Here is a 144,179-nt window from a genome sequence, read left to right on the forward strand (position 1 = left end):
ATTGTTTAGGTTGGCTGTATAACCCTGCTCTTTCCCCTTGTTTTGAATTTACCAATCCCGAATTTCTCTAATTAATTTTCCACCAATAATGTGTTTCTTCTGCATCTGGTGTAGGGGTTTTCGTTGTTAGCCAATAAAATGATTGTGGGCGGGTGTTATCATTCCTGAAAGGTCTCGAATGTTCCGCGAGGGTATATAAACAGCTGATTTTCGGGTCTCTGCACCACTTCAGTAACACCTATCGTTGTGTAAATTTTGTAGCAGGGGGCGGGAAGCGCCTCTTTCTTCGGGCAGCAGTTCAACCACCAGGTAATGGCCGTCTTGTAACTTATTTTCTTGCCAGCTCAGCAGTTTAACCCTCGGGGCGGGTTCGAAACCTTCTACCATGTAACTTTCCTCTAAAATGTAAAAGACTCTTGATTTAAATTCTGCCTCTGTAACTACAAATTGGGATAGGGAGTGCCTAACCCTCTCGAGCTCCCTTTCATATTGTTTTTGAGGTGACTACGTTTTCTCAACCATTTTTCTTCGTTTCGTAATGTAATAGTTTTCCTATCGTGTCACCTCTTTAGTATGGGATTAGCCCTTGCATAAGCGGCCTAAGGCCAAATTAGGTTTTAATTAAGTATATTCGGAGTGCCAGTTACGCCTCTACTCAAGTTTGTATTTTGGGGCCTTGTAATTTTCCTGTTTATTTACTAAATCGGCCTCAGTAGGTTGGGTATTTTTACCCCTGTGTTTATGTCCTTAGAGGACAGCTTGAAGGTGGAATTTGGTGTGGCCTTTGATAGGCTGGAACTTTGAGAGCGGGTTGCTCTTCAAAAAAAAAAAAAAAAAAAAAAAAAAGTTTCGGTGTGCCTCGAGGTGGCTTTTACTATGTAATTGGGAGCAAGTGCTCTTGAGCATGATTGGGGTCTTCTGCCCCTTGGCTCTCGGAGCCCAAATTCTGTAATACTGTAATTGTACATTCTCGATTTGTTGCTAGGCTACTGAGTACCTGTTATATATGTTATTTCTTGATCTTGAAAAGAAAATATAACCTTGTTAAATTTTAAATTAACTTTAATTTCGTAGATTGAGACCTATTCATCCCAGCACCTTCTTTCACCTCTTAACTACCACGGATAACTCCGTAACAATTGCAACTATTCCTGCTTCACTGGCTACAGCCGACTGGCCGCTGGGGAACGCGTCCTTCAGCACATTGGTCACCAGTAGAACCAACTTGAAGTTTTACGATACTAGTACACAGCGACGGTCCAACTTCGGGAACTCTCCCCTACATAGTATTTTTGAGATTTTAATTTAATACTATACAATAAAACTTCCACCAAAGGAACAATATTACACATGTACACAAGTACGGCGTGATTTATACAATTAAAATCCTTTATTATTTGACTACACACTACGAAACTAACAGACAATAAAGAGACTGCCAGACTGACGAATGCGCACGGCAAGCGGGTGAATAATACCTCAAAAACATACATCCCTGCTACCTTTTCTCAGGGCACATGCAATGTCTCCATACTTGCTGTGGCGCTCCAGCCGCGACGAACGACACTGTATACGTATTTCCGCTAACAATTTTATTAATAACTAGCTAATATACCCGTGCTTCGCTACTGAATTTTACACTATATACAGAATTCTCGTAAGTAGTGTACACGTTGTGAGTAAGATTGCATTAAATTGCATAGCTCTTAACGTTACCCCAGAAACGCGACGGTGAGTCACCATACCTCTTTTCCCATGTGAAGACTGTTGCCTACTATCAGTCACAATCAAGTTGGGGAGTTTTCATTGTTATGGCAGCCCCACTTGTCTACTGCCAGTCAGAATCGAGTTGGGCATTTTTCATTATAATGGCAGACGCTCACTCTCCACCTGCCTTTTTACATCCTCAGAAAGACTGTCTTCGTATTTTTCCCAACTGAAGTCAACAAAGGTCATTATAATGGCATCAGTAGGAAGGTAACGATTAAAGGCAATGCTACCATATAAATACTTGATCAAGTGAAAAACCGCACATTTTCTCAATTTCACGAACTGCTCATTACAATCAGTGCCTCGGCGTAGGCATCGAATAGCTGGAATACTACGATCAGTGTGTTACGTACCATTAGTTACCAGCAAATTTATGAACCAGACGAATGTCATGCTACAGAAGAGAGTTATCTACTCCCCAGCTACTTGAAGCTAATATTCAAGCAGGAGGTTATACTCGGTACGCAGCAGTAACCCCATCTCTCGGTGATAAGTGGCAGACACAAAGCACATCACAACAAACAATGGTCGACTTAATGTTATTGTTGACCAGTTTTATGAGCTTCCGATATTGTAGGACTTCACATTTAAAGTCCATTTTGGTTAAAAGCGTCCTGCGCGAGAAATGGTTGCGCATGCAGTGGTGGGAACTATCGTCCCTCCACTCCTGTGGCAGGTCCAGTCACCACGCTACCGTCTCTCAAGCGGTGCGTGTTACGTGCGGGCTAAGTTGAAATTGCCGAAGTGACGAGCATGGCTTCTAGGTCCTCTTCTAAATCTGGGAGACCACTGCGAAGTAAGGGACGTGAAATTGTTTATAAAGTGAATGAACATATGAAAATTATGAAGCGAGAACAAGACTTGAAATTGAATGTTGTGCAGACAGTTTCAGAAGCGACAGGAGTGGAACAACACTGGTGAAGAAGATAATGAAAGAGGGAGTGTCGAGTATGGCCAGGGGTGAACTTAAGTTTAGCACTCCTACAGGAAAAGGAAAAAAGAAAAAAAGAGGGTTCCAGTTGATGAATTCGGAAAAGCAGCTATTAGGAGAAAGATTCATGAATTTTACGCTGTGAGAAAAGAAGTGCCCACTGTAAAAACCTTTTCTGGACCTTTGCAAGAGGATGACATAGTGCAGAGCAGTCCCTCACACCTGCATAAAATAATATGTGTACCGGGTGGTACACCTCCACGCCGCTAATTCAAACTTTGCGACAGTTGAAACTCCGCTACTGGAGGAACTCTGAACTTTATCTACTGTGTTAATTCTCAAGTCTTTCAGAAGATGTCCCTACTTGTAAATTTTGAAGTTTCTGAACTGGGTCGTTTTCGATGTATTTTTGTTTGGCCTGTGGTAAAAAGTGTGGACATTCTCTTCCAGATGGCACTACTGAAGGACTACAATTATGCACCCTAGTGCGAAGTGAAAGAACTGTGTTTTTGCAGAAATTTTGAATTCATAAATTTGTTCTTTGTTAAAAAATTTTGAGTTATTGTTTAAGGTGGCAATATTAACCCTTTCTTTTCGCCAGTTTTGAATCCGACCAATAAGGAATTTCTGTAATTAATTTTCCACCAATAATGTGTTTCTTCTTCATGTAGTGTAGGGGTTTTCGTTATTAGCCAATAAAATGATTGTGGGCGGGTGTTGTCATTCCTGAAACGCCTCGAACTTTACGAGGGTATAAAAACTGCTGATTTTCGGGTCTCCGCGCCACTTCAGTAACATCTATCAGTGTGTAAAGTACGTAGCAGGGGGCGGGAAGCGCCTCTTTCTTCGGGCAGCAGTTCAACCACCAGGTAATGGCCGTTTAATAACTTCTTTTCTTGCTAGCTCAGCAGTTTAACTCTCGGGGTAGGTCCGAAGCCTTTTCCATGTAACGTTCCCTAAAATGTAAAGACACTTGGTACCAATTCTATCTTTTTAAACTACATATTGGGATAGAGAGTGCTTAACCCTCTCGAGCTCCCATTCATATTGCGTTGAGGTGAATTTATTTTCACAACCGTTTCTTCCTTAATGTAATGTAAATTGTCTCCTTCTATAAGTCACCTCTTTAGTATGGGATTAGCCCTTGCAGTAACGGCCTAGTGCCAAGTAGGTTTTATATAAAGTATATTAGGAGTGCAGTTTCGCCTCCTCTCAAGTTGGTATTGTGGAGGCCATGTAAAATTTCTGTTTCTTTATCGAATAGGCCTCAGTAGATTGGGTATTTTTACCCCTGTGTTATTTGTGTTTGGAGGTCAACTTGAAAGTGGAGTTTGGTGTGGCCTTTGATAGGCTTGAACTTAAGAGCGAGTCGCTCTTTCTTAAAATTTGTTTCTGCGTGCCTCGAGGAGGCTTTACTGTGTAATTGGGAGCAAGAGCTCCTGGGCATGATTGGGGTCTTCTGCCCCTTGGTTGAATCTTGTATAGCGTAAGGTTGAGTTTATTGCTCAAGAATTATGTGTCTGGCTCTCGGAGCCCAAATCCTGCAACTCTGTAATTGTACATTCCCGATTGTTTGCTTTGCTACTCTATACCTGCCAGTCTTGTTATTTCTTGATTTTGCAAAGAAAATATAACCTTGTTAAATTTTATCTTAATTTTAATTTCGTATTTTGAGACCTGTTCACCCCCGCACCTTCTTTCACCTCTGCTGATCCACCAAACCGCGGTAACAATATGTGACTTGGGATTTCTTTGGAGGAAATGCCAATCAAAGGGTAAGATTTTAGTTGAGATCCCAGAAATTGTGGAATGGCGAGTGAAATACCTGCGACAGTTACGCGTTTTGTGAAATGAAGGCAGAAGTATTATATTCATAGATTAAACCTATCTTCATGCTTCGAATGTTGTTTCTCGGTGCTGGCTAGGATCTGAAGAATTGGGGATACTTTTTCCATAGGAAAGGGTAACAGATTCATTATAGTGCACGGTGGAGAGGAGAGTGGGTTTTTTTTTCACCAATTCCCTTTTTATTTACGAGTCTCACCTACAGACTAGGGACTAAAATGATGGCAGGGGTTATAATTTATTTCCTAAGTGGATAAATGAGCGGCTTTTTCCAAATTTAACCCCACGGAGCGTAGTAGTAATGGACAACGCAACCTATCATTGAGTTGTTCTGGTGGACAAGAAAGGTAGACACTGTTAATGTTATATAATAAAAATCTTCCGGGCTATTATGCCGTGGTCCACTCCTCTCGTTTCTACCAAACGTTTTGACTACTGCTGCGGTAGTCATCTTCTGTGGCGTCGTCTCGATACGCTCTCCTGTATCCCGCTGGCGACTGCGAAAGTTGTTTGGGAAGCAGCTGTATTTATATGTAAGTGTGCGGCCTCCAATTGGCTCGCGCCGTGCAATCCATCTGATTGGATATCTGAAAGCACGACCTCCGTTTTTTTTTTTTTTTTTTTTTTTTTTGAGACAGCATCGGGACTTCGTTCAGTGCACACTGTGATTGTACTCGTGCTCTCTGATAGTGACTGGAGGTGCCGTACTGTGTTCTTTGTTTTTGTGTTCGTCTTGTGTTGTCCGAGTGCTCTTCTTTACGCCGACCTAGCTTTGTTTACGGATCATGGAGCCCCCGCCTGGCGGCGGCGGGGCCCCTCCCCGTGCCAAGGGGCCGACTGGACTGTCTCAACAGCCATCGACCTCTACGTACCCGCTGCCTTCAAGGACATCTCCTCTGAGGAGGACTCTGATACCAGCGCCCGGCCACCTGCCAGGTCGCTTATTCATCTTCTGCCTGCCGGTGAGACCCTGGAACAGCAGGCTGCCCTGCTGAGGAAATTTGCTGCCACCAAGAAGACTGACCCTGCCTGGACGACTGTCAAGAGTAAGGTAAATAGACGCCGTAAAATTAAGGTTAGATTAATGCGCCGTTCCCCAAATTCAGGCCAATTACAAGCCTATGTGCCTACGAGCAATAGTTATGCTCCTCTTTCGACTGTTTCCGCCGGTGACAGCACAGCTGCCGAGGCATCCAAGGTCACGCAGGGCAACCCCAGCACTGTACCTGCCTCTGGCCCCCCGGCCAGTGCCTCTCGTTCGGCGCCTGCACGGTCTGTGTCAGACGGGAATGGGACAGCCCAGAGCACCGCTTCCGGCGGGGGGAACGAGTCAATGGAAGTGGAGGCTCAGTCTTCCGCTCAGGCGGGAGCTCCGCCCTCCGTCCCCAAAAGGAAATCGCTTCCACCCATTGTGGTATACGATAAGTCTGACTACCAGCGGCATTTCCGCCACTTACAACAACACTGCACTAGTGACGTCAGGGTCATTAACACTCGTGATGCCCTGAAATATCATGTGGACAATGAGGCCGATCACCAGCTGGTGACACAATATTTTGAAGCTTCTGCAGCCCCTTTCTACTCTTACCAACTGCCGAGTAAGCGGCTTCTTAAAGTTATCGTTCGAAATATTGTGTCAACCGTCGGCACCGACTGGGTTAAAGAGGAGCTCGTCGCACTGGGGTATGACGTCCGCGACATCTACCAATTTACTCGGCAGGATTCTGCCACCAAGAAAATTATTCCCCTCAGTGTGATGAGCGTAACTCTGCCGAATACAGAATTCTCCCGAACTATCTACTCTTTGCACTACCTTTGTGGGCCGAAAGTAACCATTGAGGCATACCGTGGTCGGGAGGGGCCCTCCCAGTGTTATAAATGCCAGCGGCTGGGTCACACAGCCAATTATTGTCGTATGGCCTTGCGCTGCGTTAAGTGCGGCGACAACCACTTGGCTGCTGCCTGTCCGCTTGCCCCGGAGGCCGCAGCCAAGTGTGTAAATTGTGGAGGGGAGCATCCCGCTTCCTGGCGTGGCTGCCGCCTCTTCAAGCAAGCCATTAAACAGAAGCAGAATGCAGAGCGCCTGAAAGCCCTGAAGAAGAGTGCTCTGCCGCAGTCTCGCCCTGTCACCACGGGGGTTACTTTTGCGAACGTCCTTGGTGGCAACACTACCCCCTCCACACATACCCTCCCAGACGCTGGGACGCCCCCTCTCGACCTAGGTGGTTTAGCTGATATTGTTGATCTGTGTCGGCAGATCAACTTTAGTAGACTCATCCCTATTCTTAGGGATACTATGACGCAACTGAGATCGTGTACAAATACACTTGACAAAATAGTGGTGCTGATTAATGCTGCTGTGCAGTATTTCTCAGCCCCCTAGACAGACGCGACTGACGCCACACACAATGGACTTGACAGTTGGTGCGTGGAATTGTCAAAGTGTTATCGGTGAGAGGTACGAGCTTGAGGCTTTTATCTCTGACCATAACATTGATATCATGCTATTGGGTGAAACATGGCTAAAAGAGCATATGCCCTTTAATATAAAAAACATGGTAGTTTACCGGAAAGATAGAGTCGGAATGAAGGCGGGGGGTGTGGCCGTGTTGGTGAAGGCTTCCCTGACCCATCACGTGCTGGATCCCTTGCCCCATTCCGTACTAGAATCACTTGGCATCGAAATCAGACATCGAAACTACCACTACCGTATTTTTGCCGCTTACTTACCGCCTTCAGCGCCCCTCCATCTTGCCGATCTCGATGCTCTTTTAGACAACTCCGCTCGTGTTCCCACCCTGATAGTCGGTGATCTCAATTCCAAGCACCCCGACTAAAACTCTAGGGTGGTCAATCCTAAGGGTAGAATTCTCAGTCAGTATATGAGGGATACAGACGTTCTGGTATGTGCTCCTGTTGAGCCCACCATTTATCCTGCGAATGGTTTACCGGACGTCATTGATGTGACAGTTTCCAAATTTTATAACAGGACTATTGACTTTCTAGTCCCTTCCGAGCTAAATTCTGACCATAATCCCATTGTGTTCAACCTTGCCTGGGACCGTTTTGATGCGCCGTCTCGTCCCACCCTTCGTGCCGACTTGGATTATTCCAAGTTCCGCTCTCGTGTGGACAAAAATTTGCACCCATTTGACCCTCGCAGCCGGGATGAGGTCGACCGGGCTGATGAGCATCTTACTCGTAAGATTCTCAATGCCTGGCGGCACGTTCAAGATGCTGCCCAAAAATAGCTACCGGAAGAGATGGCAGCTCTACGGCGACCCCGCTGACCGGGCTGAATACAAGGAGCTAGCCAAGGTCGTCCGCCAACGCCTGCTGGAACGCACGATTGAACAATGGGAGGACCTCTGTCGCACTCTCTCTGACAAAGATTCCGACCGCGATTTCTGGCGGGTAACTCGCGGTCTGAAGCGGCAACGGGAACCCCGGCGTGCGATCCATGGCCGTCGGGGTCTCGTTTTCTCCCCTTTGGAAAAAGCTGAGGCCTTCGCTGACTGGATTGAGAGTCAGTGTGTACCCCACGATACGCCTGACGATGATGACACTATTGAACGACGGGTAGCCCGCAAGGCCTCAGCTTTTCGGCTAACTAGGACGCCACGTGACCAAGTGACTGACGTAACACCTGTGGAGGTCCGCAAGTGCATCAAACGGCTTGACGAGAATAAGTCTCCCGGGAATGATAGTGTGACTGTCAAGGAACTTAAATCCCTCCCCTATCGCGCGGTAGTCTTCCTTGCTACTATCTTCACAGCCTGTCTTTCTTTGGGTTACTTCCCTTCGGCCTGGAAGACTGCCAAGGTGGTGGTCATTCCTAAGCCGTGGAAGGACAGGCTGTTCCCGCAGAATTATCGACCTATCAGCCTTCTTTCTCACCTTTCCAAAATTTTCGAGAGACTTATTCTTCATCGTCTCAAGGGTTACCTTTCTACCAGTAATATACTGCGACCAGAGCAGTTTGGTTTCCGGTCCAAACGATCAGCTCCCCTAGCGGTTTTACGCTTAGTCCAGTATGTTACGGGATCGTTCAATATACGGCGTAGAGTGCCAGCGGTATTTTTCGATGTCCAAAAAGCTTTTGACACCGTCTGGCACGATAACCTCATCGTCAAACTCGTGGAACAATTTCAGGTTCCCACTTATTTGGTCAAAATTATTCAATCCTACCTTAGGAATCGGCAATTTTTTGCTATTAGTGAAGGTGCCAAATCCACCCTTCGGCAACTCCTTGCGGGCGTGCCACAGGGTGGAGCCCTTTCACCTATCCTCTACGCCCTGTACGTGAACGATCTCCCGAAGGTCCCTGGTGTGGAAGTTCAACAGTTTGCGGATGACATCGCAGTTTATACCGCTCAGCGACGATATTGCGATGCCACCGCCAAACTTCAACCTTGGATCGACAAATTTTTATACTGGTGTACCAGGAACAAGGCAAAAGTAAACCCGGACAAGACCCAAGCAATTCTGTTTTCGTACAGACGGCCGAAATTTCGTCATCTTCACATTCGCCGTCGAGAGTTACCATGGCTGAGCAAGGTGCGGTACCTTGGCTTGATCATCGATAGGGGCCTCACCTGGAGATGGAATATAGACCAGGCCCTCCAGCGGGCGTACGCCCGGGTGGCGGCCTTGAGTCCCCATCTCTTCAACAAACACCTAAGTATTAGGGTCAAGCGGTCCCTTTACTTAGCGTGTATCAGGCCCATTATCCTCTACGGTTGTGAGGCCTGGTGCTATATTCCAAAGACGCCTCTTGGTCGTCTCCAGGTGCTTCAGAGCAAGGTGCTTCGCCGCATGTCCCGCTCTCCATGGTACAAGTCCAATCTGTGCATTCATCGTCAGCTCCAAGTTCCTACCCTGTTTGAACAGATCAAGAACGTGGTAAAGATGACGAAGTCTCGGATTCTTCTTTCCCAGTCGAGCGACGAGGGCATCGCCCTGCTAAACAGGGTAATCAGGACCAGGAAACCCAATACTCGTTTCAAGTACCGGGGGCCCTGGCTCCTGTACAACAAATTCTAAGTTTCGACACCGTTTATTCATTCTCACGTTCTAAATTCTGTTTCTTGAGAGGACCCTTCTCCCTTGTTAACACCTGACGTCACGTAGCGATGAGGGGGTTTTCAGTTCTGACCTGCCCTTCTCCGGACAGGACAGAGTGATTTTTCCCCCACCAGTGTAGGCAAAAAGCGATTTTCCTGGCTCATCAGGGATTCCACGGACACCGATGAGTAATAGGGCACTATATTCGCCCTGGGGCTCCCATTGACTCGCTACCTTGGAAAAAAAAAACAGACTTGGTGAGCCATTCGAGAACAATCTGGAGACTCATACGGACGCGCTGTTCTGCTTTCTCCCGCTTTGACCTGGTGCGAGCTTTGTTTTTAGTGGTGCTTGCCTGAATACATAACAGTATATATACAGAGAAGTTCTGAAGTGGATTTTTAGCAATCCTTTTGGCTACCTATCTGGATATTACTGGTAAGTGCTCACTGCTTGCTGATTTGCTTGTTGGTGTGCCTGTTTGTAGTAGTGCTGTGATTGCATGATGGCTAGCTCTCCGCCACCGGGAGGTGGTGGAAAAAATTTTCCACTTCTACCGCAGGCCAATCCTTGCGATACTATTAAATCGGGCCTACCGGCTCTCCAGGCTGCCTCAACTATCAACATACTCCCCAGCATGCCGGAAGCGGTAGCAAATTATAACAAAACTGGGGAAATTCACCCAAGTATGGCCCATCTTTTCCATCTTCCCAACAGTAGCAATAACAAACCTAATAATGCTAACGGCAAATTACATCGTATTGATCGCAGGGATCGTAAATCCCTTAAATCTGTGAAACCAGCTAACATTCAAACAAAACCGTTGACCACCTCTAATCATTATAGTGTACTAGCTTCCCTTCCCACTGAAGGGAACCTCACCCTAGCAGACTTCATTCCTAGGCAATCTACCTCTGCTTCTAACCCCCTTCCCTCCACCAGCACTGCCCCCTCTCAGTCTGCTAGACCCGCTGAGGTCACGAGTTCTACCCCAGCCAATAACATCGAGACAGGGCAGAGCCCATCACAGGAAGGCCATGGATGTTGTGGCCCCTAAAAAAGTCGCTGTTCCACCAATTGTTGTCGCTGATAAATCGGAGTATCAGCGACACTACAACTATTTAAAATCACGCTGCACTGGGAATATCAGAGTGATCAATACCAGGGACGCTCTGAAATTCCACGCTGAAAATGAGAACGATTACCAGCTCATCAAACAATATTTTGAAGACAACAATAAGAGCTTCTATACTCACCAGCTGGCTAGTAAGAGGCTCTTAAAAGTCATCATCCGCAATATCGTAGCAACCGTCAGCGTGGACTGGGTTCGAGAGGAACTCATGGAACTGGGGTACCAGCCACAAGACGTATATCAATACACGAGGCGAGATGCCACAACTAAGAAGCTGATCCCCCTCAGTGTCATGAGTGTCACCCTCCCTAAGGAAAAATATTACGAAACCATCTTCTCGGTAAGACACCTATCCGGGTGTGCTGTGAAAATTGAGGCTTTCAGGGGCCGCGAAGGCCCCTCACAATGCTACCGATGTCAGCAGTGGGGGCACACCGCTATTTACTGCAAAATGCCTTTGCGCTGTGTTAAATGTGGAGAAAACCACTCAGCTGCTGCCTGCCCTCTTCAACCGGAGGCAGCAGCTAAGTGTGCTAATTGCCAGGGCAAACCCCCGCCTCCTGGAGGGGCTGCCAAATGTTTCGTAATATTATGGAGCAGAAGGTAGTCAGGGAGCTCTCCAAAGCCGAGAAGAGGAGGACCCTCCCCCCCTCCCGGGCAGTAGACCGTAATTTTTCTTATGCTGCTGCTGCCGGAGGCGCCCAGGCCGCCCCACTCCTGCATCGAACCCTGCACCCTCAGCGGAAGCGTCACCCATATCCGACTTTACGGGCATGAGTGACATTTTCAATCTCGTGAGGCAGATTAATTTTTCAAAATTACTCCCTATTATTAAGGACACCATGACTAAACTGAGGACATGTGAAACCGTGATAGACAAGATTGGAGTCCTGTTAAGTGCTGTTATGCAGTACTTTTCAGAACCTTAATGAGGCTGTCACGTTTTGACTATGGACCTCAGAATTTGTGACTCGAGTCGTTCATCTCTGAGCATAACATCGATATCCTCCTACTAGGGGAAACATGGCTGAAACCTCATATGCCCTTCAAAATTAAGAACTTTGCGGTATACCGCAAAGACAGAGTTGACAGAGAGGGCGGGGGCGTGGCCGTGCTGATTAAGTCTAAGCTTACTCATCACGTCATAGACCCCCTCCCTCTCGGAGCTATTGAGTCTCTCGGTATCGAGATTAGACACAGTAATTATCATTATCGTATTTTTGCGGCCTATCTTCCCCCCAGTGCTCCGCTTCATACGGCGGAGCTAGATATTTTGCTTAAAATCCCATCCATACGCCCTCTATCATCGGAGGCGACTTGAATTCCAAGCACACCGACTGGAACTCCAGGACTATAAATCCTAGGGGGAGAATACTCCAGCAACATATGATAGATACTGACATCAGTGTATATGCCCCCACGGAGCCCACCTTCTATCCGGATAATGGTGGCCTACCTGATGTCCTAGATGTCGCAGTTACCAAGTATTACAGCAGGGCTATTGATTTTTTAGTCCCTGATGAGCTAAATTCCGACCACAAACCTATCATCTTTAATCTTACCTGGGTCAGGCTTGACGAGCCGTCTCTTCCTATATCTAAACTAAACCTCGACTACCACAATTTCACGTGGCATGTCAATAAAAATCTGAAAACCTTTTCGATCACCAGCGAGAATGATGTTGACCGCGCGATTGCGCACCTTAATAATAAGGTCTGCAATACCCGGAAATACATCATTCGAGCGGCTAAATCCAATCATAATAATAATAATAATAATCGTTCTCAGAACTGCCCTGGTTCTGAGGACGACACAACACCGGATCTCCTTAAGGATTTGATCCAAAATAAAAATAGATATAGGAAGAGATGGCAACGATTCCGGGACCCAGCTGACCGGGCGGAATACCAGGAATTAGCCCGCGAAGTCCGCAATCGCTTGCTGGAACGTAAGATTGAAAGATGGGAGGAATTCCGCCGACATCTTTCAGAACAGGAGTCAGAGCGCGACTTTTGGCGTGTCAATCGCGGTCTGACTCGAACCCAGGAACCCCGGCGTGCCATCCACGGCCGGCACGGCCTGGTGTTCTCCCCCTATGATAAAGCTGAGGCTTTCGCGGACACTATTGAAAGCCAGTGCGTAACTCACAACCTAGCTGACGATGACGATGACGAGCGACGGACCCGTGAGATACGCAGAAAAGCCTTGGCTTTCGAAAGACAATGGACACCAGACTTTGACGTACCTGACTTCCAGCCTCGCGAGGTTCGCAGGGTTATTAAAAATTTAAACGAGAAGAAGTCTCCCGGTGATGACAGGGTTTCGAACAAGGAAATTAAGTCACTGCCATACAGGGCAGTAATTTTCTTAGCAACCATCTTTTCGGCCTGCATTAAACTGGGATACTTCCCTGACGTCTGGAAGACTGGTAAAATGATAGTCTTCCCGAAGCCAGGGAAGGATAAATTATTCCCACAAAATTATCGCCCGATAACCCTGTTATCACATATCTCTAAGATTTTCGAGAGACTTCTTCTCTCTCGCCTCAACGGATACCTAAACACCCGCAACATACTGCGACCTGAGCCGTTTGGGTTCAGGTCCAGGCGCAGTGCCCCCCTTGCGGTGCTGCGCCTGACACAGTATGTCACAAGGTCGTTCAATATGCGCCGTAGCGTGCCAGCAGTATTTTTCGACGTAGAGAAAGCATTTGACACTGTCTGGCACGATAATTTAATCGTAAAACTGTTGGAATTATATAGAGTCCATAATTACCTAGTCAAAATTATACTGTCATATTTGACTAACAGGAAATTTTATGTTCCCTGTGAAGGGGAGCAATCCACCCCTCGGGTACTCAGAGCAGGAGTCCCACAGGGTGGAGTGCTGAGCCCCACACTCTACGGCCTATATGTGAACGATCTTCCTACACGGGAAGGTGTAGAGATCCAGCAGTACGCGGATGACATAGCCATTTACATCGGCATGAAGCGAAATGACTATGCTGTCTGGCGATTACAGCAATGGATCGGTTCCTTCTGGGAGTGGTGTCTCCGGAACAAGGTGAAAATAAATGCGGATAAAACCCAGGCAATTGTTTTCACCCGGCGCCGGCCTAACCTTGACCGCCTCACTATCAATAACGTCCCCGTGTCTTGGACGAACCAAATTAGATATCTTGGCCTTACAATGGACAGAACTTTGTCCTGGAGCTACAATATAGAACAGGCCCGACAGCGTGCCACGGCACGGATGAAAGCACTGAGACCTCTGCTAGGCAATAAGTATATCTCTACCTCCATCAAGAGAAATATTTACCTAGCATGTATCAGGCCCATCCTCCTGTATGGCTGTGAGGCCTGGAGCTATATTGCCAAGACTCCTCTTTCAAAATTACAAACCTTTCAAAATAAGACACTTAGAATGATGACCAGAGCACCATATCTGAAATCTAACAAGAGGATACGGACCGAGCTTCGTATCCCCACACTTAGACCTCAGATAAATAAAATAGTGAGGATGACCAGGGCTAGGATCCTCTTGAACCAATCAGAGGACCCTGGTATTTTACTGTTAAAGCGGGTCATGAGGACCAAGAAGCCAAGTACTCGCCTGAAGTACCGTGGCCCTTGGATCCTCTATGACCTGTTTTAAATTCGAACCGGCCAACTTTTCGGTCTTTTCCAAATTGAAACCTTCTTACCACTAAATTTTCTCTAAATTACTCTCCTGTTAAGGGCCGTTTCTTAAGAAGCACTCTGATACCAATATTGCTCCGATTTAATCTTCTCTTTTGAGCACGTAATCTAAAGCGAAGAGGGGGTTTCTCTTCTGACTGTAGGCCTACCAGCCTATTAGACAGATTGTTTTTCCCCCCGCCAGTGTAGCGAGAACAGTGACTTTTCGCCTCATCGGCAACTCCTCGGAAACAGATGAGTAGGGGGGCATATTTTTCGCCCCGGGGCTCCCATCCACTGGCCATAAAAAAAAAAAAAAAAAAAAAAAAAAAAAAAAAAAAAAAGACTTGGTGAGCCACGATTCGAGAACAATCTGGCGACTTGCACGGACGCTTTGCACTGTTTTCTCCCGCTGTGTGACTTGGTGTGAGCTCTTTCTTGGTGGTGCGAACTTTAATACTACACAGTATATATACAGTGAATAGCTGAAGTGGATTTAGTACCAATCCTTTTGGCAATTTCCCTGTTATATTACTGGTAAGTGCACATTGCCTGCTGACTTGCTTGTTGGTGTGCCTGTCTTAGTAGTTTTTGTAGTTGCATGATGGCCAACTCCCCGCCACCGGGAGGTGGTGGAGATGATTTTCCACCTCTTGCAGCCACGATAAAACGCGCTAGGTGCGATAATCTGACCTCGTCGGCATCTAGAGCCGGCTCTACTATTAATATTCTTTCCTCCCTCACAAGGGAGAAGTTTGAAGAATATTCTAGAACTGGTGACTTCCCGGCTCACCTGGTTGCCGCCTTCCGTAGCAAACATTCCTTAGCCAAAAAGTTTAGAAATCAATACTATAGAGAGAAGCAGGCCAAAAGGGAACTGCGTCCCAAGCCTGTTTCTACCTCCAATACCTTTAGTGTACTGGCTTCCTTGCCCACCGAGGGCAATATGACTGCGGCTGATCTAGTCCCCCTTCCCCCTGAAACCACACCTACAACTCAACCCTCTACCAGCACGGCTCCCTCTCAGCCTCCTAGGCCTGATGGGGTTGCTAGTTCGACCCCTAGCATTATTGAGACTGGGCCGAGCTCATCGCAAGGAAGCCAGGGCGAGGCCATGGATGTCGTACCCCAGAAGTCGGAGTATCAGCGCCACTATAACTACCTGAGAACACGCTGCACTGGCAATATCAGAGTTATCAACACAAGGGATGCTCTGAAATTCCATGCAGAGAACGAGCAGGATTACCAACAGTTGAAACAGTATTTCGAAGAGAACAATAAGAGCTTTTACACGCATCAGCTCGCGAGTAAAAGGCTCTTGAAATTTATCATTCGAAATATAGTTTCTACAGTTGATGTGTACTGGGTTCGTGAGGAACTCGTAGCACTCGGATATCAACCTCAGGACGTGTACCAGTACACGCGACGAGATGCCACGTCCAAGAAAGTGATACCCTTGAGTGTTATGAGTGTCACACTCCCAAGGGATAAATTCTCTGAGACAATTTACTCCCTCAAATATTTGTGTGGGTGTGCGGTCAAAATTGAGGCCTTTAGGGGCCGTGAGGGCCCTTCTCAATGTTATCGACGCCAGCGGTGGGGGCACACCGCTAATTATTGCAAAATGCCTAGAAGATGTGTTAAGTGTGGTGAAAACCACTCAGCTGCTGCCTGCCCCTTAAATCCGGAGGCACCAGCTAAGTGTGCAAATTGCCAGGGCGAACACCCCGCCTCCTGGAGGGGATGCCAGCTGTTCCGCAATATTATGGAACAGAAGATGGTTAGGGAGGTCTTGAAATCCGAGAAGCGAAAGGTCCTCCCGTGCAGTAGACCCAACTTATCCTACGCAGCTGCTGCTGGAGGCGCCCAGGCGGCCCCCGCCCCTGCATCGAACCCTGCCCCCTCAGTGGAAGCGTCACCCATCTCCGACTTCTCGGGCATGGGTGACACTTTGAACCTTGTGAGGCAGATTCATTTTTCAAAATTACTACCAATTATTAAAGACACGATGACCAAACTAAGGTCATGTGAAACAATTATAGATAAGATTGGAGTCCTGTTAAGTGCTGTTTTTCAGTACTTTTCAGAGCCCTAAAGAGGCTGTCATTGTTTGACCATGGACCTTAGGGTTTCTGCATGGAATTGCAAGGGTGTTTCTGCTCAGAGATACGAACTCGAGTCGTTTATCTCTGAGCATAACATCGATATCCTCCTACTAGGGGAAACATGGCTGAAACCCCATATGCCCTTCAAAATTAAGAACTTTGCGGTATACCGCAAAGATAGAACTGACAGGGACGGCGGGGGCGTGGCTGTGCTGATTAAGTCTAAGCTTACTCATCACGTCATCGACCCTCTCCCTCTTGGAGCTATTGAGTCTCTCGGCATCGAGATTAGACATGATAACTATCATTAACGAATTTTTGCGGCCTATCTTTCCCCCCGTGCCCCGCTTCATACGGCGGAGCTAGATATTTTACTTAATAATCAAAGCCATACGCCCTCTATCATCGGAGGCGACTTGAATTCCAAGCACACCGACTGGAACTCCAGGACTATAAATCCTAGGGGGAGAATACTCCAGCAACATACACTCGATACTGATATCAGTGTATACGATCCCACGGAACCTACATTCTATCCAGATGGGGGTGGCTGACCTGATGTCCTAGATGTCGCAGTCACCAAGTACTACAACAGGGCTATTGATTTCTTAGTCCCTGATGAACTAAATTCAGATCACAAGCCCATCATCTTCAATCTTACATGGGTCAGGCTCGACGAGCCGTCTCTTCCTGTACCTAAATTAAATATTGACCACCACAAATTCACGTGGCATGTCAATAAAAATCTGAAAACCTTTCCGGTCACCAGCGAGAATGATGTTGACCGTGCGATTGCGCACCTTAATAATAAGGTCAGTAACGAACGGAAATACATCATTCGAGCAGCCAAAATTAATAATAATAATAATAATAATAATTGTACAGGGTGGTACACCTCCACGCCGCTAATTTAAATGCGCGCCAGTTAAAACTCCTCTGCTGGAGGAAGTCTGAACTTTATTGACGGTATTAATTTTCTACCTTCTCAGAAGATGTCACTACCTGTAAATTTTGGAGTTTTAGAACTGTGTCACTTTTGATGTGGTTTTGTTTCGCTTGAAGTAAGAAGTGTGAACTTTCTCTTCTAGAGGACACTACTGAAGATCTACAATAGTGCAACCTAGTGCGGAGTCAAAGAACTATTTTTTTTGGAGAAAATTTAATTTCAAGCGTTTGTTCTTTGTTAAATTTCTTTCTGTCATTGTTTAAGTTGGCAATATTTCCCCCTATTTCCCCCTTTTTTCCCCTTGTTATGAATGTATCCAATCCCGAATTTCTTCTATTAATTTCTGACCAATCTGGTGTATCTTCCCCCAACTTGAATCTGTTGCGGGGTCCTACCCAATAAAGAGTTTGTGGGAGGGTGTTTTCTTTCCCCTAACGCCTAGAACCTTCCGCGAGAGGATATAAACTGCTGATTTTCGGGTCTCCGGGCCACTTCTGTTCCATCTTTCAGTGTATTAAGTACACAGCAGGGGGCGGGAAGCGCCTCTTTCTTCTCCAGCCGTTCAACACCAGGTAATGGCCGATTAATAAATTCTTTCTTTGCTAGCTCAGCAGTTTAACTTTCGGGGCGGGTTCTAGGCCTTCCACCATGTAACTTTCCTTTAAAATGTAAAAACTACTGGTATCTATTCTATCTTTCAGACGACATATCGGGATAGAGAGTGCTTAACCCTCTCGGGCTCCCACTCACATCGTCTTGAGGTGAACTATTTTTTCTCAACCAATTCTTCCGTAATGTAATGTAAATTGTTATTAAGTCACCTCTGTAGTATGGGATTAGCCCTTGTATTAATGGCCTAGTGCCAAGTAGGTCTTAAGCAAAGTGTATTAGGAGTGCAAATTCGCCTCCTCTCAAATTGTATTTTAGAGGTCATGTATTAACCTTCTTGTCATTTAACAGACCTCAGTAGGTTGGGTATTTTACCCCTGTGTATACGTCCTTGGAGGACAGCTTAAAAGTGGAGTTCGGAGTGGCCTATGATAGGCTTGTATTTTAAGGGGAAGTTGCCCTTTATTGAAAATTGTGTCTCTGCCTCAAGGAGGCTTTTGGGTGTAATTGGAAGCAAATGTTTCTGGCATGTTTGGGGGTTTTCGGCCCCTTTGTTGTATGGTGTTCATTGTAAGGTTGGGCTCTTTGCTCAAGAATTATGTTTCTGACTTTTGAAGCCCGAAATGGGGTACCTATGTAAATGTATTTTTCAATCGTGTTTCGGCTACTAAGTACCTGTTCTATTTGTTGTTACCTAATTTTGCAAAGAAAATATAACCTTGTTAAATTTTAAAATTAATTTCACTTTAGTAGCTTGAGACCTATTCACCACCCAGCACCTTCTTTCATGCATAACTACCACCAAAACACGGTAACAATAATAATAATAATAATAATAATAATAATAATAATAATAATAATAATAATAATTGTACCGGGCGGTACACCTCCACGCCGCTAATTCAAACTTTGCGCCAGTTGAAACTCCTCTGCTGGAGGAAGTCTGAACTTTATCTACTCTGTTAATTTTCAAGTTTCTCAGAAGATGTCACTACTGGCAAATTTTGTAGTTTCTGAACTGGGTCGTTTTCGATGTATTTTTGTTTTACCTGTAGTAAGAAGCGTGAACTTTCTCTTCTAGAGGACACTACTGAAGAACTACAATGGTGCATCCTAGTGCGAAGTGAAAGAACTGTTTTTTTGGAGAATTTTTTTTTTTAAAGTTTGTTCCTTGTTAAATTTCTTTCTGTTATTGTTTAAGTTGGCTGTATTACCCTTTCCTTCCCCATGTTTTGAAGTTAGCCAATCCCGAATTTCTTTAATTAATTTCTGACCAATCAGATGTATCTTCTCCAACTTGAATATCTTGCTTAACCCTAGCCAATAAAGTTTTTGTGGGCGGGTGTTCTCATTTCCGAAATGCCTCGAACTTTCCACGAGAGTATATAAACTGCTGATTTTCGGGTCTCTGCGCCACTTCAGTACCAACTTTCAAAGTGTAAGGTACGTAACAGGGGGCGGGAAGCGCCTCCTTCTTCGGGCAGCAGTTCAACAACAAGGTAATGGCCGTTTAATAACTTCGTTTCTTGCTAGCTCAGCAGTTTAACTCTCGGGGCGGGTCCGAAGCGTTTCCACCATGTAACTTTCCCTAAAATGTAAAGACTCTTAGCATCTATTCTCTTTTAAAGCTACATATTGGGATAGAGAGTGCTTAACCCTCTCGAGCTCCCACTCATATTGTTTTGAGGTGAACTTATTTTTCATAACCGATTCTTCCTTAACGTAATGTAAATTGTTTCCTTCTAAAGTCACCTCTTTAGTATGGGATTAGCCCTTGCATTAGCGGCCTGGAGCCAGATTAGGTTTTAAACAAAAGGTATTAGGAGTCCAGATCGCCTCCTCTCAAATTGTTATTTTGGAGGTCATGTAATTAACCTTTTTCTCACTTAATAGACCTCAGTAGGTTGGGTATTTTACCCCCGTGTCTATGTCCTTAGAGGACAACTTGAAGGTGGAGTTTGGTGTGGCCTTTGATAGGCTTAAAGTTGAGAGCGAGTGGCGCTTTCTTGAAAATTGAGTATGTATGCCTCGAGGAGGCTTTTCTGTGTAATTTAGAGCAAGTGCTCCTGGGCATGAATGGGGTTTTCTGCCCTTCTGTTAAATCTTGTTTTGGGGTAAAGTTGGGCTAATTGCCCAAGGATTGTGAGTTAGGGGCTCGAAGCCCAAATCCTGTAAATACTGTAATTGTACTTTTGTTGCCTTGCTACTCTGTACCTGGCATTCTTGTTATTTCTCAATTTCGAAAAGATAATATAACCTTGTTAAATTTTAAATTAACTTTAATTTCGTAGCCTGAGACCTGTTTACCCCCGCACCTTCTTTCACCTCTGCTAATCCACCAAACCACGGTAACAAGTGGTAGCAGAGCGTGGTTGAATGGGTCTCAATTTAGCCCATTTTGACGGCTAAACATTGCTTTGCTTACAACTCTAACTATTTTCTCACTTGCTGGAATTTTTACTTTTTCCTTTTTCAAAATTGTTCTGTCATCATGCCCGGCCCTCGCGATGTTCTCCATCTTAACTATTTGCGCAAGGAGGAGTTGATTTATGAGTTAACTATCAGAAATGTGCAATCTGGAGGCACGGTTGCGGTAGACACAAGTAAGCTTAGAGAGTCCCTTGATTTGCCCATTTCCATCCCCACTTTGGGAGAGAAAGAAACTGACGACTCTCTTTCCACGATCACTGATAATACTACTGAGCTAGCATCTGTAGTTAGCTTTTTGAAGAAAATGATCCTTCGCCTAATCAAATTAAGCGTGTGCAAGCCAGGCTATTTCATTTTTCAAATAGAGTTAACGATCTGTTGTCTCTAAAGTTGAATGACGTTCAGAGGAAGGAAGCTAGTATGGTTCTTGAAAATCTTTCTGAATTATCTAGTAAGGTTACCCAATTGTTAACTGGGGAAGTTCCTCCCAAAATCGATCAACCCACCACGGTGAATGTAGGTAGCGAGGAAGAGCCTCCTAAGGGAGAGGTCAATAGGAAAACCGTTGCAGCTCAAACAACCTCTGCCCCACTGGACAACGAGTCTGACCGCCGAACCTCGTTGAATAATGTACGTTCTGAATTAACGTCTTTGCCACTTAAACCTTTACCTACTATGTCACCTGGGTTCAGCAGCTTGCCTCATCCATTGGCAATGTTGCTCAGAGGTATCTCGAAATTTTCTGTTAACACTACCAGTGAAGTTATTTCCTTTTTAAGGTTTTTAGTTGAGTTCCAGGACCATGCTCTTGTTTTTTCTCTTTCTCCATGTCAGATTCTGCAAATCATTTATCCCTATGCAATTGGTATTCTCTCAGACAAAATAGTAAGAGCCATTGCCGAGCAATCATCTACTGAAGACTTCCACGCCCACTTGCTAGCTAACTTCATCCCGGCTAGGGCAAGGTCCTCCCTTATTCAGAAGTACTATTATCGTGTACAGCGCTTGGATGAAAACTTGGCAGATTTCATCCAAGATATTAAGTTCTATACTAGGGTGTTTGCTCTTCATTTCCCTGAAGATCAGATTGTACAGGCTATTGTGGAAGGCATTTCACCATCCTATAGGTCATATTTGTGTTTCGCGGCGTGCCCGCAAACTTTCTCTGAACTTGAAGCATTGGCTGTCTCAGCGGAAGGAGTTAGATACGCCGATTCCTTGCGGGTCGCGAAAGAACCCCCTCCTTCTTTTAGTAATCCTCGGTCTCCAACTCGCCGACCACTCACACCTCGTAAATGTTATGCTTGCGGGTCGCCTGACCATCTTCGGAACAAGTGCCCATCAATCAAATCTAGTAGGGCAAATAATGGAGCTGGTTCATCACAAGGCTGTTTTAAATGTGGGGCTTTCTCACATATCGCCAAGAATTGCCCAAATTCAAATAGTAAACCCTCCTGCTCAACTTCTGGTGCAAATTCCACCAATTCCAATAATAAAAAGTGACTAGTGGCTTCGGCTGAGTCGACTAATCCATCTTTCCGAGGCTCAGCCCCTGGTAAACAGGTCGAAAATTCAGGGAAAGGTCAGCCTTCAAATTCGTCTTTTGAATGCCCCAAAGAATGTCTTAGGATTGCGGCGGATACCCCTGCACCTGTTCCTTTTCTTAAAATTGAACTAAATAATGAACCTGTAACTGCTCTATTAGATTCAGGCAGCGTTTGTTCTATTATTTCGTCTGAATGGTATTCAAAATTGAAATCTGTTTGTAAACTACCTGACTATGGCTCATCTCCTGTTCAATATGTTTCGGCTAATTCATCTCCATTAGAAATTCTAGGTTCTGTAAATGTCAAAATTCGCATTTTTAAATATACATGGAAAATTAAATTGTTTGTGGCCAAGCACTTGTCTTGCCCCATTATATTGGGAGCTGACTTCATTTCTCACACTGGTCTTGTGCTCGATCATCAGAGTAGGTCGTGCACTTTCAAATTTGCGTCTAATTGTAAAATTTCTTTATTGAAATGTAATTCTGCATCATGTTCATCTATTTCGCCTACCCAGGATGAGATGTTGTTAGACCTTAGACATCTACCTGAGGAGCAGGCTGATAGTATTCGTAAGTTGTGTCAGTCGTTTCCAGAGGTGTTCTCTGATACTCTTGGTGTTACTGACCTTATTGAATACAAAATTGAGGTCACGGATTCGATTCCTGTCCGTTTTCCACCATATAGGCTATCTCCACCTAAAATGAAGGCTCTGAAAGAAATCATCGATCAGATGTCGAAGGATGGTATTATTAGGCCCTCTAAATCGGCGTATTCTTCGCCTATTTTTCTAGTCCCGAAACCACAAGGTGGCTTCAGGCCTGTCATTGATTATAGGGCTCTCAATCGGAAGGTGGTGTTCCAATCTGTGCCCCTTCCTGACCTTCATTCTTGTTTTTCATGGTTTCGTAAGGCCAAGTTCTTTACTATCTTGATTGATGATGATTGATGATTGTTGTTTAAAGGGGCCTAACATCTAGGTCATCGGCCCCTAATGCTACGAAATGAGACGAAATGGAATGACATATTAAAAGTCTAAAATTCTCCACTGACCAGAATTCAAAAATGTGACAACGAAGAATGAATGGATGGACATGAATTTAAAACAGTCAGTGGTTGCGACCCGCAATGTCTCATATGCACACAAACAGGCGTGACAATATCGTATTACTGACCAAGGGACTACTGCTATAGCATAACCCTGAATCGATTATGCGTGCAGCCAAAAGGGGGTCCGAAATCGAAGTTATCGGCCCCTCATAACGGTACTGATCGCTATCAAAATAGAACCATGGTAGCTGTCCTGATACGGTACTAATCAAAAGTAGCAGAGACTTGCGGCATTCCACACATTATTGTACTACTCAGAGCTTATGAAATTCGACATTTAATACAGACCTATGTTTTCCCCACTTTGCGACGCCATTTACAGGCAACGCAAACCTATGGTGTTCATCACAGAAGAGTACTAACCACAGGGACCTCTCCCTATCCCGTGGTGTTCTTCATATAGTGGGTACTAATCATAGGCAAGGCAGAACCATGGTAGCTATCATCCCATGGTCCTGCTCATATGGTGGTACTATTCAAAGGTACTGCAAAAGCCGACCGCGCGGTGCTCCTGTGTGGTACTAATCACAAACCAATTTCGTACCTAATGTAGTGGTACTACGCACAAGTAAAAGCAACCCTTGGTGTTCCCCGCGTGGTGGCACGAATCAAAAGCAGTTTCATGGTTCCAATTTAAACATCCCTTGGTCGCCCCTTTTAGTCGCCTCTCACGACAGGCAGGGGATACCGTGGGTGTATTATTCGTCTGCCTCCCCCACCCACAGGGGGTGTGTGTTTGGTCCGCGAGAGGTATTTTATTTCCCTCAAGTCCGCCGGCAAGCCGGTTAGGACCCCCCTATCCGCCACCTGGGACGCGCCACGTGGGAGTATCACCTCTCCCCCTGCTACGCCTGCGTAGCAGGTTCGTGGCTTTACTATCTTGGACTTGAATCAGGCCTATAATCAAATTCCCCTTGCCGAAAAGTGTCTAAACATCTTACAGCGTTTGCCACGGATTGGAATTTGTATGAATACAACCGCGTGCCTTTCGGGCTCCCCACGGGAGCAGCTGTACTCACTAGGCTGCTAGATACGGTCTTCTCCGACATCAAATTTGAGTACTTGTATCACTACCTGGATTATGTCGTCGTATTTTCGGAGACTTTTGAAGAACATCTAGATCATCTGCGAGAAGTTCTCAATCGCCTTCGTAAGGCCGGGTTAACTGTGAAGTTGTCCAAGGTTGCCTTCGCCAAGCCCTCCATGTCATTCCTAGGGCATATTGTCTCACCTGATGGTGTTGCAGTCGATCATTCTAGAACACAGGCCATCCGTGATTTTAAACCTCCCAAGGACATCAAAGGTAACGCCAGGTTCATTGGTATGGTGAATTTCTTCAGGAAGTTTATTCCTAACTTTGCTAATAGAGCGGCGCCCTTAAACCTTCTTCGTAGGAAAGGCATCAAATTTGAGTGGGGACCTTCTCAACAAGCCGCTTTTGAAGATCTTAAATTAGCTCTCTGTAATGCCCCTGTCCTTGCTATGCCTGATTTCTCAAAGAAATTCATCGTCCAAACCGACGCGTCTTCGTCGGCGGTAGCTGCAGTCCTTCTTCAAGAGACTGAACTAGGGAGGCGACCCATCGCCTATGCATCTAGGACTCTATCGGCTCAAGAAGCCAAGTATTCCATCTATGAGCTCGAAGGTTTGGCAGTCTTATTTGCCTTAGAAAAGTTCCGTCTCTGTCTGGAACATGTCAAATTCGACCTGGAGACAGATAATCAAGCCTTAAGCTGGGTCTTAGGTAGGCCCCGTCGTACTGGTCGTATAGCCCGTTGGGCCATCCGTATGTCTGCCTTCCAATTCGATGTCAGGCATATCAGAGGTACCGAAAATGTTGTTGCTGATGGACTCAGCCGTATGTTTTCCAACGACGTTGAGACCCATGAACCGGTCGACAGTTCATCACCTCCCGAGTCCATACTATTTGATGTTAATGCCATCTTAACAGATGCTCCCATGCTCTTTAGGGATATCGAGAAATACCAACGTGAAGATCCGACGCTGGCTCCTATAATGGAAATTCTTTCTTCTGGGGAACATGTCGTCCCGTATGTTGTGAGGAATGGTGTTTTATGTTGCCCATCGAGGCATGATAAGATGATGAAGGTTGTCGTTCCAGCTGTTCTTGTACCTATGATCTTCAAGTACTATGATGAGACCCCATTAGGCGGGCATCTTGGTATCTTTAAAACTCGTTAAAAGATTCGTGAAAGATTCATCTGGAAGGATATGGACGGTGAAATCCGTGAATTAGTAAAGGCTTGTAAATCCTGTTTGCTTAGTAAACCAACCATATCCATCAAGGTAGGCCTGTTGTCTTCTCATCAAGCGTCGCGCCCCATGGAACGCCTGTATATTGATTATGTAGGACCCTTCCCCCAGTCAAAGGGAAACGCCAACAAGTTCATCTTTGTATGCGTAGACGGTTATTTCCGACTAAGCTGGCTACCGCTCAGTCCACCATTACTTGTCTAAATTCTATCTTTGCTTCTTTTGGTCCGTGTCAATATATTGTGTCTGATAATGCTAAGGCTTTCACATCAAATCTTTTTCGTAAATTCTGTTTTGACCCGTCCATCTCTCATGTGACGACTTCTGCTTATTACCCTCAACCATCTTTGGCTGAACGGGTTAATCGTAATCTCAGGTCCGCGCTTATTGCCTATCATCATGAAGATCATTCCATGTGGGACACGTCCCTGCATTGGTTAGCTTTTGCTTTGAATTCGGCGGTTCATGAATCTCACAAGTTTACTCCAACTTCCTTGATGTTTAAGTTTGTTCCCAACACGCCGCTCTCTAACCTCTGGTCTCTGAGTGACATTCTACCTGAGACAATAGACCCGGACAACATTAAAGATCTTTGGAAGAAGGCTAAAGCCAATCTTAAAGTGTCTCACGAAAAGGTTAGGGAAAGATATGATCGTGGACGGAGACCCACCAATTTGAAGGTAGGTGACCAGGTGATGGTCAAGAATTTTGTTCCCGCGGGCAAGCTTGCCCCCAGATTTCATGGGCCGTGTATCATTCTCGATTTCCTTACGCCGGTTACGTTGCTATTAAGTAATCCAGCCACCAAGAGGATATTTAGGGTTCACCTGTCGCAGGTGAAACCGGTATAATTTCTGTTTCATATGATTTTGAAAGAAATATGAAGGTTATATTTTTGAGGGGTTTCACTTTTAAGGCCTTCTGCCCTTTCTATAATATTTTTTTATATTTAAGCATTTATTGTAAACCCTCCCCGCACAGTTAAACTGCCATCCTGTCCTTGCCACGGCCATTACCACGCTCCCGTCTCCTGCTCCACAACACACAGTGGCTTGCTTATGAAAAGAATTTCTCCACGCCGCTGGCCCCTCAACTTCACCACAATGAATGTACCCTACTATCATTCTGGTTCAACAAAAATTCTGCCGTCGAGCTTTAATGTTTCAGTGCCCCCGCAGCCGCGCGGCGCCGTGCCGCGACTGGGATAGAGGAAGGGCCCCCTCTACTCCAGCGAGGTCGATCTGTGCACGGCGAGCCGGAGCCCTCCTCCCGGCCAAGGCTGATGTGCGGCGCACAACCTGCTACTTGCCGCAGCCTGTATATGTTCGCCGCGGGCGCGGCGTGCTTCAACACCTCTACTCCTCTCATAGTGCGGGCGAGCGGTATCTCAGGGTACTTGAGGGGTCCGAGCGGCCTCCTCTGGACTCAAGCAGCGGCGGCTGGCCTGGCCGTCAAAGTCATCGGCAACTGATATATTTAGTCAGTTACATGGAAGTTTCACATCAACAATTATTACTTTTTGGATTTTACTGCAATATCTGGTGGACTTAGAAAATTTTCTTCTCTTTCAAGAATTTAAAGTTTTTTCTTCTAAATTCAACTTCTACAAACATAAAGACATTACATCAGCAATATCTATAAAGAATTTTGAAACTGGATCAAACAAAATTTAGCAAATTTTTGTAAATACTTCTGCAATTAATCTCCATATCAACATCATAACTTGAACCTTGCTTTCAAACAAATTTCATGTGTCACCCCTGGAGGGACTTTTGGGAGGGGGGGAGGTCTGTACCGGGCGGTACACCTCCACGCCGCTAATTCAAACTTTGCGCCAGTTGAAACTCCTCTGCTGGAGGAAGTCTGAACTTTATCTACTCTGTTAATTTTCAAGTTTCTCAGAAGATGTCACTACTTGGAAATTTTGGAGTTTCTGAACTGGGTCGTTTTCGATGTATTTTTGTTTTACCTGTAGTAAGAAGCGTGAACTTTCTCTTCTAGAGGACACTACTGAAGAACTACTATGGTGCACCCTATTGCGAAGTGAAAGAACTGGTTTTTTTTTTTTTTGGAGAAATTTTTATTTCAAAAGTTTGTTCCTTGTTAAATTTCTTTCTGTTATTGTTTAAGTTGGCTGTATAACCCTTTCCTTCCCCTTGTTTTGAATTTAGCCAATCCCGAATTTCTTTAATTAATTTCTGACCAATCAGATGTATCTTCTCCAACTTGAATATCTTGCTTAACCCTAGCCAATAAAGATTTTGTGGGCGGGTGTTCTCATTTCCGAAACGCCTCGAACTTTCCACGAGAGTATATAAACTGCTGATTTTCGGGTCTCTGCGCCACTTCAGTACCAACTTTCAAAGTGTAAGGTACGTAGCAGGGGGCGGGAAGCGCCTCCTTCTTCGGGCAGCAGTTCAACAACAAGGTAATGGCCGTTTAATAACTTCGTTTCTTGCTAGCTCAGCAGTTTAACTCTCGGGGCGGGTCCGAAGCGTTTCCACCATGTAACTTTCCCTAAAATGTAAAGACTCTTAGCATCTATTCTCTTTTAAAGCTACATATTGGGATAGAGAGTGCTTAACCCTCTCGAACTCCCACTCATATTGTTTTGAGGTGAACTTATTTTTCATAACCGATTCTTCCTTAACGTAATGTAAATTGTTTCCTTCTAAAGTCACCTCTTTAGTATGGGATTAGCCCTTGCATTAGCGGCCTAGAGCCAGATTAGGTTTTAAACAAAAGGTATTAGGAGTGCAGATCGCCTCCTCTCAAATTGTTATTTTGGAGGTCATGTAATTAACCTTTTTCTCACTTAATAGACCTCAGTAGGTTGGGTATTTTACCCCCGTGTCTATGTCCTTAGAGGACAACTTGAAGGTGGAGTTTGGTGTGGCCTTTGATAGGCTTAAAGTTGAGAGCGAGTGGCTCTTTCTTGAAAATTGAGTATGTATGCCTCGAAGAGGCTTTTCTGTGTAATTTAGAGCAAGTGCTCCTGGGCATGAATGGGGTTTTCTGCCCCTCTGTTAAATCTTGTTTTGGGGTAAATTTGGGCTAGTTGCCCAAGAATTGTGAGTTCGGGGCTCGAAGCCCAAATCCTGTAAATACTGTAATTGTACTTTTGTTGCCTTGCTACTCTGTACCTGCCATTCTTGTCATTTCACAATTTTGAAAAGAAAATATAACCTTGTTAAATTTTAAATTAACTTTAATTTCGTAGCCTGAGACCTGTTCACCCCCGCACCTTCTTTCACCTCTGCTAATCCACCCAACCACGGTAACAATAATAATAATCGTTCTCAGCACCGCCCTGGCTCTGAGGAGATACCACACCGGATCTCCTTAAGGATTTGATCCAAATTAAAAATAGATACAGGAAGAGATGGCAGCGATTCCGGGACCCAGCTGACCGGGCGGAGTATCAGGAATTAGCCCGAGAAGTCCGCAATCGCTTGCTGGAGCGTAGGATTGAAAGATGGGAGGAGTTCTGTCGACATCTTTCAGAGAAAGTGTCAGAACGCGACTTCTGGCGTGTCACTCGCGGTCTGACTCGAACCCATGATGATGATGATGATGCTTGTTGTTTTAAGGGGCCTAACATCAAAGGTCATCGGCCCCTAATGGTACGAAATGAAAGAACAAAAATTACAAAGGCATCCACTGATCAAAATAAAAATAAAAAATGTCATGAAGAATGAATGGATGGACAGGAACCCAACAAAACACAAAACAAACAAACAAAAACAAAGACCAGTGGATCGGATTCAACAGAGAACGAAAATAACATTATTACCGACCAAGGAACCACTCATAAAGCACAATGATGCTTGGTGTCTAAAGGGGGTGCAAAATCCACGTCTAAGGCCCCACAGAATGGTACATGTCGCGAGTAAAATAGAACCATGGTATGTGTCACGTTGGGGTATTAATCAGAAGTAGCGAGGACTCACGGTGTTCCACAAAAGATGGTACTACTCACAAGTATTGTACTTCGTACAGGTAACGCAGACCTATGGTGTTTCGCACACAATGGCGCCACCCACAGCCAACGCAAACCGATGAGTTTCTTCACCTAGGGTACTAGTCACGGATGCCGGTCCCAAGGGCCCCGTGGTGTTCCGCACATAGTGAGTACTAATCACAGGCAACGCAGACCCACGATGTCGCTCATATAGTGGTACAACTCACAGGCTACGCCCAGACCCGCGGTGTTGCCCACATGGGTACAACGCACGGGTACTGGAATCCACCAGGCCAGGCTTTTTACTGCAACGAATCACAAGCATACTTCGTACCATGTTGGTGATACTACTGCAAGTACATGCAACCCATGGTGTTCCCCGCATGATGGTACGAATCAAGAGTCGTTTCATGGTTCTAATTCATTCATCCCTTGGTCGCCCCTTTTAGTCGCCTCGCACGACAGGCAGGGGATACCGTGGGTGTATTATTCGTCAGCCTCCCCCACCCACAGGGGGTGTGTGTTTGGTCCGCGAGAGGTATTTTATTTCCCTCAAGTCCGCCGGCAAGCCGGTTAGGACCCCCCTATCCGCCACCTGGGACGCGCCACGTGGGAGTATCACCTCTCCCCCTGCTACGCCTGCGTAGCAGGTTCGTGGACTCGAACCGACGAACCCCGGCGTGCCATCCACGGCCGGCACGGTCTGGTATTCTCTCCCTATGATAAAGCTGAGGCTTTCGCGGACACCATTGAAAGCCAATGCGTAACTCACAATTTAGCTGACGATGACGATGACGAACGACGGACCCGTGAGATACGCAGAAAAGCCTTGGCTTTCGAAAGACAATGGACACCAGACTTTGACGTACCTGACTTTCAGCATCGCGAGGTTCGCAGGGTTATTAAAAATTTAAACGAGAAGAAGTCTCCCGGTGATGACAGTGTTTCGAACAAGGAAATCAAATCACTGCCATACAGGTCAGTAATATTCTTAGCTACCATTTTTTCCGCCTGTATAAAGTTGGGGTACTTCCCTGACGTCTGGAAGACTGGTAAAATGATAGTCTTCCCGAAGCCAGGGAAAGATAAATTATTCCCTCAAAATTATCGCCCGATAACCCTGTTATCACATATCTCTAAGATATTCGAGAGACTTCTTCTCTCTCGCCTCAATGGATACCTAAACACCCGTAACATACTGCGACCTGAGCATTTTGGGTTCAGGTCCAGGCGCAGTGCCCCGCTTGCTGTGCTGCGCCTGACACAGTATGTCACAAGGTCGTTCAATATGCGCCGTAGCGTGCCAGCAGTATTTTTCTATGTAGAGAAAGCTTTCGACACTGTCTGGCACGATAATCTAATAGTGAAACTTCTGGAACTATATAAAGTTCCCAATTATCTTGTCAAAATTATACAGTCATATTTGACTAACAGGAAATTCTACGTTTCCTGTGAAGGGGAGCAATCCACCCCTCGGGTACTAAGAGCTGGACAGGGTGGAGTGCTGAGCCCCACACTCTGCGGCCTATATGTGAACGATCTTCCCACACGAGATGGAGAAGGGATCCAGCAGTACGCGGATGACATAGCCATTTACATCGGCATGAAGCGAAATGACTATGCTGTCCGGCGATTACAGCAATGGATCGATTCCTTCTGGGAGTGGTGTCTCCGGAACAAGGTGAAAATAAATGCAGACAAAACTCAGGCAATTGTTTTCACCCGGCGCCGGCCTAGCCTTGATCGCCTCACTATTAACAACGTCCCTCTGGCTTGGACGAACCAAATTAAATATCTCGGCCTAATAATGGACAGAACTTTGTCCTGGAGATACAATATAGAACAGGCCCGTCAGCGTGCCACAGCACGGATGAAAGCACTGAGACCTCTGCTGGGCAATAAGTATGATGATGATGATGCTTGTTGTTTTAAGGGGCCTAACATCAAAGGTCATCGGCCCCTAATGGTACGAAATGAAAGAACAAAAATTACAAAGGCATCCACTGACCAAAATAAAATAAAAAATGTCATGAAGAATGAATGGATGGACAGGAACCCAACAAAACACAAAACAAACAAACAAAAACAAAGACCAGTGGATCGGATTCAACAGAGAACGAAAATAACATTATTACCGACCAAGGAACCACTCATAAAGCACAATGATGCTTGGTGTCTAAAGGGGGTGCAAAATCCACGTCTAAGGCCCCACAGAATGGTACATGTCGCGAGTAAAATAGAACCATGGTATGTGTCACGTTGGGGTATTAATCAGAAGTAGCGAGGACTCACGGTGTTCCACAAAAGATGGTACTACTCACAAGTATTGCAATACGTACAAGTAACGCAGACCTATGGTGTGTCTCACACAATGGCGCAACTCATAGCCAACGCAAACCGAGAAGGTTCCCCACCTAGGTGTACTAAACACGGGCGCCGGTATTCCCGTGGTGTTCCTCACATAGTGGGTACCAGTCACAGGCAACGCAGACCCACGGTGCTGCTCATATAGAGGTACAACTCACAGGCTACGCCCAGACCCGCTGTGTTGCACACATGGGTACAACGCACGGGTACTGGAATCCACCAGGCCAGGCTTTTACTGCTACTAATCACAAACCTATTTCGTACCGAATTTAGTGGTACTACTCGCAAGTACAGGCAACCTATGGTGTTCCCCGCGTGATGGTACGATTCAAAATTAGTTTCATGGTTCTAATTCAGTCAGCCCTTGGTCGCCCCTTTTAGTCGCCTCTTACGACAGGCAGGGGATACCGCGGGTGTATTCTACATTGCGTCCCCCACCCGCAGGGGGTAGTGTGTTTGGTCCGCGAGAGTTATTTTATTTCCCTCAAGTCCGCCAGCAAGCCGGTTAGGACCCCCCTATCCGCCACCTGGGACGCGCCACGTGGGAGTATCACCTCTCCCCCTGCTACGCTTGCGTAGCAGGTTCTTGGAGGCAATAAGTATATCTCTACCACCATCAAGAGAAATATTTACCTAGCATGTATCAGGCCCATCCTGCTGTATGGCTGCGAGGCCTGGGGCTATATTGCCAAGACTCCTCTTTCGAAATTACAGACCTTTCAAAATAAGACACTAAGAATGATGACTAGAGCACCTTATCTGAAATCTAACAAGAGGATACGAGCTGAACTTCGTATCCCCACACTTAGATCTCAGATAAATAAAATAGTGAAGATGACCAGGGCTAGGATCCTCTCGAACCATTCAGAGGACCCTGGTATTTTACTGCTAAAGCGGGTCATGAGGACCAAGAAGCCAAGTACTCGCCTGAAGTACCGTGGCCCTTGGATCCTCTATGACCTGTTTTAATTCGAACTTGCCAACCCTTTCGGCCTTTTCCAAATTGAAACAAAATCCCACTAAATACCTCAAAATTCTTCCCCTGTTACGGGCCGTTTGTTAAGAAGGGCTCTTTTTTTCAAATACATTACTCCGACTCCTTTTCTTTTGAGAACAAAATCAGTAGCGAAGAGGGGGTTTCTTTTCTGACGATAGGCCTTCTGCCAATCTGAGAGATCGTTTTTCCCCCGCCAGTGCAGCGAGAACAGAGACTTCCTGCCTTATCGGCAACACCTAGGAAACAGATGAGTAGGGGGGCATCATTTTCACCCCGGGGCTCCCATCCACTGGCCAAAAAATAAAATAAAATAAAATAAAATAAAAAAATAAAAGAAAATTGGTGAGCCAGCCATTCGAGAACAATCTTCTGGTGTGTACGGACGCCTTACTGTGCATTCTCCCGCTCGTTGATTTGGAGTGAGCTTGTGCATATTAATTTAGTCAAAGCATACATAAGTATATACAAGTGAAGCGCTGAAGTGGATCACAACAATCCTTTTGGCTACTTCTTTGTATAATACTGGTAAGTGCCAAATCGCTTGCTGATTTTGCTTGCTTGGTGTGCCTTACAGTGCTTGGTAGTGCATGATGGTTAAATCCCCGCCACCGGGAGGTGGTGGAGAGGATTTTCCTCCTCTGCCTGCTTCTAAAATTCTCCCTAGTAGTGCTAATTGTGGCCTGCCGGCTTCCAAGGCTTCTTCCGCCATACATTTACTGCCCACCATTACTAAAGAAAAGTTAGTGGTATATTCTAGAACAGGAGAGGTACCGGCACAGCTGGCTCTCCTACTTCGTAGCGAACACCCACAAGCCAAAAAAATTCGCAGACAATATTATAGGCATAAACAGGCTAACAGGCAACTACAACCTAAACCTGTCTCCACTTCAAACCAATATGGAGTCCTGGCTTCCTTGCCCACTGATAGAAATCTTACATTAGCAGACTTTATGCCTAAACCGCCAGCTCCCGCAGCTGACCCCCTCCCCTCCACCAGCACTGCCCCCTCTCAGCCTCCTAGGCCTGATGGGGTCGCGCGTTCGATCCCAAACAATATAGAGACAGGGCAGAGCTCCTCGCAAGAAAGCCAGGGCGAGGCCATGGATGTATCAGCACCCCAAAAAGTCTCTGTTCCCCCCATAGTGGTAGCTGATAAGTCGGAGTATCAGCGCCACTATAAATACCTAAAATCACGCTGCACTGGCAACATCAGGGTTATCAATACCAGGGATGCCCTGAAGTTCCATGCTGATAACGAACATGATTACCTACTGCTGAAGCAGTATTTCGAGGATAACGGTAAGAGCTTCCATACTCACCAGCTCGCGAGTAAGAGGCTCTTGAAAGTCATCATTCGAAATATTGTTTCTACAGTAGACGTGGACTGGGTTCGAGAGGAACTCATAGCACTCGGATATCAACCTCAGGACGTGTATCAGTACACGCGACGTGATGCCACGTCCAAGAAAGTGATACCCCTGAGTGTTATGAGTGTCACCCTCCCGAAGGATAAATTCTCGGAGACTATATACTCTGTCAGACACTTATGCGGGTGCTCCGTGAAAATTGAAGCCTTCAGGGGCCGTGAGGGCCCCTCTCAGTGCCACCGATGTCAGAGGTGGGGGCACAACGCTAACTATTGTAAAATGCCTCTGAGATGTGTGAAATGTGGTGAAAACCACTCAGCTGCTGCCTGCCCCTTAAATCCGGAGGCACCAGCTAAGTGTGCTAACTGCCTGGGTGAACACCCAGCCTCCTGGAGGGGACGCCAGCTGTTCCGCAATATTATGGAACAGAAGGTGGTCAGGGAGGTCTTGAAATCCGAGAAGAGAAAGGTTCTCCCCCCCTCCCGTGCAGTAGACCCCAACTTTTCCTACGCAGCTGCTGCTGGAGGCGCCCAGGCCGCCCCCGCCCATGCATCGAACCCTGCCCCCTCAGTGGAAGCGTCACCCATCTCCGACTTCTCGGGCATGAGTGACATTTTGAACCTCGTGAGGCAGATTAATTTTTCAAAATTACTGCCTATTATTAATGACACCATGACTAAGCTGAGGACATGTGAAACCGTGATAGACAAAATTGGAGTCCTGTTAAGTGCTGCTTTTCAGTACTTTTCAGAACCTTAATGAGGCTGTCACTGTTTGACAATGGACCTCAGAATTTGTGCGTGGAATTGCTAGGGTGTTTCTGCTCAGAGATACGAACTCGAGTCGTTTATCTCTGAGTATAACATCGATATCCTCCTGCTAGGGGAAAAATGGCTGAAACCTCATATGCCCTTCAAAATTAAGAACTTTGCGGTATACCGCAAAGATAGAGTTGACAGAGAGGGCGGGGGGTGGCTGTGCTGATTAAGTCTAAGCTTACTCATCACGTCATCGACCCCCTCCCTCTCGACGCTATTGAGTCTCTCGGTATCGAGATTAGACACAGTAATTATCATTATCGTATTTTTGCGGCCTATCTTTCCCCCAGTGCCCCGCTTCATACGGCGGAGCTAGATATTTTGCTTAGTAATCCTAGTCATACGCCCTCTATCATTGGAGGCGACTTGAATTCCAAGCACACCGACTGGAACTCCAGGACCATAAATCCTAGGGGGAGAATACTCCAGCAACACATGGTAGATACTGACATCAGTGTATATGCCCCCACGGCGCCCACCTTCAATCCGGATAATGGTGGCCCACCTGTTGTCCTAGATGTCGCAGTTACCAAGTATTACAGCAGGGCTATTGATTTTTTAGTCCCTGATGAGCTAAATACCGACCACAAGCCTATCATCTTTAACCTTACCTGGGTTAGGCTCGATGAGCCCTCTCTCCCTACATCTAAACTAAATCTTGACTACCACAGATTCACGTGGCATGTCAATAAAAACCTGAAAACATTTTCGATTACTAGCGAGAGTGATGTTGACCACGCGATTGCGCACCTTAACAATAAGGTCTGCAACGCCCGGAAATACATCATTCGAGCTGCTAAATTTAATAATAATAATAATAATAATAATAATAATAATTGTACCGGGCGGTACACCTCCACACCGTTTATTTAAAAGTCGCGCCAGTTGAAACTCCTCTTCTGGAGGAAGTCTGAACTTTATCTACGGTCTTAATTTCCAAATTTCTCAGAAGATGTCACTACCTGGAAATTTTTGAGTTTGTGAACTGTGTCATTTTCGACGTACTTTTGTCTTGCTTGTATTAAGAAGTGTGAACTTTCTCTTCTAGAGGACACTACTGAAGATCAACAATAGTGCACCCTAGTGCGGAGTCAAAGAACTATTTTGTTGGAGAAAATTTAATTTCAGGAGTTTGTTCTTTGTTAAATTTCTTTCTGTCATTGTTTAAGTTGGCAATATTTACCCCTTTCTTCCCCTTGTTTTGAATGTATCCAATCACGAATTTTTTCAACTAATTTCTGACCAATCGGGTGTATCTTTCCCCAACTTGAATCTGTTGCGGGGTCCTACCCAATAAAATCTTTGTGGGAGGGTGTTTTCTTTCCCCTAACGCCTAGAACTTTCTGCGAGAGTATTTAAACTGCTGATTTTAGGGTCTCCGGGCCACTTCTGTTCCATCTTTCAGTGTATTAAGTACATAGCAGGAGGCGGGAAGCGCCTCTTTCCTCGGCAGCGGTCAACAATAAGGTAATGGCCGATTAATAAATTTTTTTCTTTGCCAGCTCAGCAGTTTAACTTTCGGGGCAGGTTCTAAGCGTTCCCCTATGTAACCTTTTCCTAAAATGTGACTTCTCTTTTCTTCTATTCTCTTGTAAAGCGACATACTGGGATAGAGAGTGTTAACCCTCTCGAGCTCCCACTCACATTGTTTGAGGTGAACTTATTTTTCGCAACCTATTCTTCAGTAATGTAAGTTGGTAGTTTCTTAAGTCACCTCTGTAGTATGGGATTAGCCCTTGCATCAGTGGCCTTAGAGCCAAAATAGGTCTTAAAGACAAAGTGTATTAGGAGTGCAAGTTCGCCTCCTCTCAAATTGTGATTTTAGAGGTCATGTATTAACTTTCTTGTCATTTAACAGACCTCAGTAGATTGGGTATTTTGCTCCTGTGTATATGTCCTTTGAGGACGGCTTAAAGGTGGAGTTCGGAGTGGCCTATGATAGGCTTGTATTTTAAGGGGAAGTTGCCCTTTTTGAAAATTGTGTTTCTGCCTCAAGGAGGCTTTTGGATGTAATTGGAAGCCGGTGTTTCTGGCATGTTTGGGGGTTTTCGGCCCCTTTGTTGTATGGTGTTCATTGTAAGGTTGGGCTCATGGCTCAAGAATTATGTTTCTGACTTTTTGAAGCCCCAAATGGGGTACCTATGTAAATGTAATTGTCAATCGTGTTTCGGCTACTAAGTACCTGTTCAATTTGTTGTTACCTAATTTTGAAAAGAAAATATAACCTTGTTAAATTTTAAAATTAATTTCACTTTAGTAGCTTGAGACCCCTTCACCACCCAGCACCTTCTTTCATGCATAACTACCACCAAAACACGGTAACAATAATAATAATAATAATAATAATAATAATCGCTCTCAGAACTGCCCTGGTTCTGAGGACGATACCACACCGGATCTCCTTAAGGATTTGATCCAAATTAAAAATAGATATAGGAAGAGGTGGCAACGATTCCGAGACCCTGCTGACCGGGCGGAATACCAGGAATTAGCCCGAGAAGTCCGCAATCGCTTGCTGGAACGTAAGATTGAAAGATGGGAGGAATTCTGCCGACATCCTTCAGAGCAAGAGTCAGAACGCGACTTTTGGCTTGTCACTCGCGGTCTGACTCGAACCCAGGAACCCCGGCGTGCCATCCATGGCCGGCACGGCCTGGTGTTCTCCCCCTATGATAAAGCTGAGGCTTTCGTGGACACTATTGAAAGCCAATGCGTAACTCACAACTTAGCAGACGATGACGATGACGAACGACGAACCCTTGAGATACGCAGAAAAGCCTTGGCTTTCGAAAGACAATGGACACCGGACTTTAACGTACCTGACTTCCAGCCTCGCGAGGTTCGCAGGGTTATTAAAAATTTAAACGAGAAGAAGTCTCCCGGCGATGACAGGGTTTCGAACACGGAAATTAAGTCACTGCCTTACAGGGCAGTATCTTTCTTAGCAACCATATTTTCGGCTTGCATAAAGCTGGGATACTTCCCTGACGTCTGGAAGACTGGAAAAATGATAGTCTTCCCGAAGCCAGGGAAAGATAAATTATTCCCTCAGAATTATCGTCCGATAACCCTGTTATCACATATCTCTAAGATATTCGAGAGACTTCTTCTCTCTCGCCTTAACGGATACCTCAGCACCCGCAACATACTGCGACCTGAGCAGTTTGGGTTCAGGCCCAGGCGCAGTGCCCCCCTTGTGGCGCTGCGTCTGACACAGTATGTCACAAGGTCGTTCAATATGCGCCGTAGCGTGCCAGCAGTATTTTTCGATGTAGAGAAAGCTTTCGACACTGTCTGGCACGATAATCTAATAGTGAAACTTCTGGAACTATATAAAGTTCCTACTTATCTTGTTAAAATTATTCAGTCATATTTAACTAACAGGAAATTTTATATTTCCTGTGAAGGGGAGCAATCCACCCCTCGGGCACTTAGAGCTGGAGTCCCACAGGGTGGTGTGCTGAGCCCCACTCCAGCAGTATGCGGATGACATAGCCATTTATATCGGCATGAAACGAAATGACTATGCCGTCCGACGACTGCAACAATGGATCGATTCCTTCCGGGAGTGGTGTCTCCGGAACAAGGTGAAAATAAATGCGGATAAAACACAGGCAATTGTTTTCACCCGGCGCCGGCCTAGCCTTGAACGCCTCACTATTAATAAAGTCCCCGTGTCTTGGACTAACAAAATTAAATACCTCGGCCTAATACTGCACAGAACTATGTCCTGGAGATACAACATAGAACAAGCCCGGCAGCGTGCCACGGCACGGATGAAAGCGCTGAGACCTCTGCTAGGCAATAAATATATCTCTACCAGCATCAAGAGAAATATTTACCTAGCATGTATCAGGCCCATCCTGCTGTATGGCTGTGAGGCCCGGGGCTATATTGCCAAGACTCCACTTTCGAAATTACAAACCTTTCAGAATAAGACATTTAGAATGATGACTAGAGCACCATATCTGAAATCTAACAAGAGGATACGAGCCGAACTCCGTATCCCCACCCTTAGATCTCAGATAAATAAAATAGTGAGGATGACCAGGGCTAGGATCCTCTCGAATCTATCAGAGGACCCTGGTATTCTACTGTTAAAGCGGGTCATGAGGTCCAAGAAGCCAAGTACTCTCCTGAAGTACCGTGGCCCTTGAATCCTCTATGACCTGTTTTAATTTCGAACCTGCCAACCCTTTCGGCCTTTTCCAAATTGATACAAACTTCCCACTAAAAACCTCAAAATTCTTCCCCTGTTAGGGGCCGTTTGGTAAGAAGGGCTCAATATTCAAATACTTTACTCCGACTCCTTTTCTTTTGAGAACGAAATCAGTAGCGAAGAGGGGGTTTCTTTTCTGACGATAGGCCTTCGGCCAATCTGACAGATCGTTTTTCCCCCGCCAGTGCAGTGAGAACAGAGACTTCCTGCCTCATCGGCAACACCTAGGAAACAGATGAGTAGGGGGGCATTATTTTCGCCCCGGGGCTCCCATCCACTGGCCAACAACAACAACAAAAAAATGGTGAGCCATTGATCATTTTTCACCATCATTTTCCTCGGCGCGAACACTTGGGCAGGCACTGCTCCTCCTCGTCTGAGGAAAGAAGATAGCGGAAAGCGAAGTGCTACGGGGCCAGTGTCTCAACCGTTACTCCATTGTTGTGTTCGCATTGTTCTTACGATTCAACTGGGAGCGAGCACATTGTCAGTGGCTGTCTGCACATTTATTTGTGATACATTCAAACCTTTTCTTCTCTTCTGTTTTGAGTACCTCCACTGCAGTGACTGGGGGTCCTGGTTCGACTTGTGTCACGGGCCCTCTGCTCGGCCAGCGCTTGGGAGCGCACTTCTGGACTTTTTCTTGGCCTGTACTTCCGAACCTCGCCTGCCTCGCTGCTATGCTGGTCCCGTATCGTAACAGGTAGTGTTGACTAGTCGTAGGCCCCCTTAACTTGTCTGTTGCCTCGGCAGCCAACCTAACTATAGTGTAGCTTATTGACCGGAGTTCGTGTCTTGTCTGTGGCCCCAACCACTATAAAAACTCGCCCTGACACGAGCACGACAATAAGCCAACACTTTTCTCAGTCCACTTCGGTGTTTAACGTCACTACTGCTCACACTTCCCGTTTACGACTGGACTGATTTGGTACGCACAGAGTATCATTGGTCTTCCCCACACACCCCTGTATTTTCCCCTGTCTCGGCAGGGGAAATCACTATGAATGCTAACAGAAGTGCGGTAAAGTTTGTCAACCTGAATGCGCCATCGAACCCCGGAACAGAGCGCCCAGGGCCAAGCCCAGTCAGGTTGACAATGAGCAAACCAAGCCGTACTGGTACCCAAGAGCTCTCAAATGCCAGTCTCCCTGGAGTGAGCATCAAGTCGTCTTATGCGCAATATGTTCCACCAGATACTATCTCCCCCAAGTTCGATCGGCCTCAGTCGGAGCGGGTTAGCTCCCCTCCAGCCATGCCTGAAGTGCAGCCCGTGGCTAATCTGCAAGCCACCACTTCCAACCAGGATTCTGACGAATTTATCACCCCTCCAGCACGTCATCAGAGGAAACGGAAGCGTAAAGATTCCCCACCCTCCCCTACACCTGTTCAGGTAACGAACAGGTACAAGATTTACAGTACGCTTCCTGAGGACATAGTTACAGGGCAAACACCTCACCCTGCCACTTCCCCCCAACCATCAGATCCAGACTCAGCTCTGACGCCTCCTCTGGCTCCAGTTCCAGTTCTGGCTCTCGCTCCCCCTCCCCCACTCAGGAGCATCAAGAGACTCAGCACCCACGCCGTATCAATATCCCACCGATCTACGTGAGGGAAATCAAGGACATCATCTCCCTCACCAAACTCTTCAAGGAAAAGAACATAGACTACTCTATTAAAACCTTGCACGATGGGATTAGAGTCCAAACCCGAACTGTCCGTGATTTTGAATGTCTCAAACAGATACTACGAACTAACAACGGTCAGTAACATTCCAGAAAGCTCCAAGTTGACAAAATCAAGAAAGTGGTCATCCGCGGGCTACACGCCACTCAGGTCCCCAAAGAAATTACAGATGAGCTAACTTCGGCTGGTTTCAAAATCAACTCTGTTGCCCAGATGACGTCACAGAGGACTAGGAGGAAGATGCCTCTTTTCCTCGTGGCAGACTCTCACGCCTCAGAGAAGAGCATTTTTGATATCAAATTCCTGGCTAGAACGGCAGTGAAAATTGAAAGTTACCGCTCCCCTGAGGGACCAGTCCAATGTTATAGGTGCCAAAGGTACAGTCACACCTCTGAAGGGTGTTTCTGCCTTTCCAGGTGTGTCCTCTGCGGCAACCTTCACTCCATCCAAGACTGCCCAATCAAGGGGGTCCCTAACAATAGGCCCAAATGTGTCAACTGTGGTGAAGCCCATACGGCTAACTACAGGAGATGCCAGGCCTATCGTCGGCTGATAGATAGCCAATCAGCCCGGCTCCCTTCTGTCAAGAAGGGGGCTGTGGGTCCCCCGCCTTCCAGACTGAGGCCGAATGTCACATTCGCTGCTGCTACTGACCCCAACCCCCCCCCCCCCCACTGAGGAATCTCTCAGTGTAATCCCCCCTCCCCCTCTACTCTCAGACGAAGCATTCCCCCCTCTGCCTGATGCAGCCAGCCAATCCCTCCCTCAACAGGAGACTCCCTCCCCCTCTTTCTCTTGTCACCCCAACGCCCCCCTCCCCCTCTCGGAACTACCAGAGCTTCTTAAGCTCCTCACTGATCCCGCCTTCAGTGGGACACTAAATCTCATTAAATCCACCCTCCGACAGCTACTTTCTGCCCCCACCAAGGAGCAGAAATATGAAATCCTGTTAAATGCTCTATTCTCGTGGCTGCAGAATGGCAACTAAGAAGCCAACTTGCCCTAATGAGTTCAGAGTCCTCTTCTGGAATGCAGAAGGTATTAGACAGGATCGTGTTGAGTTCGTGGACGTCCTCGCCGACGAGTGCATAGATATCGCCCTCGTTGGTGAGACCTTCTTAAAACCCGGACACACGTTCTCTGTACCCAACTACACTGCCTACCGCAATGATCGTCATGATCGTCGCAAAGGTGGCACGGCTATCTTCATAAGGAACACCCTTGCCCACCACCGTGTTCCTACCCCTGCAGACCTTATGGGTATCGAAGCTACGACCGTGCAAGTCACCTCCAGAAAGGGGCCTCTCAATCTCACAACCTGTTATCCCCCCCCGGGCGCCCCCTTTGACCCAGCCGACCTAGACCGCCTTTTCGCAAGCAACATCCCCACGATTGTTGCAGGCGACTACAATGCCAAGTCCCCACGTTGGAACAGTCGATGCACTAACCCACGTGGCAAACTGTTAAGGATCAGCGAAAACTAATCTCTCATGCCCCTGATCGACCAACGTACTACTCTCATAATCCCAACATTAGACCTGATTGGCTTGACATTGCCGTCTCACACAATGTTAAACTACCAGTAACTCTCACTACCCTGGACGTCCTCGATTCCGACCACCGCCCAGTACTCCTTCAGATTGGCACCTCTCCCGAGCATCACCCCATCCCCATACCCATTTACAGGCGCAAAATTGACTGGAAATCTTTCCAAGAATCTCTATACAATTCTTTGAACGGCAATCCCAGTATCCGCACTCAATTAGATATTGACTCCCTGGCGGAGGAATTTATGGCTGCTATTATCAGCGCCGCTGAAGCTTCCACCGTGGGACCAAAGTTCCTGACGGCAAAGAGGACTAATCTACCAACCCAAGTCCTCCTCCAAATTAAAATCAAAAACAAAACAAGAAAGAGACTCGCGATCCATACCTCAGGGCTCTCTTGAACCGGCAAAGAAGGAACCTCCGAATCCTCATTACTAACCACAAAGCCGAGGCCTGGCGGTCTAAGTTGGCTGAATTAAAGACCCAAGACGGCTCACTCCATAGAACGGCAAAGAAGTTCTTCAAGACCAGGACTGGCATACCCACTCTTCATGGGTTACGTGGATTGGCCCATTCTGACAAGGACAAGGCTAACACTATGGCTGACACGTTTGAATCCACATGTCAGCCCAACGATGACCCCTCAGATGAGGAATTCATCGAGCTTGTCGAGAGGGAGCTTGATCGGCTTGTAGATCCCGGTCTCCCTCCCGATCTGCAGCTATTTAAGCCTCACGAACTGCGCATCGCTATCAAAAAGCTCAACAGCAGGAAATCCCCCGGCTTGGACGGTGTTTCGGCGGAATTCCTCAAACACCTTCCAAGAAAGGCTCTTACTCATCTTACTAAATTATTCAATGCAATTCTGAAACTTGGGCATCTTCCCGCATCCTGGAAAAGTGCCAAGGTCATAATGATCCTGAAACCACTTGCTGATCCTGCGTTTCCGCAGAATTACCGCCCCATCTCTTTACTCTCAATCATTTCTGTTACCGTGTTTTAGCGGTAGGTAGAGGTGAAAGAAGGTGCGGGTGTGAATGGATCTCAAGCTACGAAATTATAGTGCCCGTAAGGTAAATTTAAAATTTAATACGGTTATATTTTCTTTTCAAAATAAACAAGTAACAAGCATGGCAGGTACAGAATAGCAAGTCAAAATAAGGTAGTTACAATTTTTACAGAATTTGGGCTTCGCGCCCCGAGTTCACAATGCTTGGGCAATCAGCTCAGTTTTACCCCAAACACAAGTTTTAACAGAGGGGCAGAAAACCCCATTCATACCTAGGAGCCCTTGCTCCAAATTACACTGAAAAGCCTCCTCGAGGCATACAACATACAATTTTCAAAAGAGCCACTCGCTCTCAAATTTAAGCCTCTCCCAGGCCACACCAAACTCCACCTTCAAGCTGTCCTCAACGGACATAAACACAGGGGGTAAAATACCCAATCTACTGAGGTCTATTAAACGAAAAGAATGTTAATTAAATGACCTCTAAAATAACAATTTGAGAGGAGGCGAACTTGCACTCCTAATACACTAGATTAAGACCTACTTGGCGCTAGGCCGTTAATACAAGGGCTAATCCCATACTAAAGAGGTGACTTAAGAAGAGAACAATTTGTTTTACATTAACGAGGAATAGGTTGAGAAAAATAAGTTCACCTCAAAACAATATGAGTGGGAGCTCGAGAGGGTTGGCACTCTCTATCCCAGAATGTAGCTTTCCCAGAGAATAGATGAAAAGAGTAGTTACATTTACATTTTAGGAAAAGGTTACATGGTGGAACGCTTCGCACCCACCCCGAGAGTTAAACTGCTGAGCTAGCAAAGAAAGAATATATTAATCGGCCATTACCTTATAGTTGACCGCTGCCGGAGAAAGAGGCGCTTCCCGCCTCCTGCTATGTACTTAATACACTGAAAGATGGAACAGAAGTGGCCCGGAGACCCAAAAATCAGCAGTTTATATCCTCTCGCGGAAGGTTCTAGGTGTTAGGGGAAAGAAAACACCCTCCCACAAACTTTTTATTGGCTAGGGTATAGAAACATATTCAAGTTGGGGGAAGATACCAATGATTGGTCAGAAATTAATAACAGAAATTCGGGATTGGTCAAATGCAAAACAAGGGGAAAGAGAGGGGTATACAGCCAACTTAAACAATAACAGAAAGAAATTTAACAAAGAACAAACTTTTGAAATAAAATTTTCTCCAAAGAACAGTTATTTTTCTTCCCGCTAGGGTGCACTATTGTAGTTTTTCAGTGGTGTCCTCTAGAAGAGAAAGTTCACACTTCTTACTTCAAGCAAAACAGAAGTACGTCGAAAATGACACAGTTCACAAACTCAAAAATTTCCAGGTGGTGACATCTTCTGAGAAACTAGAAAATTAATAGGGTAAATAAAGTTCAGACTTCCTCCAGCAGAGGAGTTTCCACAGGCGCACATTTTAAATTAGCGGAGTGGAGGTGTACCGCCCGGTACAATTTCCGAACTCTTCGAGTCTCTTCTTCACTCCAGACTTTATCAAATAATCAATGATAAAAACTTAATGAACGATGAGCAGTTCGGGTTCAGGGAGGGCCACTCCACGACCCACCAGCTTCTCAGATTAGTTGAAAAAATCACCAAAAACTTCAACCACAGACGTCACACAGGAGTCTGTTTCCTAGATATCGCACGCGCCTTTGATAGTGTGTGGCACCAAGGGCTGATCTACAAACTTCATCTCCTTGGTTTCCCGCACTACTTCATTAGGCTCCTTACCAGCTATCTGACTGATAGATCCTTCCAGGTTGAGGTTAACGGAGTACTTTCGGATCCTCGCCCCCTTGCGGCTGGTGTTCCACAAGGTGGAGTGCTCTCTCCAACTCTCTTCAACCTCTACATGTCAGATATGCCTAAACCGGTGCGTGCGAAGGTCTATCTTTACGCGGACGATACGGCCATTTCCACTGTCTCGTGGCAGCCCTCTAGGATCAAACTCAACATCCAGGACGCTCTTTCCACTCTCGAACCCTGGTTCGAGAAATGGAGAATCAAAATTAATGTCACTAAGTGTTCAGCCACTCTATTCTCCACGAGAATCAGAACCGACCCAGACCCCCTGGACTTCTTCGGTGAAGTCATCAGGTGGTCTGACACCACCAAGTACCTAGGGGTTACGGTAGACAGGGGACTGACCTATCGAAATCACATTAATATTACTGCGGCCATTGCGAACCGCCGCCTTTCGAAATTCTACCCGCTCATGAAAGCCGAAAATGGGCTCACACGTGCAAACAGACTCCTGCTGTATAAAACAGCCATACGTCCGACCCTTGAGTATGCCAGCCCTATCTGGGGATGTGCGGCTAAGACGCATCTAGCGAGATTGCAACGTGTTCAAAACAGAGCACTGCGCTTCATCTCGGATGCGCCTTGGTTCACCCGCAATTCTGATCTCCACAGAGACAATAACATAGCTCCCATCACCGAGCGCATTATGAAGCAAGCCAGGAAGCTCTATGCGAAACTCGGCTTTATTCAAAACCCCCCTCATTAGGGAGCTTGGGAACTATGATACTGAGGGTCTCCGTTACAAGAGGCCCAAAGTCTTACTCTCTCTACCCCCCAACCTGCCGTAAGGCAATCCCCCCCACCGCCATTTGGCACCAGGTCATATTCTGACCAGTCAATAGTAAATCAACTCGGCCACCATTTACCAAATCAGTCCAGCATAGCACAGTAATATTCCAAGAAAAAGCACTCAAAGCCTAAACAGGCTGATGGGCTATAATCCTCACGGAGCAGGCCCCGCCTGCTCCAGCGAGACGGCTGCTACTACTGAGCCATTTCACTTACTCCATTGAGCCATTCGACTGAGGTTTACGCACGACTCTATCCGGACTCACTGACGGCACCCAGCAGCTCTCCTGCAAGCAGTCGCTCCCGCAACCATCCACACACAGCTGTACTGCGGGCGGATGGGCACCGAAGCACGGCGCTCTATACATCTTCCTCCAGGCGCCGCTACATACTCCAGCAGTTTATGGGACGTCTCCGCACCGCAGAAGCTCACGCAATGGGTGGACAACTCGCCTGAGTTTCTCGGGTAATCCCGCCTAACCAGCACAGCAGCCCAGTAGCCTAAATTCAGAAAGAGCAACTCCAAAAGAGCAAAATATGTCTTACGGCTACCTGGTCTGCCTTCCGCTGGTCTAGGTGGCACACCTAACGTCCACTGCGGGATTACCGCCACCTGGCTGGTAGTTAGGTGTCACTTGAGCGCCAGGCGGCGGCCGCCCCAGACCCCCATAATTTTTCTAGTCGATTAGCGGCCAACATATCTTGCATACGTAGCTGGGTTCGTTAGCCGGTCCCACTGTGAGACTCGCCGAAACCTAACGGTGTCAACATAACCTTGTCTCACAGTGGTAAGCCGCTGCGCGGTTCCTTGTGTCCACGCTCAGGCGTGTTTGACACCCCCCCCCCCTCCAACCACTGTTATTTTTACCAATTGGGATATGGCTGTAATATTGCGCAGGTATTCGTGAGGTTCCGCCCCACACCTTTCATACACGCCTCCTGAACTCGACAGGAGTCACACCTTTATGTTTTCTACTAAATTGTACTAAAAATGACCAAAGTTGGTCCGAAAGCTTCGGTTAACGTTTCAATTAAGGGTAAGCCCGGGCCATAACTCGCCATACGATAAATGAGAGCAGGTCATCAGCGACCCCTTCTCCCTCTAGTGCAGCGATGACGTCATCGCCCCGGCAAAACCGCCGCACCTCGCCGGTAAACTCAAACCCCGAACGTGACAGCCCCGAGAGCCCTGATGCCTCGCCGAATCCACCTACTGACCCACCAAGTGAAGACGCCGGCTTCTTACTAGTGGAAAATAAGAAGAAGAACGGCGGTACGAGCTCCCCACCTCCTACCCCTCTCAAGCTCACGACCACCCGTGAACTTATCACTACCAGAAACAGATTTTCCTTGTTTAACTCCCCCTCAATAGACACTCCTTCCTACACTAACCTGAAAGTCCGCGAACCCGCCCCCGCCATCTCTGCCACCCCCAAGTCCACTGCCAACCCATTAATGTCAAGCGTCACTGCTCAACCCTCAACCTCAACCACTCCTGCCACCCCCGGGGGCTCGTCCCCTGCCACGGCAGCTGCTGCCCAGCCTCAGCCGAGGCGCATCAACATTCCGTCTGTCTACATCAGAAATGTGAAAGATGTGAACAACCTCATCGCTCTTCTACGAGAGAATGAAATAGATTATAGGATGAAAGTTCTTCACGACGGGGTGCGAGTTGACACGCGCACTAGAGAGGACTACCTGCTACTGACGGAACTAGTAAAACACTACCAAGCTGAGTTCCACACTCGTCCTCTCCTGGAGAAACGTTTCAGGAAGGTAGTTATTAGAGGGTTGCACTCCACCAACGTGACAGACGATATCAAGGCCGAACTAACTGAGCTAGGCTACGAGATATCTTCTGTGGTTCAATTAACTTCATTTAGAACTAAACAGAAAATGCCGCTGTTCCTCGTCACGTACAACGGAACCAACGCGCAGGAGAACTCCATATTTGAAATTAAGCATATCCAAGGCATAGCTGTAAAGATGGAACGTTTCCGGGGAACCCAAGGCCCCGTTCAGTGTTTCAGATGTCAGCGGTTCGGTCACGGCACTTCAGGATGCCACTGCTTAATCAGACGTGTTATCTGTGGCCAGAACCACCGGGCAGGAGAATGCCCTCGGAAAGACGACAGGGAACAGCGGCCGACCTGCGCCAATTGCGGCGAGTCGCACACAGCCAACTTCAGAGGCTGTAGTGTGTACCGCCGCATTATAGAGTCAACCTATCAGAGGCTTCCTGGCAATAAGAGACGTGAAGCGGCACCTATTGACCCACAGCGACAGGCCTGGAGAAGGGATGACGTCACCTACTCACAGAGCATGGGATCGAACCCCGCACTCAGCTCCTCTACCTCCACTGCAATATTCTCCGCCACAGAATTCCCCTCCCTCCCCTCTACCTCTACCGCCACCCCCTCACCGTCTGAGGGGGGTTTCATAGACATCCTTAAACTCCTATCTGACCCGGCAATCAAGCCACTCTTCTCCCTCCTACACTCTACTCTTCTTCGACTCAAAGCCGCGACTTCCAAGTCAGAACAAATGGAAGTCATAATGAGTGCAGCCCTCCAATGGTTCAGCAATGGCCCGTAGACAGAACACGAGACCCCAGCAGTAAAGGATCCTTTATTGGAATGCGGACTCAATCCTTGGAAAAATGACTGAATTAAGTCAGATTGCCAAGGAGATGTGCTCAGATCTCATCCTCATCGTGGAAACTAAACTCAAACCTGTAAACCGGATCTTCCTTCCAAACTACTCTCTCTACCGTAACGATCGCCCCGGTGGGGGAACAGCTATCTTCATTAAAAATACCTTAGTTCATACCCGCATACCCACCCCAGCCGACCTTTGTACCATAGAAGCCACCCTCGTTGAGGTTCAGATCAGTAAAGGACCCCTAACCGTTGCCTCGTGCTACCTACCGCCCAATGTAGAGTTTTTCCCGGCCGACCTCGACTCGGTAATTAATGGACGTCCTAGAATCATCCTAGCTGGGGACTTCAATGCGAAGAATCCTAGATGGAAGAGCCGGGTTCTCAACGACCGAGGGAAGAAGCTTGCCAGCTACTTGGACAGACATCAGTTACTCTCCCACCCTCCCGATAAACCCACCCACTACCATTACTCCGGCCTACGTCCTGACACAATAGACATCGCTATCTCCCGTAACCTCAATATGTACCGTAATCTCTATACCCAAGACCCACACTACTCACCCTAGACGCCACGCCCCTTTCCGACCCCCCCCCCCCCCATCGTCCCACTACATAGAAGGAAGATTGACTGGCAGCTTTTCCGCACCACACTCTCAGAGAACATCACAGGCAATCCCAGCATTCGCTCTTCGGAAGACATAGACGTCCAAGCTGAACTAATTGCCACAGCTATTAGGAATGCTGATGATGATGATGCTTGTTGTTTAAAGGGGCCTAACATCGAAGGTCATCGGCCCCTAATGGAACGAGATGGACGAAATGACATATGATAGTTAAAATTTAAAACGTAGCCACTGATTAGAGTTTTAAAAAAATGCGATGAAAAATGAGTATGAAATTAAAACAATCAGTGGATCTAATTCGCAATGCCTTATTTTGGAACAAAAGAAGAAAAATTACAGGAGATAATGGAATAAGGCATTGCTTGCTAGTACAGATATATATACATACTTTACATTAGACGTTAAAAGAACACATTAAAATACGCAACACAAACTAAAATGAAGTCAATAGGATAAGAGCGTAATTGACACAAAGATACAAGCACAAAGGACATCATTACACACGATAAAACAGACCGCTATCCCTCATAAAGCGGATGACGAGGTCTGCTGACTGCTCGTCATCGCGCAAGATAAGGGAGATAGTACTCGGAAGGTTAAGACTACGGCGCAGATCGACCAGGTCCACGCACTCCGTAAGGATGTGTACCACGGTAAGATGGTCGCCGCAGGTACACACCGGAGGGGGTTCTCCTTTCACTAGATGGGAGTGCGTCAAGATACCGTGGCCGATCCGAAGGCGACATAATACCACGGCTTCCCTCCGCGAAGCCCGAAGGGAAGTCCTCCATACCTTCGTTGTTCCTTTTATCGCTCTCAGCTTATTGGGAAGTGGGATGGCCTGCCACTCCATCTCCCAATGAGACATAACCAGATGTCTCAGCTGAGAGCGAATATCACTTGCTGGAACCTTGAAAGGCAACGGGGGCAGTGTAACTGCCTCCTTGGCAGCCTGATCTGCTAACTCGTTTCCCTCTATGCCCATGTGGCTGGGGAGCCACACAAACGTAATTCTGGTGCCGGCATCCGAACACCCGGCCAGCAGGTCCTGGATCCGCTGCACCAGAGGGTGTCGAGGGAAACAGGTATCAATAGCCGGAAGCGAACTCAAGGAGTCAGTACATACGAGAAAGTGTCGGCGCTCATTGTCGAGTGCGTACCGCAGAGCCTCACAGATAGCATAAAGCTCTGCCGTGTACACACTACAGGTGTCCGGAAGAGCAAAAAGAAACCGATCATTGTCGACAACGAACGCACAGCCCACCTTCGTATCTGTCCTTGAACCATCCGTGTAAACGACGACTGAACCTGGATAGCGGCCAAGAACGGACAGATAGATCCTCCGATAAATCGAAGGGTCCGTGTCTCCTTTCGGGCCAGTGTGCAAATCCAGGATGATTTCAGGTCGTCGTACAACCCACGGAGGTACCCCACTTGGTTGTCTGACAAGGCAAGGAATCGAAGGTACGTCAAACAATTCATAACTGCTATCCAAGCGTATCCCAACCGGCCGCGTCGCACGAGGATGAACAACGTACAACAAACGGTTGCCATTGCTGAATACGCAGGGATAGCTCGGATGAAGTGGCATCTGTCGCAAATTTGCAGCATACGAAAAAAGAATTTGCTGGCGCCTCAGGTGTAAAGGCGGCACACCAGACTCAGCGAGCAGGCTAGCGATGGGGCTAGTACGAAAAGCTCCCGTCGCCAACCTAACCCCGCTGTGGTGGATACTGTTCAGCTTCGCAAGAACGCTTGGTCTTGCGGAGCCATATGCTGCAATGCCGTAGTCTAACCGAGATAAAATGTGTGCCCGATAGAATCGCAGGAGCACCACGCGGTCAGCTCCCCAATTAGTGCTGCTAAGAAACTTCAAGAGGTTAAGCCTCTTGGTGCATTGCACTTTTAGCTCCCGCACGTGTGGCTCCCACGATAATTTACTGTCAAAAAGGAGCCCAAGAAATCGGTAGGTGTCAACAACTGGAAGAACGACATTACCTAGATAAAGCTCAGGATGAGGGTGAAGTGTACGTTGACGACAAAAGTGGACAACGGAGGTCTTTACGGCAGAAAACCGAAAGCCATGTTCTAAGGTCCACTTCTCCACCCTCCTAATAGCTTGCTGTAACTGTCGCTCTGCGACTGCCATACTGCACGAGCTATAGTGCAGAGCAAAATCATCCACATATAGGGACGGTATTACGGCTGGACCAGCAGCAGCGACAATACCGTTTATGGCAATCGCGAACAGAGTGACACTAAGAACCGATCCCTGTGGGACTCCATTTTCTTGAACGTGGTATTGCGAATATGTCCTCCCTACTCGGACACGGAATAGACGGCGGGACAAAAAATTCGCAATAAATACCGGCAAGTTACCTCGGAATCTCCATTGATGCAGGACTGAAAGGATGCCATATCGCCAGGTGGTGTCGTAGGCCTTCTCCAAGTCAAAGAGGACAGCTACCAAGTGCTGTTTGCGGAGAAACGCATCCTGGATAGAGCTCTCCAGGCGTACCAAGTGGTCTGTGGTGGATCGAGCGGCTCGAAATCCACATTGGTACTCGGACAAGAGTCCTTGTTTCTCCAGACACCACGCGAGTCTGCGATTTACCATCCTCTCAAATAGCTTACACAGGCAGTTGGTAAGACAAATCGGCCTGTAACTTCCTGCATACTTAGGATCTTTGTCAGGCTTGAGGACAGGAATGACTATGCCCTCTCGCCACTGAGACGGAAAATCACCCTCCATCCAGATACGGTTGAACACACGAAGGAGATAGAGTAGACTATCATCACTAAGGTGCTTCAACATCTGGTTGTGGATGTTGTCCTGTCCAGGAGACGTGTCCTTGCAAAGCGCTAGGGCGCTGCGGAGTTCCCACTCCGTAAAAGGCACGTTGTAGTCCTCTGAAGCTTGAGAGGCAAAACTAAGGTGATGACGTTCTGCCTCTCGCTTCACAGCGAGGAAATCAGGATTGTAATTCCCGGAGCCGGAGACATCCGCGAAATGACTAGCAAGATGGTCAGCAATCGCGAGGGGATCAGTGGCGACACTGCCTGCAACGGAAATTCCCGGTACAGCAGATGATCCTTGAATACCCGAAAATCGTCGAAGTTTCGTCCACACTTGAGATGATGGAGTATGTGACGTCATGGACGACACATATCTCTCCCATGAAGCCTTCTTACTTTGTCGAATAAGAACTCGCGCCTTAGCGCGGAGTTTCTTAAATGCTACCAAGTTGGCCACAGTAGGCTGTCGACGGTAACGCTTATGAGCGCGACGGCGTTCTTTGATGGCTGCTGCTATTTCATCGTTCTACCAAGGAACGAGTTTTCGGCGAGGGGTCCCCGAGAAAAACGGAATGGACTCCTCAGCAGCAGCAAGAATAACTTGGGTGATGTAAGTTATTTCCTCGCCGACGGTCCGCCTGACATCATCGTTAAAGACAGCTAGTGATGTGTACTTTGGCCAATCAGCATGTTTAAGAATCCATCGAGGGGGAGCCTCGACGGGTTTATGATTCAACAAAGTAAGAACGATGGGAAAATGGTCACTGTCACAGAGATCATCGTGTGCATTCCACCGAAACAGTGGAACCAACGTTCGGCTGCATAGACCAACGTCTATGCGAGAATATGTGCCGTAACGTACACTAAAGTGAGTTGGTTCCCCTGTGTTCAAAACACATAAATCCAGATCTGATAGAAGTGTTTCCAGCTCTCTTCCTCGGGGGCAAGGCGTCTCAGAGCCCCATATGGGGTGATGGGCGTTAAAATCTCCCAATAAGAGGAAGGGTGGTGGAAGCTGATCCATAAGATCAGCGACATCATTGATGTTCAGGTGCTGGCCTGGTGGAAGATAAACATTACACACTGTTGCTATGACAGGCAGCGAGACGCGAACAGCTACAGCCTCAAGAGGGGTTCTTAATGGAACCTCTTCGCTGTAGCTATCAGAACGTACAAAAATGCCAACGCCTCCGGAAGCCCGGTGAGCATAGTATCGTTCTGTCGAGTATAGTTTAAAATTCCTCAAGACCGTGTGATGACCAGGTCGGAAATTGGTCTCCTGAATACAGACTATACTCGCTGCGTACTCACTAATAAGCTGACGTAACTCAGCAAGATGCCTGTCATAACCGTTACAATTCCACTGTAACAGTGCCATAGTGTGGACTATAAAAGGAGTGTTAGGTTATGAGCGACAAAATGCTCGTAAGCCTAAACACTATCTAATTCTACATCCGTAGATGTAGAGGACAGCGCGACATCCATCCCGTCATCAAAAGATGGCAGGGGTGCCGCCCAGAACTTCGACGCTTTTCGGGCGCGAGGGGGTCCCCTACGAGGAGAGCGCGCAGGTTTGGGAGCAGGAGTGCCTCCCGGCGCAGATTCATATCCCCCAGGTGGAGGGCATGACTTCTCCTTCGCAAGGGAAGTCCGAGAGCGCTCAGGACGGGCGCTCTTCTTCCCCTTTTTCTTTTCAAGTTTAGACGGGCTGGGAGATGGTTTCCCAGCCCTGGTCAACGAAGCCGCCTCCGCCGGCTGGGGCACGACTTTCGTCGACCTCCTAGGGGGGGGGGGAGACTTAGTCTTCCCCCCTTGCTGTACCGGCTGGCAGTTCCCAGCCGGCACAGACTTCTGGTTGGTCGAAGGTGGGGTGGTCCCCCCCTTCGAGCTTTGACTATTTGCGACGTTGCTGGGAGCAGCAACAGTCGCCTTGGGCGCAGCGGTCTGGACAGGTGTCTTGGTCGTAAATGACGAACCTGGAAGACTCTGAGCTATCAAGCTATAGTCGAGTGTACGAGCAGGTGTATTCGTAGAATTAAACTTACGGCGCGCTTCCTGGTAGGAAAGACCATCCAGGGTCTTGATCTCCTGGATCTTCTTCTCACTCAGGTATGTCGGACAGTTCCGATCCCGAGGAGAATGAAAACCGGAGCAGTTAGTGCACTTGTATGGAGTTGTGCACTCCTCCGCGCCGTGAGCTACTCGTCCACATGTACCACATACAGCCTGGTTCGAACAGCGAGAGACCATATGTCCGAATCCCTGGCATTGATAGCATCGCATAGGAGGCGGGATGTACGGCCTCACATCGCAACGATAAGTTGTTACCTTGACTTTCTCTGGTAACACTGACAACTTGAAAGAGACAATGAAGGCACCAGTGGCAACGTCTCCACCGTTGACTTTGCGCGTAATGCGCCGGACGTGTGTCACGCCACGGTTCTTCATGTCTTCCATCAACTCGTCGTCAGTGTTCAAAATAAGGTCGCGGTGAAAGATGACTCCGCGAACCAGGTTCAAGGACTTATGCTCCTCCACTTTGACGGGGATGTCGCCAAAGTGCTCGCACTTAAGCAACTGATCAGCTTGCAGTGCTGTACGAGTTTTTAGAAGCAAACTACCGTTGCGCATTTTCTTTAGTTCCTCCAGTTCGCCATAGACGCCTTCGATGTGTCTACTAAACAGGATCGACTTCACCAGCTTAAAATCGTGCCCATCGGTTCTGGTAGCGACCAGAAACCTAGGGAAGCTGGATCCCATTCCTTCACGCTGCGCATGTTCCCAGGGAGTTGAACCTCTCAGGGAAGCAAAAGTTAAAGACTTAGGTGGGCGACCACCTTGGGAGAGCCGACTTCGTTTGCAAGCCATGCCCGATAGCATCCTCCCCGAATGCCACCCACTCCGATCAGGGGTCTCTGTAGCCGAACCAAGCAGCCAAGGCAATACCCACCTGGTCGTAGCAGGTATTGCCCGGGGTCCGATGTTGAACGATGCCTAATACGGGATGACTGAGGCAATGAGCACTAGGACTCCCTTCCTCCAGTCACCCGCAATAGCATGTACCCCATAGCGTGTACAGAGCACTAACAATAGGAAAAATAAATAAAAATAATTAATAATAATATGTCCTTCTGGCATTCGGCTGTGCGGGGACCTGCGTTGTCAGGCGGATACCACTGCCCGGGTACATGATACTCCCACCCTCCGCGTCCTGGGTGGTTGCTGGCACGGGCTTTCGAGCGTAGTCGCACACATAGGAGCTCCATCGCCGGGCAGCACGCACATCAAATTTTGAATGGTCTACATCTGACCCTCGGAAAAATAATAAAAAAATAAAGAGGGGACCATGGCCACATGACCCTTTAAGTCGCCTTCTACGACAGGCAGGGATTACCTATGGATGTATTCAGCCTCTCCCATCCACAGGAGGTCCATCACATTATACCAACCGCAATCCATGTCCACGCCAAGGTCGCCCCTTTTTGTCGCCTCTTACGACAGGCAGGGGATACCGCGGGTGTATTCTGCATGTGTGTCCCCCACCCGCAGGGGGTAGTGTGTTTGGTCCGCGAGAGGAATTTTATTTCCCTCAAGTCCGCCGGCAAGCCGGTTAGGACCCCCCTATCCGCCACCTGGGACGCGCCACGTGGGAGTATCACCTCTCCCCCTGCTACGCCATCGTAGTAGGTTCGTGGTATTAGGAATGCAGCTGAAACTTCCTCCGTGGGACCGAAGACCAGACCCCGCTACGGCGCCCGCTCCCCTCTGCAGTACTCCAGCTTCTGAAGCTCAAGAATAGAGTTAGGAAGCTGTGGCACGTCACCAGGGACCCCAATATGAAGATATTATGGAACAGACACCGGCGAAACATTAGAGTACTAATGGAACACCACCGCCGAGCTGCATTCCAGTCGAGGTTGGCCGAGTTAAGCTCTACGGATGGCTCCATTTATCGTATGGCACGTAAATTTACAGGTGAAAGGACAAGCATACCCCGACTGCACGGACAACGTGGAGTGGCCCACTCAGACAAAGACAAGGCAGAGGCATTCGCAGACACGTTGGAATCTACGTGTTCTCCGAATGAGGAGCCAGCAGACGAAGACTTTATAGATGAGGTCGAGGACAACCTCCTCGAACATGACGATAATGACCTTCCTAGGGACTTCAAATTTGTTTCAACCAGTGAGGTGGTACGTCACATCCAGCGCCTGAAAAACAGGAAAACCCCCCGCCTGGATGGGATTTTATCTACCTTCCTTAAGAATCTCCCTAAGAAGGCCATTACTTTTCTGACTAAACTTTTCAACGCAATATTTCGCTTCGCTCACTTCCCAGCCTGCTGAAAAGTGGCTAAGGTTATAATGCTACGAAAAGGAACAGCTAACCCGACGTTCCCACAGAACTACAGACCTATTAGCCTGCTCTCAGTTATCTCCAAACTGTTTGAGGCTATTCTCCTCTCCCGCCTACAGACTGTAATAGACGACCTCAATATAGAACAGAACGAGCAGTTCGGCTTTAGGAAAGGCCACTCCACTACCCACCAACTACTACGACTGACTGAGGACATTACGAAAAACTTTAACGACAACAGGTACACAGGAGTCTGTTTTGATTGATTGATTGATGACTGTTGTTTAAAGGGGCCTAACATCTAGGTCATCGGCCCCTAATGGTACGAAATGAGACGAAATGGAATGACATATTAAAAGTCTAAAATTCTCCACTGACCAGAATTCAAAAATGTGACAACGAAGAATGAATGCATGGACATGAATTTAAAACAATCAGTGGTTGCGACCCGCAATGTCGCACAGTCACATAAACGGACGTGACAATATCGTATTACTGACCAAGGGACTACTGCTATAGCATAACACTGAATCGATTATGCGTGCAGTCAAAAGGGGGTCCTAAATCGAAGTTATCGGCCCCTCATAACGGTACTGATCGCTATCAAAATAGAACCATGGTAGCTGTCATGTTACGGTACCAATCAAAAGTGGCAGAGACTTGCGGCATTCCACACATTATTGTACTACTCAGAGCTTATGAAATTCGACATTTAATACAGACCTATGTTTTCCCACTTTGCGGCGCCATTTACAGGCAACGCAAACCTATGGTGTTCATCACATAAGAGTACTAACCACAGGGACCTTTCCCTATCCCGTGGTGTTCCTCATATAGTGGGTACTAATCAAAGGCAAGGCAGAACCATGGTAGCTATCATCCCATGGTCCTGCTCATATGGTGGTACTAATCACAGGTACTGCAAAAGCCGACCGCGCGGTGCTCCTGTGTGCTACTAATCACAAACCAATTTCGTACCTAATGTAGTGGTACTACGCACAAGTAAAAGCAACCCTTGGTGTTCCCCGCGTGATGGCACGAATCAAAAGCAGTTTCATGGTTCCAATTTAAACATCCCTTGGTCGCCCCTTTTAGTCGACTCTCACGACAGGCAGGGGATACCGTGGGTGTATTATTCGTCTGCCTCCCCCACCCACAGGGGGTGTGTGTTTGGTCCGCGAGAGGTATTTTATTTCCCTCAAGTCCGCCGGCAAGCCGGTTAGGACCCCCCTATCCGCCACCTGGGACGCGCCACGTGGGAGTATCACCTCTCCCCCTGCTACGCCTGCGTAGCAGGTTCGTGGGGAGTCTGTTTTCTTGATGTCGCTAGGGCATTCGACAAGGTCTGGCATGACGGACTAGTATACAAGCTAAGATCCCTTGGTTTCCCTGGGTATCTTACAGCATTAGTCGCAAGTTACCTCAGCGACCGTAGCTTCCAAATCTCTGTAAACAAGGAGCTATCGACAGGACGCCCCATCACAGCCGGTGTATCGCAGGGTGGGGTAATTTCCCCGGTGCTCTTCAAAATCTATACCTCCGACATGCCAAAACCTGCGAATGTCAATCTATATTTATATGCTGACGATACAGCTCTGTCCGCGGTCTCATGGCAGGCCCCGAGAGTCGAACACCACCTCCAGACAGCGCTGACCACTATCGAGCCCTGGCTCGAGAAGTGGCGCATCAAAATTAATGTAGGCAAATGTCAGGCTACGCTCTTCACGAAGAGACGCGGCAGACTGTCGGGCGGTCTGAGCTTCTTTGGTGAGGTTATCAGATGGTCCGACAGCGCCAAGTACCTGGGGGCCACCCTAGACCGCGGACTGACCTACCGTCAGCATGTAACTAACATTTCAGGCTCTGCCCATGCAAGGGTATCAAAATTATTCCCTACGATCTATTGTGACCGTATAGTCACATGAATAATTATTTCGAAGTATATATCTAAGAAATTAGTAGGCTTGTAGCTTCCTTTGTGTGGATGCTGGCAGTAGCGTCATATTGCATAACACTTCGCGACATAGAGGCGCCTAGAGCTCCCAGTGGGTGGCTCAGAAAAACTCCCGAACTGCGCGCGTATCATAGAACAAGGGGAAGAAGAATACAATTTTGCTGACTCCATCTTGAAAACAAACGCCACGTCACAGCGATGCCAAAGCGATGGGGTGATTTCAGGGGTGTTTTCAGTTCAATAAAGGCTAAACTAACCAGAAAACATACGGCAGAGTAATAAGAGGAATATTGGATGAATGGCAAAATTGAAAATCAAGGTAGAATAATCTCACCTACGAAAATGCATCTTCATAAGATTACGTAACCGCCTCGGCGTACCCACGCTCACAGTGTCGCCAAATACTATTAGCGAATACTACCCCCACCCCGATTGTATTGGAATTAATTACTACAAATCCACCGATCATCCTGAGTTCCGCATCACATCTGGTATTTCGGAGTAGTTGGCCACACAAGTTGTCGCATCGCTGGGATTCGTAAGCCTTGTGGATCTGGAAAACTGAAATGTGTAGGAGGGAGATGTCTCCCAAGCATTCCCCACCCTAGGGAGCCCTTATATTTGCCTGCACATATGAGGGTGGACCCCAGTCTTCGAGGAGTCTACGAGGTGACCACACGGCCTATTTTTGGTCTGATTTCCCTCTCTTTGTATGGTAAATTTTCAGTGAGCGGGAGTGTGAAAAGTCGGATTTCAGTGCGAATATGCAGTAAAAATCTGAACTGTGTAAACATGATGTGCGCATCTATAATTTGATCACGGAGCGACACGAAGGATCGCGAGTGACATAAATTCGCACAGAGAACTGTGAAACAATGAATTGCCGTCTGTCGAACGTGGAACGTTATTTTTCAATCTGTATCCCGTAGTGGAGGCAGAGAGCTTCTTAATTATAATCTATGTTAGAAACTGTGTAAACGGCAGGCGAGTGAATAGTGATAGTACGAAGAATTAGTGGTTATCACATAAACAAAATTGTATCAATGTTTATCGTGCTTCAGAACAGCGTAATCTGAGGAGCGCGCTGAACAAAGCATACAAGACAGGGTTGAGAATAAACATAAGTAGCCCACCTCGGGGTAATGCGGGAGGTTAAACTGTTCCGGTAATGAAACTGTGAGCTCGGAATTGCATATGTTAGATTAGGATAGGCTAGATGCGTCCTGTACCAGGGTATCGTATACATTCATAACTTTCATTCTGGTTAGAAGAAAGGAAAATTTGCCTGTAACGTGAGTGGAGGAAGTTTTGTGAAAACAGTGTAAACAGTGTCATTTCAGTGTTCAAACCCCAACGCTATGGATTATTCCAGGAGCATCATGGAACGTGCTGAACCAGCGATCTCCCACTTCAACATGATGGGCTAAGACCTACAAGGGAGCCCTCATTCTGGGCTCGAACGGCGTACGATGGACAACGGACCAGCACTGTTGAGTACAAAATTATGATCTTATGATATTGATATTCCCTGTAGATAAATCATATCAGAATATAGGAATAGCATGGGATTATTTTATATTGAATAATTAAAGTAGTAAGATTAGAGTGGTCGGTATTTTTTTATTTTAACCTTTTAAAGTTGTTTGGGAAGGAAACAAATTAGGAATAGAGTATGATTTTCCCATCTAGTTGTCTTTATTGCATGAGCATGGTTGTATCCTTGTTTTATGAGTACTGTCAGAAGAGACGGGGGGAAAAGGCTATTAAAGGAGGTATTAAAGGAGCCTTCGTTCTTGGAGAGATATTTGAAAGAAGTCAGGTTAAGATGACGCAAGAATCTTTGCCATATATCCTGTGAACCAGATAAAGTTGGATAGGTGAAGTACTCGATTTAATGTAAAGTAGTTGTATTTTTGCATGATAACTTAAGGCGTTGCTGCATCATATGTGTGTGAAGTGTCACGGCTCCGAGGTACAAATGTCCAACCCCACCAACAGTAGCTAGGGCCCCTGTTAAAGAATTTTTTTGGTTTTGTGATTGCTTAAGTACCTTTTGTTAGTTCATTTTATTTCATTTAAATTAATCAGCTTGGTCGGTTAATTTTATGCTGATCTCATGAAGGTAATATAAATTCATGTCAGGTACATAGTCCTTATTATTATTATTATTATTATTATTATTATTATTATTATTATTATTATTATTACTATTATTATTATTGTACCGGGCGGTACACCTCCACGCCGCTAATTCAAAAGGTGCGCCAGTTGAAACTCCTCTGCTGGAGGAAGTCTGAACTTTATTGACGGTATTAATTTTCTACTTTCTCAGAAGATGTCACTACCTGTAAATTTTGGAGTTTTAGAACTGTGTCATTTTTGATGTGTTTTTGTTTTGCTTGAAGTAAGAAGTGTGAACTTTCTCTTCTAGAGGACACTACTGAAGAACTACAATAGTGCACCCTAGTGCGAAGAAAAATAACTGTTCTTTGGAGAAAATTTTATTTCAAAAGTTTGTTCTTTGTTAAATTTCTTTCAGTTATTGGTTAAGTTGGCAATATTACCCCTTTCTCTCCCCTTGTTTTAAATCTAGCCAATCCCGAATTTCTGAAATTAATTTTCCACCAATAATGTGTTTCTTCTTCATCTTGTGTAGGGGTTTCTCTTTATTCTCCAATAAAGTGATTGTGGGCGGGTGTTCTCATTCCCCGAACGCCTAGAACCTTCCGCGAGAGTATATAAACTGCTGATTTTAGGGTCTCTGCGCCACTTCTGTTCCATCTTTCAGTGTGTAAAGTACATAGCAGGGGGCGGGAAGCGCCTCTTTCTTCTCCAGCTGTTCAACACCAGGTAATGGCCTCTTAATAACTTCTTTTCTTGCTAGGTCGGCAGTTTAACTCTCGGGGCGGGTTCGAAGCGTTTCCACTATGTAACCTTTTCCTAAAATGTAACTACTCTTTTCATCTATTCTCTTTTAAAGCTGCATATTGGGATAGAGAGTGCTAACCCTCTCAAGCTCCCACTCATGTTGTTTTGAGGTGAACTTATTTTCTCAACCTATTCTTCGTTAACGTAAAACAAATTGTTCTTTTCTAAAGTCACCTCTGTAGTATGGGATTAGCCCTTGCATTAGTGGCCTAGAGCCAGATTAGGTTTTAAAAACAAGTGTATTAGGAGTGCAGATCGCCTCCTTTCAAATTGTTATTTTAGAGGTCATTTAATTACCCCTTTTCATTTAATAGACCTCAGTAGGTTGGGTATTTTACCCCTGTGTCTATGTCCAGTGAGGACAACTTGAAGGTGGAGTTTGTTGTGGCCTTTGAGAGGCTTAAAGTTGAGAGCGAGTGGCTCGTTTTTGAAAATTGAGTGTTGTATGCCTCGTGGAGGCTTTTCAGTGTAATTTGGAGCAAGGGCTCCTAGGCATGAATGGGGTTTTCTGCCCCTCTGTTGAAACTTTGTTTGGGGTAAAACTGAGCTGATTGCCTAAGCATTGTGAAGTCAGGGCGCGAAGCCCAAATCCTGTAAATATTGTAACTACCCTTTTGACTTGCTACTTTGTACCTGCCATGCTTGTTATTTCTTTGTTTTTGAAAAAAAATATAACCTTGTTAAATTTTAAATTAATTTTACTTTCGTAGCTTGAGACCCGTTCACACCCGCACCTTCTTTCACGCCTAACTACCACAAAAACACGGTAACAATTATTATCATTATTGTGATTATTATGACTAATGTTATTCGTAAATTCTGTGAGATTATTAAACTCTAGGTTGCTAGCCCGTGGATTGTGGTAGTTTTACTATGAGAGGCACGAGGATGGAACTCCGGACTCCTATGTGAGAGAGAGAGAGAGAGAGAGAGAGAGAGAGAGAGAGAGAGAGAGAGAGAGAGAGAGAGAGAGAGAGAGAGAGAGAGAGAGAGTGTAAAATAATGTAACGGCCCAAAAGTTGAGAGATTGGTCCGATGAAGAATACCTGAGCGGGTTAGAGCATAATTCTATGCACCTGTTTGTATTTGTTATTTTTGTTCGCGTGAGTAAATTGGCCCACTGGATAGGCTTTGTAAACGCACTAATGTTGGGTTTTAAAAAGAGTATGTGGCCGGTGTGCGGGCGGTTGACAAGGAAATTTATGGAATCCCACCCCGGGAGGGTCGGAGCTCGATTGTGTCAAACTAGGCCTGCTAAGAGGCAAATGTATGGCCGTCTTTCTCAAGGAAGTGTTGTTCCTCGAACCCTCTTTTGCTCTGCTAGTAAATGTTTTTGTTAATCGATTACCACATTCTAATAAGGCTAAGTTGGGTGAATGCAGGAACACTTAATTCATCCACATGTAGAAGCGATAGATAGGGTCTTGATTTTTCAGGTTCCCCGACTCGAGAGACCTGTTGGTCTCCCGTTCGTACCTCGGACATGACAAAAGGGAGTCAGTCACACAAACGACGGCTAATGGTAAACCAGATGCAGCTACCATGTATGGGAAATGTTATAATATGTGTTTTCTCTTCCAGGTGTGATAATAGTGTAAATAGGATGTTGTTTTGATGCTAATTGATTTGTTTAATTGAGACTTCGTGAAAAATCCTTTGGTAGTTCGTTTGAGTGGAGGGTTCAGGCCCTATGATGTGTATAGTTAGTCCTCAAATGAGGTGATTAGCAGTAACTAGAACTGTGTGCATTTCATGTTTTTGCGAGAGGTTGTAACGCTGTGAAGTTGTTTATCATTTTATGATTTTTAAAATTCTTTAAATATTATATTTCTCGTGTTATGTTCGATGTAGGTGGCCACTCTAATCTTAGGGTAAATTAGTGTAACTTGCTGTGTTTTAAATATGTAATTTGGGAATTAATCCCGGGAATATTTATATCCGTAAGGTCATAGTTTCCTAATTTTTTTTGTAAAAAGTTAGGTTCATTATCAGACTGTATCCTGTAATCAACATGTAAAATAATCGTGCCCTTAAATTCGAAACCAAGCTTAACAACGAAGATTGTAGTAAACGCAACTCAAATTTCTCCGAGTGGTTTGAAGCTATTTGTGAACACCCAGGTGCTTGATTTGAATAGGTGATTGTGTTGTGTTATAATGTTCAACAGCGTAATGTCAATAGACCACATAAAGACTCTCATAATGATGTGGATCTAAATTTTCACTTGGGTGATAGCCCGGACATGGTTGTCCGTTGCTGGTATTAAAATTCAATGGATGTAATTTAACTTTGATGTTCAAGGTTGTAGATTGTAAATATGTTCAACGGGAGTGAATTAAATATTCAGAAATTTTATTCGTGCCTAATTTTTGCCGATAATTAGCATCCAGAACCTCTTCCGTTCATGTTATGCCTTTAAGTTAGTTGTAAGATATTTTATTTTATCGCCGCGGACGGTCTGAGACTCTGAGTAGCCGGGGGTTCAGATCTTAGGAACGGGAGAGTTAGCAGCGACCTTGCTGGGCCGTAAGGCGTTGACTTCTCATGTGAGTGGATTACTTATTCAATCCCAATGAGAAGGAATCGTCACAGGCCGAAAAGGTCCCTTGACCATCGCCTTCCGTGGAGCATGGTGCCATGTTTTCATGACCCGACAGGGTCACCTCTTTGTTGGCACAAGGTACCATGAGCTATGGGGTATGGTGGAAAAGGTCCCACTATGCTGAAAACAGCCTCATACCACAAAACAGGCTCCTCCTGTACACGACGATGGTTAGGCCGCTACTCGAGTATGCCTGTCCTATATGGGGCGTGGCCGCCGATTGCCACCTGAGTAGGCTGCAGTCCGTTCAGAACCGGGCCCTGCGGCTTATTACGGGTTGCGATCGGTATACACGTATCACCCACCTCCACGACCTGTGTCAGATAGACACTGTTGGGGTGAGAATGATAAACCTAGCTATGACAATTTACAGGAGGGCCCCACTAAGTGGTAACCCCCTGATTCACAATCTAGGCTCCTACGATACTCGCGGCCTCAAACACAAGAGACCGCTGGTACTCGTAACGTAAACTTCTCCGCGCACCTAGCGCATTTTACTTTCTCCTCTACGTGCCTAGCGCCACTACTTTACAACTCACTACGTAACACAGCGCTCACGCGCCCGGCCATACTCTGGCCAAAGATTGACTAGATTCTCACCCTAACCCCATTCACCAGCATTATTACAGCCATGGGATCAGATATTAATGACATAGCGCTCAAGACCGGTATCGGTCGACGGGCTAAAAAGTACTCGCAACGGCTCAATGCAACGAACGTGGGGATGGCATGGCTGAGCCATTTGGTCACCGAGCGAGCACCCTGTCAGCCGCTGGGTCGCCCACGTCTCCCGACAACTTGCTTATCTGCGGTACGCTAGTACCCCAATCCAGCCGCTTGGAGCGCTCCACACGACTGCCTGCCAGCGCGAGCCCCGGCTCGCTCGCCGCCAGCTACACCGAGGGTCGTCAGGCAACGGCCGCCATCTTGGAATTTACAGCGCGCTCCGATCTCCTGGATACCGTCCTGGAGCCACCTTTCTGCGGTCCCGCATATTCACACCAGGTGCTCGGCCGTCCGGAAGTCACCCAACGCAAGCCAACGTCACCAGCTTGCCTGCCATTGTGCGGGCAAACGCAAATTGTCAGTAGCACTCAGTGTTGATACTTGCTCGGTTCTTGTCACGTTGAGTTAGAGAACCTGTACCTGAACCGACAGTACTCACTGAGTTGCGCCAAGTAACGAGCCGGTCCTCCTAGTGAGTTTGACCGTTCCAGTGTTTTAAATAACACCCCTGAACCACATCCTCGCCCTGTCGGGACCCGCCTGGTGGATTGAGTAGCCAGGACCCCGACTTCCCAGTCACAAACCGCCATGTCCTCTGAACTCAAAAATCCGAAAACACCGTACCACATACCACTACGAATCGGCACCGAAGTACCCGAATCTGATTACCTTCCTCTAGTCATCCAAATCCTGAACATCGCTCATCTGAGCCCACTAGAGCAAATTCAGGAACGCCTTGATCACTGCAAACTCATACATACTGCCATACGCAATGTCCGACATCACATTCAATTCTTACAAGAAATAGACAACAGCTACACACTTATCTTCTGACGCACCGGTGAAGAAAACTACTTTGCAATCGTTCAGGAACTGACACTCCACAAAGTAGAATACAAAACCCTATCAGATGGTGTACAAACAGTACATAAACAAACTCAAACAAAACCGCTACTAGGTCACAAAATGACACAAACCACTCCGGCCATCAAACACAGAATGATACAGACCAACGCCCAGGCACGTCATCTCAGTAAATTCACACAAACACGCAGTGCCATTGGACACACAGCAACCCAGACTAACGTCACTGTGCCACCAGATACTGATACCCTCTCATTCGAACCAACACAAACAGAAGACTTACAATCACCTACTACACACACTCCCCCTACCCAACCTACCAGAAGCCAAACCCGGGACTGAGACCCAATCAGTCTCACAACCGGGCACGGACACCCAAACAATGTACACTCAAACTGGGAGGAGGCGTAGCAAACCTGCCCCCAGGCTGAAGACAACACCAACGCACACCACCCGCACTACAGAAACTCGAACCCACCAACATCCTCGCTCCACTCTCATAACACAATGCTATAACTGCCTTAAATTAAACCACTCTGCAGCTTCTTGCTCAGAGGCAACCCGCTGTAACAGATGTGGGGGTAATCACCGCCACACTGTATGCGAGGTACCGCGGCTCCAGGTGAAGTGCGCCAACTGCCAAGGCAGCCATGCCGCTTCATACCCTGGATGCCCATTCCTAAAAAAGGCAATTAAAGCACACTATAAGCAGTCAAGACACTTGCATACACACACCTCACCTCCCCCTACACTAAACCTCACTAACGCTCCACCCCCGAACCCGGTACCTCTTACCCATACCAACACCAGCCAGCCCAGCCAAGATATAAACAACCTAGTAAACCTACTACTGATCAAGCTACTGTGGACCCAAAACGCGTACCACCCACCCGCCATGCCAAGCCGACAGATTATCCTAAACTAATCTACCTATCCGCTACCCTCCAAGGAATAACCTCCTGACTACCAAGTATATGCCAACCGCCAATTCAAGAACAAGCCCTAACCAGCCTCCCACCCAGACGTCTCGTAAGCTTTCTCCGCATCATCAACATCCCAGATTTTTTTCTCACCCTTAAAGTACTGGAACACACTGCTACGTTAGTCAAGCAACATCGGGCGTGGTCACTCACTGGATGGGTGAACTCCGTCTGTATGTCTGCTTCACCTTCTTCGCACGATTAAGACATGCTCATGCACTCACAGCGCACATTACTGTACGTGCGCCCGGCCACATTCTGGCCAATGAACGAGCATAAGTTTCACACATCCCAATCCATCAACTACGTTAACATAATGGGATCACTTTGAACGTCATGGCACTCAAGACCAGTAAGGTCGATGGGCCAAAAGTTCTCGCACTGAGCCTACGGCTCAATGCATCGAACATGGGGATGACGACGCTGAGCCATTCGAGAACAATCTGGTGACCTATATGGACGCGTTGTTCTGCATTCTCCTGCTTTTGACTTGGTGTGAGCCTTTTCCGTAGTGGTGCTAACTTAAATATACTACAGTATATATACAGAGAAGTGCTGAAGTGGATTTTAGCAATCCTTTTGGCTACCTATCTGCATATTGCTGTTAAGTGCACATTGCCTGCTGATTTGCTTGTTGGTGTGCCTGTTGTAGTTCTGTAGTTGCATGATGGCCAACTCCCCGCCACCGGGAGGTGGTGGAGATGATTTTCCACCTCTTGCTGCTACAATTAAGTGAGCTAGGACTGAGAACTCAACCTTGCCGGCTCCTCAGACTGGCTCTTCCATTAATATTCTGCCCTCACTAACTAAAGAGAAACTAGCAGAATATACTAGAACTGGGGACTACGCGGCTTACTTGGCTACCATTCTTCGCAGCAATCACCCTCAGGCGAAGAAATTCAGAAACCAATATTACAAAGAAAAAGAGAAGCGGGCTAGTAGGAAACTACTACCCAAGCCTGTTCACACCTCGAACTCATACAGCGTCCTGGCTTCCTTGCCCACTGAGGGCAACATGACTGCAGCCGACCTCATACCCCTTCCCCCTGCCACCGCCCCAGCACCACAACCCTCTACTAGCGCTGCCCCCTCTCAGCCTCCTAGGCCTGACGGGGTCGCGGGTTCGACCCCTAACTACAAAGAGACAGGGCAGAGCTCTTCACAACGAGGCCAGGGCGAGGCCATGGATGTTTCGACCCCAAAGAAAGTCTCTGTTCCCCCTATAGTGGTAGCTGATAAGTCGGAATATCAGCGCCACTATAACTATTTAAGAACTCGCTGCACTGGTCACATCAGAGTAATTAACACCAGAGATGCTCTGAAGTTCCACCCAGAGAATGAACAGGATTACTTACTCTTGAAACTATTTCGAAGAGAACAATAAGAGCTTTTACACGCATCAGCTCGCAAGTAAAAGGCTCTTGAAAGTTATAATTCGGAATATTGTTTCAACAGTAGATGTGGACTGGGTTCGTGAGGAACTCATAGCACTCGGGTACCAACCTCAGGACGTGTATCAGTACACGCGACGTGATGCTACGTCTAAGAAAGTGATACCCTTGAGTGTTATGAGTGTCACACTCCCAAGGGATAAATTCTCAGAGACAATTTACTCCATCAAATACTTATGCGGGTGTGCGGTTAAAATTGAGGCTTTTGGGGGGCCGTGAGGGCCCCTCTCAATGCTACCGATGCCAGAGGTGGGGGCACACCGCCAATTATTGCAAAATGCCTAGAAGCTGTGTCAAATGCGGCGAAAACCACTCAGCTGCTGCCTGCCCCTTAAATCCTGAGGCACCAGCTAAGTGTGCAAACTGCCTGGGTGAACACCCAGCCTCCTGGAGGGGATGGCAGCTGTTCCGTAACATTATGGAACAGACGATGGTCAGGGAGGTTTTGAAATCCGAGAAGCGAAAGGTCCTCCCCCCCCCCCCCCCCCGTGCAGTAGACGGCAATTTTTCCTACGCAGCTGCTGCCGGAGGCGCCCAGGCCGCCCCCGCCCCTGCATCGAACCCTGCCACCTTAGTGGAAGCGTCAACCATCTCCGACTTCTCGGGAATGAGTGACATTTTGAACCTCGTGAGGCAGATAAACTTTTCTAAACTGCTACCAATTATTAAAGACACGATGACCAAGCTAAGGTCATGTGAGACAATGATAGATAAAATTGGAGTACTGTTAAGCGCTGTTTTTCAGTACATTTCAGAGCCCTCATGAGGCTGTCATTGTTAGACCATGGACCTTAGGGTTTGTGCGTGGAATTGCAAGGGTGTTTCTGCTCAGAGATACGAACTCGAGTGGTTTGTCTCTGAGCATAACATCGATATCCTCCTACTAGGGGAAACATGGCTGAAGCCCCATATGCCTTTCAAAATTTAGAACTTTGCGGTATACCGCAGAGATCGAACTGACAGAAAGGGCGGGGTAGTGGCTGTGCTGACATGCTAACTATCACTATCGTATTTTTGCGGTCTATCTACCCTCCAGCGCTCCGCTTCATACCGCGGAGCTAGATATTTTACTTAATAATCCAAGCCATACGCCCTCTATCATCGAAGGCGACTTGAATTCCAAGCACACCGACTGGAACTCCAGGACTATTAATCCTAGGGGTAGAATACTCCAGCAACATGCGCTAGATACCGACATCAGTGTATACGCCCCTACAGAGCCTAACTTTTATCCGGATAATCGTGGCCCACCTGATGTCTTAGATGTCGCAGTAACAAAATATTATATTGATTTTTTAGTCCCTGATGAATTAAACTCAGACCACAAGCCCATCATCTTCAATCTTACCCGGGTTAGGCTCGACGAGCCGTCTCCTCCGGTATCTAAATTAAATCTTGGCTACCACAAATTCACGTGGCATGTCAATAAAACTCTGAAAACCTTTCCCATCACTAGCGAGAGTGATGTTGACCGTGCGATTTCTCACCTTAATAACAAGGTCAGTAACGCCCGGAAACGCATCATTCGAGCGGCCAAAATTAATAATAATAATAATAATAATAATAATCGTTCTCAGAACGGCCCTGGTTCTGAGGATGATACCACGCCGGATCTCCTTAAGGATTTGATCCAAATTAAAAATAGATACTGTTACGGAGTTATCCGTGGTAGTTAGAGGTGAAAGAAGGTGCTGGGATGAATAGGTCTCAACTTACGAAATTAAAGTTAATTTAAAACTTTAACAAAGGTTATATTTTCTTTTCATGATGAAGAAATAACAAGAATAACAGGTACTCAGTAGCATATCAACAAGTTAAGGTTGTACAATTACAGTTTATTAATGGATTTTGGGCTTCGAGCCCCAGATTCACAATCCCTGAGCAATGAGCTCAACTTTACTTAAGAAAAAGGTTCAACAAAGGGGAAGAAAACCCCAATCAAGCCAAGGAGCACTAGCTCCCTATTACCAGTTAAGCCCGTTCGAGGCACACAAAAACCAAATTTAAGAAAGAGCAGCCCGCTCTCAAAGTTCAAGCCTATTCAAAGGCCACACCAAACTCCACCTTTAAGCTGCCCTCCAGGCACATAAGAACAGGGGCAATAATACCCAATCTACTGAGGCCTCAATCTACTGAGGCCTATTAAGTAAAGAAACAGGTCAATTATATGGCCCAAAAATACCATCTTGAGTGGAGGCCTAACTTGCACTCCTAACACACCTTTTTTAAACCAATTTGGCTCTTAGGCCGCTTAAGCAAGGGCGAATCCCATACTACGGAGGTGACACGATAGGAAAATTTGTCACATTATGAAGCGAAGAAAAACGGTTACGGAAACGTAGTCACTTCATAAAAAATATGAGAGGGAGCTCGAGAGGGTGAGGCACTCTCCATCCCGATTTGTAGTTAAAGAGACAATTTATACCAAGTATCTTCTACATTTTAAAGGAAAGTTACATGATAAAAGTTTCGAACCTGCCCCGAGGGTTAAACTGCTGAGCTAGCAAGCAAAGAAGTTATTAAAAGGCCATTACCTGATGGATGAACAGCCGCCTGAAGAAAGAGGCGCTTCCCGCCCCCTGCTACATAATCACACTAAGAAAGATGTTACTGAAGTGGCCAGGAGACAAGAAAATCAGCAGTTTATATATCCTCGCGGAAAATTCGAGACGTTTTATGAATGAGAACCCACACCCCCCTCAATTTCATTGGCTAGGATCAAGCAACATATCCATATCGGAGAAGACACACATTATTAGTCAAAAATTAAAGAAATTCGGGATTGGCTAAATTCAAAACAAGCGGAAAGAGAAGGGTTATACTGCCAACCCAAAAAATGACTGAAAGAAGTTTAACAAAGAACAAACTTGTGAACACAACATTTCTCAAAAAAAAAAACCAGTTCCTTCACTTCGCACCAGGGTGCACAATTGTAGTTCTTCAGCAGTGCCATCTAGAAGAGAATGTTCACACTTCTCACTACAGAGAAAACAAATATAAATCGAAAAAGACACAGTTCAGAACTCTTCAAAATTTACAATAGCGACATCTTCTGAGAAACTTTAGAATTAACATTGTTGTTAAAGTTCAGGCTTCCTCCAGTAGAGGAGTTTCAACTGGCGCAATGTTTGAATTAGCGGCGCGGAGGTGTACCGCCCGGTACAGATACAGGAAGAGATGGCACAACGTTTCCGAGACCCAGGCGACCGGGCGGAATACCAGGAACTAGCCCGGGAAGTCCGCAATCGCTTGCTGGAGCGTAAGATTGAAAGATGGGAAGAGTTCTGCCGACATCTTTCAGAAAAAGTGTCAGAACGCGATTTCTGGCGTGTCACTCGAGGTCTGACTCGAACCCAGGAACCCCGGCGTGCCATTCATGGCCGGCACGGCCTGGTGTTCTCCCCCTATGATAAAGCTGGGTTTTCGCGGATGCTATTGAAAGTCAATGCGTTACTCACAACCTAGCGGACGATGAGGATGAATAGCGACGGACACGTGAGATACGCAGAAAAGCCTTGGCTTTCGAAAGACAATGGACACCAGACCTTGACGTACCTGACTTCCAGCCTCGCCAGGTTCGCAGGGTCATTAAAAACTTAAATGAGAAGAAGTCCCCCGGTGATGACAGGGTTTCGAATCAGGAAATCAAGTCACTGCCTTATAGGGCAGTAATATTTTTGCAACCATTTTTTCGGCCTGTGTTAAACTGGGATACTTCTTGACATTTGGAAGACTGGTAGAGTGATAGTCTTCCCAAAGCCGGGGAAAGATAAATTATTACCGCAAAATTATCGCTCGATAACCTTGTTATATCACATATCCAAGATATTCGAGAGACTTCTTCTCTCTTGTCTCAATGGATACCTGAACACCCGCAACATACTGCGATCTGAGCAGTTTGGGTTCAGGTCCAGGCGCAGTGCCCCCCTTGCAGCGCTGCGTCTGACACCGTATGTCACAAGGTCGTTCAATATGCGCCGTGGCGTGCCAGCAGTATTTTTCGATGTAGACAAAGCTTTTGACACTGTCTGGCACGATAATTTAATAGTAAAACTCCTGGAACTGTATAAAGTTCCTAATTATTCAGTCAAAATTATTCAGTCATATTTGACTAACAGGAAATTCTACGTTTCCTGCGAAGGGGAGCAATCCACCCCTCGGGTACTTGGAGCTGGTGTCCCACAGGGTGGAGTGCTGAGCCCCACACTCTACGGCCTATACGTGAACGATCTTCCTACACGGGAAGGTGTAGAGATCCAGCAGTACGCGGATGACATAGCCATTTACATCGGCATGAAGCGAAATGACTATGCCGTCCGGCGACTACAGCAATGGATCGATTCCTTCTGGGAGTGGTGTCTCCGGAACAAGGTGAAAATAAATGCTGACAAAACTCAGGCTATTGTTTTCACCCGGCGCCGGCCCAGCCTTGATCGCCTCTCTATTAACAACGTCCCTGTGTCTTGGACGAACCAAATTAAATATCTCGGCCTTATAATGGACAGAACTATGTCCTGGAGCTACAATATAGAACAGGCTCGCCAGCGTGCCACGGCACGGATGAAAGCACTGAGACCTCTGCTAGGCAATAAGTATATCTCTACCACCATCAAGAGAAATATTTACCTAGCATGTATCAGGCCCATCCTGCTGTATGGCTGTGAGGCCTGGGGCTATATTGCCAAGACTCCTCTTTCAAAATTACAAACCTTTCAGAATAAGACACTAAGAATGATAACAAAAGCACCTTATCTGAAATATAACAAGAGGATACGCGCTGAACTTTGTATCCCCACACTTAGATCTCAGATAAATAAAATAGTGAGGATGACCAGGGCTAGGATCCTCTCGAACCAATCAGAGGACCCTGGTATTTTACTACTAAAACGGGTCATGAGAACCAAAAACCACGGACTCGCCTGAAGTACCGAGGCCCTTGGATCATTTATGACCTGTTCTAGATTCGAACCGGCCAACCCTTTCGGTCTTTTCCATATTGATACCTTCTTTTTCACTTAACATCTCAAAATTTTTCTCCTTTTAAGGGCCATTTCTTAAGAAGGATATAATTATTTATTGTGCTCCGACTCAATTTTTGATCACGTAACCAGAAGCGATGAGGGGGTTTCCCTTCTGACGGTAGGACTTGTAGCCTATCAGACAGATTGCCTTTCCCCCGCCAGTGTAGCGAAAACAGTGACTTTTGCCTCATCGGCAAAGCCCCGGGGCTTCCATCCACTGGCCAACAACAGGAAAAAAAATGCTGAGCCATTCAGCGGCGAGCAGTGAGAGTGAGCGCATGTGCTTTGTGTTAGCGGCCGAGTTCTTCTCCTTGTTTGTGCGGACAGTGACGAGTGAGTGCATCCATTGTGTGGCCCTAGTGGCCATAGTGACGTGTACCAGTGCCTGACAGTGTTTATCCATCGTTTGTGTGACCGGAAGTGAAAGTTCTTTGTTTCAACTGTGGTGCAATTCATATTGTACCCTTCCGCTCACTCGGATTTGTATTGCACCCTTCCTCGAAGTGCAAACTTCGCATCCAGCGAATCAAGTGCAACTCTATCGCCATGCTGGACCCCCCGCCTGGCGGAGGGGACCCTCCAGACACGCCGCCGATGCCTGCTCCACAGCAGTCATCAACCCGAGGTACTTTGACAGTTAATGGACTACCTGCTACCACACCGACTTCTAGATCTACGATTCACATCCTACCAGATATACCGACTGTTCTGCAGCAGACAGTTTCCCGGCAGTCCATCGCACTGCCGCACCCCCACCAGATAACGTGGTTTACCACTACCACCCAAGTGAGAACTCCAGCGCCTGAAAATAGACTTCCCCACGCTGCCACCGCTCCTCATCCCGACCAGACGACCGCACGGTTCAATTAGCCCAGCAAGAACCAACCTGACCAGGTACCTTGGACGATAGTCAAGAAATCCAAGGGTAAGCTGCATCCAATGAGACTTACTACTGTATCCCCTTCAGGGAATAAGCTTGTTTTTGTACCTACAAAGAATAGTTTTGAACCACTTTCGGCCCTACCCACCCGTGGTAGCACCGCCCCTGAAGCATTTGTGCCCAAACAGATGGAACTCAGTAATCTATCTGTAGCTGGCCCCTCAGGCACTGCCTCCCGTTCGGCGACAGCACCGTCTGTGCCTGACGGGAACGGACTGCCGTAAGCACAGCTCCTGGTGGGGATGTTGAACAGATGGAGACTATCCCCACTACTGAAACTCAAGCAAATCAATCTCAGACTAACGAAACCCAACCGAAGAGAAAGTCGCTACCGCCGATAGTGGTGTTTGATAAAACCCACTATCAGCAGCATTACAGATTTCTAAAATCAAAATGCTCTGGTGACATTAGGGTCATCAACACTCGTGATGCCCTCAAATGTTATGTCGATACTGAGGAAGACTACCGGTTGGTTGCTCAATACTTCGAAGCGAGCAACGCGCAGTTCTACACGCACCAGCCGCCCAGCCAGCGTCTTCTAAAGGTTATCATACGCAACATAGTTGCGAATGCAGGAGATGACTGGGTTCGTGAGGAACTCATTGAACTAGGCTATCAGCCACGTGACATATACCAGTTCACTCGGCGGGATTCTCAGTCTAAGGAGATCCCTCTGAGTGTCATGAGTGTCACTCTTCCGAATGACACCTTCTCCAAAACTATTTATTCTTTGCGAGATCTATGTGGTTGTAGAGTGAAAATTGAGGCCCACAAAGGTCGGGAGGGTCCGTCCCAATGCCATAAATGCCAACGGCTAGGGCATACGTCCAACTACTGTGAGATGGCGCTACGATGCGTCAAGTGCGGTGAAAAGCACGCTGCTGCTGCCTGCCCCCTTGCTCCAGAGGCACCAGCGAAGTGCGTAAACTGCCAAGGCGAGCACCCTGCCTCTTGACGAGATTGCAACCTCTTCAAGAAGGCAGAAGAGCAAAAGAGAACTGCTGAGCAACTCAAAGCTCTGAAAAAGAGTGCTCAAGGTCCTTCCAAATTAGTTACCGAGGGGTTCTCTTTTGCAAATGCTGCCAGCAATGCTCAATTTCCCCCCTCTCAGCTACCACCGCGGCCGCCCCTTAGCTATCATCCGCTGGGACTCCCCCTTCCGTCCTCGGTGGATTATCAGACATTGTTGATCTGCTACGGCAGATCAACTTTAGCCGACTAGTTCCCATCCTGAAGGAAACCATGACTAAGTTGAGATCGTGCACTAGCACAGTTGACAAACTGGTGGTCCTGTTTGATGCTGCTATGCAGTATCTCTCAGGCCCCTAAACGACGCGACTGACATTATGGACTTGACTGTTTGTGCTTGGAATTGTTTGGCTGTTATCGGTGAGAGATACGAGCTTGAAGTTTTTATCTCTCAGCATAACATTGATATCATGCTACTAGGTGAAACGTGGCTAAAAGAGCATATGCCCTTTAGAATTAAAAACATGGCTGTCTATAGGAAGGATAGGGCCAATGCCAAGAGGGGCGGGGTGGCTGTGTTGGTGAAGCCCAGTCTTATCCACCACATCCTAGACCCCCTCCCTCACTCGGCACTGGAAACCATTGGCATTGAACTACGTCACCGAAACTACAACTATAGACTTTTTGCTGCTTACTTGCCGCCCTCAGCACCCCTCCATCTTGCCTAACTCGATGGTCTTTTGGATAACCCGGCTCGTATTTCCACCATAGTAGCCGGTGATCTCAATTCTAAGCACCCTGACTGGAACTCTAGGGTAGTCAATCCTAAGGGGAGATTACTATCAGTATATGCGAGATAATGACGTCATGGTCTGTGCTACAACGGAGCTACCATTTATACCACAAATGGACTACCTGACGTCATTGATGTGAAAGTTTCAAAATTTCATAACAGGGTAATTGATTTTGTTGTACACACAGAACTTAATTCAGACCATAACCCAATTATTTTCAATCTTTCCTGGAGTCGCCTTGAGGGGCTATCTCGTCCGATATCTCTTCAAAACCTTTATTACAATAAATTCAGATCGCATGTCGATAAGAACCTGCGCACTTTTGAACCCCGCACCCGCGATGATGTCGATCGCGCCATTGAGCATCTTACATCTAAGATGCGCAATGCTCGGCGACACATCAGGGATGCGGCTCGAAATTCTCTTTCCAACAACCGGTCCGACTCTGAGGACGATACTTCCGATCTCCTCAAGGATTTGATCCAACTCAAAAACCGATATCGGAAAAGATGGCAACTCCATCGCGACCCTGCGGACCGGGCGGAACACAAGAAACTTGCCAAGGTCGTCTGCCAGAGGATGCTGGAGGATAAGATTGAGAAATGGGAACAACTCTGTCACACACTTTCTGAAACGCAGTCAGATCGCGACTTCTGGCGGGTTAGCCGCAATCTGACTCGCGCACGAGAGCCGCGACAAGCGATTCACGGCCGTCGCGGACTCGTCTTCTCCCCCCTGCAGAAAGCTGAGACCTTCGCTAACTCAATTGAGTCAGTGTGTAGTCCACGACACGCCCTACGACGACATTGCACACGAACGACGTATCACCCGTAAGGCCACAGCTTTCAGGCGCACCCTGACATCTCACGACGAACCGACCACAATCACACCGGCGGAAGTCCGTCGGTGTATCAAGGACCTAAACGAGAATAAGTCTCCCGGAGATGACGGAGTATCTGCGAAAAAACCTAAGGCCCTCCCCGCTCGTGCTTTAGTGTTTCTTGCCGTAATATTTACTACCTGTCTATCACTTGGTTATTTTCCAGCGGCATGGAAGGTAGCCAAAATTTGTGTTCTGCCAAAGCCAGGAAAAAACCGTTTCTTTCCTCAAAATTATCGTCCCATCAGTCTTCTTTCGCAGATCTCGAAAGTCTTCGAAAGACTTATTCTCAAACACCTCAGTGCTCACCTTACAACCTACCGCATCCTGCGACCGGAGCAGTTCGGATTCAGGTCTAAGCGATCTGCTCCTCTCGCAGTTTTGCGGCTCGTACAATTTGCAACGAGGTCGTTCAACATGCGACGCTTTGTGCCAGCGGTATTTTTCGATGTGGAAAAGGCTTTTGACACCGTCTGGCACGACAATCGCATAGTCAAACTCCAAGAACTCTATAAAGTTTCCCACTTTTTGATCAAAATTGTATCTTCTTACTTGCTTCACCGACAGTTTTTTGTCACCTGCGATGGTGCACAATCCACCCTTCGGCAACTCCTTGCGGGCGTGCCACAGGGTGGGGTCCTATCGCCAACCTTGTACGCGTTGTATGTAAACGACCTCCCACGCACAGCTGGCGTTGAGATCCAGCAATACGCAGACGACATCGCAGTTTATTCCGCTGAGCGACGATATTGCGGTGCCCCTGCTAAAATACAAACCTGGCTCCAGAAATTTATCTCCTGGTGTGTCCTTAACAAGGTTAAGGTCAACCCAGAGAAAACCCAGGCCATTATTTTCGCGCGACGATTCCCGAGATTTCGTCCATTCAAAATTCGCAAGACAACCATACCCTGGAGTAACACAGTCAAGCATCTTGGTCTGAAGCCTGACCGGACGCTCACGTGGCTATGGAATATAGACCAGGCCTTACAGAGAGCTGGCGCTCGAGTTGCAGCATTACGCCCTCTGCTATGCAACAAAACCCTGGGCGATAATATCAAACGCACGCTGTAACTCACATGCGTTTGTCCGATATTACTCTATGGCTGCGAGGCCTGGTGCTATATTGCGAAGTCGTCACTCCGTCGCCTTCAGGTTTTTCAGAACGAGGTCCTGCGTGGCATGACTCCAATTTGGCCATTCACGGGATCTTAACATCCCAACTTTAAAGCAGCACATCCAGAAACATGTTCTGCGGACGAAATCTCGAATCTCACAAACCCAGTCAACCGATGAGGGCATCTCCCTGCTGAAACGGTTCCTTAGGACCAAGAAGCCCGGTACGCGCTTTAAATACAGAGGCCCTTGGCTCCTATATAATCCAAATTAATCTTTGACAGCCAACAAATTTCCTATCAGCAAAATTATATTTCTAAGGTCTGACCAACCTACTTGTTACCAATGAACCAGCGATAGGGTTTCAGTTCTGACCTAAATCATTAGGACAGAGTGCTTTTCCTCCACCAGTGTAGGAAACACGCGCTTTCTCTGTTCATCAGACACACCACGGATACTGATGAGTAAGAAGGCATTCTTCGCCTTGGGGCTCCCATCTGTTTGACACTTTGAAAAAAAAAAGAACTTGCTGAGTTTCAGCCATTCGAGAACAATCTGGCGACTTATACGGACACGGTGTTCTGCGTTCTCTCACTTTTAACTTGGTGTGAGCCTTTTCTTTAGTGGTGCGAACTTGAATATATTGCAGTACATATACAGAGAAGTGCTGAAGTGGATCTTATCAATCCTTTTGATGATGATGATGATGCTTGTTGTTTAAAGGGGCCTAACATCGAAGGTCATCGGCCCCTAATAGAACGAGATGGACGAAATGACATATGATAGTTAAAATTTAAAACGGACCCACTGATTAGAGTTTTAAAAAATGCGATGAAAAATGAGTATGAAATTAAAACAATCAGCGGATCTAATTCGCAATGCCTTATTTTGGAATAAAATAAGAAAAATTACAGGAGATAATGGAATAAGGCATTGCCTGCTAGTACAGATATATATACATACTTTACATTAGACGTGAAAAGAACACATTAAAATACGCAACACAAACTAAAATGAAGTCAATAGGATGAGAGCGTAATTGACACAAAGATACAAGCACAAAAGACATCATTACATACGATAAAACAGACCACTATCCCTCATAAAGCGGATGACGAGGTCTGCTGACTGCACGTCATCACGCAGGATAAGGGAGATGGTATCCGGGAGGTTAAGACTACGGCGAAGATCAACCAGGTCCGTACACTCCGTAAGCATGTGTACCACGGTAAGATGGTCACCGCAGGTACACACCGGAGGAGGTTCTCCTTTCAAAAGATGCGAGTGAGTCACGATACCATGGCCAACCCGAAGACGACATAATACCACGGCTTCCCGCCGCGAAGCCCGAAGGGAAGTCTTCCATACCTTCGTCGTTCCTTTTATCGCTCTCAACTTATTGGGAGGTGGAATGGCCTGCCACTCCATCTCCCAATGGGACATAACATGATGTCGCAGCTGGGAGCGAATATCACTGGCTGGAACCTTGAAAGGCAACGGGGGCAGTGTAACTGCCTTCTTGGCAGCCTGATCTGCTAACTCGTTTCCCTCTATGCCCATGTGGCTTGGGAGCCACAGAAACGTGATTCTGGTGCCGGCATCCCAACACCCGGCCAGCAGGGCCTGGATCCGCTGCACCAGAGGGTGTTGAGGGAAACAGGTATCAATAGACTGAAGCGAACTCAAGGAGTCAGTACACACAAGAAAGCGTCGGCGCTCATTGTATAGTGCGTACCGCAGAGCTCTGCAGATAGCATAGAGCTCTGCCGTGTACACACTACAGGTTTCCGGGAGAGCAAAAAGAAACCGATCATTGTCGACAACGAACGCACAGCCCACCTTCGTATCTGTCCTTGAACCATCCGTGTAGACGACGACTGAACCTGGATAGCGGCCAACAACGGACATGAAGAGCCTCCGATAAATCGAAGGGTCCGTGTTTTCCTTCGGGCCAGTGTGTAGGTCCAGGATTATTTCAGGACGTCGAACTACCCACGGAGGTGCCCCACTCGGTTGTCTGACAAGGCATGGAACCGAAGGTACGTTAAACAACCTGTAACTGCACTCCAAGCGTATTCCAACCGGCCGCGTAGCTCGAGGACGAGCAGCGTACAGAAAATGGTTGCCATTGTTGAATACGCAAGGATAGCTGGGATGAAGTGGCATGTGTCGCAAATGAGCAGCATACGAAAGAAGCATTTGCTGGAGCCTCAGGTGTAAAGGCGGCACACCAGACTCAGCAAGCAGGCTAGCGATGGGGCTTGTACGAAAAGCTCCCGTCGCCAAACTAACCCCGGCGTGGTGGATGCTGTTCAGCTTCGCAAGAACGCTTGGTCTTGCGGAGCCATATGCTGCACTGCCGTAGTCTAACCTAGATAAAACGTGTGCCCTGTAGAATCGTAGGAGCACCGCACGGTCAGCTCCCCAATTAGTGCTGCTAAGAAATTTCAAGAGATTTAGCCTCTTGGTGCATTGCACTTTTAGCTCCCGCACGTGTGGCTCCCACGATAATTTACTGTCGAAAAGGAGCCCAAGAAATCGGTAAGTGTCAACCACGGGAAGAGCGACATTTCCTAGATAAAGTTCAGGATCTGGATGTAGAGTACGTTGACGGCAAAAGTGGACAACGGAGGTCTTTGCAGTACAAAACCGAAAACCATGTTCAAAGGTCCACTGCTCCACCTTCCGGATAGCTTGCTGTAATTGTCGCTCTGCGACTGCCATACTGTGCGAGCTATAGTGAAGAGCAAAATCGTCCACATATAGTGACGGTATTACTGCTGGACCAGCAGCAGCAACAATACCGTTTATGGCAATCGCGAACAGAGTGACACTAAGAACCGATCCCTGTGGGACTCCATTTTCTTGAACGTGGTATTGCGAATATGTCCTCCCTACTCGGACACGGAATAGACGGAGGGACAAAAAATTCGCAATGAAAACCGGCAAGTTACCTCGGAATTTCCATTGATGCAGGACTGAAAGGATATCATATCGCCATGTGGTGTCGTAGGCCTTTTCTAAGTCAAAGAAAACAGCTACCAAATGCTGTTTGCGGAGAAACGCATCCTGGATAGAACTCTCCAGGCGTACCAAGTGGTCAGGGGTGGATCGAGCGGCTCGGAAACCACACTGGTACTCGGACAAGAGTCCTTGTTTCTCCAGACACCACACAAGGCGGCGATTTACCATCCTCTCAAACAGCTTACACAGGCAGCTGGTAAGACAAATAGGTCTATAACTCCCTGCATATTTAGGATCTTTGTCAGGCTTGAGGACAGGAATGACGATGCCCTCTCGCCACTGAGACGGATAGTCACCCTCCATCCAGATTCGGTTGAACACACGAAGGAGATAGAGAAGACTGTCCTCACTAAGGTGTTTCAACATCTGGTTATGGATATTGTCTGTGTACCGGGCGGTACACCTCCACTCCGCTAATTTAAAATGTGCGCCAGTTGAAACTCCTCTGCTGGAGGAAGTCTGAACTTTATCTACGCTACTAATTCTCTACTTTCTCAGAAGATGTCACCACGTGGAAAATTTTGAGTTTTTGAACTGTGTCATTTTTGATGTGGTTTTGTTTCACTTGAAGTAAGAAGTGTGAACTTTCTCTTCTAGAGGACACTACTGAAGATCTACAATAGTGCAATCTAGTGCGGAGTCAAAGAACTTTTTTTTTGGAGAAAATTTAATTTCAAGAGTTTGTTCATTGTTAAATTTCTTTCTGTCATTGTTTAAGTTGGCAATATTTACCCCTTTCTTCCCCTTGTTATGAATGTATCCAATCCCGAATTTCTTCTATTAATTTCTGACCAATCTGGTGTATCTTCCCCCAACTTGAATCTGTTGCGGGGTCCTACCCAATAAAGAGTTTGTGGGAGGGTGTTTTCTTTCCCCTAACGCCTAGAACCTTCCACGAGAGGATATAAACTGCTAATTTTTGGGTCTCTGCGCCACTTCTGTTCCATCTTTCAGTGTATTAATTACTTAGCAGGAGGCGGGAAGCGCCTCTTTCCTCGGCAGCGGTCAACAACAAGGTAATGGCCGATTAATAAATTCTTTCTTTGCTAGCTCAGCAGTTTAACTTTCGGGGCGGGTTCTAAGCGTTCCACTATGTAACCTTTTCCTAAAATGTAACTTCTCTTTTCATCCATTCTCTTGTAAAGCTACATACTGGGATAGAGAGTGCTAACCCTCTCGAGCTCCCACTCACATTGTCTTGAGGTGAACTTATTTTCTCAACCAATTCTTCCGTTATGTAATGTAAATTGTTATTTTCTTAAGTCACCTCTGTAGTATGGGATTAGCCCTTGCGCTAACGGCCTAAGGCCAAGTAGGTCTTAAACAAAGTGTATTGGGAGTGCAAGTTCGCCTCCCCTCAAATTGTATTTTAGAGGTCATGTATTAACCTTCTTGTCATTTAATAGACCTCAGTAGGTTGGGTATTTTACCCCTGTGTATATGTCCTTTGAGGACAGCTTAAAGGTGGAGTTTGGTGTGGCCTGGGAGAGGCTTAAATTTCAGAGCGAGTGGCTCTTTTGAAAATTGTATGTTGTATGCCTCGAGGAGGCTTTTCAGTGTAATTTGGAGCAAGGGCTCCTAGGTATGAATGGGGTTTTCTGCCCCTCTGTTAAAATTGTGTTTGGGGTAAAACTGAGCTGATTGCCCAAGAATTATGTTTCTGACTTTTGAAGCCCCAAATGGGGTACCTATGTAAATGTATTTTTGTTCAATCGTGTTTCGGCTACTAAGTACCTGTTCTATTTGTTGTTACCTAATTTTGCAAAGAAAATATAACCTTGTTAAATTTTAAAATTAATTTCACTTTAGTAGCTTGAGACCTATTCACCACCCAGCACCTTCTTTCATGCATAACTACCACCAAAAACACGGTAACAGTCTGGTCCAGGAGACGTGTCCTTGCAAAGCGCTAATGCGCTACGGAGTTCCCACTCCGTAAAGGGCACGTTATAGTCCTCTGAAGCCTGAGTGGCAAAACTGAGATGACGACGTTCTGCCTCCCGCTTCAGAGGTAGGAAGTCACGATGGTAATTCCCGGAGCCAGACACGTCCGCGAAATGGCGAGCAAGATGGTTAGCAATAGAGAGTGGTTCAGTGACGATATTGCCTGCAATGGAAATTCCCGGTACCGAAGATAATCCATGAATACCCGAAATACGCCGAAGTTTAGTCCACACTTGAGATGATGGAGTGTGTGACGTCATAGACGACACATATCTCTCCCATGAAGCCTTCTTACTTTGGCGAATAAGAACCCGCGCCTTAGCGCGGAATTTCTTAAATGTTACCAAGTTGGCCGCAGTAGGCTGTCTACGGTAACGTTTATGAGCACGACGGCGTTCTTTGATAGCTGCTGCTATTTCCTCGTTCCACCAAGGAACGAGTTTTCGGCGAGGAGTCCCCGAGAAGAACGGAATGGACTCCTCAGCAGCAGCAAGAATAACTCGGGTGACATAAGTTATTTCCTCGCCGACGGTCCGCCTGATATCATCGTTAAAGACAGCTAGTGATGTGTACTTTGGCCAATCAGCATGTTTAACCCTCAACTGGTATCATCTATGTTTGTAACGTAACTGGTATCATACGTCTCTCAGACTCCAGATATTTACTTTTAAATTAAACAATTTGTTCTTAATTGTTTGTTATTTATTCAACTGAATTCCTTTAAATATATGTTTGCAAACATGTCAGTGCAAAAAGTAGAAGAAAAAAATTACAAACCCAGAAAAAATTTAAAAATATTAGAACGATGCCCCAAAAAATGTGGACGCTTCCGCTTTTCTTAAAAATCTAGAAAATATTATTATTACGATTATTTCGCTGATATATCAGTATTATACAAAGACCATACAAACAAATAAAACATAAAATTACTGGAAAACTCGAAACATAAATTTAAATTTTAAGGTTAAAAATCACTGTTTGTTAGAAAGCACAATTTTCCTTATCACAGGATATAGTTTTTTGGCGCACTCCAAGCAGATCGGTTTTCCGCACTTCTGGCACTGGTACTTCGTTCTTCTTTTCAGTTGAGGATCACAAAAGTAGCACGTTTTACGAACCTCGAAGAATTCAGGTTCCTCTTGTTCGTCATCAATCTGATGAATCCTCCTCATGCAGAATGTCAGTTCACGTGGAATTTTCTTCACCTCAGTAAGCTTCCAATGCATCTGAGGGTAGACCAGTGACTTGGCAAGTGTCTTCATAAAATGAAGCCTAGCCATTATCTCAATAAACACTCAATACTGAATAACGTCATTCGCGAACAATAGTCACGGAACTGGTATCATACGTCTGTCAGACGGCGCGATAAGTTTAATACGCACTTACTCAAGATGAAACAAAGCGAGCGGTACATCACCTTCCCTGCAGGGAAACAACATTCCAACTGAGAGGTACACAAGGGAAGAAAGCAGTAGGCTGAGGATAGGAGAGAGAATGGCCTTGGGAAAATTTTCGGCCGTCTCACAGACGTATGATACCAGTTGAGGGTTAAGAATCCATCGAGCGGGAGCCTCGACGGATTTTTGGTTCATCAAAGTAAGAATGATGGGAAAATGGTCACTGTCACAAAGATCGTCGTGTGTGTTCCACCGAAACAGCGGAACCAACGTTCGGCTGCATAGACTTACGTCTATGCGAGAATATGTGCCGTAACGTACACTGAAGTGTGTTGGTTCCCCTGTGTTCAAAATACATAAATCCAGGTCTGTTACCAATGTTTCCAGCTCTCTTCCCCGGGGGCAAGGCGTCTCAGAGCCCCATATGGGGTGATGGGCGTTAAAATCGCCCAACAAGAGGAAGGGAGGTGGAAGCTGATCTAGAAGATCAGTGACATCATTAATGTTAAGAGGTAGCCCTGGCGGAAAATAGACATTACACACTGTTGTTATGACAGGCAGCGGAACGCGAACAGCTACAGCCTCCAGCGGGGTTCTTAGTGGAACCTCCTCGCTGTAGGTATCAGAACGGACAAAAATGCCAACGCCACCGGACGCCCGGTGAGCATAATGTCGTTCTGTCGAGTATAGTCGAACATTTCGCAATACCGTATGATGATCTGGTCGGAAGTTTGTTTCCTGAATACAGACTATACTCGCCGAATACTCGCTAATGAGCTGGCGCATCTCAGCAAGATGCCTATCATAACCGTTACAATTCCATTGTAACAGTGCCATATTGTAAGTGTGGACTTCTGAGGATTAGGATAGGGGCAACGGAATGCTACCTAACCTAACCTACACTCACATCCCCATCCGAAGATGGAGATTCGTGCTCCATGTGCAGCTCCTCGTCATCAGACGAGGTGATGCAGGCCTTCAACTTCTTCGACGTAGTCCGGGTGCGGGGTTTCTGCCCACGAGGGGAGCGCGCAGGTTTCCCCGAAGGAAGACCTGCTGACGCAGAATCAGGCCCTCCAGGTGGAGGGCGTGACAACCCATTTGTAGGAGATTTGGAAGAGCGCCTATTAAGGGCGCTCTTCTTCCCCGCCGTCGATTCTTGTTTAGACGGGCTGGGAGGGGATTTCCCAGCCCTGGTCGACGATGCCGCCTCCGCCGGCTTAGGCGCGGCTTTCGCCGACCTTGTAGGGGAAGGAGACGTTGTCTTCTTCCCCTTCTGTGCCGGCGTAGGTTTCTTAGCCGGCACAGGCAAATTGGTGGTCGAAGTTCGGGATGGACCAGCCTTCGAGCTTGTTCTCTTTGCGGCGTTGCTCGCAGGAGCAACCGCCGCCTTGGGCGCAGCGAACTTCTGGACAGGTGTTGCAGATGAAAATGAGGAACCTGGCAGGGACTGAGCTATCAAGCTGAAGTCTAGTGTCTTGGCCGGTGCATTCAGGGAATTAAACATACGGCGCGCTTCCTGGTAGGAAAGACCATCCAGGGTCTCTATCTCCTGGATCTTCTTCTCACTCAGATAGGTCGGACAGTTCCGATCCCGAGGAGAATGAAGACCAGAGCAGTTAGTGCACTTGTACGGAGGTGTGCACTCCTCCGCGCCGTGAGCTACTTTCCCACATGTACCACACACTGACTGATTCGAACAACGAGATACCATGTGTCCGAATCTCTGGCATTGATAGCACCGCATAGGAGGCGGGATGTACGGCCTCACATCGCAACGATAGGTTGTCACCTTGACTTTCTCTGGCAACACTGACAATTTAAAGGAGACTATAAACGCACCCGTGGCAACGTCTTCACCGTTGACTTTGCGTGTGATACGCCGGACGTGGGTCACGCCGCGGTGCTTCATGTCTTCCATCAATTTATCGTCAGTGTTCAGGACGAGATCACGGTGGAAAATCACTCCACGAACCAGATTCAAGGTTTTGTGCTCTTCCACTTTGACGGGGATGTCGCCAAAGTGGTCGCACTTCAGCAAACGATCTGCTTGGAGCGCAGTGCTCGTCTTTAAAAGCAAACCACCATTGCGCATTTTTTTCAGGTCCTCCAGTTCACCGTAGACACCTTCAATGTGGCGACTAAACAGAATCGATTTCACCAGCTTGAAGTCTTGCCCATCGGTCCTGGTAGCAACCAGGAACCTAGGGAAGCTGGAACCCAGACTAAGTCGCTGCGCGTGTTCCCAAGGGGTTGCCCCCCTTAGAGAATCAAAAGTTAAAGACTTGGGTAGCGAACTACCCGAGGTGGCAGGCGGAAGTTGTTTCGACGCCATGCCCGAAATCATCCTCCCCGAATGCCACCCACTCCGATCAGGGGTCTCTGTAGCCGAACCAAGCAGCCAAGGCAATACCCACCTGGTCGTAGCAGGTATTGCCCGGGGTCCGATGTGGAACGATGCCTAATACAGGATGACTGAGGCAATGAGCACTAGGACTCCCTTCCTCCAGTCACCCGCAATAGCATGTACCCCATAGCGTGTACAGAGCACTAACAATAGGAAAAATAAATAAAAATAATTAATAATAATATATCCTTCTGGCATTCGGCTGTGCGGGGACCTGCGTTGTCAGGCGGATACCACTGCCCGGGTACATGACACTCCCACCCGCCGCGTCCTGGGTGGTTGCTGGCACGGGCTTTCGAGCGTAGTCGCACACATAGGAGCTCCATCGCCGGGCAGCACGCACATCAAATTTTGAATGGTCTACATCTGACCCTCGGAAAAATAATAAAAAATAAAGAGGGGACCATGGCCACATGACCCTTTAAGTCGCCTTCTACGACAGGCAGGGATTACCTATGGATGTATTCAGCCTCTCCCATCCACAGGAGGTCCATCACATTATACCAAACCGCAATCCATGTCCGCGCCAAGATCGCCCCTTTTTGTCGCCTCTTACGACAGGCAGGGGATACCGCGGGTGTACTCTGCATGTGTGTCCCCCACCCGCAGGGGGTAGTGTGTTTGGTCCGCGAGAGGTATTTTATTTCCCTCAAGTCCGCCGGCAAGCCGGTTAGGACCCCCCTATCCGCCACCTGGGACGCGCCACGTGGGAGTATCACCTCTCCCCCTGCTACGCCATCGTAGTAGGTTCGTGGATCAATCCTTTTGGCTCCTATCTGCATATTGCTGGTAAGTGCACATTGCCTGCTGATTTGCTTGCCTGTGTACCTTACGTAGTGCTTTAGTAGTTACATGATGGCCAACTCCCCGCCACCGGGAGGTGGTGGAGACGATTTTCCTCCTCTTGCCGCTACAATTAAACGCGCTAGGAATAACAACTCAACCTTGCCGGCTTCTAAGGCTGGCTCTTCTATCAATGTTATGCCCTCCCTTACAAAGGAGAAACTAGTAGAATATTCCAGAACTGGGAACTTCCCGGCTCACTTGGCTACTCTTCTTCGCAGCAATCACCCTCAGGCGAAAAAAATTAAAAAACAATATAGAGAGAAGCAGGCCAGTAGACTACTACTTCCCAAGCCTGTTCCCACTGCTAACTCATACAGCGTCCTGGCATCCTTGCCCACTGAGGGCAATATGTCCGCCGCTGACCTAGTCCCCCTCCCCCCTGTCACCGCCCGGCACCACAACCCTCTACTAGCGCTGCCCCCTCTCAGCCTCCTAGGACTGACGGGGTCGCGGGTCCGACCTCAAACAATAAAGAGACAGGCACAGCTCAGTTCAAGGAGGCCAGGGCGAGGCCATGGATGTGTCGACCCCCAAGATAGTCTCTGTTCCCCCCATAGTGGTAGCTGATAAGTCGGAGCATCAGCGCCACTATAATTACCTGAAATCGCACTGCACTGGTAACTTCAGGGTAATCAATACCAGGGATGCCCTGAAGTTCCAGGCAGAAATCGAACAAGATTACCTGCTGCTGAAGCAATACTTTGAGGATAACAACAAGAGCTTTTACACGCATAGCTCGCAAGTAAAAGGCTCCTGAAAGTTATTATTCGAAATATTGTTTCAACTGTTGATGTGGACTGGGTTCGAGAGGAACTCATGGCACTTGGATACCAACCTCAGGACGTGTATCAGTACACGCGACGTGATGCTACGTTCAAGAAATTGGTGCCCCTGAGTGTCATGAGTGTCACCCTCCCTAAGGATAAATTTCCGGAAACAAATTATTCTGTTAAACACTTGTGCGGGTGTGCTGTTAAAATTGAGGCCTTCAGGGGCCGTTAAGGAACCTCACAATGTTTCCGATGCCAGAGGTGGGGGCACACAGCCAACTACTGCAAGATGCCTTTAAGATGCGTAAAATGCGGCGAAAACCACTCGGTTGCTGCCTGCCCCTTAAATCCGGAGGCACCAGCCAAGTGTGCAAACCACCTGGGTGAACACCCAGCCTCATGGAGAGGATGCCAGCTATTCCGAAATATTATGGAACAGAATATGGTTAGGGAGATCTTGAAAACCGAGAGGCGAAAGGCTAACCCCCCACCACCACTCCCGTTATATGCAGCTGCAGCTGCTGCCCACCCCTGCATCTAACCCTGCCCCCTCAGTGGAAGCGTCGCCTATATACGCCTTCTCGGGCATAGGCGACATTTTGAACCTTGTGAGGCAGATTAAGTTCTCTAAATTGCTACCAGTTATTAAGGATACAGTGACCAAGCTAAGGGCATGTGAAACAATGATTGACAAAATTGGAGTATTGTTAAGTGCTGCTATTCAGTAATTTTCAGAACCCTAATGAGGCTGTTATTGTTTGACTATGGACCTTCGGGTTTGTGCATGGAATTGCAAGGGTGTTTCTGCTCAGAGATACGAACTCGAGTTGTTTATCTCTGAGCATAACATCGATATCCTCCTACTAGGGGAAACATGGCTACCCTATATGCCCTTCAAAATTAAGAACTTTGCGGTTTACCGTAAAGACAGAGCTGACAGAGAGGGCGGGGAAGTGGCTGTGCTGATTAAGTCTAAGCTTACTCATCACGTCATTGACCCCCTCCCTCTCGGAGTTATTGAGTCTCACGGTATCGAGATTAGACATGCTAACTATCATTATCGTATTTTTGCGGCCTATCTACCCCCCAAAGCTCCGCTTCATACCGCGGAGCTAGATATTTTACTTAATAATCCAAGCCATACGCCCTCTATCATTGGAGGCGACTTGAATTCCAAGCACACCGACTGGAATTCCAGGACTATAAATCCTAGGGGGAGAATACTCCGGCAACACACACTAGATACTGACATCAGTGGATACGCCCCCACGGAACCTACCTTTTATCCGGATGGGGGTGGCTTACCTGATGTCTTAGATGTCGCAGTTACAAATTACTACTACAGGGCTATTGATTTCTTAGTCCCTGGTGAACTAAATTCAGATCATAAGCCTATCATCTTTAATCTTACCTGGGTTAGGCTCGAAGAGCCGTCTCTTCCTATATCTAAATTAAATCTTGACTACCACAAATTCACGTGGCATGTCAATAAAAATCCGAAAAACCTTTCCGGTCACTAGCGAGAATGATGTTGACCGTGCGATTGCTCACCTTAATAACAAGGTCAGCAACGCGCGGAAATACATCATTCGAGCAGCCAAAATTAATAATAACTGTTCCGAGGTATCTGTGGAACAGCAGAGGTGAAAGAAGGTGCGGGGGTTAACGGGCCTCAAAATACGAAATTAACGTTAAGATAAAATTTAACAAGGTTATATTTTCTTTTCAAAATCAAGAAATAACAAGCATGCAGGTACAGAGTAGCAAGGCAACAAAAGTACAATTACAGTATTTACAGGATTTGGGCTTCGAGCCCCGAACTCACAATTCTTGAGCAATTAGCCCAGCTTTACCCCAAAACAAGTTTCAACAGAGGGGCAGAAAACCCCATTCATGCCCAGGAGCACTTGCTCCAAATTACACAGTAAAGCCTCCTCGAGGCACGCAGAACCAAATTTCAAAAAGAGCAAACCGCTCTCAACGTTCAAGCCTATAAAAGGCCACACCAAACTCCACCTTCAAGTTGTCCTCTAAGGATATGAAAACAGGGGTAAAATACCCAACCTACAGAGGCCTATTAAGTAATGAAAGATTAATTACGTGGCCTCTAAAATACCAACTTGAGAGGAGGCGTTCTTGCACTCCTAACACATTTTATATAAAACCTACTTGGCACTAGGCCGTTACTGCAAGGGCTAATCCCATACTAAAGAGGTGACTTTTAAAAGGAAACAATTTACATAACGTTAAGGAAGAAACGGTTGTGAAAAATAAGTTCACCTCAATGCAATATGAGTGGGAGCTCGAGAGGGTTAAGCACTCTCTATCCCAGTATGTAGTTAAAACAGAAAGAATTGACACCGAGTGTCTTTACATTTTTAAAGGAAAATTACATTGAAAAGGCTTCGGACCTGCCCCGAGAGTTAAACTGCTGAGCTAGCACGAAAAGAAGTTATTAAAAGGCCATTACCTTGTGGATGAACAGCTGCCCGAAGAAAGAGGCGCTTCCCGCCCCCTGCTACGTACTTTACACGCTGAAAGATGTTACTGAAGTGGCCCGGAGACCCGAAAATCAGCAGTTTATATACTCTCGCGGAAAGTTCGAGGCGTTTCAGGAATGAGAACACCTTCCCACAAGAATTTTATTGCCTAGGGTTAAGCAACATATCCAATTTAGAGAAGATACACCTGATTGGTCATCAAATAATTAAAGAAATTCGGGATTGGCTCAATTCAAAACAAGGGGAAAGAAAGGGTTATACAGCCAACTTAAACAATAACAGAAATAAATTTAACAAGAACCCAACTTTTGAAATCAAAATTTCTCCAAAAGACAGTTCTTTCACTTCGCACTAGGGTGCACCATTGTAGTTCTTCAGTAGTGTCCTCTAGAAGAGAATGTTCACACTTCTTACTTTAGGCAAAACAAAATACCTCGAAAACGACACAGTTCAGAAACTTCAAAATGTACAAGTAGGGACATCTTCTGAGAAACTTTAACACATTAGATAAAGTTCAGACTTCCTCCAGTAGGGGAGTTTCAACTGGCGCAAAGTTCGAATTAGCGACGTGGAGGTGTACCCCCCGGTACAATAACAATAATAATAATAATAACCGTCCTCAGCACGGCCCTGGCTCTGAGGACGATACAACGCCGGATCTCCATAAGGATTTGATCCAAATTAAAAAAAGATACAGGAAGAAATGGCAACGATTCCGGGACCCAGCTGACAGGGCGGAATATCAGGAACTAGCCCGAGAAGTACGCAATCGCTTGCTGGAGCGTAAGATTGAAAGATGGGAGGAGTTCTGCCGACATCTTTCAGAGCAAGAGTCAGAACGCGACTTTGATGATGATGATGATGATGATGCTGGTTGTTTAGAGGGGTCTAACATCGAGGTCATCGGCCCCAAATGGTACGAAATGAGATAACAAAAACATGAAAAGCATCCACTGACCAGGATAAAAAATAAAAATAAAAAATGTCATGAAGAATGAATAGATGGACATGAACACAACAAAAAAAAAAGTGGATCAGACTAAAAAAAAATTGTAAATAATAGTATTATTGACCAACGGACCACTTATAAAGCACAATGACGCTAATGGCACTTATCGGTAGTAAAGGAGAACCATGATATTACTCGAGCTGCGGTACTAATCAAAGGTAGCGTAAACTCACGGTGTTCCAAACATTAAGGTACTACTCAAGTATTTTACGTCGTAAAGGTAACGCTGACCTATGGTGTTTCTCACAAAATGGCGCCACTCATAGCCAACGCAAACCGATGAGTTTCCTCACGTAGGTGTACTAATCACGGGCGCCGGCATTCCCGTGGTGTTCCTGATGATGACGCTTGTTGTTTTAAGGGGCCTCAAATCGAAGGTCATCGGCCCCTAATGGTACGAAATGAAAGAACAAAAAATTGCAAAGGCATCCACTGACCAAAATAAAAATAAAATATGGCATGAAGAATGAATGGATGGACAGGAACTCAACAAAACACAAAACAAACAAACAAAAACCAGTGGATCGGACTCAATACAGATCGAAAATAACATTATTACCGACCAAGGAACCACTTATAAAGCACAATGATGCTCGGTGTCTAAAGGGGGTGCAAAATCCACGTCTAAGGCCCCACAGAATGGTACATGTCGCGAGTAAAATAGAACCATGGTATGTGTCACGTTGGGATATTAATCAGAAGTAGCGAAGACTCACGGTGTTGCACAAAAGATGGTACTACTCACAAGTATTGGAATACGTACAAGTAACGCAGACCTATGGTGTGTCTCACACAATGGCCCAACTCAGAGTCAACGCAAACCGAAAAGGTTCCCCACCTAGGTGTACTAAACACAGGCGCCGGTATTCCCGTGGTGTTCCGCACATAGTGGGTACTAATCACAGGCAACGCAGACCCACGGTGCTGCTCATATAGTGGTACAACTCATAGGCTACGCCCAGACCAGCGGTGTTGCACACATGGGTACGACGCACGGGTACTGGAATCCACCAGGCCAGGCTTTAACTGCTACTAATCACAAACCTATTTCGTACCGAATTTAGTGGTACTACTCGCAAGTACAGGCAACCTATGGTGTTCCCCGCGTGATGGTACGATTCAAAATTAGTTTCATGGTTCTAATTCAGTCAGCCCTTGGTCGCCCCTTTTAGTCGCCTCTTACGACAGGCAGGGGATACCGCGGGTGTATTCTATATCTGCGTCCCCCACCCGCAGGGGGTAGTGTGTTTGGTCTGCGAGAGGTATTTTATTTCCCTCAAGTCCGCCGGCAAGTCGGTTAGGACCCCCCTATCCGCCACCTGGGACGCACCACGTGGGAGTATCACCTCTCCCCCTGCTTTGCCTGCGTAGCAGGTTCGTGGCGTGGTGTTCCTACAGAGTGGGTACTAATCACTGGCAACGCAGACCTACGGTGTCGCTCATACAGTGGTACAACTCACGGGCAACGCCCAGACCTGTGGGCCAGTATCCAGTATTCGGGAGATCGTGGGTTCGAACCCCACTGTCGGCAGCCCTGAAGATGGTTTTCCGTTGTTTCCCATTTTCACACCAGGCAAATGCTGGGGCTGTACCTTAATTAAGGCCACGGCCGCTTCCTTCCCACTCCTAGCCCTTCCCTGTCCCATCGTCGCCATAAGACCTATCTGTGTCGGTGCGACGTAAAGCAAATAACAGACCTCTGGTGTTGCACACATGGGCACGACTCACAGGTACTGGAAACCCACACTGAACCCCACTCCAGTGCTACGAATCACAAAACTATGGAGTACCTAACAGAGTGGTACCACTCGCAAGTAAAAGCGACCGATGGTGTTCCGCGCGTGATGGTACTAATCAAAAGTAGTTTCTTGGTTCTAATACAATCATACCTTGGTCGCCCCTTTCAGTCGCCTCTCACGACAGGCAGGGGATACCGTGGGTGTATTATTCGTCAGCCTCCCCCACCCACAGGGGGTGTGTAGTTGGTCCGCGGGAGGTATTTTATTTCCCTCCAGTCCGCCGGCAAGCCGGTTAGGACCCACCTATCCGCCACCTGGGACAAGCCACGTGGGAGTATCACCTCTCCCCCTGCTTCGCCTGGGTAGCAGGTTCGTGGAACGCGACTTTTGGCGTGTCACTCGCGGTCTGACTCGAACTAAGGAACCCCGGCGTGCCATTCACGGCCGGCACGGCCTGGTATTCTCCCCCTATGATAAAGCTGAGGCTTTCGCGGATGCTAATGAAAGCCAATGCGTAAGTCACAACTTAGCTGACGATGACGAACGACGAACCCGTGAGATACGCAGAAAAGCCTTGGCTTTCGAAAGACAATGGACACCAGACCTTGACGTACCTGACTTCCAGCCTCGCGAGGTTCGCAGGGTTATCAAAAATTTAAATGAGAAGAACTCTCCCGGTGATGACAGGGTTTCGAATAAGGAAATAAAGTCACTTCCTTATAAGTCAATTTTATTTTTAGCTACCATCTTTTCGGTCTGCATTAAACTGGGATACTTCCCTGACATTTGGAAGACTGGTAAAATGATAGTCTTCCCTAAGCCAGGGAATGATAAATTATTCTCACAAAATTATCCTCCGATAACGCTGTTATCACATATCTCTAAGATATTCGAGAGACTTCTCTCTCGCCTCAACGGATATCTCAGCACCCGGAACATACTGCGACCGGAGCAATTTGGTTTCCGGTCGAGGCGCAGTGCCCCCCTTGCGGTGCTGCGCCTAACACAGTATGTCACAAGGTCATTCAATATGCGCCGTAGCGTACCAGCAGTATTTTTCGATGTAGATAAAACTTTTGACACTGTCTGGCACGATAATTTAATACTGAAACTTCTGGAACTATATAAAGTTTCTACATATCTTGTCAAAATTATAGTCATATTTGACCAACAGGAAATTCTACGTTTCCTGTGAAGGGGAGCAATCCACCCCTCGGGTACTTAGAGCTGGAGTCCCACAGGGTGGCGTGCTGAGCCCCACACTCTACGGCCTATATGTGAACGATCTTCCCACACGAGATGGAGTAGAGATCCAGCAGTATGCGGTTGACATAGCCATTTACATCGGCATGAAGCGAAATGACTATGCCGTCCGGCGACTGCAACAATGGATCGATTCCTTCCGGGAGTGGTGTTTCCGAAACAAGGTGAAAATAAATGCGGACAAAACACAGGCAATTGTTTTCACCCAGCGCTGGCCTAGCCTTGGTCGCCTCACTATTAATAACGTCCCCGTGTCTTGGACTAACCAAATTAAGTACCTCGGCCTAATATGGGACAGAACTATGTCCTGGAGATTCAATATAGAACAGGCCCGCCAGCGTGCCACGGCACGGATGAAAGCTCTGAGACCTCTGCTAGGCAATAAGTATATCTCTACCACCATTAAGAGAAATATTTACCTAGCATGTTTCAGGCCCATCCTGCTGTATGGCTGTGAGGCCTGGGTCTATATTGCCAAGACTCCTCTTTCCAAATTGCAAAGTTTTCAAAATAATACACTACGTATCTAACAGGAGGATACGAGCTGAACTCCGTATCCCCACCGTTAGATCTCAGATATATAAAATAGCGAGGATGACCAGGGCTAGGATCCTCTCGAACCAATCAGAGGACCCTGGTATTTTATTATTGAAACTTGTCATGAGGACCAAGACCCCGCGGACTCGTCTGAAGTACCGTGGCCCTTGGATCACCTATGACCTGTTTTAAAATTCGAACCAGCCCAGCCTTTCGGCCTTTTCCAAATTGATACCTAAAATGTCACTAAATACCTCTAAATTCTTCCCCTGTTGGGGGCCGTTTGTTAAGAAGGGCCTTAATTTAAATTATACTGCTCCGACTCCTTTCTATTTGAGTACACAACCAGTAGCGAAGAGGAGGTTTCTTTTCTGACGATAGGCGTTATAGCCTACCAGACAGATCGCTTTTCCCCCCGCTAGTGCAGCGAGAACAATGATTTTTGCCTCATCGGCAATACCCAGGAAACAGATGAGTAAAAGGGCATCTTTTTCGCCCCGGGGCTCCTATGCACTGGCCAACAACAACAACAACAAAAATGTTGAGTTTCAGTCCTTCCTCCTTTCTATTAAAGTTATCCGGATGTTTGTGTACTTCGATTGCTTCCCTGTAGAGGCGTGCGTGAAAATGGAATGTTGTCGCCAGTATGTCAGTATCCTCGTAACGGATCTCATGCTTTCCGCCAAGCAGTGCATGCTCCGCTACTGCTGATTTGTCGTATTGCCCCAAGCGACAGTTCCTTTTATGCTCCGTCAGGCGAGTATTGACACTTCTGCCAGTTGTGCCTGTTCCGAGATATCTGTGGAACAGCAGAGGTGAAAGAAGGTGCGGTTTGGAATAGATCTCAACTACCAAATTAAAGTTAATTTAAAACTTTAACAAAGGTTATATTTTCTTTTCAAAATCAACAAATAACAACAACAGAGTAACAGGTACCAAGTAGCAGGAAAACAAGTTAAGAGATTACAATTCGTTACAAGGTTTGGGCTTCGAGCCCCAAGATTAATTTCTGAGCTCTCAGCTCACCACCACAATTGCTAAAGGGCAGAAAACCCCTAAGTACGAGGAGCACTTGCTCCTAATTAGAATGTCAAGCCTCCTAGAAACACGCAGAGATCAAAATTTGGAAAGAGCATTCCCGCTCTTAAGTTTACAAGCCTATCAAAGGCCATAACAAACTTCACTCCTTAACTGCCCTCAAGGCAGGGGTATATTGTACCCAACCTACAGGGCCTTCACATGAATAAAACAAAACTTTGGGTAAATTAAATGGCCCCCCAAAAAAAAAAATTGACTGGAGGCGTAGCTTGCACTCCTACATGACACTTCTTAAAAGCTAAGTGGCTCTAGGCCGATATACAGGGGCTAATCCCAAGCTAGGGAGGTGACACGTATGAGAAAATTTTTACTACAATAAAGAAGAGAAGAAACGGTTATGAAAACGTAGTCACCTCAATTTCAAAATGAAGGGGAGTTCGAGAGGGTGAAGCACTCTCTATCCCCGCTTTACAGTAAAAAAGATTTGAAGTTTTTAAATACACAGAAAAGTTAATTTACATTTTAAAGGAATTGGTTACATATTAAAGGTTTCGAACCCTCCCAGAGAGTAAACTGCTGAGCTAGCAAGAAATGAAGATGTTAACAGGCCATTACCTTGTAGATGAGCTGCTGCTTGAAGAAAGAGGTGCTTCCCAACCCCTGCTATATATTCGCATACCGAGAAAGACGTTACTGAAGTGGCCCCGAGACAAGAAAATCAGCAGTTTATATATCCTCGTGGAACATTCGAGACCTTTCATGAATGATAACCCGCCCACAAACTTTTATTGGCTACCAGCAAAAACTAATACACAAGACGATGAAGAAATACCGTATTGGTGGGAAATTAATTACAGAAATTTATGATTGGCTAATTACAAAACTGGCGGAATGAAAGGATTTATATTGCAAACTGACAAACCACAGAACAAAATTTAGTAAAAATAAAACTTAGGAATACAATATTTCTTCAAGAAAGTTCATTCCATTGCACCAGAGTGTGTTACCGTAGTTTTGGGTAGCGACATCTGTTAGAGAACGTTCAAACTTCTTGATACGGAGCAAACAAACACAAATCAAAATAGACACAGTTCAGAACACTTCCAATTTACCAAATTTACAGTAGTGACATCTTCCGAGAAACCGTTGAGTTAATTCAGTTTGTTGAAGTTCGGGCTTTCTCCTGTAGAGGAGTTTCAACTGGCGCAATATTTGAATTAGCGCCGTGGAGGTATACCGCCCGGTACAGTGCCAATATAAACAGCTCCACAGCTGCACGGTATCCTATAGACCCCAGTAGATGTTAGAGGGTCACGTGGATTTTTGGCAGAACGTAACATGTTTCGTAGCTGCCGGGTCGGCTGAAACATGGTCTTAACATCGTGACGTTCAAGGAGCCTTCCAATACGATTCGTGACGTAACGAATATACGGCAAATAAGCGATACCTTTCTTCCTGGGTTGTTCTCGTTTACTGTTAGCTGGCTGTCTTCTGGGGTGGAGTGCTCTCCTGACTTCTTGTACCGTGTAGCCATTGGTTTGTAAGGCTAGATTAAGATGCCGTAGTTCCTTCTGGATGTAATCTGGTTCACAGACACGACGGGCGCGATCCACCAAGGTCTTTATCATAGCGCGCTTCTGGCCAGGATGGTGAGTGGAATTTTTGTTTAAGTATCGATCTGTGTGTGTTGGTTTTGGTATACATGATGCCCTAGGGATCCATCATTCTTCCTTTTCACCAGCCTGTCCAGGACAGCTAATTCCCCATCCTTTTCCTTCTCCACAGTGAATTGTATACGAGGATGAATACTGTTCAGATGTGTAAGAAAGCCGTCCAGTGCCTCCTCTCCACGTCCCCATATCATAAAAGTGTCATCCATAAAACGGAACCAACAGCTGGATTTATTTACAGCAGTCTTCAGGGCTTCCTCCTCAAAGAACTCCTTATAAAAATTAGCAATAACAGGGCTTCCGATGGCAACACCATCTGTCTGTTCATAAAATTCATGTTTCCATTGGAAAAATTTCGTCGAAAGTACATGTTCAAATAAAACTATTATCTCCTCTGAAAAGAGTTGTTGAGTATGTTCTAGAGTATCCTTGATTGGTACCATAGTGAACAGCGATACGACGTCAAAACTAACAAGTATATCTCCCGGTTGTACTCGCAGGTGTCGTAATCTGTTTATGAAATGGGCCGAGTCTCTGATGTGTGAGTCCTTAGTCCCTACGTGGGGTTTCAGTAAATTGCTTAAATATTTTGCGACTTCATAAGTAGGAGAGACAATGGTACTAACGATGGGACGAAGAGGAACGTCTGATTTATGGATCTTGGGAAGACCATATAGTCTTGGGCACAAGGCTTCTGATTTCTTCAGCTTCTTCTGTTCTTCTGCAGAAATAGAAGATTTCTTAATCAGAGAATTGGTCTTGCGCAGGATACTCATAGTCGGATCGCGAGGAAGTTTCTTGTAAATTAAAGGATCAAGAAGTTCTTTGATCTTAAGTTCATAATCCACGGTGTTCAAGGTAACAGTAGCATTACCTTTGTCAGCTGCTAAAATGATAATACTTTCGTCAACTTTCAAATTCTTTAGCGCAAGCCCCTCCTTCTTGCTAAGATTAGGTTTTGGTAACTTGGCCTTGCAGAGTATCTTGGAACAGTCGTGACGAAATTCCTCGGAAACCTCTGGTGCCAACTGACTTATTCCTGATTCTATGTTGGAAATGATATCTTCTATTGGGATGGCTGCCGGTGCAGTAGCAAAATTGCCTTCTTTTGCAAGAACAGTAGTTTCATCTTCTGTTAAACAACGGTTAGATAGGTTAACGACTGTCCGGGCAGGATCCACTTTCTCGATCGGATTCCTCGTCCTTATATTGCCACTTAAACGTTCGTACTTTTTCTTCTGCCGCAGCGTATCCCTCTTCTCCTGATGTTCCATGGTGTTGTAAGTAATCCTGTCCATTCGGTCCCAGTCACTCCAGTGCATCGAGTTGCCTGTCGTCAAATGTAATGATAAAAGCCGTTCATCATTAAGGGCCAGTTCTTTAAGAGTAAAATGAATAGGTTCCGTAAGAAGAGCTTGTTCCGTTCTGTTATAAATTCTGTTTGCCGAAGGGGTTGAAAAATGTCTCTTCTGTCGTAGATGTTGTGGAATAACAGAAGTGTCGCGGCAGGGGAGTAAGAATGTAAGAGAGCACAGTAGATGTGATTTCTTCTTGCGAAGCGTTTCAAATTGACGACTTAAATGATAAATATCCTCCCCGTAGAGGTGGGACATTAAAGTATGAAGGTTTTCACGGCCGGTGTCAATATAATAAAAATCTTCCGGGCTATTATGCCGTGGTCCACTCCTCTCGTTTCTACCAAACGTTTCGACTACTGCTGCGGTAGACATCTTCTGTGGCGTCGTGTCGATACTCTCTCCCGTATCCCGCTGGCGACTGCGAACAGACAGACCACGCGTCTCAATGGATATGCGGGCTGGAGCCCGGATCCTTTGAGCCATTTTAGCCATTTTAGCCCTTCGACCTTCCGGTCTTGAGTGCTGCTTTCGACAGATATTAACTAGACTGCATTGATGTGGATGGTGGTGGTACCTTGAACGGAATCGGACTGGTCAGAATATGACCTGCACCCCGAGGGGTGGTTTACATTAGGATGGCCTTGGGTCTCTTATGACGGAGACCGTCGGTTTCGTAGTTTCCAAGAGTGGAGATAAGGGGGTTTGTGTTTGAGCTGAGACCAGAATAAAATTTCTTTGCGGATTTTTGGACCCTGGAATAAATTTCTTGAATATTGAGGTCGGAGTGGATGTCACGATTCCGTTCAAACCATTGGGCACCTGCAATCATGCGAAGGGCACGATTTTGAAATCTCTGGACTTGTTGCAGGTGCGTTTTGGCTGCGATCCCCCAGACGGGACTGGCATACTCGAGGATTGGCCGAATGGAGGATTTGTATAACAGGAGTCTGTTTTCCAAGTTGAGCCCATTGTCGGCTTTCATGAGTGGAACAATTTAATGGAGGCGGCGATATGCCTGGGCCGAAATTTTGGCAACATGATGTTTAAATGTTAGTGCTCTGTCAAGGGAAACACCCAGGTACTTAGTAACATCGGACCACCGAATTACTTCGCCGAAAAAATTCAGTGGTTCTGGGTCAGTTCTTGTTCGTTTTGAAAAGAGAGTAGCACAACTCTTATTGACGTTGATTATGATTCTCCACTGTCGAAGCCATGGTTCGATAGTGGAGAGAGCATCTTGTAGGTAATTTTGGACTCTGGGTGGTTGCCAAGAGACAGCAGAGACTGCAGTGTCGTCTGCATACATGTAGACATTCACGCGCGGTGGGCGGGGTATGTCAGCCATATATAAGTTGAAAAGCACTGGGGAGATGACTCCACCCTGGGGGACCCCAGCCTCGATAGGGCGGGGGTCCGACAGGGAGTGACTCACCTGAACCTGAAATTTCCTATCAGAAAGGTAGCTATGAAGGAGTTGGACCAAGTAGCCGGGGATTCCGTAAAGCTTGAGTTTGTAGATGAGCCCTTGGTGCCATACCCGGTCGAACGCGCGTGAAATGTCTAAGAAACAGACTCCTGTATGCCTCCTGTGATTAAAGTTCTTGGTTATCTCCTCAGTGAGTCTGATTAGCTGGTGGGTAGTGGAGTGGTCACCACGGAAACCAAATTGCTCGTCATTAAGGAGGTGGTTATCATCGATGATTTTCTGTAAGCGGGTGAGAAGAATTGCTTCGAATAGTTTAGAGAGGATGGAAAGGAGAGAGATTGGTCTATAATTTTGTGGAAAGGTGGGGTCAGCTAAAGCTTTGGGTATCATAATGACCTTAGCTAATTTCCAGGGAGAGGGGAAATGAGCAAACCTGAATATAGCATTAAACAGTTTTGTGATGAATGTTAACGCCTTTCTGGGGAGGTTTTTGAGAAAGGTGGCCGAAATGTTGTCAATACCAGGAGATTTTCTATTTTTCAGTTTACGGATGGCGGCCGTGACTTCAGAGGGAGTGACAAATTTGAAGTCGGGAGGTACACTGTGTTCACCTAAGTTTTCAATTTCCTCCTCGACGAGATCGATGAAGTTATCGTCTGAGGGATCAATGTTGGTAGTGCAAGTGGTTTCAAAAGTGTCGGCAAGAGCGTTGGCTTTGTCGACATCTGAATGGGCCAATCCTCGAATACCATGGAGGGTGGGTATGCCAGTACGCTTCCTAGTGAATCTCCTAGCCATCCTGTGCAGTGAGTTGTCGGCCACACTTAACTCGGCTAATCTGGATCTCCAGGATCTGATTTTGTGGTTTCTAATAAGTATGGCTAGGTTTCTAGTTTGCCGGTTCCAGAGGGACTTTAGGTACGGCGCTCTGAACCGGTGCCATAGTTTGCAGGTTCGGTTCTTGATTTTAATTTGATCTAGTACTTCGGTGGGAAGAGTTTCAACTCTTGTCTTGGCGAAAGAGGGTCCCACGGCGGAAGATTCAGCAGCTTCAATGATGGCGGAGGTGATTGTTGTAGTCAGTGTATCAATATCTTGGGGTCCTTTGATGCTGGGGTTGCCGGTGATGTTGGACTGGATATGATCACGAAAGGATTGCCCGTTAATTTTGCGGAGGTGGATGGGAATGGGTATAGGTGAGTGAATGGGGCTGGAGGTTATGGTCATGAGCACAGGGAGGTGATCAGAACTTAGAGCTTCGATGGTGGTTAATTTGATGTAGTGACGGATATTGGAGGATATGGCAATGTCGAGGGTGTCAGGAGCAATGTTTGGATTGTGGGAGTAGTAGGTATGTCGATCCGGACCATGGGTGAGGAGGAGTTTGTCGTCGCAGTGGCGTGAGAGTTGATTACCTCTTGTATTTGAAGTGCGGCTGTTCAAGCGGGGTTTCTTGGCGTTGAAATCACCCGCAAGTACATGTTGTTGTCTATGGCGTATAATTTTGTCCAGATCAGCCGGGACAAATGTGGCTTTGGGCGATATGTAGCAAGCAGAGAGGCTGAGGGAACCTTTGTGTGTGGCTACTTCTACGGTGGTGGCTTCAAGAGCGGTGAGGTCAGTGGGGGGGTAGGAATACGCTGGTCGGAGAGGGTATTTCTGATGAATACAGCGGTACCTCCATGTTCACGGTTGGGACGGTCGTTGCGATATGATTTGAAGTTTGGAATATGGCAGGAGTGACGGGGTTTGAGCCAGGTTTCACAAAGGAGGGCGATGTCTACCTTCAGATCCTTGAGTAGCTCACACAATTCAACGTGTTGGCGCTGAAGACCTTCAGCGTTCCAGAAAAGGACCCTCAGATCTCTGGGGGATGCCCTGTGGTTGTTTGTATTACTCATCTTGGAACCACTCAAAGACTGCTTCTAAAAGGGCTTGTTTTTTTTTTTTGGCAGCAGGCGTGGGGGCAGCAATTATACGGGATAGGGTCTTCTTGATAAGGTTAATTATACTTTTGAGGGAGGGATCAGAAAGTAGTTTGAGAAGTTGAAAAATTTCCTAAGTGTTGCTGGTCAGGGAGGGGGTAGACGGTGCTTCCCTTTGTGATAAGGGGGCCGCGGAGTTTGGGAGAAGAGGAAAATCGTCAAGTGAGAAATTGATACCGTTGGAGGGAGGGGGAGATTCTGCTTGGATAGGTTGGCCATTAGTAGCATTAGCGTACGTGACGTTTGTTTTGAGTTGAGATCTTGACGGCAGGGGGCCGAGGGCACCTTTGCGGGCGGAGGGGAGTCTGGAGTTGTATGATTGGACAAGCTTGAGGTAATGGGTACAACCCCGGTAGTTGGCAGTGTGCTGATCTCCGCAGTTGGCGCATCGTGGTGTTTGGGTGCGGTCTCCTCTCTTCGGACAGTCGTTGGAGGCGTGGTAAGCTCCGCAGATGACACAGGAAGACAATGGCAGCCTCCAGAAAGATGGCCAAACCGCTGGCATTTGAAGCATTGTACAGGGCCATTTGGGCTGTTGTATTTTTCAACCTTGATGTCCGTGCGAAGCAGGTGCTTGATGTCGAACATATTCAAGTCATCAGGATGATTAATGTTGTAGGTGACCAGGAACAGTGGTAGTTTCCTCTTGGTTTTCTGGGAGGACATTTGAGCAACAGAAATGATGCGGAAACCTAAGTTACCAAGTTCTTCGGCAATGTCAGCTGGTTCTTGGGTTATGTGTAGACCACGGATGACTACTTTCCTGGTTTGTCTGTCAACCAATAGGCGAGTATGATATTGCCCTTTACATTTTGTGATCAGGGCCTTCAAGGTCTCGAAATCTTCAACGTTGCGGGTTTGAACTCTGACTCCATCATGAAGCACTTTGAGAGAGTATTCAATGTCGTTGGCTTTGAGTAGATCAGTAAATTGATTGATGTTTTTAACATCCTTGACGTAGACTGGAGGGATTTTGATTCTGGGTGGGCGAGTGGTTTGGGGGGTGTTCTGGACAGTTTGGGTTTGATTGGTGGGGCCAGAAGATTGAGAAGGGGGTAGGGGTAGTAGTAGAGCTGGCGGGGGTGGGAGTTGTTGCAGAGGTGGAGGGGTTGGGAGGTTTTGACTTGGGTGAGGAGGGGGGGCGGAGGATTATTGAATACATCGAAGATATTAGAGAGTACCAATGGTCTAGGTTTGGCGTCCAAGTGTCTGGGACGTCTTCTTTGCGATCTTCCTGAGGGGGAGGAAAATTCAGCATCTTCTGAGGCGTCGTCATTGGTATCTTCTGGGGCGTCGTCATTAATGGTTGCAACAGTTGTTAAGTTGCCAGTGCTGGCAGACAGTAGAGCAGGGGACCTGCTTCTTGAAGATGGGGGTGGTTGCGACGATGACCTTGCTCTTGAGATGTTGGCAGGAGGGGTCGATGATTCAGATTCGGAGTCCGATGTCTCTGATGAACTGTCAACTACCGAGGAGGCGGGGGGTTCATTAGTGTTAGGAGGTAGACGGGAAGGTGCCGAGTCTTTCCTCATGAAAGGTGGTGTTACAGCAGGGGGGCTCATAAGTGGCCATATCTTGTCTTTCTAGTGAGGGTTTGATACTCACTGCAGCAGGATTGGCTTCTGAGAGCACACTTGTGCCTTTCCTAATCGGTTTAGTTTTCATTCTGTAGACCTTGGTGGAGCCTGAAGGGCCTTGGGTGGTGGGGACGGGGTGAGAAGAACCTGAAGGGTTCTTGCCCACTTTAGTCATAATGATAGAATAGACAGATAGGGACTGACAGGGGCCCTAAGCGCTAGGACTGGGGGGCAGCCGGGGGGCATCAATGCAGTCAGCACAGAGTAAGGGATGAGCAGTGTGGGGGGGGGGGGGAGTCAAACACCAGAGGTGGACTGGGCAGAAAGAGCCTTCCTGTTGTCGTGGTGGTCGTATTAGGGCGAGTTTTGTTGGTAGTGGTTGGTGCCACTGACAAGATACGAGCCGCGATCAGCAGGCAACAGCAATTATGATGGCTGTCGGCACAGCAGAGAAAAAGTTTTAAGGGGGCCTGAAAGCCGTAGCAGGACGCTAAATGCTCACCTACACTACCAGTCCTGCTACGGAGACCGGAAGGCTATAGCTGGACTATGGGTAAACCAGGTCCGCTATAATGACAAATATTGCTCAGTCAGCCTGGAAACAGGCCAAGGATGAAGGGTAGTTGAAGAACTGGAGGCTGCGGAGTTGAAGTTGAGAGGCGCAGACAGGTACGGGTAGGCAACCCGCTAGGCGTGGCACAGGCGTAGGTAGGCAACCAGCAAGGCGAGGCTCAGGTGACCGTAGTCGGCAGGCGTGAAGTCACGCCAAGTAGAGACGTACAGCCGTGGAAACTGGCCCGAAGAGTGGTGGCAGGTAGGCAACCTGCCCAACTACCAGTTGGAATACCTCCTCACTGCTTATGTGATCCGTGCAGGTAAAATCAATTGAGGGCGGCAGTGGCTGGTCGGGAACGGCTTGGCGGTCAAGGCGATGGCTGGAGACGACCAGGGGGACCTCGAGGAGTGCGCTAACACCGGTTAGCAGAAGCGAAGGCAGGGCAGAACGTCGGAGAGAAGTCTCGAAGTCTCGAAGAAGTGCTCAGTCCGAAGGCTACCAGGAGAATCTGGCTGACTGCGAAAGTTTTTTTTTTTTTTTTTTTTTATCTGGTACACGAGAGTCCCGTGGCGAACACTAGGCCACTCTACTCGTCTGTTTCTGCGACTTGTGATAAATTCACAACAGCACCAGCACGACGTACACTATTGGAGGAAAAACAATCTGTCTATGACGGAGCAAGTCCGCCATGTCAGAGCAGAAACCTCCCTTCGCTGAGCTATTAGTATTCAAATTACTAGTGCTAGTTGGCAGGGTTGGAGAGATGTTGAATAATATGGTTTACAAGAAGGCAAGTTGAAGGTAGCAAGGCGATGAACAGGGTGAGCTGGTTACGGGATTAATATCTGCCGGGAGGGCATGTGGGGGACTTGGAGGGGAAGATGAGGTGACAGATGAGAGGAAAGAAGAGTAAGAAATAATTGGGTTAAGTGGGAGGTGTCCTGGTTGGTTGGGATGACTGGTGAGTGACGTGGCGGGAATTGGGAGTGATTGAGAAGTGGTGGTGGAGAACTTTGTCGTTGTAGGTGCCTGGAGTCCTTATAATGCTTCTTGATGGCACTCTTGATGAACGGGCACCCCGGGAACGACGCCGCATGTTTCCCTTCACAGTTGGCGCACCTCGGCTGCAAGCGAGGTACCTGACAGTCGGTGTGACGGTGGGGGCCGCCGCACCGGTTGCACCTGGTGGAGTTGGTGCAGGTACCAGCTGTATGGTGCAGCTGGAGGCAGTTGTAACACTGCACGACGAGGGAGGGACGGGGGGTGGAGGGGGGGGGGGGCTGGCAAATGACTGGTTCTGGGTTCGAAGTGGTAGTCTTCAGAACTGGCGTTCGTCGACTTCTTCTTCTTCTTCTCCGGCGTGTTTGGGTGGCACTGCTGGTGAAGATTGGCAAGGGTTGCTCTGGATCTTGGTTAGAGTCTTCTCTTGGTGATGGGGGAGGGGTGGGGGGAGCCTGGGTGACAGGGTCAGTAGGTGTGAAAGGGTCAGATTGAATTTCTGGATCAGAGATGGGGTCAGTTTGGGTTTCAGTGTCCTGGGGGGAAGCAGCTGTATTTATATGTAAGTGTGCGGCCTCCAATTGGCTCGCGCCGTGCAATCCATGTGATTGGATATCTAAAAGCACGACCTCCGATTGGGTCGCGCCGAGCAGTCTGCCATCTGATTGGATCTCGGAGTGCACGACCTCCGATTGGGTCGTGCCAGGCAATGGATCCTCTGGTTGGTTGACTGTGATGTCCCTGATCTTAGTTAGCTTCGCTCGTACGTTATATAAAGGGGTGAATTTAAACGAGAAGAAGTCGCCATTCGAGAACAATCTTCTGGTGACTGCGGACGCATAGTGCTGTACTCTCCCACTTGTTGCTTTGGTGTGAGCTTATTTTCAGTGTTATAAGGTACCAAGTATTATACAAGCGAAGCGCTAAATTGGATCTTTAACCAATCCTTTTGGCTACTTCTCTGGTATAATCTGGTAAGTGCTACATCACTTGCTGTTTTTGCTTGCTTGGTGTACCTTACGGTGCTTGGTAGTGCATGATGGTTAAATCCCCGCCACCGGGAGGTGGTGGAGAGGACTTTCCTCCTCTGCCTGCTACTAAATCTCCTTCTGGTAGTGCTAATTCTGGCTTGCCGGCTACAAAGGCTGCTTCCGCTATTCATTTACTGCCCTCCTCCATTACCAAAGAAAAGCTTGTGGAATACTCCAGAACAGGAGAGATACCGGCGCAGCTGGCTCTCCTACTTCGCAGTGATCACCCACAAGCCAAAAAATTCCGTAGGCAATATGCTAGGTATAAACAAGCAAATAGGCCACTGCAACCTAAACCTGTCCCCACTTCCAACCAATATGGAGTCCTGGCTTCCTTGCCCACTGACGGTAATCTAACATTAGCTGACTTCCTGCCTAAACCGCCAGCTCCCGCAGCTGACCCCCTCCCCTCCACCAGCACTGCCCCCTCTCAGCCTCCTAGGCCTGATGGGGTCGCGCGTTCGACCCCAAATAATATAGAGACAGGGCAGAGCTCCTCGCAAGAAAGCCAGGGCGAGGCCATGGATGTATCAGCCCCCAAAAAAGTCTCTGTTCCCCCCTTAGTGGTAGCTGATAAGTCGGAGTATCAGCGCCACTATAAATACTTAAAATCGCGCTGCACTGGTAACATCAGGGTAATCAATACCAGGGATGCCCTGAAGTTTCATGCAGAAAATGAGCATGATTACCTACTGCTGAAGCAGTATTTCGAAGATAATGGAAAGAGCTTCTATACTCACCAGCTCGCGAGTAAGAGGCTTCTAAAAGTTATCATTCGAAATATTGTTTCCACAGTGGACGTAGACTGGGTTCGAGAGGAACTCATAGCACTTGGATACCAACCTCAGGACGTGTACCAGTACACGCGACGTGATGCCACGTCCAAGAAGGTGGTACCTCTGAGTGTTATGAGTGTCACCCTCCCGAAGGATAAATTCTCGGAGACTATTTACTCCGTCAGGCACTTATGCGGGTGCTCTGTGAAAATTGAAGCTTTCAGGGGCCGTGAGGGCCCCTCTCAGTGCCACCGATGTCAGAGGTGGGGGCACACCGCTAACTATTGTAAAATGCCTCTGAGATGTGTGAAATGCGGTGAAAACCACTCAGCTGCTGCCTGCCCCTTAAATCCGGAGGCACCAGCTAAGTGTGCTAACTGCCTGGGTGAACACCCAGCCTCCTGGAGGGGATGCCAGCTGTTCCGCAATATTATGGAACAGAAGGTCGTCAGGGAGGTCTTGAAAACCGAGAAGCGAAAGGCTCTCCCCCCCTCCCGTGCAGTAGATCCCAACTTTTCCTATGCAGCTGCTGCTGGAGGCGCCCAGGCCGCCCCCGCCCCTGAATCGAACCCTGCCCCCTCAGTGGAAGCGTCACCCATCTCCGACTTTTCGGGCATGAGTGACATTTTGAACCTCGTGAGGCAGATTAATTTTTCAAAATTACTGCCCATTATTAAAGACACCATAACTAAACTGAGGACTTGTGAAACCGTGATTGACAAAATTGGAGTCCTGTTAAGTGCTGCTTTTCAGTACTTTTCAGAACCTTAATGAGGCAGTCACTGTTTGACAATGGACCTCAGAATTTGTGCGTGGAATTGCAAGGGTGTTACTGCTCAGAGATACGAACTCGAGTCGTTTATCTCTGAGCATAACATCGATATCCTCCTGCTAGGGGAAACATGGCTGAAACCTCATATGCCCTTCAAAATTAAAAACTTTGCGGTATACCGCAAAGATAGAATTGACAGAGAGGGCGGGGGCGTGGCCGTGCTGATTAAGTCCAAGCTTACTCATCACGTCATAGACCCCCTCCCTCTCGGAGCTATTGAGTCTCTCGGTATCGAGATTAGACACAGTAATTATCATTATCGTATTTTTGCGGCCTATCTTCCCCCCAGTGCTCCGCTTCATACAGCGGAGCTTGATATTTTGCTTAATAATCCTAGCCATACGCCCTCTATCATCGGAGGCGACTTGAATTCCAAGCACACTGACTGGAACTCCAGGACTATAAATCCTAGGGGGAGAATACTCCAGCAACATATGGTAGATACCGACATCAGTGTATATGCCCCCACGGAGCCCACCTTCTATCCGGATAATGGTGGCCCGCCTGATGTCCTAGATGTCGCAGTCACCAAATATTACAGCAGGGCTATTGATTTTCTAGTCCCTGATGAACTAAATTCTGACCACAAGCCTATCATCTTTAATCTTACCTGGGTTAGGCTCGACGAGCCGTCTCTTCCTACTTCTAAACTAAACCTTGACTACCACAAATTCACGTGGCATGTCAATAAAAACCTGAAAACATTTCCGATTACTAGCACGAATGATGTTGACCGCGCGATTGCGCACCTTAACAATAAGGTCTGCAACGCCCGGAAATATATCATTCGAGCTGCTAAATTTAATAACAATAATAATAATAATCATTCTCAGAACTCTCCTGGTTCTGAGAATGACACTACTCCGGATCTCCTTAAGGATTTGATCCAAATTAAAAATAGATATAGGAAGAGGTGGCAACGATTCCGGGACCCAGCTGACCGGGCGGAATACCAGGAACTAGCCCGCGAAGTCCGCAATCGCTTGCTGGAACGTAAGATTGAAAGATGGGAGGAATTCTGCCGACATCTTTCAGAGCACGAGTCAGAGCGCGACTTTTGGCGTGTCACTCGCGGTCTGACTCGAACTCAGGAACCACGGCGTGCCATCCACGGACGGCACGGCCTGGTGTTCTCCCCCTATGATAAAGCCGAGGCTTTTGCGGATACCATTGAAAGCCAGTGCGTAACTCACAACTTAGCTGACGATGACGATGACGATGACGAACGACGGACCCGTGAGATACGCAGAAAAGCCTTGGCTTTCGAAAGACAATGGACACCAGACTTTAACGTACCTGACTTCCAGCCCCGCGAGGTTCGCAGGGTTATTAAAAATTTAAATGAGAAGAAGTCTCCCGGTGATGACAGGGTTTCTAACAAGGAAATCAAATCACTGCCATATAGAGCAGTAATCTTCCTAGCTACCATATTTTCGGCCTGTATCAAACTGGGATACTTCCCTGATGTCTGGAAGACTGGTAAAATGATAGTCTTCCCGAAGCCAGGGAAGGATAAATTATTCCCACAAAATTATCGTCCGATAACCCTGTTATCACATATCTCTAAGATATTCGAGAGACTTCTTCTCTCACGTCTTAACGGATACCTCAGCACCCGCAACATACTGCGACCTGAGCAGTTTGGGTTCAGGTCCAGGCGCAGTGCCCCCCTTGCGGTGCTGCGCCTGACACAGTATGTCACAAGGTCGTTCAATATGCGCCGTAGCGTGCCAGCAGTATTTTTCGATGTAGAGAAAGCTTTCGACACTGTCTGGCACGATAATCTCATAGTGAAACTTCTGGAACTATATAAAGTTCCTTCCTACCTTGTCAAAATTATTCAGTCATATTTGACTAACAGGAAATTTTATATTTCCTGTGAAGGGGAGCAATCCACCCCTCGGGTACTTACAGCTGGAGTCCCACAGGGTGGAGTGCTAAGCCCCACACTCTACGGCTTATATGTGAACGATCTTCCCACACTAGATGGAGTTGAGATCCAGCAGTATGCGGATGACATAGCCATTTATATCGGCATGAAACGAAATGACTATGCCGTCCGACGACTGCAACAATGGATCGATTCCTTCCGGGAGTGGTGTCTCCGGAACAAGGTGAAAATAAATGCGGATAAAACACAGGCAATTATTTTCACCCGGCGCCGGCCTAGCCTTGATCGCCTCACTATTAATAAAGTCCCCGTGTCTTGGACTAACAAAATTAAATACCTTGGCCTAATTCTGGACAGAACTATGTCCTGGAGATACAATATAGAACAGGCCAGACAGCGTGCCACAGCACGGATGAAAGCGCTGAGACCTCTGCTAGGCAATAAGTATATCTTTACCACCATCAAGAGAAATATTTACCTAGCATGTATCAGGCCCATCCTGCTGTATGGCTGCGAGGCCTGGGGCTATATTGCAAAGACTCCACTTTCAAAATTACAAGCTTTTCAGAATAAGACACTACGAATGATGACCAGAGCACCTTATCTGAAATCTAACAAGAGGATACGGGCTGAGCTTCGTATCCCCACACTTAGATCTCAGATAAATAAAGTAGTGAGGATGACCAGGGCTAGGATCCTCTCGAACCTATCAGAGGACCCTGGTATTCTACTGTTAAAGCGGGTCATGAGGACTAAGAAGCCGAGTACTCGCCTGAAGTACCGTGGCCCTTGGATCCTCTATGACCCGCCTTAATTTTCGAACCTGCCAACCCTTTCGGCCTTTTGCAAATTGACACATTCCTCTCACTAAATATCTCAAAATTCTTTCCCTGTTAGGGGCTGTTTGTTAAGAAGGGCTTTTATATTTAATACTTCACTCCGACTCCCTTATTTGAAAACAAATTAGTAGCGAATTGGGGGTTTCTTTTCTGACGATAGGCCTCTGGCCTATCTGACAGATGGTTTTTCCCCCGCCAGTGCAGTGAGATCAGAGACTTCCTGCCTCATCGGCCAAACCTAGGAAACAGATGAGTAGGGGGGCATCTTTTTCGCCCCGGGGCTCCCATCCACTGGCCATCAACAAAAAAAAAAAAAAAATACAAAAAAAAATTAAAAAAAAAAAAAAAAGAAAAAAGAGAGAAGTCAGCCATTCATTCGAGAACAATCTGGTGTTGTCTGCGAACGTGCTTTACTGCTCTTCCCGTCTTTGTGACTGAGTGTGAGCTTGTGTGGGTTTTTAAAGGTGCTATATTATATCCAGCGAAGCGCTGAATTGGATTTCACAAATCCTTTTAGCTACTTCCTGCATATAATTGGTAAGTGCTCATCGCCTGCTTTTGCTTGTTGGTGTGCTTTGCTTGTAGTACCCAGTAGTGCATGATGGCTAGCTCCCCGCCACCGGGAGGTGGTGGAAATGATTTTCCACCTCTACCGCAGGTAAATCCTTCCTGCAATGTTAAATTGGGCCTGCCGGCTCTCCAGGCTGCCTCTACAATTAATTTACTTCCCAGCATGCCGGAAGCGGTAGCCAATTACAATAAAACTGGGGAGATACACCCTAGTATGGCCTACCTTTTTCATCTCTCTGATAACGGCAATAGTAAACCTACTAGTGGCAGAAGCAAATTACACCGCACTGACCGTAGGGACCGTAAATCTCTTAAATCTGGAAAACAGGTTACTATTCAACCTAAGCCTGTAACCACCCCCAACCCCTATAGCGTCCTAGCTTCCCTCCCCACTGAAGGTAACCTTACTCTAGCTGACTTCATCCCTAGGCCATCTATCTCTGCCACCAACCCCCTTCCCTCCACCAGCACTGCCCCCTCTCAGTCTGCTAGACCCGCTGAGGTCGCGAGTTCGACCCCAGTCAATAATATCGAGACAGGGCAGAGCTCATCTCAGGAAGGACAGGGGGAGGCCATGGATGTTGTGGCCCCTAAAAAAGTCGCTGTTCCACCTATTGTTGTCGCTGATAAATCGCAGTATCAGCGACACTACAACTACTTGAAATCTCGCTGCACTGGGAATATCAGAGTGATCAATACGCGGGACGCTCTGAAATTCCATGCTGAAAATGAAAACGATTATCACCTTATCAAACAATATTTCGAGGATAACAATAAGAGTTTCTTTACTCACCAGCTGGCGAGTAAGAGGCTCCTGAAAGTTATCATTCGTAATATTGTAGCCACTGTCAGCGTGGACTGGGTTCGAGAGGAACTCATGGCACTGGGGTACCAGCCTCAAGATGTATATCAATACACGAGGCGAGATGCCACAACTAAGAAATTGATCCCCCTCAGTGTCATGAGTGTCACCCTCCCTAAGGAGAAATTTTCAGAAACCATCTTCTCGGTTAGACACCTATGCGGGTGTGCCGTGAAAGTTGAGGCTTTCAGGGGCCGCGAGGGCCCTTCTCAGTGTTACCGATGCCAGCGGTGGGGGCACACCGCTAATTACTGCAAAATGCCATTGAGATGTGTGAAATGTGGTGAAAACCACTCAGCTGCTGCCTGCCCCCTACAGCCGGAGGCAGCAGCTAAGTGTGCCAACTGCCAGGGCAACCACCCCGCCTCCTGGAGGGGCTGCCAACTGTTTCGTAATATTATGGAACAGAAGGTAGTTAGGGAGCTCTCCAAAGCTGAGAAAAGGAGGACCCTCCCCCCCTCCCGGGCAGTAGACCCTAACTTTACTTATGCTGCTGCTCCTGCCGGAGGCGCCCAGGCCGCCCCCACCCCTGCATCGAACCCTGCACCCTCAGCGGAAGCGTCTCCCATATCCGACTTTTCGGGCATGGGTGACATTTTGAATCTCGTGAGGCAGATTAATTTCTCAAAATTACTGCCTATTATAAAGGACACCATGACTAAACTGGGGACATGTGAAACCATGATTGACAAAATTGGAGTCCTGTTAAGTGCTGTTATGCAGTACTTTTCAGAACCCTAATGAGGCTGTCATGTTTTGACTATGGACCTCAGAAACTGTGCATGGAATTGCAAGGGTGTTTCTGCTCAGAGATACGAACTCGAGTCGTTCATCTCTGAGCATAACATCGATATCCTCCTACTAGGGGAAACATGGCTGAAACCTCATATGCCCTTCAAAATTAAGAACTTTGCGGTATACCGCAAAGACAGAGTTGACAGAGAGGGCGGGGGCGTGGCCGTGCTGATTAAGTCTAAGCTTACTCATCACGTCATAGACCCCCTCCCTCTCGGAGTTATTGAGTCTCTCGGTATCGAGATTAGACACAGTAATTATTCTATCGTATTTTTGCGGCCTATCTCCCTCCCAGTGCTCCGCTTCATACGGCGGAGCTAGATATTTTGCTTAATAATCCCAGCCATACGCCCTCTATCATCGGAGGCGACTTGAATTCCAAGCACACCGACTGGAACTCCAGGACTATAAATCCTAGGGGGAGAATACTCCAGCAACATATGACAGATACTGACATCAGTGTATATGCCCCCACGGAGCCTACCTTCTATCCGGATAATGGTGGCCTACCTGATGTCCTTGATGTCGCAGTTACCAAGTATTACAGCAGGGCTATTGATTTTTTAGTCCCTGATGAGCTAAATTCCGACCACAAACCTATCATCTTCAATCTTACCTGGGTTAGGCTCGATGAGCCGTCTCTTCCTATCTCTAAATTAAACCTTAACTACCACAAATTCACGTGGCATGTCAATAAAAATCTGAAAACCTTTTCGATCACCAGCGAGAATGATGTTGACCGCGCGATTGCGCACCTTAATAACAAGGTCTGCAATGCCCGGAAACACATCATTCGAGCAGGTAAATCCAATTTTAATAATAATAATAATAATCGTCCTCAGAACTGCCCTGGTTCTGAGGATGACACTACACCGGATCTCCTTAAGGATTTGATCCAAATTAAAAACAGATATAGGAAGAGATGGCAACGATTCCGGGACCCAGCTGACCGGGCGGAATACCTGGAACTAGCCCGTGAAGTCCGCAATCGCTTGCTGGAACGTAAGATTGAAAGATGGGAGGAATTCTGCCGACATCTTTCAGAACATGAGTCAGAACGCGACTTTTGGCGTGTCACTCGCGGTCTGACTCGAACCCAGGAACCCCGGCGTGACATCCACGGCCGGCACGGCCTGGTGTTCTCCCCCTATGATAAAGCTGAGGCTTTCGCGGACACTATTGAAAGCCAGTGCGTAACTCACAATTTAGATAACGATGACGATGACGATGACGAGCGACGGACCCGTGAGATACGCAGAAAAGCCTTGGCTTTCGAAAGACAATGGACACCTGACTTCAACGTACCCGACTTCCAGCCTCGCGAGATTCGCAGGGTTATTAAAAATTTAAACGAGAAGAAGTCTCCCGGTGATGACAGGGTTTCGAACAAGGAAATCAAATCACTGCCATACAGGGCAGTAATTTTCTTAGCAACCATCTTTTCGGCCTGCATAAAACTGGGATACTTCCCTGACGTCTGGAAGACTGGTAAAATGATAGTCTTCCCGAAGCCAGGGAAGGATAAATTATTCCCACAAAATTATCGCCCGATAACCCTGTTATCACATATCTCTAAGATTTTCGAGAGACTTCTTCTCTCTCGCCTCAATGGATACCTAAACACCCGCAACATACTGCGACCTGAGCAGTTTGGGTTCAGGTCCAGGCGCAGCGCCCCCCTTGCGGTGCTGCGCCTGACACAGTATGTCACAAGGTCGTTCAATATGCGCCGTAGCGTGCCAGCAGTATTTTTCGACGTAGAGAAAGCTTTTGACACTGTCTGGCACGATAATTTAATTGTAAAACTTTTGGAATTATATAGAGTCCCTAACTACCTTGTCAAAATTATTCAGTCATATTTGACTAACAGGAAATTTTATGTTTCCTGTGAAGGGGAGCAATCCACCCCTCGGGTACTCAGAGCAGGAGTCCCACAGGGTGGAGTGCTGAGCCCCACTCTCTACGGCCTATATGTGAACGATCTTCCTACACGGGAAGGTGTAGAGATCCAGCAGTACGCGGATGACATAGCCATTTACACTGGCATGAAGAGAAATGACTATGCTGTCCGACGATTACAGCAATGGATCGATTCCTTCTGGGAGTGGTGTCACCGGAACAAGGTGAAAATAAATGCAGATAAAACACAGGCAATTGTTTTCACCCGGCGCCGGCCTAACCTTGACCGCCACACTAACAATAACGTCCCCGTGTCTTGGACGAACCAAATTAAATATCTCGGCCTAATAATGGACAGAACTTTGTCCTGGAGCCACAATATAGAACAGGCCAGACAGCGTGCCACGGCACGGATGAAAGCACTGAGACCTCTGCTAGGCAATAAGTATATCTCTACCTCCATCAAGAGAAATATTTATCTAGCATGTATCAGGCCCATCCTGCTGTATGGCTGTGAGGCCTGGGGCTATATAGCGAAAACTCCACTTTCAAAATTGCAAGCCTTCCAGAACAAGACACTTAGAATGATGACCAAAGCACCATATCTGAAATCTAACAAGAGGATACGGGCCGAGCTTCGTATCCCCACACTTAGATCTCAGATAAATAAAATAGTGAGGATGACCAGGGCTAGGATCCTCTCGAACCAATCAGAGGACCCTGGTATTTTACTGTTAAAACGGGTCATGAGGACCAAGAAGCCTAGTACTCGCCTGAAGTACCGTGGCCCTTGGATCCTCTATGACCTCTTTTAAATTCGAACCGGCCAACCTTTCGGTCTATTCCAAATTGAAACCTTCTGTCCACTAAATTTTTCTCTAAATTAGTCTCCTGTTAAGGGCCGTTTCTTAAGAAGCACTCTGATACCAATTCCGCTCCGATTTAATTTTCCCTTTTGAGCACGTAAACTGAAGCGAAGAGGGGGTTTCTCTTCTGACTATAGGCCTCCTAGCCTATCAGACAGACTGCTTTTCCCCCACCAGTGTAGCGAGAACAGTGACTTTTTGCCTCATCGGCAATTCCTCGGAAACAGATGAGTAGGGGGGCATATTTTTCGCCCCGGGGCTCCCATTCACTGGCAAAAAAAAAAAAAGAAAAAAAAAAGAAGAAGAAGTCATTCGAGAACAATCTCCTGGTGACAGCGGACGCATAGTGCTGTACTCTCCCACTTGTTGCTTTGGTGTGAGCTTATTTTCTGTGTTATAAGGTACCAAGTATTATACAAGTGAAGCGCTAAATTGGATCTTAAACCAATCCTTTTGGCTACTTCTCTGGTATAATCTGGTAAGTGCTACATCGCTTGCTGTTTTTGCTTGCTGGTGTACCTTGTTGTAGAGTACTTGTAGTTGCATGATGGCTAAATCCCCGTCACCGGGAGGTGGTGGAGACGATTTTCCTCCTCTCTCTGCGACGCTCAAGCGAACTGCATGTGATAATCAGGGCTTGTCGGCTTCTCAGGCTGCCTCTACCATTAAACTCTTTCCCCCATTAAAAGACGTGGTTATGGAATATTCCAGAACAGGGGAGATCCCGGCTCATATAGCCGCGGTCGTTCGCAGCGAACACCCAGTAGCCAAAAAGGCTCGAAAGCATTATTTTAAACATCAATTAGCTAAGAAACTGCAACCTAAACCCTCTGTTCCCACGTCCAATAGCTACAGTGTCCTGGCTTCGTTGCCCACTGATGGAAACCTAACTCCAGCTGATTTCATGCCTAGGCCAGCTGACCCCCTCCCCTCAACCAGTACTGCTTCCTCTCAGCCTGCTAGGCGCGCTGAGGTCGCGAGTTCGGCCTCTAACACTAATGAGACAGAGCAGTGCTCATCTCAAGGAAGCCAGGGCGAGGCCATGGATGTCGCGCCCCCTAAAAAGGTCACTGTTCCCCCAATTGTGGTCGCTGATAAATCGGAGTATCAGCGCCACTATAATTATCTGCGAACACGCTGCACTGGAAATATCAGAGTGATCAATACCAGGGACGCTCTGAAATTTCACGCAGACAATGAACACGATTACCTGCTTATTAAGCAGTATTTTGAAGAGAATAACAAGAGTTTCTATACACACCAGCTGGCGAGTAAGAGGCTCTTAAAGGTAATTATCCGCAACATAGTTGCCACAGTCAGCGTGGACTGGGTTCGCGAGGAACTCATGGCACTTGGATATCAGCCCCAGGATGTTTATCAATACACCAGGCGTGATGCAACGTCCAAAAAGCTGATCCCTCTAAGTGTCATGAGTGTCACCCTCCCGAGGGAAAAATTCTCAGAAACCATCTTCTCCGTAAAACATCTGTGCGGGTGTGCCGTTAAAATAGAGGCCTTCAGGGGCCGTGAGGGCCCCTCTCAGTGTTACCGATGCCAGCGGTGGAGGCACACCGCTAATTACTGCAAAATGCCTTTGAGATGTGTGAAATGTGGTGAAAACCACTCAGCTGCTGCCTGCCCCCTACAGCCGGAGGCAGCAGCTAAGTGTGCCAACTGCCAGGGCAACCACCCCGCCTCCTGGAGGGGCTGCCAACTGTTTCGCAATATTATGGAGCAGAAGGTAGTCAGGGAGCTCTCCAAAGCCGAGAAAAGGAGGACCCTCCCCCCCTCCCGGGCAGTAGACCCTAACTTTACTTATGCTGCTGCTGCCGGAGGCGCCCAGGCCGCCCCCACCCCTGCATCGAACCCAGCACCCTCAGCGGAAGCGTCTCCCATATCCGACTTTTCGGGCATGGGTGACATTTTGAATCTCGTGAGGCAGATCAATTTCTCAAAATTACTGCCTATTATAAAGGACACCATGACTAAACTGAGGACATGTGAAACCATGATAGACAAAATTGGAGTCCTGTTAAGTGCTGTTATGCAGTACTTTTCAGAACCTTAATGAGGCTGTCATGTTTTGACTATGGACCTCAGAATCTGTGCATGGAATTGCAAGGGTGTTTCTGCTCAGAGATACGAACTCGAGTCGTTCATCTCTGAGCATAACATTGATAACCTCCTACTAGGGGAAACATGGCTGAAACCTCATATGCCTTTCAAAATTAAGAACTTTGCGGTATACCGCAAAGACAGAGTTGACAGAGAGGGCGGGGGCGTGGCCGTGCTGATTAAGTCTAAGCTTACTCATCACGTCATAGACCCCCTCCCTCTCGGAGCTATTGAGTCTCTCGGTATCGAGATTAGACACAGTAATTATCATTATCGTATTTTTGAGGCCTATCTCCCTCCCAGTGCTCCGCTTCATACGGCGGAGCTAGATATTTTGCTTAATAATCCCAGCCATACGCCCTCTATCATCGGAGGCGACTTGAATTCCAAGCACACCGACTGGAACTCCAGGACTATAAATCCTAGGGGGAGAATACTCCAGCAACATATGACAGATACTGACATCAGTGTATATGCCCCCACGGAGCCTACCTTCTATCCGGATAATGGTGGCCTACCTGATGCCCTAGATGTCGCAGTTACCAAGTATTACAGCAGGGCTATTGATTTTTTAGTCCCTGATGAGTTAAATTCTGACCACAAACCTATCATCTTTAATTTTACCTGGGTTAGGCTCGATGAGCCGACTCTTCCTATCTCTAAACTAAATCTTGACTACCACAAATTCACGTGGCATGTCAATAAAAATCTGAAAACCTTTTCGATCACCAGCGAGAGTGATGTTGACCGCGCGATTGCGCACCTTAATAATAAGGTCTGCAATGCCCGGAAATACATCATTCGAGCAGCTAAATCCAATCATAATAATAATAATAATCGTCCTCAGAACTGCCCTGGTTCTGAGGACGACACTACACCGGATCTCCTTAAGGATTTGATCCAAATTAAAAATAGATATAGGAAGAGATGGCAACGATTCCGGGACCCAGCTGACCGGGCGGAATACCTGGAACTAGCCCGTGAAGTCCGCAATCGCTTGCTGGAACGTAAGATTGAAAGATGGGAGGAATTCTGCCGACATCTTTCAGAACAGGAGTCAGAGCCCGACTTTTGGCGTGTCACTCGCCGTCTGACTCGAACCCAGGAACCCCGGCGTGACATCCACGGCCGGCACGGCCTGGTGTTCTCCCCCTATGATAAAGCTGAGGCTTTCGCGGACACTATTGAAAGCCAATGCGTAACTCACAATTTAGCTAACGATGACGATGACGAACGACGGACCCGTGAGATACGCGGAAAAGCCTTGGCTTTCGAAAGACAATGGACACCTGACTTCAACGTACCTGACTTCCAGCCTCGCGAGATTCGCAGGGTTATTAAAAACTTAAATGAGAAGAAGTCTCCCGGTGATGACAGGGTTTCGAACAAGGAAATCAAATCACTGCCATACAGGGCAGTAATTTTCTTAGCAACCATTTTTTCGGCCTGCATAAAACTGGGATACTTCCCTGACGTCTGGAAGACTGGTAAGATGATAGCCTTCCCGAAGCCAGGGAAGGATAAATTATTCCCACAAAATTATCGCCCGATAACCCTGTTATCACATATCTCTAAGATTTTCGAGAGACTTCTTCTCTCTCGCCTCAATGGATACCTAAACACCCGCAACATACTGCGATCTGAGCAGTTTGGGTTCAGGTCCAGGCGCAGTGCCCCCTTGCGGTGCTGCGCCTGACACAGTATGTCACAAGGTCGTTCAATATGCGCCGTAGCGTGCCAGCAGTATTTTTCGACGTAGAGAAAGCATTTGACACTGTCTGGCACGATAATTTAATCGTAAAACTTTTGGAATTATATAGAGTCCCAAATTACCTAGTCAAAATTATTCAGTCATATTTGACTAACAGGAAATTTTATGTTTCCTGTGAAGGGGAGCAATCCACCCCTCGGGTACTCAGAGCAGGAGTCCCACAGGGTGGAGTGCTGAGCCCCACTCTCTACGGCCTATATGTGAACGATCTTCCTACACGGGAAGGTGTAGAGATCCAGCAGTACGCGGATGACATAGCCATTTACATCGGCATGAAGCGACATGACTATGCTGTCCGGCGATTACAGCAATGGATCGATTCCTTCTGGGAGTGGTGTCACCGGAACAAGGTGAAAATAAATGCGGATAAAACCCAGGCAATTGTTTTCACCCGGCGCCGGCCTAACCTTGACCGCCTCACTATCAATAACGTCCCCGTGTCCTGGACGAACCAAATTAAATATCTCGGCCTAATAATGGACAGAACTTTGTCCTGGAGCCACAATATAGAACAGGCCAGACAGCGTGCCACGGCACGGATGAAAGCATTGAAACCTCTGCTAGGCAACAAGTATATCTCTACCTCCATCAAGAGAAATATTTACCTAGCATGTATCAGGCCCATCCTGCTGTATGGCTGTGAGGCCTGGGGCTATATTGCGAAAACTCCACTTTCAAAATTACAAGCCTTCCAGAATAAGACACTTAGAATGATGACCAGAGCACCATATCTGAAATCTAACAAGCGGATACGGGCCGAGCTTCGTATCCCCACACTTAGATCTCAGATAAATAAAATAGTGAGGATGACCAGGGCTAGGATCCTCTCGAACCAATCAGAGGACCCTGGTATTTTACTGTTAAAGCGGGTCATGAGGACCACGAAGCCTAGTACTCGCCTGAAGTACCGTGGCCCTTGGATCCTCTATGACCTGTTTTAAATTCGAACCGGCCAACCTTTCGGTCTTTTCCAAATTGAAACCTTCCTACCACTAAAACTTCTCAAAATTACTCTCCTGTTAAGGGCCGTTTCTTAAGAAGCACTCTGATACCAATATTGCTCCGATATAAACTTCTTTTTGAGCACGTAAACTAAAGCGAAGTGGGGGTTTCTCTTCTGACTATAGGCCTCCCAGCCTATCAGACAGATTGTTTCTCCCCCGCCAGTGTAGCGAGAACAGTGACTTTTCGCCTCATCGGCAATCCCTCGGAAACAGATGAGTAGGGGGGCATATTTTTCGCCCCGGGGCTCCCATCCACTGGCCAACAAAAAAAAAAAAAAAAAAAAAAAAAAAAAAAAAAAAAAAAAAAAAAAAAAAGAAGAAGTCAGAGAACAATCTGGCGACTTGCACGGACGCTTCGTACTGCTTTCTCCCGCTGTGTGACTTGGTGTGAGCCTTTTCTTAGTGGTGCAAACGTTAATACTTTACAGTTAATATACAGTGAATAGCTAAAGTGGATTAAGTACCAATCCTTTTGGCGATTTCCCTGCTATATTGCTGGTAAGTGCTATCGTTTGCTGTAGTTTGCTTGCTCTGGTGTGCCTGTCTTGGTAGCTTTGTATTTGCATGATGGCTAACTCCCCGCCACCGGGAGGTGGTGGAGACAGCTTTCCTCCTCTCCTTGCGACTGTAAAGCGACCTGCATGCGAGAATGTAAGCCTGCCGGCTTCTCAGGCTGCCTCCTCTATTAAAATCCTACCCACCCTTAGGGACGTCTATAATAACTATACTAAAACCGGTGAGATCCCGCCTCACATAGCTGCGGTTGTTCGTAGCGAACATCCGGTAGCAAAAAAGGCACGCAGACAGTATATGAGACATCAAGCTAACAGGAAACTGCTCCCTAAGGGTATAACTGTCTCCAATACATACAGCGTCCTGGCTTCCTTGCCCACTGAGGGCAACATGACCCCTGATGAATTAGTTCCCCTCCCCCCTGCCCCCGCTCCTGCACCTCAACCCTCTACGAGCGCTGCCCCCTCTCAGCCTCCTAGGCCCGATAGGGTCGAGGGTTCGACCCCTAATAATAATGAGACTGGGCAGAGCTACTCACAAGGAAACCAGGGCGAGGCCATGGATGTCTCGACCCCGAAGAAAGTCTCTGTTCCCCCTATAGTGGTGCATTATAAATCAGAATATCAGCGCCACTATAATTACTTGAGGACCCGCTGCACTGGTAATATCAGAGTCATCAACACCAGGGATGCTCTGAAATTCCATGCGGAAAATGAGCAGGATTACCAACTGTTGAAACAGTATTTCGAGGAGAACAATAAGAGCTTTTACACGCACCAGCTCGCGAGTAAAAGGCTCCTCAAAGTGATCATTCGAAATATTGTTTCAACAGTGGACGTGGACTGGGTTCGAGAGGAACTCGTAGCACTCGGATATCAACCTCAGGACGTGTATCAGTACACGCGACGTGATGCCACGTCCAAGAAAGTGATACCCTTGAGTGTTATGAGTGTAACACTCCCAAAGGATAAATTCTCCGAGACCATTCACTCACTCAAATATTTGTGTGGGTGTGCGGTCAAAATTGAGGCTTTTAGGGGCCGTGAAGGCCCCTCTCAATGCTATCGATGCCAGCGGTGGGGGCACACCGCTAATTACTGCAAAATGCCTAGGAGGTGTGTTAAGTGTGGCGAAAACCACGCAGCTGCTGCCTGCCCCCTAAACCCGGAGGCACCAGCTAAGTGCGCCAACTGCCAGGGCGAACACTCCGCCTCCTGGAGGGGATGCCAGCTGTTTCGGAATATTGTGGAACAGAAAATGGTTAGGGAGGTCTTGAAAACCCCTGCATCGAACCCTGCCCCCTCAGAGGAAGCGTCACCCATCTCCGACTTCTCGGGCATGAGTGACATTTTGAACCTTGTGAGGCAAATTAATTTTTCTAAACTGCTACCTATTATTAAAGACACGATGACCAAGCTAAGGTCATGTGAAACAATGATAGATAAGATTGGAGTCCTGTTAAGTGCTGTTTTTCAGTACTTTTCAGAGCCCTAAAGAGGCTGTCATTGTTTGACCATGGACCTTAGGGTTTGTGCCTGGAATTGCAAGGGTGTTTCTGCTCAGAGATACGAACTCGAGTCGTTCATCTCTGAGCACAACATTGATATCCTCCTACTAGGGGAAACATGGCTGAAACCCCATATGCCCTTCAAAATTAAGAACTTTGCGGGATACCGCAAAGATAGAGCTGACAGAGAGGGCGGGGGAGTGGCTGTGCTGATAAAGTCTAAACTTACTCATCACGTCATCGACCCTCTCCCTCTTGGAGCTATTGAGTCTCTCGGTATCGAGATTAGACACGATAACTATCATTATCGAATTTTTGCGGCCTATCTTCCCCCCAAAGCTCCGCTTCACACGGCGGAGCTAGATATTTTACTTAATAATCAAAGCCATACGCCCTCTATCATCGGAGGCGACTTGAATTCCAAGCACACCGACTGGAACTCCATGACTATAAATCCTAGGGGGAGAATACTCCAGCAACACTCACTCGATACTGACATCAGTGTATACGCCCCCACGGAACCTACCTTTTACCCGGATGGGGGCGGTCTACCTGATGTCTTAGATGTCGCAGTCACTAAATATTACAACAGGGCTATTGATTTCTTAGTCCCTGATGAATTAAATTCAGATCATAAACCCATCATCTTCAATCTTACCTGGGTTAGGCTCGATGAGCCGTCACTTCCTGTACCTAAATTAAATCTTGACTACCACAAATTCACGTGGCATGTCAATAAAAATTTGAAAACATTTCCGGTCACCAGCGAGAATGATGTGGACCGTGCGATTGCGCACCTTAATAATCAGGTCAGCAATGCACGGAAATACATCATTCGAGCAGCCAAAATTAATAATAATAATAACAATATTAATCGTTCTCAGCACCGTCCTGGTTCTGAGGACGATACCACACCGGATCTCCTTAAGGATTTGATCCAAATTAAAAATAGATACAGAAAGAGATGGCAGCGATTCCGGGACCCAGCTGACCGGGCGGAATACCAGGAATTAGCCCGAGAAGTCCGCAATCGCTTGCTGGAACGTAAGATTGAAAGATGGGAGGAGTTCTGCCGACATCTTTCAGAGCATGAGTCAGAACGCGACTTTTGGCGTGTCACTCGCGGTCTGACTCGAACCCAGGAACCCCGGCGTGACATCCACCGACGGCACGGCCTGGTGTTCTCCCCCTATGATAAAGCTGAGGCTTTCGCGGATACTATTGAAAGCCAGTGCGTAACTCACAACTTAGCTGACGATGACGATGACGATGACGAACGACGGACCCGTGAGATACGCAGAAAAGCCTTGGCTTTCGAAAGACAATGGACACCAGACTTTAACGTACCTGACTTCCAGCCTCGCGAGGTTCGCAGGGTTATTAAAAATTTAAACGAGAAGAAGTCTCCTGGTGATGACAGGGTTACAAATAAAGAAATTAAGTCACTGCCATACAGGGCAATAATTTTCTTAGCTATCATTTTTTCGGCCTGTATAAAGCTGGGATACTTCCCTGACGTCTGGAAGACTGGAAAAATGATAGTCTTCCCGAAGCCAGGGAAGGACAAATTATTCCCTCAAAATTATCGTCCGATAACCCTGTTATCACATATCTCTAAGATATTCGAGAGACTTCTTCTCTCTCGCCTCAATGGATACCTAAGCACCCGCAACATACTGCGACCTGAGCAGTTTGGGTTCAGGTCCAGGCGCAGTGCCCCCCTTGCGGTGCTGCGCCTGACACAGTATGTGACAAGGTCGTTCAATATGCGCCGTAGCGTGCCAGCAGTATTTTTCGACGTAGAGAAAGCTTTCGACACTGTCTGGCACGATAATTTAATCGTGAAACTTCTGGAACAATATCAAGTTCCTACTTACCTTGTCAAAATTATTCAGTCATATTTGACTAACAGGAAATTTTATATTTCCTGTGAAGGGGAGCAATCTACCCCTCGGGCACTCAGAGCTGGAGTCCCACAGGGTGGAGTGCTGAGCCCCACTCTCTACGGCCTATATGTGAACGATCTTCCCACACGTGATGGAGTAGAGATCCAGCAGTATGCGGATGACATAGCCATTTACATCGGCATGAAACGAAATGACTATGCCGTCCGACGACTGCAACAATGGATCGATTCCTTCTGGGAGTGGTGTCTCCGGAACAAGGTGCTCTTAAGTTCCATGCGGAAAATGAACAGGATTACGTGCTGCTGAAACGGTATTTCGAGGATAACGGCAAGAGCTTCTACACGCATCAGCTCGCGAGTAAGAGCATCCTGAAAGTCATTATTCGAAATATTGTTTCGACAGTAGATGTGGACTGGGTTCGTGAGGAACTCATAGCACTCGGGTACCAACCTCAGGACGTGTATCAGTAAACGCGACGTGATGCTACGTCCAAGAAATTGATACCCTTGAGTGTTATGAGTGTCACACTCCCAAGCGATAAATTCTCAAAAACAATTTACTCCGTCAAACACTTATGCGGGTGTGCGGTTAAAATTGAGGCTTTCAGGGGCCGATGTCAGAGGTGGGGGCACACAGCCAACTATTGCAAGATGCCTCCGAGATGCGTGCAATGCGGAGAAAATCACTCAGCTGCTGCCCCTTAAATCCTGAGGCACCAGCTAAGTGTGCCTCCTGGAGGGAATGCCAACTGTTCCGTAACATTATGGAACAGAAAATGGTCAGGGAGATCTTGAAATCCGAGAAGCGAAAGGCTCTCCTCCCCTCCCGTGCAGTAGATCCCAACTTTTCATACGCAGCTGCTGCCGGAGGCGCCCAGTCCGCCCCCACCCCCGCATCGAACCCTGCCCCATCAGTGGAAGCGTCGCCTATATCCGACCTCTCGGGCATAGGCGACATTTTGAACCTTGTGAGGCAGATTAATTTGTCTAAATTACTGCCAATTATCAAAGACACCGTGACTAAGGTAAGGACATGTGAAACAATGATCGATAAAATTGGAGTACTGTTAAGTGCTGCTATTCAGTACTTTACAGAACCCTAATGAGGCTGTCATTGTTTGACTATGGACCTTAGGGTATGTGCGTGGAATTGCAAGGGTGTTTCTGCTCAGAGGTACGAACTGGAGTCATTTATGTCTGAGCACAACATGACATCCTCCTACTAGAGGAAACATGGCTGAAGCCCCATATGCCTTTCAAAATTAAGAACTTTGCGGTGTACCGCAAAGATAGAACTGACAGAGAGGGCGGGGGGGGGGGGGGTGGCTGTGTTGATTAAGTCTAAGCTTATTCATCACGTCATTGACCCCCTCCCTCTCGGAGTTATTGAGTCTCTCGGTACCGAGACTAGACATGCTAACTATCACTATCGTAATTTTGCGGCCTATCTACCCCCAGCGCTCCGCTCCATACCACGGAGCTAGATATTTTACTTAATAATCCAAGCCATACGCCCTCTATCATCGGAGGCGACTTGAATCCCAAGCACACCGACTGGAACTCCGGGACTATTAATCCTAGGGGGAGAATACTCCAGCAACATGCGCTAGATACCGACATCAGTGTATACGCCCCTACAGAGCCTAACTTTTATCCGGATAATGGTGGCCCACCTGATGTCTTAGATGTCACAGTTACAAAATATTACAGCAGGGCTATTGATTTTTTAGTCCTTGATGAATTAAATTCAGACCACAAGCCCATCATCTTCAATCTTACCTGGGTTAGGCTCGACGAGCCGTCTCTTCCGGTATCTAAATTAAATCTTGACTACCACAAATTCACGGGGCATTTCAATAAAAATCTGAAAACCTTTCCGATCACTAGCGAGAGTGATGTTGAACGTGCGATTGCTCACCTTAATAACTAGGTCAGTAACGCCCGGAAATACATCATTCCAGCGGCCAAAATTAATAATAATAATAATAATAATAATAATAATAATAATAATAATAATAATAATTGTACCGGGCGGTACACCTCCACTCCGCTAATTTAAAATGTGCGCCAGTTGAAACTCCTCTGCTGGAGGAAGTCTGAACTTTATCTACGCTATTAATTCTCTACTTTCTCAGAAGATGTCACCACGTGGAAAATTTTGAGTTTTTGAACTGTGTCATTTTTGATGTGGTTTTGTTTCGCTTGAAGTAAGAAGTGTGAACTTTCTCTTCTAGAGGACACTACTGAAGATCAACAATAGTGCAACCTAGTTCGAAGTCGAAGAACTATTTTGTTGGAGAAATTTTTATTTCAAATGTTTGTCTTTGCTAAAAAAAATTTCAGTTATTGTTTAAGTTGGCTGTATACCCCTCTCTTTCCCCTTGTTTTGCATTTAACCAATCCTGAATTTCTTTGAGTTATGTCCGACCAATCCGATGTATCTTCCCCCAACTTGGATATGTTTCTGTACCCGAGCCAATAAAAAGTTTGTGGGAGGGTGTTTTCATTCCCCTGACACCTAGAACCTTCCGCGAGAGGATATAAACTGCTGATTTTTGGGTCTCCGGACCACTTCTGTTCCATCTTTCAGTGTATAAAGTACATAGCAGGAGGCGGGAAGCGCCTCTTTCCTCGGCAGCGGTCATCAATAAGGTAATGGCCGATTAATAAATTCTTTCTTTGCTAGCTCAGCAGTTTAACTCTCGGGGCGGGTGCGAAGCGTTCCTCCATGTAACCTTTTCCTAAAATGTAACGATCTTTTCTTCTATTCTCTTTTAAGCTGCATATTGGGATAGAGAGTGCTAACCCTCTCGAGCTCCCACTCACATTGTCTTGATGTGAACTTATTTTCTCAACCTATTCTTCGTTAATGTAAAACAAATTGCTCTTTTCTAAAGTCACCTCGGTAGTATGGGATTAGCCCTTGCATTAGTGGCCTAGAGCCAGATTAGGTTTTTAAAAACAAGTGTATTAGGAGTGCAAGATCGCCTCCTCTCAAATTGTTATTTTAGAGGTCATGTAATTGCCCATTTTTATTTTTTTTAATAGACCTCAGTAGGTTGGGTATTTTACCCCTGTGTCTATGTCCAGTGAGGACAATTTGAAGGTGGAGTTTGGTGTGGCCTGGGAGAGGCTTAAATTTTGAGAGCGAGTGGCTCTTTTAAAAATTGAGTGTTGTATGCCTCGTGGAGGCTTTTCTGTGGAATTTGGAGCAAGGGCTCCTAGGTATGAATGGGGTTTTCTGCCCCTCTGTTAAAACTCGTGTTTGGGGTAAAACTGAGCTGATTGCCCAAGCAGTGTAAAATCAGGGCGCGAAGCCCAATTCCTGTAAATATTGTAACTACCCTTTTTGATTTGCTACTTTGTACTTGCCATGCTTGTTATTTCTTTGTTTTTGAAAAGGAAATATAACCTTGTTAAATTTTAAATTAATTTTGCTTTCGTAGCTGGAGACCTATTCACACCCGCACCTTCTTTCACCTCTACCTACCACGGAAAACCTCCGTAACAATAATAATAATAATAATAATAATAATAATAATTGTACCGAGCGGTACACCTCCACGCTGCTTATTTAAACTTTGCGCCAGTTGAAACTCCCCTACTGGAAGAAGTCTGAACTTTGTCTTATGTGTTAATTTTCAAGTTACCCTGAAGATGCCACTACTTGGAAATTTTGAAGTTTCTGAACTGTGTTGTTTTCGACGTAATCTTGTTTTGCTTGTAGTAAGAAGTTTGAACTTTCTCTTCTAGAGGACACTATTGAAGAACTACAACGGTGCACCCTAGTGCGAAGTGAAAGAACTGTTTTTTTGGAGAAAATTTAATTTCAAAAGTTTGTTCTTTGCTAAATTTCTTTCAGTCATTGTTTAAGTTGGCAATATTAACCCTTTCTTTCCCCTTGTTTTGAATCTAGCCAATCCCGAATTTCTTTAATTAATTTTCCACCAATAATGTGTTTCTTCTTCATATTGTGTAAGGGTTTTCTTTATCCACCAATAAAATGATTGTGGGCGGGTGTTTTCCTTCCTGAAACGCCTCGAACTTTCCGCGAGAGTATATAAACTGCTGATTTTAGGGTCTCTGCGCCACTTCAGTACCATCTTTCAGTGTGTAAAGTACATAGCAGGGGGCGGGAAGCGCCTCTTTCTTCGGGGAGCAGTTCTACACCAAGGTAATGGCCTTTTAATAACTTCTTTTCTTGCTAGCTCAGCAGTTTAACTCTCGGGGCGGGTCCGAAGCGTTTCTACCATGTAACCCTTTCCTAAAATGTAACTACTCTTAGCATCTATTATCTTTTAAAGCTACATATTGGGATAGAGAGTGCTTAACCCTCTCGAGCTCCCACTCATTTTGTTTTGAGGTGAACTTATTTCTCACAACCGATTCTTCCTTAATGTAAAGTAAATTGTTCTTTTCTAAAGTCACCTCTGTAGTATGGGATTAGCCCTTGCATTAGTGGCCTAGAGCCAGATTAGGTTTTAAAACAAATGCATTAGGAGTACAGATCGCCTCCTCTCAAATTGTTATTTTAGAGGTCATGTAATTAACCTTCTTCTCATTTAATAGACCTCAGTAGGTTGGGTATTTTACCCCTGTGTATATGTCCTTAGAGGACAGCTTGAAGGTGGAATTAGGTGTGGCCTTTGACAGGCCTAAAATTTGAGAGCAAGTTGCTCTTTCTTGAAATTTTTGTTTTCTGCACGCCTCAAGGAGGCCTTACTGTGTAATTTTGGAGCAAGTGCTCCTAGGCATGAATGGGGTTTTCTGCCCCTCTGTTGAAACTTGTGTTCGGGGTAAAACTGGGCTAATTGCTCAAGAATTATGAGGTTGGGGCCCGAAGCCAAAATCCTGTAAATATTGTAATTGTACTTTTATTGCCTTGCTACTCTGTACCTGTCTTTCGTGTTATTTCTGAATTTTGGAAAGAGAATATAACCTTGTTAAATTTTACATTAACTTTAATTTCGTAGTTTGAGACCCGTTCACACCCGCACCTTCTTTCACCTCTACCTACCACAAAAAAGCGGTAACAATAATAATTGTACCGGGCGGTACACCTCCACGCCGCTAATTTAAAATTTGCGCCAGTTGAAACTCCTCTGCTGGAGGAAGTCTGAACTTTATTGACGGTATTAATTTTTAAGTTTCTCAGAAGATGTCACTACGTGGAAATTTTGGAGTTTTTGAACTGTGTCATATTCGACGTATTTTTGTTTTGCTTGTAGTAAGAAGTGTGAACTTTCTCTTCTAGAGGACACTACTGAAGATCAACAATAGTGCACCCTAGTGCGGAGTGAAAGAACTGTTTTCTTTGGAGAAAATTTAATTTCAAAAGTTTGTTCTTTGCTAAATTTCTTTCAGTCATTGTTTAAGTTGGCAATATTAACCCTTTCTTTCCCCTTGTTTTGAATTTAGCCAATCCCGAATTTCTTAAATTAATTTTCCACCAATGATGTGTTTCTTCTTCATCTTGTGTAGGGGTTTTCTTTAACCACCAATAAAAAGATTGTGGGCGGGTGTTTTCCTTCCTAAAACGCCTCGAACTTTCCGCGAGAGTATATAAACTGCTGATTTTAGGGTCTCTGCGTCACTTCTGTTCCATCTTTTCGTGTGTAACGTACATAGCAGGGGGCGGGAAGCGCCTCTTTCTTCGGCGGCAGTCAACAACCAGGTAATGGCCGATTAATTACTTCTTTTCTTGCTTGCTCAGCAGTTTAACTCTCGGGGCCGGTCCGAAGTTTTTCCATTATGTAACCTTCCTAAAAATGTAAAGACCTTTGGTATCTATTCTATCTTTAAACTACATATCGGGATAGAGAGTTCTTAACCCTCTTGAGCTCCCACTCATATTGTTTTGAGGTGAACTTATTTTTCTCAACCTATTCTTCTTTAACGTAATGTAAATTGTTTCTTTCTTAAGTCACCTCTTTAGTATGGGATTAGCCCTTGTATTAACGGCCTAGTGCCAAGTAGGTTTTAAACAAAGAGTATTAGGAGGGCAAGTTCGCCTCCTCGCAAATTGTTATTTTAGAGGTCATGTAATTAATCTTTTCTCACTTAATAGACCTCAGTAGGTTGGGTATTTTACCCCTGTGTCTATGTCCTGAGAGGACAACTTGAAGGTGGAGTTTGGTGTGGCCTTTCAGAGGCTTAAAGTTTGAGAGCGAGTAGCTCTTTCTTGAAAATTGAGTGTTGTATGCCTCGAGGAGGCTTTTCTGTGTAATTTGGAGCAAGTGCTCCTGAGCATGAATGGTGTTTTCTGCCCCTCTGTTAAAAGTTATTTTGAAGTAAGGTTGGGCTGATTGCCCAAGCATTGTGAAGTCGGGGCGCGAAGCCCAAATCCAGTAAATTGTGTAACTACATTTTGTTGACTTGCTACTCTGTACCTGCCATGCTTGTTATTTCCTTAGTTTGAAAAGAAAATATAACCTTGTTAAATTTTAAATTAATTTTACTTTCGTAGCTTGAGACCTGTTCACCACCCCGCACCTTCTTTCACCTCTAACAACCACAAAAACCCGGTAACAATAATAATAATAATAATAATAATAATAATAATAATAATAATAATAATAACAATAATAATCGTTCTCAGAACGGCCCTGGTTATGAGAATGATACCACGCCGAATCTCCCTAAGGATTTGATCCAAATCAAAAATAGATACAGGAAGAGATGGCAACGTTTCCGGGATCCAGCTGACCGGGCGGAATATCAGGAACTAACCCGAGAAGTCCGCAATCGCTTGCTGGAGCGTAAGATTGAAAGATGGGAGGAGTTCTGCCGACACCTTTCAGAAAAAGAGTCAGAACGCGATTTCTGGCGTGTCATTCGCGGTCTGACTCGAACCCAGGAACCCTGGCGTGCCATTCATGGCCGGCACGGCCTGGTGTTCTCCCCCTATGATAAAGCTGAGGCTTTCGCGGATGCTATTGAAAGCCAATGCATAACTCACGACTAGCTGACGATGACGAACGACGATGACGAGCGACGGACACGTGAGATACGCAGAAAAGCCTTGGCTTTCGAAAGACAATGGACACCAGACCTTGACGTACCTGACTTCCAGCCTCGCGAGGTTCGCAGGGTCATTAAAAACTTAAATGAGAGGAAGTTTCCCGGTGATGACAGGGTTTCGAATCAGGAAATTAAGTCACTGCCTTATAGGGCAGTAATACCTTTAGCAACCATTTTTTCGGCCTGTGTTAAACTGGGATACTTCCCTGACATTTGGAAGACTGGTAAAGTGATAGTCTTCCCAAAGCCAGGGAAAGATACATTATTCCAACAAAATTATCGCGCGATAACCCTGTTATCACACATATCCAAGATATTCGAGAGACTTCTTCTCTCTCGTCTCAATGGATACCTGAACACTCGCAACATGCTGCGACCTGAGCAGTTTGGGTTCAGGTCCAGGCGCAGTGCCCCCCTTGCGGCGCTGCGTCTGACACAGTATGTCACAAGGTCGTTCAATATGCGCCGTAGCGTGCCAGCAGTATTTTTCGATGTAGAGAAAGCTTTTGACACTGTCTGGCACGATAATTTACTAGTAAGACTCCTGGAACTGTATAAAGTTCCTAATTATTCAGTCAAAATTATTCAGTCATATTTGACTAACAGGAAATTCTATGTTTCCTGCGAAGGGGAGCAATCCACCCCTCGGGTACTTAGAGCTGGAGTCCCACAGGGTGGAGTGCTGAGCCCCACCCTCTACGGCCTATACGTGAACGATCTTCCTACACGGGAAGGTGTAGAGATCCAGCAGTACGCGGATGACATAGCCATTTACATCGGCATGAAGCGAAATGACTATGCCGTCCGACAACTGCAACAATGAATCGATTCCTTCCGGGAGTGGTGTCTCGGGAACAGGGTGAAAATAAATGCGGACAAATCACAGGCAATTGTTTTCACCCGGCGCCGGCCTAACCTTGATCGCCTCACTATTAATAACGTCCCCGTGTCTTGGACTAACAAAATTAAATACCTCGGCCTATTATTGGACAGAACTATGTCCTGGAGATTCAATATAGGACAGGCCCGTCAGCGTGCCACAGCATGGATGAAAGCTCTGAGACCTCTGCTAGGCAATAAATATATCTGTACTACCATGAAGAGAAATATTTACTTAGCATGTATCAGGCCCATCCTGCTGTATGGCTGTGAGGCCTGGGGCGATATTGCCAAGACTACTCTTTCAAAATTACAAACCTTTCAGAATAAGACACTAAGAATGATGACAAAAGCACCTTATCTGAAATGTTAAAAGAGAATACGAGCTGAACTTCGTATCCCCACACTTAGATCTCAGATAAATAAAATAGTGAGGATGACCAGGGCTAGGATCCTCTCGAACCAATCAGAGGACCCTGGTATTGTACTACTAAATCGGGTCATGAGGACCAAGAAGCCACGGACTCGCCTGAAGTACCGCGGCCCTTGGATCATTTATGACCTGTTCTAGTTTCGAACCGGCCAACCCTTTCGGTCTTTTCCATATTGATACCTTCTCTTTCATATAACATCTCTAAATTTTTCTCCTTTTAATGGGCCGTTTCTTAAGAAGGATATGATTATTTATTGTGCTCCGACTCAATTTTTGAACACGTAACCAGAAGCGACGAGGGGGTTTCTCTTCTGACGGTAGGACTTGTAGCCTATCAGACAGATTGCCTTTCCCCCGCCAGTGTAGCGAAAACAGAGACTCTTTGCCTCATCCGCAACTCCGCCGCGGAAACAGATGAGTAGGGGGGCATCTTTCTCGCCCCGGGGCTCCCATTCACTGGCCAACAAAAACAACTTTCGCAGTCGCCAGCGGGATACAGGAGAGCGTATCGACACGACGCTACAGATGACTACCGCAACAGTAGTCGAAACGTTTGGTAGAAACGAGAGGAGTGGACCACGGCATAATAGCCCGGAAGATTTTTATTATATTGACACCGGCCATGAAAGCCTTCATACTTTACTGTTAATGTTGTTATTACGAAAGTAGCTGAAGTTCTTCTACTAAGTATTTTTCTCTGCATTTTCCTAACAAATTCGCATTAATTATTCTCTTTTATGCGTATTTCACTGGAAATCAGGGTAAGTAGATTATATCTTTGGGCTGTCGGTGGAAACAACTTCCTCCTGTTCGTTAGGCGGTTGATGAGCTGATAGCGCGTACCAATACGCCTTTCCTTGGCATACAGTTCCTCCATTTGATGTCAGAACTGATAATATTGGCCTTTGGCCATCATATGAAAACACCCGACAGAGGTGTAAAATGCCAAACTGCGAGAGCTGCTGTTCACCTCTGCCTCAACAAAAAAAATAATTGAATCGGTTATTTGAGAAACCACACATGTCCATTTTTGGACAAAATGGGTTTAATGCATATATGTGAACATTATATGTATTCGCATCTTTCATAGAGAAATCATACATATCCGCCTGATTTCAAGGGTTTTACCGGGACCTTGAAAATCATGTTTATTTGAGTAAGCACCCATGTCCAGGACATGAGTTTTTTCTCAATTAAACATTTCTGGTGACAACCATATGAACCAATGGCACTGGTCTCTATAATTGTCGCTGTTAAACAGCTGTTGTTGTAGTTCATCATGGAAGAATCGAATGTTGATATGGACGTTAAGGGAAGGACAAAGGGACGTAAACAAGTAGAGTACAAGTGTGAAATTATAAAGAGAGCTCACATTATGGGCTTACAATATGAAAACTGGAGAGAGGCCATAGTGCAAGAAAGACATTGTGGGGAAGCATACAAGTAAGTATACACAACATAGCCTAAAATATTAACTTTTATTATTATGCAATACCTGGAAAGTGTTCCACATGACGTGAGGGAATTACATGTGTTTTCTGATGCTTGTGGTGCATAAAATAAAAACCACACAGTCATACGAATGTGGCTAACACTGACATGCCAAGGTCGGTTCAATGTCATACACCACTATTTCCCTATACGAGGTCACTCGTTCATGTCCTGCGACCAATATTTCAGTGTCATCAAAATGTGAGGAGGACCGATTGAATTTATTTGCCGACATCGAGCAAAAAAATCAGTTTACACTCATTATGGTGGAAACTTCTGATAATATACTGCAGTTCCAGTGGCGGTTTCTGGTATAGCGCAATGGAGCAATGCACCTCCAGTTTATGTCAAATTGTACTCAGCTACTTAATTTTCACGATTCCCTTGTCATTCTCAAAGCTCGTGCTAAGCCCATCTGTCCGTAATATACTCGTACTGGCTTTTAATTCATGTGAGCTGCGCATAGTCTGTGGCTGGAGACTCGTCTGGAATGAACCCCCATACAAGGCGGCATCTCCGTCCGTACTTAGGCGAAGGGACCAGTGAGGTGCGGGGGGAAGTCTGTCAGCATTAAGGCAAGACCTGGATATCGCAGAAAAGAATATCCGTGGTGTAGGCATGCGCAGTATGCCACTCTCTCTCAAGTCCGTCGCAAGTCGTGTTGTTGGGGTAAGAAAATTGTAATAGTATGTGCCTGTCATCTGTTGCCCTTACAGGAATTTAACCAGGCAGCAGAGAATAGTGCACATAATTAGCGCTAGTGTTGAACAGCATCATTACTACCAAAAGTCATATTAAATTGCCAAATTCCAATTGATACCTTGTCCCAAATATATCAATACTTACTAAACATCTATTCATTTGCCTTCTTTGGAATAATTACTTTTTTGGAGAGAAACATAGCTTAAAAATCATTGAGGCAAAGAGTAGCGGGAAGGTAATACCAATGAAAACGCTAATTGACCAGCTCACACTAGTTCTTAAAATTAAGTTACCAACATTGTGAAAAGTGCGAATATTCATTCCTATAGTTTCCTCGTGTTTTCCAAGTGTGAAACTAGTTTTTGTAAACGTTTGTACTTAGCAATTATCATAATTCGTAACATTATTGTACGCTGTGCAAGCGTGTGAGTGTTTTTCTGCACCGTTCTGCTGTTCTGAAACTTAATTTTTAGGATATAAAGAAGTTACAATCTTTTGTCCGTGTGCGTGTGTGTGTTTTTGTGCGTTGTAGTTACGTCCACAATCTTTGTGCCCCGGAAAGGTAAGGAGCTACATAATGAGTTTGAACAGTGTCCAGATACTTAAGAAGACAAACTTTTCTTGTCTCTCTCTTGAGCGAAAACTTGAGATTAAGAATGCCGGGCGCCCAATGCCTGATCTTGTTATAACGAGGCAGACTAAAAGTAAAAGTAAAGAAATCGTGCGTAAATTCAGAATGGATATATACAAAAGAACCGAGTGGATCTGTGGGTGCGAAGTTACTAACAGGTTGTTTTGTTTTCCGTGTTTATGCTTTGTGAGTGATGAAAGCGAAGGGACTTTGACCAAAGTCGGAGTGGTAGATTTAGGACATTTGTCCCAAAAAATAAAGAAACACGAAAGTTCTAAATCTCATATGCTTGCCCAGTTAGAATTCGATCTTCTGGGAAACCACGATATCCGGCAGCAACTTGATTGTGCTTACAGGCAGTCTGTCGAAAGACACAACGATCAAGTACGGAAAAATCGTTATGTGCTGTCAAAAATTATCGACTGTGTAAAGTTCTGTGGCGCGTTTGAGTTGGCATTGCGCGGGCATGACGAAACAAGTGAATCGTCGAATCCTGGCATATTCCGAGGCCTCGTTAATTTTAGTTCTGAAATTGACGTTGCATTAAAGGACCATCTGTCCAAAGCTACTGTTTTCAAAGGCACCTCGAAAGACATTCAGAATGAACTGCTTTCGTGCATGTTTGAAATCTGTCGCGAGAAAATAAAGAAAGAAATCACAACTTGGCCCTTCATTTCGGTAATCGCAGACGAGACCACCGATATATCAACTACAGCACAATTAGTTATTGTACTGCGCTACGTTCTTCCCAACGGTAAGCCAATTGAAAGATTTTGGGGTTTCCTCTCACCGGCTAGTCATGATGCTAAGACAATAGCAGAGTGTTTAAAATCTTCTTTGAGCGATGTTGTTGATAGCCCAGATAAGTTAATTTCACAAAGTTACGATGGGGCGAATGTAATGAGTGGTCGCCATTCAGGAGTGCAAGCTCTCATCAGGGGAGATTTTAAGCATGCACATTATGTTCACTGTTACGCCCATTCTTTGAACTTAGTCATGGCACAAGCGACAAGCCAGACTACGGATGTCCGTATATTTTTTGCAGATTTAAGTGAAATCCCCAGCTTCTTTAATAACTCCCCGCAGTGATCAGGTGTATTGACCGAAGTAGTTAGTAGAAGAGTACCTCATGCTTCAAACACAAGGTAGAATTTTAAATCAAGGACCGTTGAATTAGTTTACGAGAACAGAGATGCCCTCATCGAATGCGTGGATCAACTGGAAACTACCTCTCGACAGCCTAACACCATATCGCAAGCAAGAGGTTTGCGTTTAAAATTGGAGCACCCGTTATTTCAGTTCTGGTTGGCTGTTTTCCATCAGATAATACCTCATGTGGACATTTTATACAGTCAGCTACAAAAGCGAAATTCAGATCCGTTGGAAGTCAAAGGCGCACTTTCAGGTTTCGAGGCTGCTATAAAAATGGTTCGGGAAAATAAAATTGACCACATCGCTGACGAACATGATATACTGCCCCCGCCAGTGAAGGTATCACGAGGGCCGCTGCGTACCTCGAAACGAGTTGCGGCAAAAGAAGTTTGTGACACAGTCATTCTTCAAGCAAAGGAACAGTTTCAATTCACAAACCACCTTCTTGCAGCAAACTTGTTTCAAGCTGAAAATTTCGGCAGCTTTGAGAAGCAGTTTCCCCACTCACTTCTGTACAAATCGTGTGAGGCCTACCCATTTCTCGACAAACCGAAACTAAGAACCGAACTTGAAATATTATACATGAGAAATGATTTTCGAACTGTTTCTGGGGCTACGACTTTGTTGCAGTTTCTTTTAGAAAATAAGTTGCAGAGTGTCTTTGGTGAAAGCATAAAACTTTTAAATATAGTTATTACTATTCCCATGACGATATCTGAAGCAGAAAGGTGCTTCTCAACCCTGAAAAGAATAAAGACTTTCTTGCGCAGCACAATGACCGAGGATAGACTTAATGCTCTTGCTATGCTGTCAATTGAAAAGAACTTGGTTCGAGACTCTGTGGACTTCAACGAAGCAGTTATAGATAAATTTGCATCCCTCAAGGAGCGCACGATGAATTTTTTGTATAAGCTGTCTACATAGGGTAAGTCGATTGTGAAACATTTCTAATTTTGCATGTGGTAAATATCGGCATGTATTGTCTGCTTCTCTCGTATTCGATCACATTTTCGAAACTTCTATCATCTTATTTTGGGAGGTTACGGCCCACGACGGGAGAGGTGGAGGGAGGGGGGTGCAATTTTTTTCTTCTGTTGAACCCCCAGTGACGAAAGTCACGCGCCGCCACTGCGCAGTTCAAAACATGGTGGCCCCAGTTCTACAAGAAAAATACTATTTCTGTAGAATCGTGTGGTAAGCATTTAGATAGAAAACACAAAGTACCTTTCCAAATAAGCAAATTTAATCATTTTACCTTCAACAGTGACATGAGTGGATCAGTAATTGCAAGGCCCTACATTGACAGTGTGGTAAGTCATACATTTCGGCTGTCCGAAACATCTTCAGTGCCATCATTACCCACTGTGAAAGGATACCCAGGAGGCAGTCTCCCAATCAATGAGCAAAAAATCGTAGATTTGAAGAAGTTGCATAGAAATTTACCCAATGAGGATGAAATCACCGAGCTCGATAGCTGCAGTCACTTAAGTGCGGCCAGTATCCAGTATTCGGGAGATAGTAGGTTCGAACCACACTGTCGGCAGCCCTGAAGATGGTTTTCCGTGGTTTCCCATTTTCACACAAGACAAATGCTGGCGCTGTACCTTAATTAAGGCCACGGCCGCTTCCTTCCCACTCCTAGCCCTTCCCTGTCCCATCGTCGCCATAAGACCTATCTGTGTCAGTGCGACGTAAAGCAAAAAAAAAAAAAAAAAGGATGACAGCTTCTACGACAAGATTTTCTCTTGGTCTGCTGTTAATAGGCAGGGCACATCTGAGGACCTTGACTAAAAGGCATGACATGACGTTCTCTTGGCGTTGTTGTTAACAGGGAAGATGTCCCTAAGGAACTATAATAAGTGATATTGTTAAGACGGGACAGTGTAAGAAAATGTTCTGAATTTTTGAATGTAAAGTTGTTGTATGAACGGAAATTTAAAGATGTAACTTTATTATATAATAAAAAAGTGCGATATGTAGTGTGCTTAAGTGTATGTAAGTATTAAGTAACCTCATTTTATTATGTTTTTGCAAGCAAGAGTTCTTTTATTTGAGAAATCACACATGTCCAGTGACTTTCAGTCCCCATATCACTCTTGTTTGAAATCTTTCCTTTTTCAAAAATGACCAGAATTATTATAAAAGATGTGATAAATAATCGGTATAAAAACTAAACACAAATTCCAAACATTAGAAGCTGAAGGCAGTTTTTTCACTTTTCTCAAAACTAGTAGTAATGGACATGAGTGCTTTCTCAAATAACTGATTCAATTGTTTTAAGAAATGCCACTGTACAACAGCTATTGTAATGCCAGAGTGACTTCAAAACTGAACTGGTTGGTGATGTGTGAAAAGTGGGACTGATGTGCATTGTATCATATATGCTACAAACTGAAAATTTAAAATATATCTTGTGTTTTTGTACATAGACCGTTAAAGGCATTTTTACAGTGTTTAACAACCATTTCTCCAGTGTAGAATAAAATTTAAGAATAATTTAAAAAGTGAGTATTGTAGGGTTAAGTGTCAGGGTACTGATGATGATGATGATGCTTGTTGTTTTAAGGGGCCTAACATCAAAGGTCATCGGCCCCTAATGGTACGAAATGAAAGAACAAAAATTGCAAAGGCATCCACTGACCAAATTAAAAATAAAATATGGCATGAAGAATGAATGGATGGATGGACAGGAACTCAACAGAACACAAAACAAACAAACTTAAACCAGTGGATCGACTCAATACAGATCGAAAATAACATTACCGACCAAGGAACCACTTATAAAGCACAATGATGCTTGGTGTCTAAAGGGGGTGCAAAATCCACGTCTAAGGCCCCACAGAATGGTACATGTCGCGAGTAAAATAGAACCATGGTATGTGTCATGTTGGGGTATTAATCAGAAGTAGCGAAGACTCACGGTGTTCCACAAAAGATGGTACTACTCACAAGTGTTGCAATACGTACAAGTAACGCAGACCTATGGTGTGTCTCACAAAATGGCCCAACTCAGAGTCAACGCAAACCGAGAAGGTTCCCCACCTAGGTGTACTAAACACGGGCGCCGGTATTCCCGTGGTGTTCCTCACATAGTGGGTACTAATCACAGGCAACGCAGACCCACGGTGCTGCTCATATAGTGGTACAACTCACAGGCTACGCCCAGACCCGCGGTGTTGCACACTTGGGTACGACGCACGGGTACTGGAATCCACCAGGCCAGGCTTTTACTGCTACTAATCACAAACCTATTTCGTACCGAATTTAGTGGTACGACTCGCAAGTACAGGCAACCTATGGTGTTCCCCGCGTGATGGTACGATTCAAAATTAGTTTCATGGTTCTAATTCAGTCAGCCCTTGGTCGCCCCTTTTAGTCGCCTCTTACGACAGGCAGGGGATACTGCGGGTGTATTCTACATGTGCGTCCCCCACCCGCAGGGGGTAGTGTGTTTGGTCCGCGAGGGGTATTTTATTTCCCTCAAGTCCGCCGGCAAGCCGGTTAGGACCCCCTATCCGCCACCTGGGACGCGCCACGTGGGAGTATCACCTCTCCCCCTGCTACGCCTGCGTAGCAGGTTCGTGGTGTCAGGGTACTGTACTGTACTCAATTTCTAGATTACCTGTTATATTACTTTTAATGACAAACCTGAATTCTTGCAAGTTAGTGACCATCAGACTTCCGTAAACAACTGATTGATGATGATTGATTGATGTTTGTTGTTTAAAGGGGCCTAACATCGAGGTCATCGGCCCCTAACCGTAAACAACTAAGGGACCATTTACTCCTCAACCAACACAAGGGGCTCACCTGTTTCATGTTTTCCATCTATGAGATCTTTTAGTCCCCCGTTCGAAGATTAATGTCAGTAGATACCGAATAACACTATGATGAAATATAACACGAGGAAGTCTCTTAACCCTTTCAGCCTCACTGTGTACAATTGTACACATCAGATATTTTGCATATTAATTCCGTGGTTATGAGATTTTACTCCCTCACAGACCTACTGTCTACATCTGTAGTCACTACTCTACGCACAGAGTAGCAAGCAGAACACTCTAGTGCCATGCGCTGGAGATAAGCGGACAAAGAGAAAGCATGGCGGACGGTGTTGGAAGAAGCGCTTGTAAGTCTTCAATTTTCCTTATTTCTTTAGGTATAAAGGTCGATTCACACATCTCCGGGACGTTACGGCGCTCTCCGTTTCCGTATCCGTCCTTTCCGACATGAATATTTCACGTCTGTTCTCACACTTCAGTTCCGTGCAGTTCCGTGCAGTTATAAGTCGGCAATCAAGTGTTCCATGATGAGTTTTCTTAGTGATGATGAACTGTTAATGATAGCTATAATCTTGGATGAAGAGGACAAAGAGAGGAAGGAACAAGTGATTCCACAAACCAAGAGTTTGTCAATCCACAGCTCCAAAACTTACCCCCTCGTGGTGGGAATTCGACCAGAGAGGCTTTCTGCATAAGGGATAAGTTAAAAGATTATTTCTGCTCAGAAGCTGGTTCAGTACCGTGGCAAGAACACATATGAAAGATGTCGATAACGTCACTTAGTGAGTGGCTAAAGACCTTTCCGATATGCTAGTATATTAAGTTCTGAGAATGTCAATTTTTAGTAACATAATTAGTATATTATGATTATTATATTATTTTATATAGGCCTACTGTATATGATTATACTCGTATAATTGTTATAACAATTGTTTATAATGTTATGTTTATAACTATATTAAATTTGGATTGATATTCACATTGTCACAGGTACATAGGCGTCGACTTGTTAAACATTTAGAAGGTGGTGGTGGTGGTGGTGGTGGTGGTGGTGGTGGTGGGGAGAGGGGGTTGTGCAATAAAGTGAGGTATTAGTAAATTATTTACTACAACTACTAGAGAAGAAGGTATTAATGGTATTAGTACACTACATTTGCTTTTAATTACTTGAAAAATTAAATAAATGAAATTGTTGATTAATTTTTAATGCCTCTGACTTTGTAGGTTGGGGGCAGGAAGTGCCTTGTCGCGATAAAGTCGGTGCCTATGTACAGATAGACTGATTTTCTTAATCTTAAAAGCAGAAAAAATTGGTTACCTACCTTCAGCTTCCATTTTCTCGCCAATTTCCTCCCATACACGCTTCTTCAAACCACTATCCATATATTTCGAATCAGCTAAATTATATAGAAAAGAGTGTGCCTTCACTAATTCAATCAGCAGTTCGTCCTTCATTTTGGGAGATAAAGTTCAAACGTACACAGATAACCCCAGTACTCTACGAAAGCAGAGAAGCAGGAAGGCGCGATGAGAGAAATCACGTCCGTGAAAACAAGAAAATATCGTTGGCGAGCGAATACGTATTGCCGGCACGGATCACGGAGAAGTCCAAGTTCATCTTCTATTGAACTCTGATTCTACAGGCGCATCTACAAGACTTAGAAATATTACAGTATCGTTTACGTGTGGTAATAAAAGTTGTGTATGAGTTGAGACGTGAACAGTTAAGGTGTTTAACTATTTACAGGAACAGTGTGATTCGAACTAATACGATACTACGTTACCAAGTGCTCAGACGTAATTATATTTAAATTACAAGAGATGATAGAATTTGAATGACAGTGTTTAACTTCACAAAGTGATTTAACATTGAGTGAGACAACTTTGTCGTTCATGAAACTTCAAACTGTGCATAATCCTGCAATAGACTCTAACAAGTGATAAACCCTGTGCTAATAGCGAGACGTAATTCAGCATTTCAAACTGTACAGGTGATTGAATTTTTTGACAGTGTTACTCTACCCAAGGTGTAAGAACATTTCGACAAACTATGCGTTTATGTTACAAGCTGCTGACACAAGTAGCTGAATTTAACACTGTTAATGAACTTAGGATTTATTTTCCAAGTGACCCTATTCACGATAGAACATAGCCTTAGAACTGTGGTTAAATAAGCTGGTGCAGTTAACATTTTTTGTGTCGAACCCAGGACGGTTCTTGGAAAGACATTGTTTTCTTTATTTAAACGTGAACGGGACTAGATTCATCCCGGACCAAATTCCTTGGTTTCGTTTATTGTCGAACTTGAACTGTGTAAAGTTTGGAAGTGGAATATTTATTTTTACGTCACTATTCAGCTGAAATTTTCTTATTTAATTTTGATGAAGTGACTTATTATCCTCTGTGGCTGATACATAACAGATGTGATTTTGAGTTCAATTCAAGCCATCGGCAATGACTGTGTTTATTTGTGAATCCCACCGTGAAGTCAGTTGAGTGCAAACTACTAACTATTATCTCCTTTGTGCAGACCAGTTACTTAGGATCTATTTCATGCCCAGTGCCACGACTACAGTTGCTCCTAGACCACCAGACCTCAGAGATATTCGAGATCTTCCAGATCGACTCGGAAGATGGTGGCATCCTAAGCAGACATTATGTCCCGCAATGCTGCTGTTGATGATGATGCTTGGTGTTTAAAGGGGCCTAACATCGAGGTCATCGGCCGCTAATGGTACGAAATGAAATAGCAAAAAATTCAAATTCATCCATGAAGAATGAATGGATGGACATGAACCCTACAAAAAACAAAAAAACCAGTGGATTAGACTCAAAAAGAATGTAGTTAATTAGAGTATTACTGACCAAGGGACCATTTACAAAGCACAATGATGCTTGATGTCTGAAGGGGTGCTAAATTCACGTCTAAGTCCCACAGAATGGTACATGTCGCGAGTAAAGTAGAACCATGGTATTTGTCATTTTGGGGTACTGATCAAAAGTAGCTAAGACTCACGGTGGTCCATACAAGATGGTACTACCCACAAGTATTGCAATTCGCATAGGGAACGCAGACCTATGGTATTTCTCACACAATGGCGCCACTCATAGCCAACGCAAACCGGTAAGGTTCCTCACCTAGGTGTACTAGTCACGGGCGCCGGTATTCCCGTGGTGTTCCTCA

Source organism: Anabrus simplex, chromosome 4 (assembly GCF_040414725.1).
Source record: "Anabrus simplex isolate iqAnaSimp1 chromosome 4, ASM4041472v1, whole genome shotgun sequence".
In the NCBI taxonomy this organism is placed as follows: domain Eukaryota; kingdom Metazoa; phylum Arthropoda; class Insecta; order Orthoptera; family Tettigoniidae; genus Anabrus; species Anabrus simplex.